The 144,179-nt window shown below is 44.6% G+C and overlaps 2 protein-coding genes, 2 non-coding genes and 1 pseudogene across 20 annotated transcripts; all 5 read left to right on the top strand.

Moving 5' to 3' along the window:
* Window positions 1-2,764: 2,764 nt before the first annotated feature.
* On the top strand, window positions 2,765-14,166 carry LOC120028985 (bone morphogenetic protein 2-like). The gene is made up of 3 exons (XM_038974269.1): window positions 2,765-3,321; window positions 10,381-10,733; window positions 11,422-14,166. The coding sequence occupies exons 2-3, from the start codon at window positions 10,388-10,390 to the stop codon at window positions 12,498-12,500; spliced, it is 1,425 nt and encodes a 474-aa protein (XP_038830197.1). The 5' UTR covers window positions 2,765-3,321; window positions 10,381-10,387; the 3' UTR covers window positions 12,501-14,166.
* Window positions 14,167-53,210: 39,044 nt separating this feature from the next.
* Window positions 53,211-109,898, top strand: LOC120028884 (protein phosphatase 1 regulatory subunit 37-like). Of its 17 annotated transcripts, XM_038974144.1 has the most exons (15): window positions 53,211-55,076; window positions 82,767-82,864; window positions 93,700-93,745; window positions 93,831-93,931; window positions 95,408-95,527; window positions 97,114-97,264; window positions 97,392-97,547; window positions 97,831-97,943; window positions 103,364-103,505; window positions 103,655-103,821; window positions 104,063-105,346; window positions 105,410-105,433; window positions 105,491-107,372; window positions 107,522-107,620; window positions 107,746-109,898. In XM_038974144.1, the coding sequence occupies exons 1-14, from the start codon at window positions 54,356-54,358 to the stop codon at window positions 107,608-107,610; spliced, it is 5,094 nt and encodes a 1,697-aa protein (XP_038830072.1). In that variant the 5' UTR covers window positions 53,211-54,355; the 3' UTR covers window positions 107,611-107,620; window positions 107,746-109,898. The 17 variants fall into 17 exon arrangements, 16 of the variants coding, with proteins under 16 accessions (XP_038830072.1, XP_038830078.1, XP_038830068.1 ...); XM_038974150.1 differs by lacking the exon at window positions 105,410-105,433 and having other exon boundaries at window positions 105,650-107,372; XM_038974140.1 differs by having other exon boundaries at window positions 105,410-107,372.
* A 20,121-nt stretch (window positions 109,899-130,019) lies between these two features.
* Window positions 130,020-130,106, top strand: trnastop-uca. The gene has a single exon. It is a non-coding gene; the product is annotated as a tRNA-Sec (tRNA).
* Window positions 130,107-134,567: 4,461 nt separating this feature from the next.
* On the top strand, window positions 134,568-134,654 carry trnastop-uca. The gene has a single exon. It is a non-coding gene; the product is annotated as a tRNA-Sec (tRNA).
* On the top strand, window positions 134,581-138,493 carry LOC120028740 (annotated as a pseudogene).
* The last annotated feature ends 5,686 nt before the right edge of the window (window positions 138,494-144,179 follow it).

Raw genomic sequence — 144,179 nt, 5'->3', positions numbered from 1 at the left:
ACATTTTTTGTTCGGGAAAATCAAGTCTGACATTTTAAAGTGGAAATTACAAACTTTAGAAGCCTTTTTAAACCTTGAATACACTACAAGTTTGCATTTCCTGCTGTTTTGGAAAATTCTCAGCAACAAAAGAGTGATCAAATTAAGATCCACATCTGTAAGTAAAAAATGTCTGTTTTCAATGGAATGTTTTCATCCAATATTGCTACAAAATGACCAGTGCACAGTTAAGCAATAAGGCCCAAGGAGGTGTGGTATATGGCCAATATACCAAGGCTAAGGGCTGTTCTTATGCATGACGCATGATGGATACAGCCCTTATCCGTGGTATATTGGCCATATACCACAAACCCCCTAGGTGCCTTATTGCATGTAAAAATACATGTTTTGTCATACTTGTGGTATACGGTCTGATATACCACGGCTTTCAGCCAATCAGCATTCAGGGCTCGAACCACCCAGTTTATAATAGGCTTTATAGCACACTATTGGCTACCTTATATACTTACATAGTGACGTCAAAGAACGTGTGTCATGCACCATGTGTGTGCAGTTCTAACTGAGTTGAATGAGGAGGTTACCTGAGCAAACAGATGTTTAGTTGGGCACAGATAAGGAGTGCGGTTTGGACCACTCATTTGGAACTTTATCGCAGCTATAAAGTGGCTCGTAAATTCTCCCGTTATCGCCAGAGAAGCAGTTACGCTCCAGCTGAACACCAGTTCAGCTGTCTGTGTTATTGCTGAGGCCAAGGATCACGCCATCGTCTATAGAGCTGTACTGCTCTTCTCCCCACCTCACTTCCTGATTTTACGCCCAGGCTATGCTCTTTTCAGTCCCACCTGACTCTACAATCCATCATCTTTAATTCAGCGATTAATTGAGCAGTAACATGGATGCGATGTCTCTGGATGGTTGTCAGCCGTGTTGAAGTTCAATGAATCAAACCACAACAAAATTAGGCCCTTGTGTGTAAGGTCCATTTCTTAGTTGACTTTTCCCATTTCAGACACACCAAGGGACAACAGTATTTGTACATTAAGTGTGTGTGCTGAACGCTAAAATACGCCATGATGATGATATAGGTAACAACTTCAAGTGAAGGGTACAGAGGGATTAAGGGCCCTCGTCTCTGTCCCTTCGTCTCTGTCCCCTCTCCTCCAGATGTGACTCCAGTCAGGGTAGTGGACAGGAAAAGGATTGAGAAATGGTTGGGGGGGGGGGGGGACTCCGGTCGGCTTGTTAAGAGAGCGGCGAGGTATTACTTTAAAAGCTCCTCCACCCCCGTCGGAATGTGGAGGGGGACGTGGGACAGCGGACGTCTTTTCCAGAGGATGGGAAACCTGGAGGAAGAAGTGGAGTTACCACTGCTCTTGTGATGAAGGGTCCTTGCAGTAGCCTACTCTGACTGAAGGGTCCATATGTAGCAGATGGGAGTCTGTGAAACTCACTCCTCAGCCTGAACCATCCCCACTTGCGCTGCCGAATGGCTAGCTTTTCGGTGGCGTAATTGGGTAAGACGCTTACAGGCGGTGGTCACGTGTTTGCAAGGCAGAGGTACTGGGTTTGAGCCTCGGTAAGAGCTGAATCAGGAGGAAATGGTACTCGCTAAGCAAGCAAGGTGACGTCCTTTACACATACATTAGCCTACTCACTGAAGGGTCCATACTGTAGCCTACTCACTGAAGGGTCCATACTATAGCCTACTCACTGACAGACTGGACAGGATAATGTTATGGTCACACCAGTGGCCTCTTATTTGGTTAGAATGTCCTCACGAATCCATAGGTACAATGAAAAATACTGTACATCATGATCAAAGCAAATACTGCTGTGAAATACACTGTAAATAATTGCAGTGTAATTGTTCAGATGACACAGATAACATTAGATAACTGTCCTGTAAATTGTCTGAGCCCACAGATGGGAAGGCGTGTGTGTTGTCCCTCTGGCCCAGGGTAATTCATCAGACTGGGTGAATTGATGGGAGTTGGGGTTGTGTGTGTGTGTGTGTGTTTGGGAGGGGGAGGGGCAGAGGGACGGGAAATAAAGTGATTCTCCAGATGAAATCTAATATGTGAGACGATACATCCTAAAGAGACGTTTCCTCATAGCCCTGCCCGATGAATACCAATTCGGTGGCCGCCGCTGGAAGGACGATTGCACCTTGCTTGAACAATGCAGTGGAGAATTACAATGTGCCTTTTTTTTTGGGCTCGTTCCATCCAATCACATCCCCCAAATTGTAGTGACTTTATCCTCCCCTATGAGTCATCCATTCATGCCTTGGTCTGGTAAGAGAATATGTTTGGTCTTATTCAGTAACATAGTCATGAATTGATAATGGAGATTGTATTGTCTGTGAACATGTCAGCATGTTAGCTGATAATGAAAATGGTGTCAATGAAAATCAGTGGGTGAGTTTGTGAAAGTAATAATGGAAAATAAAATAATTAGCCAGTCCACCCTGACCTTATCTCTAACTGTGTGTGTGTGTGTGTGTGTGTGTGTGTGTGTGTGTGTGTGTGTGTGTGTGTGTGTGTGTGTGTGTGTGTGTGTGTGTGTGTGTGTGTGTGTGTGTGTGTGTGTGTGTATGATGGTAGTGGGGGTGGTCTGACTTAGTGACATCACGATCAGGGAGGATCCAAATGTCCAGGAAAGTCAATTAGAGTTAAACTGAGTTTACCAGCTGGACTCTCGGTATAGCATAAGAGAGAGGGAGAGGGAGAGGGAGAGAGAGGAAAAAGGGGAGGAGAGACAAATAGAGAATGAGAGACAGAGAAAGAGAGGAAGGGAGACACATTTAGGAAACTGAGGACAAGAGGGCATTTTTTGGGGGCCGGTTACAGAAAACTCAATTTTTTTTGTGCAGGTCCATACAGTAGATATATTGCATGTCTATCTATCTCTCTGTGTCTGAGCAGAGGTGGAAGTGTCGGCGACAGAGAGAGGGAGTTGCCTGTTTGAAGAGGTCAGGCAGGCAGGGGAAAGCCGGTGGATATTTTTTAAGAGGCCGCTTATCCGAAACTGACAACAGGATGAGAGGGTGAGTGAGAAGGGAAAGCCCAGCAGTACAGGGGGAGAACCATGGAGAGTACAGCATCCTCATCCACAGCCCACTCACAGAGGAGACACAGACACAGGCTAACCTAAGAGAGACAAACAGAGATAGAGAGAAAGAGGGGGGAAAGAAAGAGAGAGGAAGAGAGGTAAAGAGTTTGTCCATTCTGTCCAACGGAGAGGGAGCGAGAGACAACGGTTTGTAACACTGGAGCTCAAGGATAAACCATGGACTCTGCACACCTCCTACCACGCCTGGACGTGAGTATTGCGCACACACACTCTCTCTCACAACACACGCAAACACACACATATACATGTATGCCAAGCCAACTCTGCCTGGCCACGGGAACTTCACTGCTCAAACCATTAGCCACTCTAGGGAGAACAAACACATGCTCACATACACGCAGATGCTGGCATACTGTGTTGCTCGCAATCAAACGCTTATAAGCGAGGGTCCAAGAATAATGTGACCATTATGTTTTCAGGAGACCTAATGTAACTTACTGCTCTGTAGGAGTGTAAAGGCATTGAACTATTCCTCAGTGTTGATGGTAAACACAGCTTTCATGTAAACCAGTGTTGTTTTTGTCTTTTCCACCTCTGTGTCGACAGGACGTGCTAAGTATTTGATGTGTCTGATGTCACGTGTCATGCATGTCACTGTTTCCACCAAAGCTTCTGCCTCCGCACGCCTCCTGTTAACTAAAACCCAGCCTCCCGGTGTCTGTCGCTTAACTCTCCGATCATCCGAACATAGCTCTGAGTGAAACGTGCGGACCACGGCGAGAAACGGCGTGAACACCGAGGCGTACAGTTGTGAATGTCCTAGTTGAAATAGATGAAGATATGTACAAGAGCTGGAAAGCTTCCAGTGACTTACAGTTCAGGTTGAAATAGATGGAGGTGAAAGGTGACCTGTTGATGTCCTGCACTGTATGTGCTAGTTAGACTCTTTCATAGAATGTACCTGGGAATGAAAGTCCTGGCAGTGGTGACTACTATACTGTAAATTGTGTCTAAATCTGGCTAAATGTCTTTCCTAGGGTACAGGTAGCTAACGTTCCAAATCAAATCAAATGTCATTTGTCACACGCTTTGTAGACAACAGGTGTAGACTAACAGTGAAATGCTTACTTACGGGCCCTTTTTTAACAATGCAGAGTTAAAGATTAACATAAAAGAAAAAAGAATCGAAATAGTGAGATGAGGAATAAAACACACTGAATAACGAATAAAAATAACATGGGTATATGCAGTGGGCTGCCAGTACTGATTCGATGTGTAGGGGTACGAGGTAATTGAGGTAGATATGTACATATAGGTAGGGGTAAAGTGACTAGGCAACAGGATAGATAGACAGTAGTAGCAGCATATATGGTGAGTGTGTGTGTGTGTGTGTGTGTGTGTGTGTGTGTGTGTGTGTGTGTGTGTGTGTGTGTGTGTGTGTGTGTGTGTGTGTGTGTGTGTGTGTGTGTGTGTGTGTGTGTGTGTGTGGCGTCAGTATGCAGGTGTGCGCGTCTTATATGTGTGTGGGCGTCTGTAGCGTGTATGTCAAATCAAATTTTATTGGTCACATACACATATTTAGCAGATGTTACTGCTGGTGTAGCAAAATGCTTCTATGTGTGTTGGGGTGTATGTATGTATGTGTGTGGGTAGAGTCCAGTGTGGGAACATAGTCAGTGCACGAGAGCTAGTGCAAAAAAGGGTCAGTGCAGGTAGTCCGGGTAACCATTTCTTTAGCAGGTCTTATGGCTTGGGGGTAGAAGCTGTTCAGGGTTCTGTTGGTTCCAGACTGGTACTGCTTGCCATGAGGTAGCAGAGAGAACAGTCTATGGCTTGGGTGGCTGGAGTCTTTGACAATTTTTTGGGCCTTCCTCTGACACTGCCTGGTAAAGAGGTGCTGGATGGCAGGGAGCTCGGCCCAAGTGATGTACTGGGCCGTACACACCACCCTCTGTAGGGTCTTGCGGTCAGGTACCTTGCAGTTTCTAGCGATGTTGTGAGAGTGTTGGTTGATTCCCCAGTAGCTGGAAACTGTCATCTCAACCCTGGCAGCAGACACTGCATTCTCGTGTGTGTGTGTGTGTGTGTGTGTGTGTGTGTGTGTGTGTGTGTGTGTGTGTGTGTGTGTGTGTGTGTGTGTGTGTGTGTGTGTGTGTGTGTGTGTGTGTGTGTGTGTGTGTGTGTGTGTGTCCAAGCATTTTACCTTTTTTGCGATTGTACGTGTGTGTGTGTGTGTGTGTGTGTGATGCATGTGCAGCGCTATGCATGAAAACATTCTAATCGATTGGCTTCTGTCCATCATATGCATTCATATACACACACATATTTGTACCTCTTGGCTTGTATTTCCATGTACGTGTTTGCACTCTGCCTGCGTGGTGCATACGAGTGGAGCCGTGCATCGTGGGCAGTAATTACCATAAAGGTTTGTTGAGGAAGGCGCGCGGCGGGCTGAAGTCTGGGCTGCCCGTGCCATTAACCTCTTAATCGCCCCAGCTGGGATAAATTATAAAACACTCTAATAAAACCGCACAGCAGCCAACCAGGAATGTTATTCTAATGATTTCAACTGTCATGCTTCGAAAGATGTCACTCTTACCTCCTAGTTTCAGCCTGATACATGAAATCATAAAGCGGTGTGTGCGGTAGAGAGATCCGCCGCGTGTTAGCGATGGATAGAGAAGAGTGAGGATCATTCCGGATGCATTAGGTCTAGGTTTCAGGTGATTTTGAGAATGGTCCACAGAGATGCGGGTTGAGCAAGTTTGAAAAAACAACATTCTTGGGATGTGTGTTTGTGAGCTTGTACAAAAGCTGAAGAACATAAGCACTTCCAGGTACTTTCCTCAGGTGCTGGAGTTGTAGGCCAACTCATGGAAAACAGAGAGGGAAATGCCGTACACTGCTGCTCATGCTCCCAGGTGATATTTATTTACAACGTTTCGACCCTTAGGTCTTCATCAGGCATCCATATCCCAGGTGGGGGTGGAAGGTCATATATATAGTGGCAGTACTTAGTGACATCACTTCAATATTCAATTAGGGGGGGGAAACAAACACAATCATTTGGACATTTTGAAACTATAAAAACGGTTTCAATTCAAAATCCTGGTCAAGTCCAAGAGGAGACAGTGTGTCGAGCCTGTGGATCCAGGCCACGAGCAGCAGTGTATTTGTGAGTATAAGATTTCCAAGACATACAGTAATTATGACCTGGGCAGAGAGTCTATGTGTGTACGTGTGTGTTAGAGAGCGAGGGAGTGAGGGAGGGAGAGAAGGAATCTGGGGAAAAGAAAAACGGGAAGAACAACAGGAAGGGAGAGTGGAGGGACCAGGCGTAACACGAAGACAGCGGCCGCGGATAAATCAGACGGCTGTGGTGACACTGGGCCCTCTCGCCCGGCAACACTCAGCAGCACTCGTCCGCAAAAACACCATTCATTTCGAGGGCTTAGGAAAAAGACACAAGAGGGAGAGGGGTAGATAAATAAAGATAGGGAGAGAAAGAAAAATAGAGATTGGGAAAGAGAGAAACATGCAGATAAAGAAGAATGGGGAGACAGGGGGGGGGGGGGGGGGGGGGGACACAGGGGGGGGGGGGGGGGGGGGGGGCAGGGGAAGAGATATGGACAAGGACAAGTGGTGATAGAGAGTCAAAGAGAGAGAAGAGGGATATATCTCTGTATATCTTCCCTTCTCTCTCTTTAACTCTGTGTATCTTCTTCTCTATCTTTGACTCTCTCTCTATTTTCTAAATCTGTCTTTCCTCTGGCCCCCATAGAAGAAATACAGAGGATAGATTTGAAAGAAATGGAGAGGAACTAAGAGAGAATGAGGGGGACAGAAACAGAAAGGAAGGGATTGACGCAGAGACAAATTAAGGAGATAAAGAGGGACTAAGAAAAGGAGAGACTAAAAGAGAGAGAGGGAAATAGATATACTTATGTTGGTCTGTTTTGGTCTGTGAGTTCAGAGGAACAGCGGGCAGACCGCCCTGCCTGATTACCGCCCATCTCTCGTCTGCGTGTGCCTGGGGTCACGCTACCGTCTGCTCTGGGTCAGACACCATCTAATATGTCTGAGAGCACCACCTCCCCCGGAAGACTTGATTAGTCCCATTTCAGCAGAGGGAGAGAGCGGGGGATGAAGGGAAAGCAATCGCATGGATGTTACCGTCCAGGATGAATGGAGAGGGGGGCGGGTCGACGGAGAGGATGGCAGATAAAGAGGCCAAATTAAGTTTAGGAGCTTTTCTCCCAGTTTAGATTAGCCGGAGATACACAGGGAGATGGGTGGACGTACTCTCGATGGATGTACGGCAGGGTGTCCTCTGACTCCCCCCCCTCCCACTTCTGAAACTAACCTTTGAACCTTCATTAAGGGGGTGGGGGGAGGGAGGGGGTATCCTTCATCTAGTTGACGAGCCATAGGACGCCATGGGAAAGGGTGTACAGTTGTGGCTCTCTAATCATCCTCTAATTCTCCCGTAGTGTTGCCTCAGGTGGAGAAGCATGGGGTGGAGAGACATTACTTGGGGTGGGGCCTAGACTGAGTTAATGGGTAGTGAACAGAGTCCCACGCTCACAGCTTATTTTCCCAGGGTATTGCTGTGTCTGTTCTCTCTCACACACACACACACACACACACGCACACACACAAACACACCCTGTGACCTCCTTGTAAACCTTACTCTGACACTATGGCATGATTATCTGTGATTATGGCGTAGTTATGTGTTCGTTGTGCCATAAACGCCTCAGTTATCCTGCTATGTTGGACTTAATCAATTCTCAGCTCGGTACAGTGATGCGATAGGCAGGGAGAGATAAGATAAGATTGAGAGCTTCGCTCTAGTCCGTAGGGGAAAGCAGGACGTTGAGTTCTATTTCGTTTACATTCATTGAGACGTATCTTTTCTTCTTAGAATAATGATGACATCTCTCATTTCTTTAGTTGTAGGATGATGGTAAAGCAGACAGGTTGGGAGAAGAGAAGTCATGGCCCAGCCCAGGTCTCAGTCTCTACACGAGCCTACTAGCTTTGAATGCTTTGAACCAAATCTAGGGTCAGCTCACCCTCTTGCTAAGGGCAAACTGACCTTCTAGTTAAGTGTCCAGGACCAACTTCATCCTACTTTGAACAATAGACAGGTCAGACACCCCTACCCTGACCCCTGACCTCCTGACTCCAGAGGGCACAAGGCCATTAAGGCCTTAAGTTTCTAATTAGTCACTCAATCATTAACACCTGTACTACAGAGACATGGGGTGGTAACCCGGCTGGCTGGGGCATTAATGCTATGACCTCCAGCACTGGGCCTTTTCCCGCGCAGCAGACAGGCCAGTTAGCAACTATGGTCTCAAGTATTTGGTTGAAGCTACTGTATAGGTCCATTCAGCAAATACGCTCTGGAGAGTAAATCAGAGCAATAGAGATATAAAGTACAGTAGCTACACTAGTTATTATTCTCCATTAAAGTCAACTAACTTTAGCTAATTTATGGTCTTAGCAGTACTACTATTAAAGGTCTCCTAAATCACACACACACACACACACACACACACACACACACACACACACACACACACACACACACACTGAATATAGTCTCTGCTTAATCACTCGTATCCCCTTGTGCTTGAGTTTCCTAGGAGACGGGGCCTTGGCAACACGTAGCAATAAATTAACATGAAGGAAAACAAAGTGGTGCTGTTTTTACAGCCATGTGTATCCGGCAAACAACTTCACATGGACTCCAGCAGTACATTTCTTGATGTCGCACCAGCATTATGTCCTAATAGCCTGACGAGCAGTGTGTGAATTACAGGGGGGGGGCTTCTAATTGAGCCATTCTCCTAATGGTTTAAAATGCAAGTTTGTACTGCTACAGTGGTAAATAGGAAAATATCAAAAGCTTATTCCAAATTAAACAAACACCCCCACCTCTCTCTCATGGTTCAAGGCCAGTGACAGTTGACCTCGTGTTAAGACCCAGATGCAGACAGTTCAAAGTAACAAAAGTTTTTTACAAAAACAGGGGGCAGGCAAACGACAGGTCAAGGGCAGGGAGAGGTCAGTAATCCAGAGCAAAGTCCGGAAGGTACAGAACAGCAGGCAGGCTCAGGGTCAGGGCAGGCAGAGGTCAGTAATCCAGAGCAGAGTCCGAAAGGTACAGAATGGCAGGCTCAGGGTCAGGGCAGGCAGAGGTCAGTAATCCAGAGCAGAGTCCGAAAGGTACAGAATGGCAGGCAGGCTCAGGGTCAGGGCAGGCAGAGGTCAGTAATCCAGAGCAGAGTCCGAAAGGTACAGAATGGCAGGCAGGCTCAGGGTCAGGGCAGGCAGAGGTCAGTAATCCAGAGCAGAGTCCGAAAGGTACAGAATGGCAGGCAGGCTCAGGGTCAGGGCAGGCAGAGGTCAGTAATCCAGAGCAGAGTCCGAAAGGTACAGAATGGCAGGCAGGCTCAGGGTCAGGGCAGGCAGAGGTCAGTAATCCAGGGCAGTGTCACAAGGTACAGAATGGCAGGCTCAGGGCAGGGAAAATGGTCAAAACTGGGAAAACTAGAAAACAGGGACTAGAGAGAAAAACAGGAGTACGTGAAAAACGCTGGTAGGCTTGAGGAGACAAGACGAACTGGCAACAGACAAAGAGAAAACACAGGTATGAATGCACAGTGGCTAATGGGCGACACCTGGAGGGGGGTGGAGACAAGCACAAAGACAGGTGAACCAGATCAGGGTGTGACAGCATCTATTCATTCAGGCTACAAGAGTTTAGTACCAATGACAATCGCCCAATGTCATAAAACGGTTTGATCTTTTGTACCAGATGTCTCTTTCCATTCGTCAAATGGGAGATACAAAGTGCACTGTCTGGATGCTAGAATTATTTTGTCAGTGGATGAACATGTGCAGGTAGCCTACATTTTGAAGTGATCTGTTTGACAATCAGATGAAAACATCATGACTGGTTGTGTTCAAGCCACATTAAAAGGTAATACATGTTTATTGTCTGAATGTCACGGTATGATTCATACTCTGCTGGCGAGGAATTAGTATGGTGGGGACTGGGAGAGGAGAAAACAAGCTGATGAAATAGTGGTAGTAGTTTCTCTCATAAGATTTAAGTTCACTCCAATTTAGTGAAAGACATTAAACATATGGTACATGAATCTCAATGAACACTTGTGACTTTAAAGGGCACCACTGGAAGCGTCAAAAAGTGACAGACTTAAGCGTTCCGTTTCCTCTTCTCCCCGAAATAAACCCTAACTTAACTCCTCTCCTCACCTTCTCCTCCCCCTCATCTAGATCCACCATGTTCCCTGCTAAACTCTTGGTCCTGATGGTCCTGCTGCTACCTCAAGCCTCGTCTGGTCGCCAGGGCTTTGCCACCGAGCCCGATGGCAGTGTGCCGTCGTTGTCACCGTCATCGCCCACCCCCCTGGAGCCCAGCATGGCCCAGACCATCCAGAACCTATTGCTGAGCCGCCTGGGCCTGCAGTCCCACCCCAACCCCCGGCCAGGTGCGCCCATCCCCCAGTATATACTGGACCTCTATCGCTTCCACGCCCAGCAGTACCACCTAGTCCAGGATCCACACTTCAGCTTCCCCAGCCAGCATGTCCGGGAGGCCAACACCGTACGCAGCTTCCACCACACAGGTAACAATACACACAGGCCCATATCCCCAAAGCACCTCCGAGTAAGAGTGCTGATCTAGGATTAGTTTTGCCTTTTAGATTATAACGAATAAAATCATATGGACAGATCCTAGATTAGCACTCCTAATCTGAGCCAGTTTGTGGATAGTTTGCAAAGCTGTTCTACCTTGTCCTGCCACCGTTTGGTATCAGTTCCACAATACGTTTTTAATGGACACTGTTCTACACATTCCATTTGTAGTTTCAGTCCGGGTTAGATGGCATTGATGACGACAGCGCTGTGATTCCCAGTCTCTTTCTGTTATGACTCCACCTTGGCAGTTAGTAGGCTCCAAATCCAGACCATCTATTTTCCATTTGATAACATGGATGTTTCCATAACACTCACAAACTAACCAGCAACAAGTGGAGGTCCTATTCTGATGCTAGTGTGTGCAAAGAAAAGCTTATCTAACTGTTTATGGCACTGAATGTGTCTGACCTTTAAAGTTAAGGGTTGACAGGTCAATATACATTGTATTTGACATTGTGAGATTACAATGTTTGATTTAGAAAATCCTACAAGAGAGACCTCCAAGGAACTGTGGAGGACATCAATTTTGTTTTACAAATTGAACCTTCTTCTTTGACCTATCTTAACCTCTCTCTCTTTCTCGCTCTCTTGCTCTCTCCCTCCCTCCCTCCTCAGAGTCTACCAGCCCCTCACTCCCCCTTGAAAAGAGGCTGACCACCGCGAACAACAACAAGGTCCCCATCTCCTTCAACGTGTCCTCCATCCCCCAGGATGAACGTGTGGTTTCTGCCGAGCTGCGTTTCTTCCGGGGTGGTGGGGCTAGCCTAGGCCCCGGGGCCCACAAGGTCAGCCTGTTCCTCGATGGAGGCACTGGGGACTCTGAGTCTGAGCCCACTCTGCTGGAGTCACGGCTCCTCACAGGGGCCCCCAGCACCAAGCCAGCTGACTCCTGGGAGGCCTTCAGCCTCAGCACTGAACTCTTCGTAGGAGCCCACGCTTGGACCGGCAGCCTGGCCTTCCTCCTGGAGGTGACCCCTCTGGGTAACACCACCCTCCTCACCCCCCCTGACCATGATGCTCTACCACTCTCCACTGGGGAGGAAGGGCGCAGAGAGGGACACCTGAGGGTGCGCAGGTCTCTGGGACAAGACGAGCACAGTTGGGCACGGGAGAGACCACTGCTGGTTACTTACAGCCATGACGGGCACGGGGAGCCACTAGCCGCCCATGGCCGGAGAACCTCCGACACTGCCCAGAGGATGAGGGAGAGGAAGCGGGCCAGAGAAAGGAGCAGGAGCAACAGCAGGGACCGGGAAAGGGACAGAGACAAGGACAAGGACAGGGACTGGAGCGCCAGCCCTGGCTGGGGCGGCAGCTGGAACGAGGGTGGAAGGGTGAAGCGCAATGGTGGCCGCGTGGCGAAACTGAAGCGTCTGTCCCGCGCCCGCTGCCGCCGCCACCCGCTCTACGTGGACTTCAAAGACGTGGGCTGGAACAAGTGGATCGTGGCGCCTAGTGGCTACGACGCCTTCTTCTGCCTGGGGGAGTGCCGCTTCCCGCTCACCCACCACATGAACTCATCCAGCCACGCCATGGTGCAGACGCTGGTGAACTCGGTGAACGGAGCCGTACCGCGGGCCTGCTGCGTACCCACCGCCCTCAGCCCCATCGCTATGCTCTACCTGGATCCGCAGGACCGTGTGGTGCTCAAAAACTACCAGGACATGGTGGTGGAGGGCTGTGGATGCCGGTAACGGGAAACACAAAAGAGAGGGAGGGAGGAGAGCGAGGGAAGGAGAGACTGATGAGGTAGGGAAAGAGGGCAAGGACAGAACCCAGCCCAGCAGGACCATGTGAGACAAGAGTACCTGGACCTTCTGGTGGAGGGATGAAAATTCTAGTAGCGGGGGGGGGGGGGGAGCGGGGGGCAGGAGAGATAGATGAGGGAGGAAGGGAAGAGACAGGAATGTAGAACCCAATCCAGCAGGACCAAGTGGTTTCTAAGAAGTATAGGTGTTGGAGGGCCACAGCTGTCAGTAGTGGAAATAAAGAGAGGATAGGGAGAGAGAGAGAGGAAAACCAGAGACAGAGGAGCCCCCTTAGAACACAGTGCAGCGCTTCAGAACTACCACATAGTGAGAGAGAAAAGAGAGGGAGAGGAACACGAAGCAGTCTTCCACATCCCAGTAGGGGGTAGAGGATGCTGCTGACAGAAGAAGAGAGGAACGACAGCCAGGAGTAAAGGAGAGAATCCTCCCATTAGCCCCACCTCTTCTCCGTCTATAGAACCCCTGGGCTTGTTCAATGCTCACTCGCCAGCCCTCTACGTGTCTGTAATGTGTCTGTGTCTCTCCGTGCTCAGTGTGTCGCTCACATCCTCATTGCAACATCAATCTGTAAAGGAGATGCACTCGACCAGTGGAGTGGAAGACCAAGGGGACTGGCAAGAGATGAAGATATCAGTGCCAGATTATACTATCTATACGGTGGACATATTATCAAGAGTGACGTATAGTACAGAGAAAGCTGTCATGTGGCCCATATGAGGAGGATGGAAACGTATAACCTTTGCATCAGTGACACCATCCTTAAACTAACTCATCTAACATATCTGGGCCAATGGACAGCTACTGATCTCTCATCGAGAGAGAGACATTGACGGACACTCCTCATAGACTGAATAGATGTGGACTTCTCAGACAGACACACAGACAGGCAAATTGTCCGCGCCAAGCATCCCGTCATGAGATATTTAAAACCGCAACAATAATACGGAGGAATTATTATGCTATTGTTTGAATGTACTACCATCATTATTATTTAAAAGATACATTTTTTTGTACATTTCCTTTGCAGAGATTAAGAAAAATTATGAAAACTGTTGTCATCAAAGTAATTCCATTACATCTAACTTAAAAGTCACATTAGGTATTTAAATAGCAACCACATATTGTGTATTTAACCTTGAAAATATTTAAGATATCTGCTCTCTACAAAGCCACATCTACAGTACCGTAATACATCTAAAGCTGGAGCCTGCAGTCCTTCTAGTAGCTTTCGTACAGCAAGTTATGGTGGCTTTTGGTGTACTACACATAATGGAGCAGTCATAAGCTTGAGAAATACCACATATCAAGGCTCTGTGTATTGCAATCCACTGAATTGTGTAACAACAACACAATGTCATCATCACCACAGATGTCTTTTCTAGCAGAGTGCATGTTTTTAGAAAAAAGAACGGCTAATGTTAAAGCAGTTGATTTCCAGTGCCTTTCGGGGGCTTTGCAGGTGTTTTTGAGTATTTTAAGTATCTTTCCATTCGTTTGCTTTTCCCTCTATTTAAATGGAAGCATTTAAACAACAGTCTGTAAAATGTTTGACATTGTCTGAAGACACGAGACCTGTAATAAACAGAGACAAAGCAGCACCTCTGTCACATGATTGAGTTTTTAAAATCGACCACGTTTCCTTGTTGCTGTTCCCTCTGCCAGTGTTCTGAGGACATATTGCTCTGAGCCTATGCACAAGGACAAGGGGAGAGCAGAGTGGGACTGTCAAATCCTCCCGTTGGTCGTACTCTTTCAATCACAAATTGCCTCATAGATTGACAATCGAGCTAACATTATCCATGATTAGAAAGGAGGAAGGAAGCCAATGCTCCCTTGGGGAACCCAGAACAAACCAGATTTGGCTATAGGCCTTCGAGTACCTATATAGTCCCACTAACACACACAGGCCTGGGATAGACGGGCATGAGGAGAATGCTATACGTGGGGCAGAACTCTTACTGGCAAAACCACTGCACCATCTTATCAATTCACACCCGGCCTGTGATGCAGCCCACATATGTTTCTGATCCCCAGATGTTACCCAGAGAGCTACTGAGCCTCTGAGCTTACAGCAGTCAGTGTGCTCGGCCACAGGTCATTCCTCACATTGTGAATGTGGGGGTCAAACCAACTCAACAGCTTTCTTGAACCCGCATTCCTGTGTGTTGAAAGGAACTACCCCCCCCCCCCATCTCTCCTCCAGATGGATCGGCTCACTTCTTGTGAAGGATCGGGAGGTGAACAGTGTGAAACCCACAGCCGCGTTGCTCTATCCTAGGGAGGGGCGACCCTCCTCCCTTCCTGTCGCATGCTGGACGTGGTCCAGAGCTCGTCGGTTACAGCTGGAGCTGTCCAGATTCTTCTTACATATCGCCTCTCAACAGCTGTCAACAGCAGCACACTGCCACTGGGGCTCCTGTGTGTGTGTGTGTGTGTGTGTGTGTGTGTGTGTGTGTGTGTGTGTGTGTGTGTGTGTGTGTGTGTGTGTGTGTGTGTGTGTGTGTGTGTGTGTGTGTGTGTGTGTGTGTGTGTGTGTGTGTGTGTGTGTGTGTGTGTGTGTGTGTGCGTGTGTGCGTGCAAGTGCGTGCGTGCGTGCGTGTAAGTGCGTGTATCTGTCTGCCTGCGTGCGTGCGAGAGAGCATTTATGTGTTTGTATGTAGATGTGTTTAGATAAGAAGCGAAAACCATCTCATGAAAAACACACAGCATGAGTCACCCATGCATGGGCAGGAGGATAACCTTTGCCCCATAGAGGGTCTGTATCCTCCCTAACTTCCCTAACTCCCCTCTAACCTATCCTTCCCCCAACTTATCCCTCCCTCACACATCTTCCCTCACCACCCAGCCCATCCCTCACCCACTGACCCATTCCTCATCCCACCCTCGCCTCTCTCCCCCTCCCAGCTCATTCGCTTATCACCCACCTCACCCCTTCCATTTTCTCGCATCCCCCCCCCCCCCCGTAACCCCTCCCTCACACTCCTCTCCCAGATGCTGGATTATGACTGTGTTCAGGGTTTGGAGCAGGACTGGGGAGTGGAGACAGGATATGGCCAGCTTATCTTGTCAGGTGTGTAGGCTCTATGAGCCTGGATAGCAGTGACCTTGACCCAGTCAACCCTGTGGAACACCTTCCCTCAGCCCTGGGGGCTTCGAAACCCACCCGACCCACAGAGACAGGGACCCAGGGCTGCGGGGCTGCACCTACAACCAGGTGCCTGTGATGGACCCCAGACAGGCAGGGGATTACACATTTCTCACATTACATAGCCCTCTTTCTGACGTACAGATTTTAGCTGCATTCAGGGAAAAGTTTATGATAACCGCTTTACAGGAGCCGAGCCGTGTTCAACAGGCCCAGTGCAGTTCCAGCCACAAATGTATGGAATGTTCAGATAATACAGTTGTGATTATAACAGAATTTTACTATGGAACTCAAAGTCTGTGTTACATGCAGATGGAAGTGAGATTGGAACATTCAGTACTGCGTTACAGCGTTAGTAGAATGGTCATGTGAACAGGGCCTAGGGATAGGCCCAGAGGTGCCTCCATGTTGGAGTGTGCAGTTCACGGAAATTAAGTTAAACCCAGGTTTGACACGCTCTCCGTCAACCTGCCAATCCAACCAGCCACACAGGCAGGGCCAAGGTAAGCCCAGAGCAGGCCCCATCCCTGGTGTACCCTACTAAGTGACAGGCCTTTCCCCATTCACCCTGGCATAGGGAAATAACCCCCACTGCCATCAGCTCCTCTATACTCCTGTCTGTCAACTTACTGTGTGTCAACTGCACAGCCCACCCACTGTCCACATCTGCCAACACACACACGTGCTCATACACCCACACAGACTCGCACAAGCACACACAAATTACCATGTTGGAAATCGCTCTGTGCCAACCTACGGCGGGATTCAATCCGAGCGCACTTTGTCGGCAACGCACGTTTTAAAGGCAATGGTCCCACGTTTGTCGAAACCACATGTACGGGCTCAATCTGAAATGACCTTTAAAATACCGCATTGTAAAAATCCACGATTGGATTAAATCCCGGCCCTAGACTTTCCACATTTAGGACCACAAGGCCCAAAGCATGGTTTAGCATCAGAACCTGTCACGCTGTTATAAATGATTCGGGAGACAGGCGCAGGAATGCGTAATCGTTTTTTTTATTAAGCCCAAATTACGGCGTGCCGTGTAAAGGCACGGGGACGAAGACCAAACAGACACGTAACAAAACACAGGGTAGAAACCCAAAACAAAAGAGCGAGGAGTACCTCGAATAAATAACACACGTGCACAATGATTAACACACGGGACGAGATCCGTAATCATCTGCGCAATCCACAAGGACACGAAAGCCCAAAACACACAGCACAGGTACTCACACGCACCAACGGACATGGGAACAATAATCAACAGCACCATGGTGAACAAAGGGCACATATATGCAAATACAATCAGTGTACTTGACAGAACCAGTGGACTGACTAGTCTGGCTACATAATAGGTTGACGTTATCAAGTAAAAGCTCCTGGCTTGACTTCGCTTTCGAATAGTCCAAAATATGCTTCAGACTAGTTTAAAACTCTGTCGTAGGATAACATCAGTGATGTAGGTAAGAGCAGTACATGCTCCAAAGTGATGTATTTGTTCCAGGTCTGATTTCAATAAAACTCCCAACAGCAGTTCAGTGGGGTCACAAAGGTTTCCATGTATTATATCAAACCTGGTTTTCAGTCACGGATCACCCCACATGTAAAATATATGGTAGATATTCTGTTTCATAAGATAAAACCCTCCATAGCAGCTGTGGTCAAAGCCTCCCCAGCTAGCATATTTGGTTCCTTGGAAGTTGTGGAAACGAAGCCATAAGTTTCCTGACCGGTAAAACTGAACGTTTTTTTAAATATTCTGAGAATGGAAGTGAACATTTGTCCTGTTCTGGGAATGTGAATTTTTAGGTCGCAGAGAGGTTCTGAGAGCGTTTTATCCCGGTTCCTATAAAGTTTTCCTGAGAAGTTTTATTATCGTTCTGAGAATGGAAATGATAGTGGATTTGAAGGTAGTTAAATACCATTCTGAGAACAGAATGTTAATAACACTCATAGCTTAGGTTAACTGTTTGGAGCTCCAAGCAGAGATAGGACACATGGAAATGAATTTGCTTAGGCATTAATCACGCAAACACATGTATTTTTTATTGTGGCACAGCGTCAATGAGATTCAAACCTATGACCTTCTGTTTTTTACTAATGGAATTAGTCCACAGCGCCACCAGGATGGAGCTAGCATGCCAGGTTTCTTTTACACTTACAAAGATGATAATTTTAGTTTATTCAAACAGACCCCATTTCAAAGGAAACTAGCACTCATTGAGATCAGGTGTGGCCAATTAGTGGGCGTGGCCAACACACCTGAACACATTAAACAAGAAAAAAGATATAGAGAGTTTTGTTGACGCTGAGAACAGAATGGATACGTTTTGAATTAGGCCGTGGCTATTGATATAGATTTTTCAACCACGCCCCGCCCCTCCGGAAACCTATTTCTTAAAGCTAAGGATCCGGATCATGTCCTGCGCATGTGTTATTTTACGCACACATTCGTTTTTCTAACATACCTGCTGCTCACACTCCCCCCTCACTTCTCTCTTTACACAACGTCGCTTTGCCATCAGCTTCGTGTCAATGTGATGTTCTACCTGCTACACAGAACGCGTTGTTGTGAGAGCGGAGAGGAGCAGAGGAGAAGAGCGTTTTTTTATTACGTTAATATTTTTTTGTTAAGTTCCTTAAATGTGCTGAGAATGTTCCAAAGCCAAGCAAATATCCTGCACCATTCCCAGAAAGTTGTAGAAAGATTGTGTGCATGACAAACATAACCACGCTCTCACCAAACTCGAAGAAACGCATGTTTCTCAGAACGTTATGTGCTAGCTGGATCCAGTTTGCGGAGTTGGTGGTTGGTCTGGAACACAGAAAATAGATAGCCAAGGTTTTGGGTTTCACCTATGGGCTTCAAAGATGGACCCATTCTGGAATGATTGACAAAACATGGACCTCTGGGTGATTGGGTCACAGAACGAGGCAGGTGCTGCGGAAGCCAGCCTGTCATGAAGCTGGGAAGGCTGACCCCAATCCCCATCCTGGAAGCAGACCAGAGCTCCGGGAGAGCTGGGGTGGAGGTCACAGGGTCTGGGATTGGTATGGTGGGCTGGGGGTGGTTCGTGGAATTGGGGGATGATGGTGTGGGTAAATGGGGGTTATGGAGGTTTGTTTTGGGGATGAGAGAGGACCAGCTGGTGGTCTCTGTTTGTGCTTGTTGCATCTCTGTATCCCGTTTCTTCCTGGAATCCCTGTTGAAGTCTTGTACCAGAGTCCTCGCCATGGAAATGCAAGGCTGGATAACGACTTAGGGGTGAGAGAAAAGCATGAACCCCCCGCCCCCAGTCCCCGCCCTCCGGCCAGCCATGCTCCCGTTCCCCCTCCGTTTCTCCCCTTCCCTCCTCAGTCCCGGGATGAAAAATTATGTTTTTACAGGTGTCTCACGATGCGGATGCTGTCTGCACTCGAATGGAAATCGCATTCGCCCCTCCCTTCCCGCCGTCTCTCCTGCCATATTTTCCTTTCTGCCGGCTTTTGCTTTGCTGTCAACACTGGAAGCGGGAGTTAAGGGGAAATATATCATCAAAGTTGAGAGGAGGGAGGTGATCTTCCTTAAGTGTTGCTTTAATGAGCAACTTGTTGACAATAAAGGCAGTGTTTTGAATCCTGTCATCACCTCAACCCCTAAACTCCTCACTCCCTTACTCCCTCATCCCTTCAACCCCCCCACCGTGTAGACCAGACCCTCGTTTCTCTATGGGACAGCCCCCTTAATGACCTGATGCTCTACAAACCCTAACTCTCAGAGAGCCCCATATACACCCTCCTCATCTTTCCTAACTGACTGATTCAATTATCTGCCCTATTCAGTTTTCAACTTGATCTGGCCCTACAAACAAGACAAAAAATGGCATAAAAACATCCATCAATAAGCTTCCTGGGAGAGAGGGTGGTAATGGATAGGGAGAGAAAGGAGACACACAAACACAGACAGAGACACAGACAGACAGACAGACAGACAGACAGACAGACAGACAGACAGACAGACAGACAGACAGACAGACAGACAGACAGACAGACAGACAGACAGACAGACAGACAGACAGACAGACAGACAGACAGACAGACAGACAGACACAGACAGACAGACAGACAGAGACACAGACAGACAGACAGAGACACAGACAGACAGAGACACAGACAGACAGACAGACAGACAGACAGACAGACAGACAGACAGACAGACAGACAGACAGACAGACAGACAGACAGACAGACAGACAGACAGACAGACAGACAGACAGACAGACAGAGAAAGGGAAAGAGGGAGCGAGAAAGAGAAAGGAGCCGGTGGAGGACAGCTATTGGTCTGTTTACTTGGCTGTCACTCTTCTCCAGATGTTCTGAATCCCACAGAGGAAAGGGAGTGGGGGGACAGAAGCGAGAGATGGGGGGGTAGAGGGGTGGAGGGGCGGAGGGGTGTTTGTGGGTCGTTGCCAGGATAGAATCATCATTGAACGCATTTTATGACTTTCACATTCAATGTGCTACGTGGTCAGGTACTGAGGGTCAACAGTAGGAGAACCCGGCCCCGGGGCCCCGGTCTGTGGCAAACACATTCCAAACAGTCAGAGCCCAGCAACACAACAAACAGAGCTTCCCTGTCCAGCTGCTCTCCTTGATTAATTCACTGATGTGTTTGTTTTTATATGCCTACATATGATAGATATCATTGTGTTGTATGTTGAATCGGTCTCCAGTACTGTACAAATGATGGGTCATAGCAGACTCCATTGCCACTTACACTTCATTAGACTCTCACGTCATTGATATTATTTGTGGACGTTTCTGATAGTACTTCTGCTTCTTGTCTAGCGTGTCTGGGGTGATACAGGTTCAACTACAGGGTTGAGGTTTGCAGTCACATTAGGAGAGTACAGTTGCTGAACATGTACATCCGTTAAGTCGGGGGGAGCTGCCACTATATTTCAATGTGGTTACTGTATTAGACAGACTCCTCTTCCTCCCTGGCAAGAGATTGAAGGAAGGAGGAAAGGGAGAATTGTGGCGAGGAAAGGACAAAAGGGGGAGGAAGGCAGAGACGGGAGGAGAGAGGGATTCGGTAGTCAAAATTCAAAGTATGCCCTTAAACATATCCAATATTTTACTATGCGATGGCAATACGATCCCCTTGGTTCTTTACCGGGAGCAAAACTGTAACATTTTGATAGTCAGAATATGGGTAAAGGAGACATGGATAAGCTGAATAACTGCTTGAGTAAAAAATGTGAGTTCATCGAATGTGATGAATGGTCTCCAGGGGTGACATAACTAAACAAGAAACAAGCCCCTCCCTCCTTTCTTCACGTTTTTTAAGGTGGCTTTGTGTTTTGCCTGAGTGAGTAGGGATATTTTTATCTCCTTTTTTTCAGGCAAATCTCCCTCATTGCATTAGCACATGTGTCTAAGCCTGAGAACAGGGCCGATAACAGGCGCATGAATAACTGCGGGCGATCTCTGAGCAGTACACGGTGCTCCTGAGGAACATTAACATGGACTTTAGCCCATCCATAGTTAAGAAACAAGGAAGAGAATCAAGAAAAAAGGAGGGAAGGAAGAGAGGAGGGGGGAAAGGCCTGGCATAGAGATTAGATTAGCACTTTAAAACATCTGTGAATTTGTCCGGCCCAAGCTACCGCTTCCCGACAGATCTGGGCCCGATCTCACATTCTCTTCCCCCTCCCGCCATTCTCCACCGCCCTCATCCCCTCTGGTTTGTCTGTTCTGTTTTTTCTCTGTGTGAGTGCGTTTGTTTCTTTTTGCTACTCTTCACTTCCTTCACCCATTCATCTCCAAGCTGCAAATGTTAAATTGGTGCAACTTATATAAAACAAATGTCTAGAGAGCATAGATCCTACAACCCAATGGATGCTTTGGTGCCTCTTGTGCCTCCATATAAGTCAGCGTTTCCCAAACTAGGGGTCATGGAAAAAAATTGGGAAAAGAAAAGGGTGCTTGGTTCATAGAACCGGGGTTACGTGAGTAACCTCCCGTAGCCGCTAAGTACTTTTGTAATACGGTTGTTTCTGTTTTCTTCCTAGAAACGTTACAAATGATTATGACCCCATTCCTGAAAGATAACTTTCACAAACATATATGTGTGGTTTGTTTCCCTCAGAAACCCTAGAACAGAGTGTACAGGACCAGCCAAAAAATCAGACTGGTGAAGACTGGTAAAAAAAGTGTCTTTTCTACACAGAACATCATACACAATTACTGCCCGATGATCTTCCTTGATGTTTTCCTGAACTTCCCAATACCTTTCTGATGCACTTCAAACCATGCTTCCTTCAGATTAAAATATTACTACAAATCATTCTAAAGCAGTTTGACAGACTGTCACGGCTCCAATTAAAGAAGTCAACATTGGTCGTTGACTACATCACTTTTTTGTTGTTGACATGATGGGGTTGAGATGATCATTTATTTTATATCCTAATAGGGTCACAGAACAGAAACGTTTGGGAACCCCTGATATAAGCCTTTGTGTGACACTATACAGACCATTCCCATGGCATAGCCCAATAATGTACAACTAACTACTTCAAGCATAGTACTAATAATCCGTTTAATCGATTATTCTTCCTCAATACCACACCCATCACTAAACACCACCCCGTCAAGGGGACCGGACTTTTTGAGTGCCTCATTCTATCATACAGCTCACAAGGCTCACCCCCATGCGGTGTTACACCATCAACACTCCCACCTGCCTCAGGGGCAGTGATGAAGGTCCAGTGACCTGTTTCTAAGGCATGATAATGCTTGATATGCTAAACACCCTCGCCCGGACAATCCATCCTAGTGAGAGAGGGTGTGAAAGGATAACATCCCCCCCCCCCCTCAACCCAGGGAAGGCGTGGGCCTGGTTTGGCGCAACCTACCCCATTCCCTTCCCTTTAATTACGACCTCTCTCCCAGCACCACTGAGCTGAGTCTCCAAAGGGAGGATGGGTTGGTAGAGCGTGAAGACAAAGCTATGAGGAGGCTGATACGGTATATACCCTCTCATCTCCTGTGGTGGGCCGACCAGGGCTTAATTGCTCTGGCCGAGTCGCCGCGCGGAGACTTTGCTGGGAGGAGAGTAGCTAACAGGTGCTAACAGCTAACGTAATACACTGTTAACGGAGCTGCAAGCTAACTGAAGCATGCTACCGAAACCCCTCCCTGGAAGCCCAGGCCCAATCTCCACGCCAAACTAGTTCTTGGAAATATAGCGTACCGTATCCTCACTGGCCAGTAAACTCAGTCTGCTGTCTACTGCTGTACTTGGAAATGTAGCACTCTCTCTCTTCCTCTCTCCTTCCTGCACGGACTGAAGACTCAACAACAAGGAGAGGGATGACTAACATGTCAAACATTGTTTCACCCACAGGAGGTTGCTGACACCTTAATTGGGGAGGACGGGCTCGTGGTATTGGCTAGAGCGGAATAAGTGGAATGGTATCAAATACATCAAACACATGGTGTCCATGTGTTTGATGCCGTTCCATTCACTCCGTTCCAGCTATTATTATGAGCTGTCCTCCCCTCAGCAGCCTCCACTGGTTTCACCCCAAGATCTGGTGATGCCTATGGAAAGTTCTCTAGTGACAGAAACTCAAATGTCACTCAGCCGAACTCAAATGTCAATCATGTCATATGTGTCAAATACAAATCTCTCTCTGTTTCCACCTTGTTTCAACCACATTTTACTATAGGAGACATAGATGGGCGATATCCTCTGTCAACACATAAACCACATGGTCTCTGCTTTCCGTAACTTACTGTAAGTCACGTTCAGGTGTATAGCCGACTGGCCCGCATGTTCTCACATGTGGGTGATTCAGACTCCGAGCTCAACTGGGAAGGAAGAGAAAGAGAGGAAGCCCCACGACCTCAGCTTGCGCTTCATCCAAAACGCTTATTGGCTACGGGCAAAGCCTCCGATAACAATGAGAGCTATAACAGCGCACCATGACCAGATTGTCCTTATTTCACAGTCACCTGGCACAGAGCTCGATGAAAACATTATTACACGGTTTCCTTTTAACATGTGACTGTATTGTGTTTCATTGCATAGGGAAACTGGGCCAGATTGTGGTTGCTTATGGCAAGAGAACACAAAAACATCCACCCCCAAGGAGGAAGTGACAATGTCAACATGGCGATGACTGGTCCATTTACTACGAATTTCCTGGCTGCTACTAGGGCCAGACACAATCCAAAAGGTCAGCCTTACTCTGGACCAACACCAGACCAACAGTCAAAAACGTAAGGTCCTGCAAAACTGCGATTGAGCAATCAACACCTGTTTTCCTCCATTGCTCTGTCCCTCCTTCCTGTTTTGGCCTGAGCAATAGCACAATAAGATAAATCAATCACAGAATGAGAAAAACAAGCCTGGGAGAATGTTCTAGACTATGCATCTGCCTTCCCAGACCTCCAAGCCTTCTCCACACACACACACACACACACACACACACACACACACACACACACACACACACACACACACACACACACACACACACACACACACACACACACACACACACACACACACACACACACACACACACACACACACACACACAAACAAACAAACACAGGCATGAGAAGGGCCTTGGGCGGTCATCAGAGGGACCTCCATCCTCCTGCAGGTTATTTTTATAATCATTGACAGGCACGGAGGGACCGACCTGAGCCCCGTGAGGGAGGGAGGGAGGGAGGGAGGGAGGGAGGGAGGGAGGGAGGGAGGGAGGGAGGGCAGAGGAGAGTGTGGAAGGGGAGAGGAAAGGATGTAAAGGGAGAGCGCAAGAGGAGGAAGAGGACAAGTAAATGGGAGACGATATGAGAAGTACCGTTACCTCTCTTTCCCCTATGCAACTGCAGACAGGAAGGTTCAGTGGAAACGATCGACCACAGAACCAAATCAGTTCCACAGACGTCCATGTCCCCCATTTCCCTCCTCTCTCCTTTCGTCTGCGCATCGTCTGTTCTGGACCACCTCTGAGAGTCTGGGCTCTTCCTGGACTGAGATTTGTGGTCGCCATAATGTCCGGTTTTCTTGTCTGTTTGTGGCTTTGTGGTGTCAATGTGTAAATCTATTTCAAATCTGAGACCATAGAAAATGTACCTAAGTTATTATGAATCAAATACACGTTGTTTTTATATTGTTTAGGCATTATTTTTGTAGCCATGCAGAAATAGTTTTGATGGAGAAAAACATCTGGAACGATCATGATTGGCAGCACAAGGGTGGTTTGTGGTTGGTTCAAATCGTGTTAGACCCTTTTATTGGATTTCTATCCTAGGAATCATACCTTACAAATTCTCGGAAATATCCAGCTGTGAAATAGACTAATATGTTTAGTATATTAGAGGTGAGCCATAGAAGATGTCCTGGGGACGAGGGGATAGTGTTGGTAAGAAGGAAGAGGTTAGCACAACAACTATTCCATAACAGAATCCCAAGGCCACTAATACCAAATTAACAGTGACCTGTATGGATGGGGACTCTCACTTTCTCACTTCCCTGACCCTATTCTCTAGCTGGGAATAGGATCGGGAAAAAATGGGATCGGGAAAAAATGGGATTGGGACTGGAATCGGATGGGAAGGGACACAATGCCATGGTTTTCAGGGAAGCGAGAACACTGGGAACAGGAAACCCTTCAGAGCATATTCTAGTCAGACGGAAATGAATATTTGAAATTGTGTGTGTGTGTGTGTGTGTGTGTGTGTGTGTGTGTGTGTGTGTGTGTGTGTGTGTGTGTGTGTGTGTGTGTGTGTGTGTGTGTGTGTGTGTGTGTGTGTGTGTGTGTGTGTGTTGGAGGGACAGGAGAAGCAGGAGACAAGAGCGAAATCTCTACTCAAGAAGAATGATCGAGGGATATAGACATGGGGTGTGAAAGAGAGACCCAGCGAGTTATGGATAGAGAGAGGAAGAAGGGATAGAGAGAATAAACAGATGGTGGAATAAAAGACAGGAACAGACGGAGGCTTAGCACAGGTGGGATGGACGGGTGGCTGGATGGATGGATGGATGGATTGCAGTGTTGGAAAGCCTCCCACTCTTTCTTCCCTCTCTTTTTCTTCTAATGACGTGGCAGTGGAGCCGAAGCCCCTCTCTGTTCCTCGTCAGTCCCCACACACAGGTGCTCAGTGACAGATCAAATCCTCATTTGATTTTATATCTCTCAGGGCCCGCCTTGTATTTTCATAATGTTTAAAGAGAAAAGCGTTTTGATTGGGAAACCGGGTGGACATATGGTAGCCATTAGAGCTGGCTTAAAGCTGCAATATATAACTTTTTAGGCGACCCTACCAAATTCACATAGAAATATGAGTTATAGACCTGTCATTCTCATTGAAACAAAGTCTAAGAAGCAGTAGATCTGTTCTATCTGCATTTTTCTATGCTTCCCATTCTTACGTTTCGTTTTTTTTTGCGTCTTTTACTTTTGCTTTTGTACACCAGCTTCAAACAGCTGGAAAATATATTTGACAGGCGTTTAGATTGTACATGGATTCTCGACACTATATCTGCTTGTTTTGTCACAAACTGAAATTAGGCAAACTTTTAGAATTTTAGCAACTGGGAAATGTCAGAGCGATTTCTGCATTGTGCATCTGTAAGACCTGAGGAGAGGAGAGGGCTACCATCAATAACGCCCCTGTACCTACCCCTACGCTAACCTCCCCGACTAGGGCTTCCTCTCTCCAGACTCCCCTAAAACAGAGGAGATCCAGAAATACATTGCACAGGAAAGACCAACTCTGGAGACAGAGCACACATATACATATTACATTCCCAGAACGAGACTGGTCCTATTTTCAGGATAGAGGAATACTAAACGAACACACAGAAGTCCTCCAATAAAAGTAGTTCCAGTAGTTAACAGAACTACTGTACTACCACAGACAGACAGAGTTTTGGGAAGCAGCAGAGCATCCCCAGCAATAGTAAACCTCTGCCAGAGACAGCAATCTTCATCAAAGCAAAGTGACACAAGACACAAGAGTAGTGAAACACCTTTAAATAATGTAAACCCTGCTGGAAAAAAACAGCATAGACCAGCATAAATTTCAAGCTAGTCAATGCTGGTCCGTGCTGGTCAAGCTGGTCTGACCAGCATGGTCTAGCTGGTATGCTGGTGACCAGCTTATGCTGGTGAGCAGTTTATACTAGCATGCTGGTGACCAACTTATGCTGGTGACCAAGCTGGTCAATGCTGGTCCAGCGTGGTCTATCTGGTCAAGCTGGTCTGCAAAACCACACCCATCATATTTCCCAGCATGCTCTATTGCGGTTAGATTTTAGGAATTGTTTGTTTCAATGTGTTTTTTTATTTGTTGTGTTTTTGCATGTCCATTGATTGATTATTTACTTTTATGCAACACATAGATAAATAATATACATTTTTCTAAACTAATCCAATCTGTTGGTTGGACTTGCACCCGTCACTGAAATGGATGTTCCGGTTTAGATGCTTGGAGTAGTCTCATACTTTTTAAGCCTGGCAATCATTCTGAATGCAGATTGTGGGGAAATAAAAGTTTAAATTGTTGGATATCCTCATTCTGGCTGGATTCCAATAGAAATAAACATCACTTTGCAAGCCAGCATAATTTGACTTGATGCTGGTTTTGCCGGCGACCATTTATAGTTGGTACGCTGGTCACCAGTGTCCAAAACACAGCGAAGGCTGGTCACCAGCAAAACACTGTGAAGGCCGGTCACCAGCAAAACACTGTGAAGGCTGGTCACCAGCAAAAACACAGCGAAGGCTTGTCCCCAGTGTCCAAAACACAGCAAAGGCTAATCAACAGCATATGCTGGTAAATGCTGTTTTTTTTCAGCAGGGAAAGCTGTGCGTTTCACATTCCACCACTATAGTTCATTTTCATTCATGCTCTTTGAGTGTCCATGTGGTGCATTGGAGGGACTGCCCATTGGTCACACACTGGTTGAATCAACATTGTGGAATAGATGCTGAACGGACGTCTGTGCCCAGTGGGTAGAGCCCTCTGAAAGGGCCAGAGTTGTTCTCTACATCAAGGCCTGGGAACAGGGTCGCTCCCCATCATACGGCCTGGAACTGTGTGTGTGTAGTGTGCATATTCATGTATTTGTGTGTTTATGTATTTGCGTTCATGTGTGTGAAGATTTGTGTGTTTATGTGCAACGTACGTGTGTGAGTGCAAACAAGTGTGTATTTTAGTCTGTAGTGTGCGTACATGCATGGTCTGAGTTTATTATCGACAGTTTACAGTAGACAGTTTACTGTGTGTATTTGTGTACATAGAGGTCATAGATCAAGTTGCATCCCCCGGTCAGCTAGTTTTTAAGTACAGTTTCTGTAACTCTCTCCGTCTCTGCCTGCCCCTAATTCTCTCTTTTTTTGGTGTCTTGGTACAAAGCGATACAATTCATTTTCCATATCTGGTGTACCCATGTACAATTTCGATCAGGAAAGTACGGGCTATCAGGTATGAATGTTAGGCCCTAGTTCAAATCAAATCACTATTTATTTAAAGTGCATTTTTACAAAGTCTCCACACACTTTACAATAAAAAAAAGTCAAAAACAACAGAGAAACGGACATAGAGACAGTACATTGACACCAAAAACAAAACAGTACAGGGGCAATACATGGTAAAACATGAGGGACATTAGTTAGACATTAGTTGTTTATCATGTTCAATGGGAGGGAGGACAGCTCCACCCAGTGACAGAAGCCATGGTAAACCAATCATTAACAGCCGAGCTCCATTATCCCTTAGGGGACGTGGGAGAAGGGGACAAGTGGAAGGGCCCGCAGGACCAAGTGACCTTAAGAGACACAGGCTCCACAGTGGATGGCCATAAAGACTATCCATGGGTATTGTTGTTAGTGACACATCAGCCAAACTGTGGAAGTTGTAATTGGGTCATTACCACCAATTACAGGCAAGTAAGACTCTATCTGTTTTGTTGTTGTGGTTACTGCATTATTATCACCATTGTCTGTGAATCTATGAAATAGGTTGTTGAATATTGTCCATGAAGAAAGACATTGCCAACGATACTAAAAAATTTGTAGAGGCTTGGTCATTTTCGGGGAGGATTATTCCGTTTTAGCTATAACGTGGAGGCCCTTGATTCCACCAGCAGCACTTCCTTGCGTGTGTGAAACAGATCAGAGATTGACTCTTGGATTTGGTTTATTTAGAAGATTGATTCCTTCCTCGGGACCCAGGCCGACCTCCCCCAGTCCTCGCCTGACATCTCCATAAAGCAGTGGAGAGGAAAAAGGCATGAGTCAAAGTAACAGTGCAAACCTCCTAGTCGCCACGTTCCAGAATTTATGACCGACTAGTGGGGGAGGCCCCCTGACTGACTCCCATCCGTGGAAGATCTGCACTCAAGCAAAACACGCTCCTGTTCCCTGCACAGCACCTGTCTAAGCCACAGCTACACACTTAAAACCGGCAGGTGGCTGTTTGTGATGACAGGCGTTGTACCCAGACGTGCTAATGTCACTCTCTCCTATTGAAGATGAATGAATTGATGATGAATTGGGAAATTGACTGGCTCAAAGAAATGATGCAAATGAGGTGGCAAACCATCCTTTCGATATTGCCAATAATAAGTCGGAAAATGTCGACGCTACACGACAACATTGAACAGTGAACCATCGTATTTTTGTATGAAAGATCTAAGAAGGAAAGGGAAGGATTGCTGTTTTGAATTTGATCATGTTAGTGAGGGAGAGTTGGAAAATGATTGTTATCCATTGATAATGATAAAGCACCAGATATAGACAACCTTGATGGGAAACTATTGAGAATGTTAGGGACTGTATTGCCACCCCTATTTGCTATATCTTTAACCAAAGCCTAGATAAGTGTGTGTCCACAGGCGTGGAAGGAAGCTAAAGGAATTCCACTGCCTAAAAATAGTAAAGCACCCTTTGCTGGCTCTAACAGCCGCCAATCAGTTTTCTGCCTGTTTTTAATAAACTGATGGAGAGACCAATTTTTCAGAGAGAACTACTGACTTTCAGCATGCATATAGAGAAGGGCACTCAACTTGTACTGCACTGACTCCGATGAATGATGATTGGTTCAAATAAATGGATAACAAGATTGGAGCTGTATTGTTAGATTTCAGTGCAGCCTTTTATGTTATTGAAGAATCTCACTAGCTATGGCTTTACATCGCCTGCTGTGGCCGATGTGAGTAAGACATTTAAGTGTGTTTGTTAACCCTCGCAAGGCTGCCAACCCAGACGGCATCCCAAGCCTCATCCTCAGAGCTTGTGCAGACTACTTGGCTGGAGTGTTTATAGACATATTCAATCTCTGCCTATCTCAGTCTGTTGTCCCCACTTGCGTCAAGATGTCCACTATTCTTTCTGTACCCAAAAAAGCAAAGGTAACTGAACTAAATGAACTATATCGCCCAGTTGCACTCACTTCTGTCATCATGAAGTTCTTTCAGAGGCTAGTCAAGGGTCATATCACTTCCACCTTACCCGACACCCACTACAATTAACATACAATTATTTACACACCAACAGTTCCATGGATGATGAAATCGCCTTTGCACTGCACACTGCTCCATAGTGCTGCAGCATACCCTGATAAACCACGAATGTAAAAATAATTCATATATAAAAATAAAAAAAAGAGAACGTATGGGGGAAAATGTTTTGTTAATTTAATGCTTCTGTATGAGCGGAGCCGAGCAAAATACGTTGAGAAATGCCCCCCCAATTGAAGTGGATTTATCAAGTGACATCAATAAGGGATCATAGCTTTTGCATTGATTCACCTGGTCAGTCTATGTCATGGAAAGGGAAAGAGCATATTGTTTTGTACACCCAGTGTAAATAAACAGCACCTGCCTTCGGAAAGTATTCAGACCCCTTGACTTTTTCCACATTTTGTTACGTTACAGCCTTATTCTAAATTAGATTAAATTAAATAAAAATCCTCAGCAATCTACACACAATACCGCATAATGGCAAACCAAAACTGCTTTTTAGAAATTTTTGCAAATGTATAAAAGATAAAAAATTTAAATACCTTATTTACATAAGTATTCAGACCCTTTGCTGTGAGACTCAAAATTGAGCCCAGGTGCATCCTGTTTCCATTGATCATCCTTGAGATGTTTCTTACAATTTGATTGGAGTCCACCTGTGGTGAATTCAATTGATTTGACATGATTTGGAAAGGCACACAATTGACAGTGCATGTCAGACCAAAAATCAAGGACTGAGACAGGATTGTGTCGAGGCACAGATCTGGGGAAGGGTACCAAATAATTTCTGCAGCATTGAAGGTCCCCAAGAACACAGTGACCACCATCATTCTTAAATGGAAGAAGTTTGGAACCACCAAGACTCTTCCTAGAGCTGGCCGCTCGGCCAAACTGATCAATCTGGGGAAAATGGCCTTGGTCAAGGAGGTGACCAACAACCCGATGGTCACTCTGATTTGATTTGATTTGATTTTGATTCTTCCAAGAGTCCTTAAACATTAAAATACAATTTATAATACAAACACATTTTCACATATAACACACTATTACAAACATACATAATATACTGACATAATCACCCAATAAATACTCAATCTAAAAGCTCTAGAGTTCCTCTGTGGAGACAGGAGAACCTCCCAGAAGGACAACTATCTCTGCAGCACGCCACCAATCAGGCCTTTATGTTATAGTGGCCAGATGGAAGCCACTCCTCAGTAAAAAGGCACATGACAGCCCACTTGGAGTTTGCCAAAAGGGACCTAAAGACTGTCAGACCATGACAAACAAGATAGTCTGGTTGATGAAAACAGGATTTAACTATTTTTGCCTCAATGCCAAGTCTCACGTCTGGAGGAAACCTGGCACCATCCCTACGGTGAAGCATGGTGGCGGCAGCATCATGCTGTGGGGATGTTTTTTCAGTGGCAGGGACTGGGACACTTGTCAGGATCGAGGGAAAGATGAATGGAGCAAAGTACAGAGAGATCCTTGATGAAAACCTGCTCCACAGCGCTCAGGACCTCAGACTGGGGCGAAGGTTCCACTTCCAACAGGACAACAACCCTAAGCACACAGCAAATCATGTCCAACAGGACACCGACCCAACGCAGGACTGGCTTCTGGACAGTCTCTGAATATCCTTGAGTGACCCAGCCAGAGCCTGGACTTGAACCCGATCGAACATCTCTGGAGAGACCTGAAAATAGCTGTGCAGCAAATCTACAATGCAAAGCTTGAAAGGATCTGCAGAGAACAATGGGAGAAACTCCCCAAATACATACCCAAGAAGACTCTACGCTGTAATCACTGCCAAATGTGCTCCAACAAAGTACTGAGTTTTTAAAAGTTTTTTTTATTTCACCTTTATTTAACCAGGTAGGCTAGTTGAGAACAAGTTCTCATTTGCAACTGCGACCTGGCCAAGATAAAGCATAGCAATTCGACACATACAACAACACAGAGTTACACATGGAATAAACAAAACATACAGTCAATAATACAGTAGAAACATAAGACTATATACAATGTGAGAAAATGAGGTGAGATAAGGGAGGTAAAGGCAAAAAAAGGCCATGGTGGCGAAGTAAATACGATATAGCAAGTAAAACACTGGAATGGTAGATTTGCAGTGGAATAATGTGCAAAGTAGAAATAGAAATAATGGAGTGCAAAGGAGCAAAATAAATAAATACTGTAGGCGAAGAGGTAGTTGTTTGGGCTAAATTATAGATAGGCTATGTACAGGTGCAGTAATCTGTGAGTTGCTCTGACAGCTGGTGCTTAAAGCTAGTGAGGGAGATAAGTGTTTCCAGCTTCAGAGATTTTTGCAGTTCGTTCCAGTCATTGGCAGCAGAGAACTGGAAGGAAAGACGACCAAAGGAGGAATTGGCTTTGGGGGTGACCAGTGAGATATACCTGCTGGAGCGCGTGCTCAGAGTGGGTGCTGCTATGGTGACCAGTGAGCTGAGATAAGGCGAGGCTTTATCTAGCAGAGACTTGTAGATAACCTGTAGCCAGTGGGTTTGGCGACGAGTATGAAGCGAGGGCCAACCAACGAGAGCGTACAGGTCGCAATGGTGGGTAGTGTATGGGGCTTTGGTGACAAAACGGATGGCACTGTGATAGACTGTATCCAGTTTGTTGAGTAGAGTGTTGGAGGCTATTTTATAGATGACATCACCGAAGTCGAGGATCGAGTAAAGGGCCTTAATACTTATGTAAATGTGATTTCAGTTTTTACATTTTGTACAAATTAGCAAACATTTCTAAACCCGTTTTGCTTTGTTATTATGGGGTATTGTGTGTGTATATTGATGATTTTTTTTTGTTAATCAATTTTAGAATAAAGCTGTAATGTAACAAAATGTGTAAAAATCAAGGGGTCTGAATACTTCTCAAAGGCACTGTATGTACACTGAGTGCACAAAACATTAGCAACACCTGCTCTTTCCATGACATAGACTGACCTAGGTGAAAACTATGATCCCTTATTGATGTCACTTGTACAATCCACTTCAATCAGTGTAGATGAAAGGGATGTGTGCCATTCAGAAGGTGAATGGTTAAGACAAAATATTTAAGTGCCTTTGAACGGGATATAGTAGTAGATGCCGGGTGCACCAGTTTGTGTCAAGAACTGCAACGCTGCTGGGTTTTTCATGCTCAACCGTTTCCTGTGTGTATCAGGGAATGCTTGTTCTGATATTTCTTATTTTCTTTCTTTTTATTTGGGGGATTTGTGTGTACTGTTTTGTATTGTTATATATTACTGCACTGTTGGAGCTAGAAACATAAGCATATACCTGCACCTGCAATTACATCTACAAAATATGTGTACGCGACCAATAAAATGGGATTTGATTGAGATTTTATCTCATCATATGGTAGGAGAGGTTATTTATCCAATAGAACCCAGAGTGTTCTTCAATGGAAGCTTCTCTAGCATAGGATACACTACATGACCAAAAGTATGTAGACACCTGCTCGTCGAACATCTCATTCCAAAATCATGGGCATTAATATGAAGTTGATCCCTCCTTGGCTGTAATAACAGCCTCCACTCTTCTGGGAAGGCTTTCCACTAGATGTTGGAACATTGCTGCAGGAACTTGCTTCCATTCAGCCACAAGAGCATTACTGAGGTCGGGTACAGATGTTGTGCGATTAGGCCTGGCTCGCAGTCAGCGTTCCAAATCATCCTAAAGGTGTTCAATGGGGTTTAGGTCAGGGCTTTGTACACGCCAATCAAGTTCTTCCAGACTGATCTCAACAAACCATTTCTGTATGGACCTCGTATTGTGCACGGGGGCATTGTCATGCTGAAACAGGAAAGGGCCTTCCCCAAACTGTTGCCACAAAGTTGGAAGCACAGAATTATCTAGAAAATGTAATTGCGTTAAGATTTCCCTTCACTGGAACTAAGGGGCCGAGCCGAACCATGAAAAACAGCCCCGGTAGATTATTCCTCCTCCACCAAACGTTATAGCTGGCACTATGCATTGGGGCAGGTAGCGTTCTCCTGGCATCCGCCAAACCAAGATTTGTCTGTTGGACGGCCAGATGGTGAAGCGTGATTAATCACTCCAGAGAATGTGTTTCCACTGCTCCAGAGTCCAATGGCGACGAGCTTTACACCACTCCAGCAGACACTTGGCATTGGTCATGGTGATCTTAGGCTTGTGTGCGGCTGCTCGGCCATGGAAACCCATTTCATGAAGCTCCCGATGAACAGTTCTTGTTCTGACGTTGCTTCCAGAGGCAGTTTAGAACTCGGTAGGGAGTGTTGCAACCGAGGACGGACAATTTTAAAGCACTACAAGCTTCAGCACTCGGCGGTCCCGTTCTGTGAGCTTGTGTGGTCTACCACTTTGCGGCTGAGCCGTTGTTGCTCCTAGACATTTCTTCTTCACAATAACCGAACTTACAGTTGACCGGGGCAGCTCTAGCAGGGCAGACATTTTACAGACTGACTTGAAATAGCCAAATCCACTAATTTGAAGGGGTGTCCACATACTTTTGTATATATAGTGTATGTACAGTGCTGTGTCCCTCAGGGCAGTTGCCTTGGGCCGTTACTCTTCTCTATTTTTCCAAATGACTTACAACTGCACTTACACAAAACTAGAATGACTATGTATGCGGAAGTTTCCACAGTCTTCATGTCATCTCCCAAATCCAGTTAGTTGACTGAAATTGTAAATAAGGAGTTAGTCAGTATCAGAAAGGGTGAATAATAATAATAAACTGGTCTTGAATACATCTAAAACAAAACATTGTATTTTGTTTAAAACAATCTGTAAGACCGCAACTGGAGTTGTACCTGAAGGGTGTGACCATTGAGCAAGTTGAGGAAGCTAAACTCCTAGATAAACTCTTAGCTAAACTCCTAGCTAAACTCCTAGCTAAACTCCTATGTATAACAATGGATGGTCATGTTGTTGTTTTTTTTCACAAAAATTAACTGTACTAGTTGTTCAGGCTCTGGTCTTGTCCCATCTTAATTACTGTCCGGTAATATGGTCAAGTGCAGCAAAGAAAGACTTAGCAAATCTGCAGCTGGCTCAAAACAGAGCAGCACGCCTCGCCCTGAACTGCACATGCAGAACTAAAATCAACAACACCCATGCCTGTCTTTCCTGGTTGAGGGTTGACGAGAGATCAACTGCTTCTCTTCTAGTTTTTATGGCAAATATTATTGTGATAAATTCCAAATTGTCTGCATGATCAAATAACATTCAGCTCAGACACCCATACATACCCCACAAGACATGCCACCAGGGGTCTCTTCACAGTCCCCAAGTCCAAAATGAATTCCCGGCAACACACAGTATTATACAGACCATGATCACATGGAACTCCCTTCCATCTCTAATTACTCAAGCAAACAGCAAAATAATCTAAATGGATAAAACAACATCTCATGGCACGATAGGGACTGTGAAATGACACACACACAGACACACTATCACACTCTAACACACAATCTACAGACACATTATTCATTAGTTGTATTATTTGTATATCGTTGTATTTTAAAGTTGTGAGACCGTTCTTGTCTATCAGTATATCAGTGGTTTGTTACTTGTCTTGTTTTGTGTTTTTTGTGTGGACCTCCGGAAGAAAAGCTGCTGCTTTGGCAGAAGCTAACGGGGATCCGATTAAACCAATAATCCTATAGGGTGATGGAGTAGGGTGGAATAGGGTGGCAGCAGGAGGATTAGGTGTTGGAGAGGGTTTGATTTCTGCCATGACCAACTCAGTCATGGCTGAGTCATCCAGAGAGTACTGATTTGGCCTGCTTGGAGGAAAATTCATGACTGAATTTTCCAAATGTGAGTTCCGACTCTTTCACTGCTTTCCCTAGTCTCTCTTCCATCTTCTCTCCTCACTCATCATCACACAGGCCACTGTGACCAGCTACTGTCACTAATAAATAGGCCAGCTACTGTCACTAATAAATACAGAGAGCCTTCCGCCCTTGTCCTGAGCACGACTCTCACAAGATACAGACAAAACAAATAGCTGGTCCCAACGATGACATCCCACATGATGAAAACCTAGACGGTCACATACGTTGATCCATTTTCCGCAGAATGAAAATAAATTGTGTTGGGATCTCCGCACAGTGTGATGGCTGGCTTCACCTTACACACACTCACTCACCTAACAGGAAGACCAGGCGGATCTGTAGCTAGCAGCCTGTCTATGACAGCTAGTGAGTCCTCCCCTATCTCCCACTTTAGAATCAGATCAAATCTGTCCAAGGACAACCTCTGGGAAGGTCCCAGCTTAATTTGTCTTCCCGTGGTGCAGCCATTGGCCCAATGCCATGTTTAAAGTGAATCTGAACTTTTACTCAACCCCCCCCCCCTCTCTCTCTCTCCCCTCCACCTTTTTTCTTTTAGTATTTAGGGAAGGGGAAACGCACAGCGGACACAGTTGGTTTTCCTCAAACTGGGCAACCAGGAGATTGGCAGTGACAAAGCAAGCCATTAATGATTGCTGAGGAAATAGAGTGCTTCCAATTTGATGTTAAAATATTTACTTTTGTCCACCCGTGGGAGGTCTCCGTTTCCCGTCCTGTTCTGTCTCTGCGCGCCAGCTTTCAACTAAATCCTTGTTCGTTGCATTAATCTGGAATCCCAGACACATTAGAGCGGCCTGGTAACTGTTTTCAGTCCTCATTCTTTTGCAGGGGGTCACGCACGACATGTCAGATGGTGTTTATGTATCGGGAGACAAATCCAGTGAACTGTAGGGTAATACACCAGCCTGACCATGTGGGGAGGCATGATGATATTAACATCGCTCTGGAACTCTGTGTTAGACTCATTCATGTAAATAGGCCTATTCCTTCATAATGAGGCATACATCCATCAAAAAGACAGGGGGATGTTCAGTACTCTATATCCTGCGTAGTAACAGACAGACAGGCAATATTTCTCTGCACCTCTCCATTACAGTTGCCTATGTTGTGTTTAGCGCTTCACAATGGTAATGGCCCAGATTATGTTAATCAATATGTAAAGGGGGGCGCTTGGGAAAATGCATTCCATTATTAATAACTCGTAGATGTAGTCCCGTTTTTCACTTATAAATCGATCGGAATGGCTTGCATTGAGCGATAGCCCTGGTTCCCACGGACACAGTAGTATATTTTTTGAGCCTGTGTGACATAAGATGTGCAATCTGAAACCACTTGAAGCTGGGATGTTCCTCCTACCGTTTCATTCACTCTTCCGACTGTCCATCAACTCCTGGCTGAACCCTACCTCAAAGCCACTAACAAAGCACATGTCTGCAACCCTTACGTCGTCACACAGGAGATGAGAATGGTTTCATCACTGTAGCACAGTCAGAGATCGATTTACAGCCATTAATCAAAAATAATTCATTGATTTGAAACCAAAAAACACTTTCTGTTTGTCATAGATGGACTAATATGAGATGAAAGGTGAGTTCTTAGCGAGTTCAGGAAGCCAAGCTAGAGCTCTTTGAGACGTTCACAACGATGGGGGCAGACGCTTTGATCAAGAGAGACCTTTACAAAATATGCACATTTTCTCTAACACTAAATATACAAATACTGTATGTACTTTACAGTTATAAGAAAGGTGAAATCTTATAGTTAGTCATTTTATAATTTTATTATACTATATTTATAAAGTCATTGCAAACACTATTCAAATAGTTTTGTTGAATAGGAAATATACAATTTCATATTTGTATCATATTTGTACTGTTTACTTGTGCTTGTGTCCTCAAAAGTGAGTAGACCTCAGCCATTTATATATATTTTGACCAGAAAGATGAGATTTTAACCTTTATGAGTATTCAGCATTAGTGGTTATTGTTTATGGCCCTCATGGTAAATAATTACTTTTGGGGATCACATAGATTACATTTTCAATTACATTGAACTGGTTTTAATCAAACAAAGAAAGCAGCATCTAATTTGTGATTACACACAACATGAGAAGGGTAAATAAAGCCATGAGTAGAGTATGTGTTTATAGTGTCCTAACATATTGAATTAGGCTACATAAATCCACTTTCACCATCAATAAATGTTTCTTTATTTTCTTTATATAAAACCACCCTGGGTCTTACTGCCCTCTAGTGTTATGATTGGTAATCAGACAATCATTCTGATGTCCGGTTGGTCGAAATCACGCTACTGGTATAATGTATTGTATTTCAGGATTAATGAGAAAAGTTCTCACAAAATGCAGGAAATGTTTCACATACAGTTGTTTGTGTACCTTGATACTGCGTAAATATCTCAAGATGAAGAATATGCACACCTGCCAATCGGGGTTGGGTAAGCTACTTTCTACTACAAATGTAATCCATCCATTGTGCCAGCTAAATGCTCCAGACCTCCAGTGCGCCTCCACGGCCCAGTATATCCTGTGCCGGCCATACGTACTGTGTCTCCAGTGCGCCTCCACAGTCCAGTACGTCCTGTGCTTCCTCCCCGCACTCGCCCTGAGGTGCGTGTCATCAGCCCGGTGCCACCTGTACCGGTCCCACGCATCAGGCCTCCAGTGCGCCTCCACAGTCCAGTACGTCCTGTGCCTCCTCCCCGCACTCGCCCTGAGGTGTGTGTCATCAGCCCGGTGCCACCTGTACCGGTCCCACGCATCAGGCCTCCAGTGCGCCTCCACAGTCCAGTACGTCCTGTGCCTCCTCCCCGCACTCGCCCTGAGGTGTGTGTCATCAGCCCGGTGCCACCTGTACCTGTCCCACGCATCAGGCCTCCAGTGCGCCTCCACAGTCCAGAGCTTCCGGCGACAGTTCCCAGTCCAGAGCTTCCGGCGAAAGTTCCCAGTCCAGAGCTTCCGGCGACAGTTCCCAGTCCAGAGCTTCCGGCGACAGTTCCCAGTCCAGAGCTTCCGGCGACAGTTCCCAGTCCAGAGCTTCCGGCGACAGGTCCCAGTCCAGAGATTCTGGCGACGTTTCACACTCTGGAACCTCCTACGATGGTCCGCGGTCCGGAACCTCCTGAGACGGTCCGCGGTCCGGAACCTCCTGCGACGGTCCGCGGTCCGGAACCTCCTGCGACGGTCAGCGGTTCGGAACCTCCTGAGACGGTCAGCGGTTCGGAACCTCCTGAGACGGTCTACGGTCCGGAGTCTCCAGTGACGGTCTGCGGTCCGGAGTCTCCAGTGACGGTCTGCGGTCCAGAGTCTCCAGTGACGGTCTGCGGTCCAGAGTCTCCAGCGACAGTCTGCAGTCCAGAGCCTTTAGCAGGGGTTCCCAGTCCGGAGCCTCCTGCGAGGTTTCCCAGTCCGGAGCTTCCGGCGACGATCCACGGTCCGGAGCTTCCGGCGACGATCCCCGCACCAGAGCCGCCATGGAGGATGACGTATCTGCGAGCGGAGTGGGTACTTCGCCCCGCACCGGAGCCTCCCCCGACGGTAGATGCCCACCCGGACCCTCTCCTATTGAGTCACGTTTTGCGGTTGGAGTCCGCACCTTTGGGGGGGGGGGGTACTGTCACGCCCTGACCATAGAGAGCTGTTTATTCTCTATGTTGGTTGGGGCGTGATAGTGACTAGGGTGGGTCATCTAGGTGATTAGAGATTTATGTTGGCCTGTTATGGTTCCCAATCAGAGACAGCTGTTTATCGTTGTCTCTGATTGGGGATCATATTTAGGCAGCCATTTCCCCATTGTTCTTTGTGGGATCTTGACTATGGATAGTTGCCTGTTGGCACTATTATTTAGCTTCACGTTTCGTTTGGTATTTTTGTTCGGTGTTCATTTAATAAAGGAAAATGTATGCCTACCACGCTGCACCTTGGTCCACTCATTATGATGAGCGTGACACAGACAGGCAGCTCTAGGCAGAGTCTGGGTAGTTCCATATTTTGTCGACTTCCAAACAATAGAGACCATTGTACTCTTGGAAACTTTCAACACTCTAGAAATTGTTTTATAACCTTCCCCAGATATATGGCTCATCACAATTCTATCTCGGCGCTCTACAGACAGTTCCTTATCTCTACATGCAGTTCCTTCTGCTCTAACATGCACTGTCAACTGTGAGACCTTATATAGACAGGTGTGTTTCTTTCTAAATCATAAACAAACAATTGAATTGGCCACAGGTGGACTCCAGTCAAGTTGTAGCGACATCTTAGGATGATCAAAATAAATTGGATACACCTGAGTTCTATTTGGAGTGTCATAGCAAAGGGATGTGAAAACTTATGTAAATTAGATATTTCTGTATTTCATTTCCAATAAATTAGCAACAATTTCTACAAACATGTTTTCACTTAGTCATTGTGGGGTATTGTTTGTAGATGGGTGAGAAATTCAGGCTGTAACACAACAAAATGTGAAATAAGTCAAGGGGTAAGAAAACGTTCGGAAGGCAATATACTGCAAAAATATATAAATTCAACATGCAACAATTTCAAAGTTACTGAGTTACAGCTGATATAATGAAGTCAGTCAATTGAAATAAATTCATTAGGCCCTAATCTATGGATTTCACGACTGGGAATACAGATATCTTTTTTTTTTTAAGTAGGGGCGTGGATCAGAAAACCAATCAGTATCTGGTGTGACCACCATTTGCCTCATGCAGCGCGACACATTTCCTTCGCAAAGAGTTGATCAGGCTGTTGATAACGTGTCCCACTCCTTTTCAATGGCTGTGCGAAGTTGCTGGATATTGGAGAAAATGAAACACGCTGTCATATACATCGATCCAGAACATCCCAAACATGCACAATAGGTGACCTGTCTGGTGAGTATGCAGACCATGGAAGAACTGGGACATTTTCAGCTTCCAGGAATTGTCTACAGATCCTTGCGACATGGGGCTGTGCATTATCATGCTGAAAGATGAGGTGGAGGCGGATGAATGGCACAGAAATGGGCCTCAGGATCTCATCACGGTATCTCTGTGCATTCAAATTGCCATCAATAAAATGCAGTTGTGTTCATTGTCCGTAGCTTATGCCTGCCCATACCATAACCCCACCCATGGGGCACTCTATTCACAACGCTGACATTAGCAAACCGCTTGCCCACAGGACGCCATGCTGTTGTGAGGCCGGTTAGACTTACTGGCAACTTCTCCAAAACGACATTGTAGGAGGCTTATGGTAGAGAAATTAACATTACATTATCTGGCAACAGCTCTGGTGGACATTCCTGCAGTCAGCATGCTAATTGCACATTCCCTCAAAACTTGAGACATCTGAGTTTCAGGGGGGATTGGAGGGACGCCATGTGCGACTGACGTGTTTTCCGTTTGCTCCCGTGGTATTTTTAAAGTTTATGTGAATTTTGCAGCAGAACCGTATTTATTTTCATATATTATTTTGGTGATCCCTTCCCGTAAAAACCAAGACTACTTTACTTCCAAATATCAGCATGTCGACGAAACATAAGGCCAAAAGCATGACTTTGAGAAAACCCGGCCTACAAGACACACTCTCATCACCGCCCTCCCCTGAGCCTGACGGCCCGGGGACTGATACTTTACCCGGGGGGGCGGCTTGGCCTGGCGGCGCTGAAGTGAACATTCTCGAGGCCATCAAACTACTACGCTCTGAGATAGTTGAAATGAAAACGGAGGTGGTTGCTACGATTGAGGCCCGAATAAAGGAGGTTTCTGATACTTTAAAAGCAGATCTAACCATCCTGCGGAACGAGACGGTGCCGGCAATCGCATCACTCAAAACAACAATGGAGTCGCACACTACAACGATTGCAGCACTGGAGACCTTCGCTACAAATGTCTCCGACTTAACTACATCCCTGGAGGCTGACGTGAAACGCCTAGCTGCGGATTTGAAAAAGGTGAAGGAGAGCTGTGTAAGTTTGGAGGGATTCTCTCGCCGCAATAACCTGAGACTTGTATCAGTCCCAGAGTCAGCGGAAATGCCTCGCGCCACGGATTTCGTTTCTGGGCTGCTGAAGGATGTTCTTGCCTTAGATGAAAAGCCCCTGATTGATCGTGCCCACCGGTCGCTGCGCCCAAAGCCCCGGGATGGGGAGAGGCCCCGTGACATAATTCTTCGAGTGCACTTTTTCCATGAGAAGATGGAGATTCTCCGACGAGCCCGCAATACCACTCTGAGCTTTCAAGGACAGAGCTTCTCCATCTACCAGGACTACTCCCCCACTGTTTCCAGGCAGCGCGCAGCTTTCGGACAGGCCAAACGACTACTTCGGGACCATCCAGGTGTGAAGTACGGACTGCGATTCCCGGCCCGTTTATGGCTATCTCATGATGGTAAAGACTACACATTTGAATCTCCGGATGAGGCTCTCTCTCACATTCAACGTCACATCAAGAAGTCTTGAACTTGCTCATAGTTCAGCAACTGTTGCTTGCGAACTGTGGATAGTAAGTAACCCACCTGTGGTACAATTATGTTTAGCTACAACATGCTAATTTTGTATAGTTGAGGAGTTGGCGTACCCATTCAGGCTTATTTGATGTGATCTAATGTTTTGATCATCTAGTGTGCTTGCCTTACAAGCATTCAGTCATTTTAATTTCATTGTATTGCGGTTTTACTATACTCCTGTGTTTTCTAGGCTGTCTTGCTCACCTATTCAGTTTGTTTACATAGTGTCTCAGTGACTCAAAATATTCTTGGTTATTTGCTTACTGCATCCGTTTGCATTGACCCAGTAAACAGTAAATGCTTCCCGAGGCGACACGTTTTTTGGGGTCTTCACTTAAATTTTAAAAGTTCTGAGCGTCATTTATGCCCAGCAAGCGTTCAACGTTGCGCACACGTAGTTTTTTGGTCTTGGTTGTAAGCTGTCTCAGCATTCAACTAGACAACTATTATAATAATAATAATTATTATTATTTTTGATTGTCTTACTACGATTTCCTTACTTCAAATTAGGTTTTCGGCTGAGAGCCTTTATACATTCTATTTATTTTCTTTATTTTCTCTCTCAAATGCCTGTTATAAGACTGGGAATATAATTATATACATCTACAAGTGGTGCTTTTGTAATTTCGTCTGCACAAGGGATTCACTTAAATTTTTTTTATTTAAAAAATGATTATCTCTTTTTGCTGTTTGATCCACTAACAAAACACGACTTTAAAGAGCGGGACTGTGGGTTTAGGTTTAAGACCGCACTCTCACAGACATACTGTGCGAAGAGAACATGTTCTATTTAGGCTTGTACCTCGTTTGGGGAGGTACTGTCTGGGATGGGGGGAGGGGATGGGGGGAGGGGTTGAATTGTTCAGTTCTAATGTTGTCATTCTGTCTTTTTTGTTTTTTTTTCTGTACTTTTTCCAAACATCTACCACCGTACATTATTACTCTGAGACAAGTTATTCTGGGGTTTTTGGGCGCTCATTGCTTTTCCATTCTATGCTCTAATGACAGGGTTGTATAACGGGAATGCCCAGAGGGGCCGAAACAATGCGATCAAGTACATTTCGTGGAACACCAAAGGGGTTAATAACCCAGTGAAGCGTAAGAGGGTGTTGACACACTTAAAGGGTTTGAATGCAAATGTTGCATTTCTACAAGAGACTCACTTGAGGACTGGTGAGCACTTTAGGATGCGTAGGGACTGGGTTGGTCAAGTGTTCCACTCTAACTTTCATAGTAAATCAAGAGGGGCTGCCATTTTGGTTGATAAAGCCACTCCCTTTGTAGCTTCTGAGGTTATCGCTGATCCTAAGGGACGATACGTCATAGTAACCGGTAAACTGTTTTCTACCCCTCTTGTTTTGGCTAGTGTTTATGCTCCCAATTGGGATGACACAAGTTTCATTTCTTCCTTTTTGTCTGCTATACCCAATTTAGATTCTCATTTGTTGATTTTAGGGGGGGATTTCAACTGCAAAATGTCCCCAGTTCTTGACAAGTCCTCACGAACAACTACAGGCCCATCTAAATGTGCCCTACTTATTCAAGCCTTTCTTCAGAAATATGCCATGTTTGAGGCCTGGCGTTTCCTACATCCTACAGATAGACAGTATTCCTTTTATTCTCATGTTCATCAAACATACTCCCGGATTGATTACTTCTTTTTGGACAAAAAACTTCTGCCTAACCTTCGGCAGTGTACTTACAAGAGTATTGTTATTTCTGACCATTCACCATTAGTGCTTGAACTAGAGTTTCCCCAGCGACCTCCTATGTGTTATCAATGGCGTCTTAACCCCATTTTACTCTCAGATAAGGAGTTTGTCAATTTCATTTCTTCTGAAATCACCTTATTCCTAGAAACTAATTCAACACCAGGTATGTCCTGCTCTACCATATGGGAGTCTCTCAAAGCATACCTACGTGGCCAAATTATTTCTTATACAGCCAACCAAAACAGAGTTCGCTCTCAGCGACTTCGGGACCTGAGCGAATCCATAGCCACATTGGATGAGAAGTATGCCACGGTTCCTTCCTCTGATCTGCATAAAGAGCGCCAACTACTCCAATCTGAATTTGATGAGCTTTCTACCAGGCAAGCTGAACAGTTACTCTTGCGAGCTCGGTACAGAGTGTGTGAACAAGGCGACAAGGCCAGTAAACTCCTTGCACATCAGATCCGTAAATCTGAGGCCTCACGTTTAATCCCACAAATAAGGACCCCGTCTGGTGCCACCACAGTTATACATAAAGAGATCAATGATCAATTCAAACAATTTTATTCTGCGCTATACACCTCTGAATCCCCTCAAGACCCTTTGCTGATTGATTCCTTCTTTAATGGCCTGAATATGCCTTCAATTGATACAGACACCCATGACTGTCTAGAAGAAGAATTTACACCTGAGGAGATTGCAACAGCAGTGTCCGCAATGAAAAGTTGTAAATCACCGGGTCCGGATGGTTTTCCAACCGAATTTTACAGGACGTTTTCTGGTCTGCTTTGCCCATTCTTGTCTCGACTATTTGCAGAGTGCCTTAATACCTCAAAGCTACCGCCTAGTCTTTATCAGGCTTCAATTTCATTACTATTAAAGAAAAACAAAGACCCCCTGGAATGTGGATCCTATCGCCCAATCTCGCTTTTAAACTGTGATTACAAAATCCTAGCCAAGCTTTTAGCCATCCGTATGGAAGGCTCGCTGCATCAAGTAATACACTCTGACCAGACTGGCTTTGTGAGAAATAGGCATTTGTTTTTCAATATTAGGCGCCTTATGAATATACTGTACTCCCCTGCGTCGGAGGACCCAGAGGTGGTGGTCTCACTTGATGCAGAAAAAGCGTTTGACCGCGTTGAGTGGGATTACCTAACAGCTACCCTTTATAGATTTGGCTTTGGCCCCAAATTCATTGCGTGGATAAAGATTCTTTATTTTTCCCCCATGGCTTCGGTACGGACTAACAACTTGTCCTCTGACTATTTTCCCTTGCACCGCGGATCCAGACAGGGCTGTCCACTCTCCCCCTTGTTGTTTGCTTTGGCAATCGAACCTCTCGCCATTGCACTACGCTCTAATGATGCCATTCAAGGAATAATCCGGACGGGCTCAGAGCAGAAAGTCTCGCTATATGCGGATGACCTCCTTTTGTTTATCTCTAACCCTGATACCTCATTGCCACGCGCCTTATCTGTTCTTAAAAGGTTTGGATCAATCTCAGGGTACAAGCTGAATCTAGGCAAGAGTGAGCTTTTTCCTGTAAACAAGGCTGCTTTAAAGTGCTCTTTTACAAGTTCTCAGTTTAGGATTGTCCGGGATCAATTCACCTACTTGGGAGTTAAAGTGACAAGGAAATATTCAAATCTGTTTCAGGAAAACTTGGTTGCTCTAGCAGACAGTTTGAAACAATCTTTTACTTTTTGGAATGCGCTACCTCTTTCTCTTATCGGAAGGATTAATGTCATTAAAATGAGTGTGTTGCCCAAATTTCTATATTTATTTCAATGTTTACCCATTTTTATTCCAAAATCTTTTTTTATTTCACTGGATCAAACATTCATGCATTTTATTTGGGATGGCAAGGTACCACGGATTGGTAGAAAACATTTACAGAAGCCTAAGTCATTGGGGGGTTTAGCTCTACCAAATTTTCAGACATACTATTGGGCTGCAAATTTCAGAGCCCTTCTGTACTGGCTGCAGACTGATCCTACTGGCCCTAGACCAATCTGGGTCCAGATGGAGTCTGAATCGTGTAAACCTGCTGCACTTTCTTCTGTGTTGTGCTCGTCTCTCCCAGTGTCCCTAGGCAAAAGGTGTGTCAACCCAATTGTAAAGCAGTCTCTTAAAATTTGGAATCAGTTCCGTTTAGCCTTTGGCCTCCGAGGCTTTTCTCTATCAGGCCCAATCAATCAGAACATTTTATTTCCTCCATCTTTGAATGATGGGGCTTTTGGCATCTGGCACTCACTAGGCCTCTCCTCACTAGCCCAATTATTCTTTGATGATACATTTGCCTCTTTTGCTCAGCTACAGGAAAGGTTCAACCTCCCCCAATCCCACTTTTTCCGCTATCTCCAGACTAGGAACTTTGTCAGAGCTAACACACCTGAATTTCCCCATAGGCCTGTGAATACAGCTATAGAGAGCATCCTGGAGCTGAACAAGCTTCCTAGGGGCGCAATTTCAGATGTATATGCAATCATTCATGACTTACAGAACCCTTCTTTGGTGCCTTTAAAGACTCGATGGGAAAAGGATTTGGGGGAGGAACTTGGGGAAGACACCTGGGAATCTGTGCTGCGCAGGGTGCATTCGTCCTCTTTTAGCACTAGACACAGCCTCATTCAATTCAAGGTGGTTCACCGTATCCACTGGTCTGGGGCCAGACTTGGAAGAATATTCTCTGATTTTGATCCTACCTGTGTCAGATGTAAAATTGAACCAGCCACACTGTTGCATATGTTCTGGGGCTGTCATAAACTGTCAGGTTTCTGGGAATTAATATTTAAATGTTTCTCTGATATATATAACACTGTTATAGATCCCTCTCCCCTTACAGCCCTTTTTGGAGTACTGCCCATAGGCACCCCCCTGTCAAGAATCCAGTCGGACACTGTTGCTTATACAACTCTTTTAGCTAGACGGCTAATACTACAGAACTGGAAGATGGCAGCTCCCCCATCTTATAAATATTGGGTGAGAGATGTGTTGTGCTCTCTGAAACTAGAAAAAATTCAATTCAATTCACGTGGGAACCCCAAACTGTTTAATGAGGCTTGGGCTCCATTCCGGTCTTACTTTAAACAGTCCATCCTCTGATGGCATTCCTATTAAAACCAAAATAAGTCTGTATTTGACCCCCCTGTGACTTAGAGGTTGGATGAGCATTTCTCTGTGTTTTTTTCTGGGGTGGGGGTGGGGGGCATTAAGGTTGATGTGCTTATTGATTGTGACCTGCGGATGCCTTGTTCATCTTGCCCGGGCAGAGACTAAGGTGTGAGCTTGTTTTTCCCAGTTATTTTTATTTTTTAATTCTGTTCACGCCTACATAAAATTATTATTATTCATTTTTTATTTTAAAGCATTGTAAACTTTTTATTTTTGGTCCAGTGGATGGTTGGTCTGTGGCCTTGACTGTCTGTGAGTGGTTGCATTTCTCCACCCCATCCCTTGACTGTTTACAGGAACAATGGTGAGGTGTTTGCTCTGTCCCTATACTATAGATTGCCCTTTAACCTTTTGTAGCCTTCTGCCTGGTGTGTTTAACTTGTCTAAAGTATGGTATCTTTAAAGTTATTTTTTTTATATGTATTATTTGTATTTTTTTCTAGTTGAGTATATTATTTATATTGCTTTGTCTTGTCTGTGTGTGTGTAAAACTTAATAAACAGAGTTTTCAAAAAAAAAAAAACTTGAGACATCTGTGGCATTGTGTTGTGTGACAAAACTGAACATTTAAGAGTGGCCTTTTATTGTCCCCAGCACAAGGTGCACCTGTGTAATGATCATGCTGTTTAATCAACTTCTTGATATGCCACACCTGTCAGGTGGATGGATTATTTTATCAAATGAGAAATGCTCACTAACAGCGACGTAATCAAATTTGTGCACAGAATTTGAGAGAAATAAGCTTTTTGTGCATATTACACATTTCTGGGTTATTTTATTTCAGCTCATGAAACATTGGTTCAACACTTTACAAGTTGTGTTTATATTTTTGTTCAGTGTATATTTATATTCCCAGACTCTGACATTGCTCGTTCTGATATTTCTTAATTTCTTAATTTTTGCTTTTGGGATTTGTGTGTATTGTTTTCTATTATTATGTATTACTGCACTGTTGGAGCTATTACTGCACTGTTGGAGCTAGAAACATAAACATTGTGACACCTTGTGACCAAAAGTTTGTGAACACCTGCTCTTTCGAACATCACATTGCAAAATCATGGGCATCATTATGGAGTTTGTACCCCTTTGCTGCTGTAACAGCCTCCACTCTTCCGGGAAGGCCTTCCACTAGATGTTGGAACATTGCTGCAGGAACTTGCTTCCCTTCAGCCACAAGAGCATTAGTGATGTTGGGCACTGTTCCGCAATTAGGCCTGGCTCGCAGTTGGCGTTCCAATTCATCCCAAAGGTGTTCGATGGGGTTGAGGCCAGGGCTCTGTGCATGCCAGTCAAGTTCTTCCACACCGATCTTGACAACCATTTCTGCATGGACCTAGCTTTGTGCACGGGGGCATTGTCATGCTAAAAAAGGAAAGGGCCTTCCCCAAACTGTTGCCACAATGTTGGAAGCACAGAATCGTCTAGAATGTAATTGTACACTGTAGCGTTAAGATTTCCCTTCACTGGAATTAAGGGGCCTAGCCCGAACCATGAAAAACAGCCCGGACCATTATTCTTCTTCCACCAAACTTTACATTTGGCACTATGCATTGGGGGCAGGTAGCGTTCTCTTGGCATCCACCAAACCAAGACTCGTCCGTCAGACTGACAGATGGTGAAGCGTGATTCATCACTCCAGAGAACGTGTTTCTACTGCTACAGAGTTCAATGGCAGCGAGCTTTACACCACTCCAGCCGGCGCTTGGCATTGTGCATGATGATCTTAGGTTTGTGTGCGGCTGCTCGGCCATGGAAACCTATTTCATGAAGCTCCCAACAAACAGGTATTGTGCTGATGTTGCTTCCAGAGACAGTTTGGAACTCGGTAGTGAATGTTGCAACTGACAGCTGATTTTTACGTGCTACCCGCTTGAGCACTCTGCTGTTCTGTTCTGTGAGCTTGTGTGGCCTACCACTTCGCGGCTGAGCCGTTGTTGCTCCTTGACGTTTCCACTTCACAATAGCAGCACTTATAGTTGACCGGGGCAGCTCTAGCATTGCAGACATTTTACGAACTGACATGTTGGAAAGGTGGCATCCTTTGACGATGCCAAGTTGAAAGTCACTGAAGTCTTCAGCAAGGCCTGTCTACTGCCAATGATTGTCTATGGATTGCATGGCTGTATGCTCGATTTTAGACACCTGTCAGCAACGGGTGTGGCTGAAATAGCAGAATCCACTAATTTGAAGGGCTGTCCACATACTTTTGTAAAAACAAAATCAGAATTGGGCTGCCTTTGTAAACGCAGACATGTTTGTTCTACATGGTATATGTGGTGTGGATTTCAGGAAGAGAGTGTAGAGATGTTCAGCTTTGTAGAATGAATAAGTTCTGATCATTTATGAGAGGTAGTGGAAATGTGGTCATAATTCATGCTCATGGAGTAATGCTACAGAGTCCCATCTTTCAATGACAAACTGATTGTAATTTGATCAATTAGGGGTGACATTAATGACATTAACATATATTGCTAAGAATGTGAGACCCCTAGCGGGTCTCAAACCCAGGCCACCAGCACCGATGATGAATACCCCAACCATTTGTCAAAATAAGGTATATCCCTAGGGCATTTGCTTATCAGGCCAGTATAGTAAGGGCCTGTCCACAAGCAAACCCTAACCCCTTCTCTTTAGACACTTGTGTCGATTTGAAACAACTGGATAGGTGTAAGCAATAGGATGAATGCACTTTCAAGTAAATTTCATCTCTGTTAAAAGTACTCAAGTACTCAGGAGTAACATTAATACAAGGTAAAATGCCCCACCAACATTAGACCGCTATACAGAAAGCTCTAAAATTGCTGAAATAAGTCCATTAAATCAATGATGGGAAAATTGTCAGATGAACTGCTAACTGACACAGACATGGTGGCGTAGCAGAAAGATTGGAGTGTCGGGAGCCTACGAGATTGTGAGTTCAAATGCCAGGTGACGACATACTGAATAATAATTACTGTATAAATTAACATTTTCAGCAGACATTCTTATCAAGAGCGACTGGGGTAAAAGGCCTTGCTCAAGGCCACATTGACAGATTTTTCACCAAGTCAACTTGGGGATTTGAACTAACAACTTTTCGGTCACTGCCCAACACTTAAGCACTGGGCTTACCTGCCACCCACAATGTAATCATGTATGTCACATACATACATTGAAAACACTATGTTAAAAGCACTGTGTGTGTCCCTAACCTTGCCAACAGACTAAGCGATGTGAATGGATCAGTGGTTCACCAATCAGGGCATTGATGGGCTCTGCAACAGTAACAAGGTGTGATGTGTCATGAAAACAATTTTGGGGGGGAGAATGTTTCTTTGGGACCATCAGGTGACGTGTTCTGAGAACATGGCAACCATGTTCTGTGTATGTTTGATGGGACGTTGATGGAATATTCTCCTAATCTTTAGAAAAATTGTCATATGAATGTTGCAACGCTCCCAAGAAACTTGTCTAGAACATTAATATCATGGCATCCATGTTCTGTATATGTTTGGTGGGAAGTTGATAGAATATTGTCCGGATCCTCAGAAAACTGAACACAGGAATGTTCTTGCAACTTTCCAGTGAAACGTGCCTAGAACATTGATATTGGATATTCTGAGAACATGATAACCACGTTCTGGGTAAATTCTGTTGATATTTAGGGAATGTCCTCCTAACTCTAATGCCAAAACATGCTTAATAGGTTCTCATGAGGTTTTTGCTAACATACATAGAATGTTCCTATAACTAACAGAAAACTGGACACTCAAACATACGGGGAACATTACAGGTCTCATTACAAAAATGTTCTCTCTCCATAGAATTGTTAGCTGGGTTTACAGTGGCTACAAATATCCAAATGCAGATATTTAAGCTACTTATTTTTTTCCTCGACTTAAGATGTGTTGGAATCGGTTTCAAATGCTAATGAATATCCATGAAGAACAACTTATTGATAATGTATTATTCAGCTCTACTGATCATACGATATAATTTTCCTGAAAATAATTAATTTAGGTGCCACTGAAACTATTCAGTTCCAGTAGGAGGAGACATGTTTGTCTCACCATTATATAAACTCACCATCATATAAATGGAGAATACCAAACATGAGGACCACCTACAAGGTGTCAAAAGTGTTCCACAGGATACTGGCCCAATGCTTCCCACGGTTGTGTCAAGTTGACTGGATGTCCTTTGGGGCGTGGACCATTCTTGATACACTACAGAAACTGTTGAGCGTGAAAAACCCAGCAGTGTTGCAGTTCTTGACACAAACCGGTGTGCCTGGCACCTACTACCATACCCCCTTCAAAGGCACTTACATTTTTTGTCTTGCCCATTCACCGTCTGAATGGCACACATACACAATCCATGTCTCAATTGTCTCAAGGCTTAAAATCCTTCTTTAACCCGTCTCCTCCCCTTCCCTTGCAGGTGTCCTTAATGTTTTGTACACTCAGTGTATATTTTTAGAAAACACAGACACTACAGACATGAAAAATAATGTTTGGTTCAGTATTCTGATTAAGTGCATAAAGAACTGTTCACACAAAGAACACCTGGAAGGCGGTTTGGCATTAGTTGTAATTTTTTTCAAGTCTGTCATTTCATTCTGTTCACATAACACTGTCATAAGGACACTGTAAGTGTGACCCAACAATCTAGTCAATGAATTATTGTCCTAGAGAATTAGGAATTAGACTAGTAATTTAATAGGATATCTATGGGCTGTCCCTCCTTGGGGGGAGATAAACAATTGACCCATTGTTCTGCACATCCCAGTGTTATATTGATTCAGTCACTGGTAGGTCTATTCAGAGTTCACCAACACTGCCATCTGAGTATGTATGCAACGAGATGAATTGGGATTTGTAGGCGATGGAACAGTAAACAAAATTGTTTGCTATCTCAAATCAAATCAGTTCAATTATCACTGTGTTGTCACCCTTGGTGGTACATGATGCAAAGATTAGGATATTTTCAAAATGAGTTATCGTAATTACAGTATTGTCGTCATCATTCTGTACAGTTGTGTGGTGGTCACTATTGCCACAGTCATAAACCCTGTCTATTTCTACAATTTCTCTAATTTTTCTACGATATAGACAATTTTAACTTTGTGGCTGTGTTATCTAGTGGATACCCAGTTGTGTCCACATGTCACAATTTGACAAGGTTGATTACAAGGGCCAAGGGGCGATGATTTGCGAATGTGTATCACACTTTCTTGTCAGACCTAGCATCAGCACACACATATTTGTAACATCTATTGCGACAGTAATTATCTATGTTTCAACTGACTGTATGTTTTAGGCGAAAGTACTTACACCAAATGATCACGTAGCATCGTAATCATTCTCAGCAACGTTTTAAAACGCTGCAAATAGAAATAGAAGATATGAATTACAAGTGTTCTATGTCAAACATATTAGCATACCTACGACCGTTCTATGTATTACATTTCTATTTGCAGCGTTCTGCTACGTTGCGTCTACTGAACATGCCCCTGGGCGTCACTAGTTACCACAGCCACAAAGCAATAAACCACGCCCATTTCTACAATTTCTCTTTTTCAAGTCTGATTGCATGCTTTATACCTAACCATATTAAATTAAGACCAATTTTGACTTTGTGGCTGTGGTAACTAGTGAAAACCCCCCATGCCCATGGATTTGCGATGACGTAGAGACAACAAACAGTTGTTGGACTTGAGTAAGCTAACGTTAGCTAGCACAAGGACGAGGAGATAAAACAGCATATTTACATTCAAGCGCTTCTCGGGGAACGTCAATAAGCGGCACGTCTTTGTTTTACAATAACAATCAAAAAGGAGAGTATTGCTCTACAGTTAAATAATTTGGGGCACGATCGAAACATGCTCCGGACTATGACGCTTGTTTTTTCCTTGCCTATTCGGGGATTGTGATGCGAGGTGCTCCGGTGAGACCGCGAGCGACATTAGGAAATCATTTTAAAAAAATAGAATGATAAACTCGAAAACGAAGTATTTGGGTTTACCGAAAGGTGCATAAAACTAAACTGGTCTAGGTGTCATTGTTGGGTAACTACTTTAGCTAGGTAGCTAGTTTGCTTAATGCACAATACATAGTATTTTGCTAACGTAATGGAGGCACCGTGAGCGATTGTACAGTTTTAGCTAGTTAGCCAGGTAACGTTAAATGGTCACCCAAAATATAGTTATAACGTTAGCTAGCTTCCACATCCACTTTTAGAGTGTGCTGACAAACAAAATAGAGAATACTGTAACTAAAAACGGCTATATATGCACTTCATTGATATCTATCGTGGTTACCTAGCATTAAATTAGCTAGCCAAAGAAGTATAAACTAGATTGAGACTAGCTACTGTCGCAGGATAATACGTTATTTCTCGGTTAGGATTTGTCTGTCACAGTCGTTTGACATGTGTTGCCTTTAGATCTTGATAATTTGACAACTATTTACAGTTGCTGGACATGTGATATGGTCAATTTATCAAAGGTTTTCTGAATTACAATTTCAGGCTATAAATATTCTGAATTGCAGGCACGCATCACGTATCAAACCAGTCAAGAAATGATATCTTGAAATAGTTGTGCATGTGAGCACAAATAGCTGTTTTGTCAATCAATTACGTTTATCACTCAGAATGCACTTTATATTGTCGTTGTTGACATGTCAAAACAAAGTTGTAAACATTCTTGATGAAAGTACTTATTACAAATTGTTAGCTATTTTAGGATCAAAGACCAACATTCAAAGGCTAGACTGAAATCAACCTTGTGTCAAGTGCGGAGTTCTCGAATCCCGTCAAATTGCTAGATCAATTGCCAACACTATCTTCCTGGAAATGAAAATATGAATATCGAGGAGCAAGCTCTAGATTTGTGCAATGTCAAAATGAAGAGTAATGTCGATGACAATACTACCAATAACTCGGAAGAGATCATACCCCGGATTTCGGAACTGATGGATGGAGACTTGTGCAAACAAGGCATTGGCACCGAGGTCGCCGACACATCCTCTCTAGCCAGGCTCACAGACAACCCGCGGGGGGAGGACAACCACCGGTCAAAAGAGACACTAGAAATCGACGAAGTGAACGGGAATAAGAACAACAGCGTCCCAGATACCCCTGCAATAGTCAGTTCTGACTTTGCCGTTTCTAATGACGACCAAGACCAAGAGGAGAGTATCAAGGATACAACACCATCGGCCCTCATGTTTGCTATTGAGGAAGGGGATGATGGTGGGGATATGGACATTAGTGTGGATTTGAGCCTGGATGAAAGTGGCATGTTGGAGTCAGAACCTACAGACCAAGGACCATCCCTAACAGAGGAGACATTCTCAAGCGGTACCAATCCAGATTCATCTACCCCAGATGTTGTCACGGACAAGGAACCTGATAAACCCTCAGAACAGGAGGACTCGCCACCTGTCATTGCCACAGGAGAGGCCCTCTCTCCAGCCCTGGATGAGGGGGACGATAAACACAAAAATGGCAAGAGGGTGACTTTTCCTTCAGATGAGGATATTGTCTCTGGAGCAGTGGAGCCCAAGGACCCTTGGAGACATGGTAATTTCTCACTAAATTTTCTAAGCAATATCTGCTGATGTGACCCTTTCATATATTTTTAGGCCTTGTTTATATGGTGTCCTTAGCCTTGCTGAGACCTCAAGCTGGGGATGCCACACAGTGTAGACTGGCGCTCTTGCACTCCCTGACTGGCAGAGGGACTCTGTCACATAGTACCTTTCTGTTGTCCCTGCCCTAATAGAGGGTTTTTTGCACTCACCAGACTTTGCACTTTTAGTGTTGGATTGTAGGGTTGTCGCAAATTTAATTTCTTGATAAACACTCATAATGTTAGAAACAAACAGCATTATGTTGTCACCTAGAGTCACGTTTGTTTATTTTGCAAGCTATAGCACCCACAATTTGACAAAGTAGGTTTTTATAGGGCCATAGAGTTTAGTCTAATCTTTTTTGCCATGAAATATCTGGTATCGTAGTATCGCTATAGTGAATCCTATTGGATTGTTTCATTCGGTCTTGCTTCTCTGCCTTCCATGGCGACCATTGGACCCCAACATGCGATCACACCATTATACATTTCATATCGATGTCATCCCCAGGCAATACCTAGGGCCTATATACATTTGTCAGACCCCCTTGTAAAAATGAAGAATTGAATCATCTTACACAAATGTCTTGACACATCAGAATACAAGGTGGGGACCAAAGCTAGTTCAACACCCAGGTCATTTTTTTTTTGTCACTGATGTCTTCAGGACTAAAAGGCCCACTAGTTGGCGTCATCCCTGTTTTCTTTCTTATTCATTTGATAATGGTTCCACATGAGTTTCTCCACCAGCTCAAAATGAAGTCAGTTCCCTTAGATGTCTTAGTCGTCATCCAGACCAGGCACTCCTTAAAGGTATGACGTTTTAGTAGTGGGCAGTGTTTATTTAGTGAAAACATCTCAGTATTAGCCTATGTTGTTGTATGTGGCTTATAGTGATATTCCTTACATCTGCTATGGGGGTAGAGGTGTACTAATTCTGAATGGACAATTTGTTTTTCAGTTTTGTTTTTCCGTTTTGCATACAGAACAAATCATGTAGGACTCTCAGTCACAAGTATTTGTATGCCTGTGTGTTTATTCTTTTAAGGATTCTGCAGTTTCTCTTTATTGAACATTCCCTGTAGGCACCCCAAGCACTTGCAGACTAGGTTTATTTAACGTAGGAGGGTCAGGTGGGGAGATTTCAAGAAGTTATCAGTTTAAGTTTCAAAGGTCCAGTGGCCGGAGAGGGAGGGTGCCAGGGATATCACATGATTCAAGATAACGTTCTGCCATCTAGGGTAGCGATATGACTGTTATCTTGATCAGTGAGTGCATTCCTATATTTCTATCAATACAATACTATCAGTCATGTCAGTTACTCTGCCAACTGTAAGAAGGACTAAATGGTAGTAGGGCTGGGGGATAAGGACAAAAGATCATATCACAATATCGTTGACATTTATGATGGTATTTGACGTTTTTTAATAATAGAAGTTCTAAATATGCTTTGAGTCATTCATGACTCCAGGGTGGCAGCACATGCATTCTAAGTGATTTCAATGGGTCTTTCTCCATTTTTATACTGTTCAAAACGAAACAAAAATTGTCAGCATTTTCATCCATTTCTGTGTTTCCTGCAGTTTTATTATCATTTCCACACTGCCACACAGCATGAAATATAGGCCCAGTTAATTGAACTGTTGGAATCATGGAAATATAATGATTATTCTAATTCTATAGTTGGAGTAGTGGTCAGCACCTTGAATTCATTGTTGTTTGACATGACAACGAATTAATAAACCAGGGAGGAATTATTGACAGGAACCAAAGTGTTGGTCAGTGTTTCCAGGTGAACCTAATTAGATGTTACATTACGTGTTTTCTTTCTTCATGTAGCTAGCTAGCCAACATATGAATGTTTCGCCTATTACTCTCTAAGATAAGATAGCCTTGCACAAACATGCTTATCTAGGCCGACACCAGCACTGGTACCAGGCAGTGTTAGTTAGCTGTGTTTGCTCTGACCCTTGGTACCTTTAGCAAGCTAGCTAGCCAACTAACTAGTGATTAGCATTAGCGGCTAACACAAATTATTTTAGCAACACCTTGCTAAGAAAAGACAAACTAGCAGATAGTTTACAGAGAGTAAGATACACTATTAGTTTGTGTATAGAACGCTTGTGGAAAGCAGAATGTCACCAACATTGCTGCATCCATCTGACCATGCAAAGTGAACGACAAGAACGTGCTCGTGACACTGTGGTCGAGCAACTGCTCTCTCCTTGAGTGACGGGGCAGGGCTTGGTGTGGTTAGCGGCATGCAGGAAAGGAGGAGAGATGACTTCAGTAGAAAATAGAGTAAACTATAAAAACTGACATTGTATACACCAGAGTTTCATATCACATTTAACAGACCAAACTTTGAAATGCAGTTATAGATCAAGTAAAATCTCAAACCGGTTCGTGCATCAATGCCAGTATATAGTCAAATACGGTATACCGCCCAGCCCTAAATGGTAGATAAAACTCAGGCCAATGTTAAATGGCTTTAATCATGATGATAACCCATCTATTGTAAGTGAATCAGTCATGCTGTTGAAGGGTTCTGCAGAAGATTGAGTGATGTTATATACTGATGTTTTACTCCCTCAACACGTTCATTATTTCAATTTTCACCATCTGAAACGTCCAGATCTAGACATCCCAGGAAGTTTGAGGCATAGGCCTAGTATTCGTAACAAGCCTGCATTGTGCTCAATCCCCATCCAGTATCCTTGTCTGTCTTTGTCTTTCCATCCTCTTCACTGCTATTTCATGAAGGAGTAGGCCTAGCCCAGATCTCTCTCTCTCTCTCTCTGTGTCCTATTTAGCAGTCTTTCTCTGGGTGATGTTCACTCATGGAGAAGTGTGTCTAAGCGGGTGTGATAGGCAGTGACTGAGCTGAGGCCCAGGAAATGAAATGTATCTCCATCCCCGCCCCCAAGCCTCTTCATGGTTCACTTGAACTCATCATCGCCACAATGGATCCGGCCTGGATACTTCCTTGACTCGCTGGTCTAGGATCAGCTCTTCACAGCCCAAACCTCATCTTAGCCATCAAGAGGAACAAAACTGGCCTCAAACAGGTGCTTGGTGCTGCTCTCTCCACCAGACCCAGCGATGGGATGCTACTCAGTGTTAGACTAAACTGTAGGCTGTTATTTCCATAATGGTTTAGGCCTAGTTGTAAACGTAGCTACAAGTCATGCAGTTATATAGCCTTTCCTTGTTGTCTTAGACGCTGACATGTTCAGAATGGTCACAGTTTACGTGGCCACTAGGGTAACAGTCTCACGATTGTGTCTGTTTAGTTTCTGCGATGCTTCGCTAGTTCAAAGCATTGAAGATGTGGATGGATCACTATGCGTTTTGCCACTGAAGTACAGATCCACTCAGTTTTGTAGAGCCTTGTTAACATTAAAGGTGAATTTTAGTCTGAACAAATTGATAGATGACTCTACTCCCTACATAGTGTTTGTTTGTCACCATGCAGTGAGATTGTACAAGGAGTCCTAGCCTCTTTGTTTTGTAGAGCTTGTCCCTTCCCTTCAGTCCTGGCTGGGCACATGTTGCATCATTTCCTCAGATTCCTGAACTTCCCAGTGTGACTCTTAGCAGCTTTGCTTCCTCTCCTCCCTCCTTATTCCCCCCCCTCCCTTTCCCTCTCCTTCCCTCTTTCATTCTTCCCCTTTCCCTCTCTCATCCCTCCTTTCTCCTTCTCTCGGGCTTACATGGGAAACTCATGTGCCGACTCCTTACGTCAGTGGTTCCCAACCTTTTTTCGGTTACTGTACCATCAACTGAATTTTGCTCTGCCCGGAGTACCCCGGAAGTACCCCCTCATGTGCATTTTATCAGTAAGCCTACAGTCTCATTAATATTCTAAACTACCCCCTGTGGATAGGCCAAGTACCCCCAGGGGTCCTAGTAACTCTGGTTGGGAACCACTGCCTTACATTATGCAAGAAGCATGTGGGCTGTTGTTGGTTCTTCTATTGACATAAACAAATTAGATTAGTTGACAATTGTAAATATTCGGCTTTTGTAAACAAATAAGCTACATCTCAAAAAAAAATATTGTGAATTTCTTATCTAAGCTACACTGCATTTTGTTATGAATATAAGTGAAACCATTAATAAAATAAAATGTAGAAAGCTGCATAGCCTACATGTGATCTCATGTCAACACAAAGGCCTACTTGGAAATTGGCACCAGTAATGATGTACCTTTGGACCAAAGTTGGACCTGAGAGGCTTAACTCTTGGTTGTTTAGCCTAGGCCAACACTTTTTCTTGGCTGCAGTTTGTAGTGTGTTTGTGTACTGTTTGTGCTGTGTCTGTCCTGCTCTGCCCCTGTAGTTTGGGGTCATGACATGAACCCTGCCCCTTAACTGTGTGTCTGTCTGAACTTTAGTCATGGACCATGGGACTGCAGCCAGTGCAGTCAGAGGCCACCATTTTGACCCGTGTGTTTACAGGGGGGAGCTGCTCTGCTCCACTTATGAAAACAACATGCCTCTAGGAGTTTGCGGCGTTTAGGATGACAACCTTGGTTTTTGTACTAAAAACTGTTCTTCAGCCACATCCGTCCTAAATCATTGTTCTCTTTTGGAAACTGTAGGCTATTGAAGCACAATGTTTGCCTGAGGGATGGCTAGCTTCCCACATAAAACACCTACCACCCCTCTTATCTGTTTTAAACAGGGCTGACCGACGCTCATCACAAAATGCCTGCTCACTTATAAATAGACGGCCCTGTGGAGAGCCAGTTCAGTCAGTCATGCTGTTTTTAGCCCATGATATTACAATCCTTCTTTGCCTGACAATGCCTCAGCTACTGTGTTGCTGTTCAGTGGCATCACAGTCACAGTGAAGCTGTCTTGAAATTGAAATGTTTTTTAAATTAACCTTTTATTTAACTAGGCAAGGCAGATAAGAACATATTCTTATTTACAATGACGGCCTAGGAACAGTGGGTGAACTGCATTCAGGGGCGGAACGACAGATTTTTACCTTGACAGCTCGGGGATTCGATCTAGCAACCTTGAGGTTACTACCTGCCGCCACAATTAATTACAGATTAACACGTCACTAAGATGGAAGAAAATATTTATCTTGCTTCCTCAGGAGTAGATGGTCCTTATGACCTGTTATGATGACAGGTTAATTGACAGGTTAATTCACTTATACACAGATGTTAACATATTACATTGGTGTAAAATGCAACAGTGCCTGCATCTAAAGGTGAAATTGTTCCATTTGCGCAGTGAGAAACAGAAATGTGTCCATTTCCCCTGTGTTAGCCTCTCTGCTAAGTGACCTCTGTTAATTATTGACAAGCAGGCTAGCTCTAAATTAGCATTGTTTCATAATCACGTTCAATGTGGTTCTAGAGCACTTGATGCCCCGCTGTTGCTGGATCGACATCGTTACCAAATCCAGGCCTGCTGACTTTTCAGGAGGGAGAAAGTTGGAGGGGGGCCTGAGGTGCCATTGTGGTTGTGCTGGTTTCTTCTAGACAGCCAGGCCTGGACATTGTGTGCTTGTTTCTCACAGTCATGTGTGTCTCTGAGTGAGTGGGGCCAGACGTGGTCCCACTCAGCACTCAGTCTGAGATGGTCAGTCAGCTGCTGGCCTTGGATCAGCCCAGGGATGTCAGTCCAGTTGCTCGGGGGGGGGTGCAATACGTTAGAAGATAAAGCAGATCACGTTAATTTCATCTGTCACATCTTTACATTATGAAGCTTACTGTAGTTCTCCAGAACAGTTGAGCCCAGTCACGCTATTGTTTGTAAAATAGCACAACGGGAGAAAGCGGGAGCATGTGAGTCCAGCTGTTTATTGACGGGTGACATTTTTATATTGAAAGCCAACTTTTTGGTTTTGTTGCTTCAATCAAAACGTTTATTCTTTCAGTGAAATACGGAACCGGTCCGTATTTTATCTAACGGGTGGCATCCTTAAGTCTAAATATTCCTGTTACATTGCACAACCTTCAATGTTATGTCATAATTACGTAAAATTCTGGCAAATTAGTTCGCAATGAGCCAGGCGGCCCAAACTGTTGCATATACCCTGACTCTGCGTGCAATGAACCCAAGAGAAGTGACACAATTTCACCTGGTTAATATTGCCTGCTAACCTGGATTTCTTTTAGCTAAATATGCAGGTTTAAAAATATATACTTCTGTGTATTGATTATTAGAAAGGCATTGATGTTTATGGTTAGGTATACGTTGGAGCAACGACAGTCCTTTTTCGCGAATGCACACCGCATCGATTATATGCAACGCAGGACACGCTAGATAAACTAGTAATATCATCAACCATGTGTAGTTAACTAGTGATTATGATTGATTGATTGTTTTTTATAAGATAAGTTTAATGCTAGCTAGCAACTTACCTTGGCTTCTTACTGCATTGTCGTAACAGGCAGGCTCCTCGTGAGGCAGGTGGTTAGAGCGTTGGACTAGTTAACTGTAAGGTTGCAAGATTGAATCCCTGAGCTGACAAGGTAAAAATCTGTCGTTCTGCCCCTGAACAAGGCAGTTAACCCACCGTTCCTAGGCCGTCATTGAAAATAAGAATGTGTTCTTAACTGACTTGGCTAGTTAAATAAAGTTGTAAAACAAAAAAAAATGCGGCAAAATCGGCATCCAAAATTTAACGATTTCCGATTCATATGAAAACGTGAAATCGGCCCTAATTAATCGGCCATTCCGATTAATCGGTCGACCTCTAATCCTAATAGTACCGGTAAAGTTCGTCGAAACATGTCAAACGATGTTAATAATTAATCCTCAGGTTGTCAATTGTCTAAATAATCGATAATATTTCAACCGGACAATAGCGTATTCAATAGAAAGGAAAAACAACGAAACCAGCACTGCATGATTCTACAGTCCACTGAGAGAAAGGTCTCATTCTTCTTCATTTTTCAGAAAACAAGCCTGAAACAATGTCTAAAGACTGTTGACATCTAGTGGAAGCCATAGGAACTGCAATCTGGGTCCTAACCCATTAGATACTCTATAGGCATTCAATTGAAAATACCAACATCAAAAGAATCCCACTTCCTGGATGGATTTTCCTCAGGTTTTCGCCTGCCATATCAGTTATGTTATACTCAGACATTATTTTAACAGTTTTGGAAACTTTAGAGTTTTGTATCCAAATCTACCAATTATATGCATATCCTAGCTTCTGGGCCTGAGTAACAGGCAGTTTACTTTGGGCACACTTCTCATCCAGATGTCGAAATACTGCCCCCAAGCCATAAGAAGTTAACTTGTTTAGTTGTTGGAAGGGTGCACTTAGTTCCCCTTTTGTTCTAAGTAGTCGCTCAACGTCTGGGGGTGATGCACTTTCAAATGAGTAATTAGGTTTGTGGTATTGAAAGATTTCACTTTCTCCCTTCTGGAAATCATAGCAGCACAAACATTGCGTATGGCCTTTTTGTTATCTTCCTTTGAAATGTAAAAATATATCCACACAGCAGACATTGTGCGCTAGGTTAGGAATGCTGTGTTGCACGTGTAACGCTGTTTTTTTGTGTGCCGTCATTACGTCATCTATCTATGTTATATAGGTATGCACATCAGCTTTTACATTGGTTTTGCGTTAAACTAAACATGCCAATGTTGCCACTTTCAGCTAATATCGTCCGATTCCAATATGCTTACCGATATATTGTGCATCCCTATTAATTTCTCTACCATAAGCCACCTCCAACATTGTTTTAGGGAATTTGGCAGTACGTCCAACCGGCCTCACAACCTCAGACCGCATCTAACCACACCAGCCCAGGACCTCCATCTCTGGCTTCTTCACCTGCGGGATCGTCTGAGACCAGCCACCCAGACAGCTGATGAAACTGTCGGTTTACACAACCGAAGAATTTCTGACCACACTGTCAGAAACCGTCTCAGGAAAGCTCATCTGCGTGCTCGTCATCCTCACCAGGATCTTGACATGACTGAAGTTCGGTGTTGTAACTGGCTTCAGTGGGCAAATGCTTACCTTCGATGGTCACTGGCACGCTGTAGAAGTATGCTCTTCGTGGATTCATCTTGGTTTCAACTGTACCGGGCAGATGGCAGACAGCGTGTATGACGTCATGTAGGCAAGCGGTTTGTTGATGTCGGCACAAAGTGCCACGTGGGGGTGGGGTTATGGTATGGACAGGCATAAGCTACGGACAACGAACACAATTGCATTTTATCAATGGCAATTTGAATGCACCGAGATACCGTGACAAGATCCTGAGGCCCATTGTCGTACCATTCATCCGACGCCATCACCTCATGTTTCAGCATAATAATGCACGGCCCCATGTGTGCACAATTCCTGGAAGATGAAAATGTCCCAGTTCTTCTATGGCCTGCTTACTCACCAGCCATGTCACCCATTGAGCATGTTAGGGATGCTCTGGGTGTTCCCGTTCCCGCCACTATCCAGGAACTTGGCACAGCCATTGAATAGGAGTGGGACAATGTTCCACAGGCCACAATCAACAGCCTGATCAACTCTATGAGGAAAATTGTGACCAACAGATGCATATCTGTATTCCCAGTTGTGTGAAATCCATAGATTAGAGCGTAATAAATGTATTTCAATTTACATATTTATTTATGAACTGGTGGCATTTTATATTTTTGTTCAGTGTACATTTCCTGTTTAGCTAAAAGTTAATATTGCATTTTACTGGAGAAATGTATGCTAGCTACACCGAGAAAAGTACCGAAGATGTTGTCTGCTGATGGAATGCTGTTTGAATTCTCATCCGAATGGAGAAGTGCGACTGAAGCGCAGAAGAACACAGAATTCTGCGTTAACGCAAGCCATAAGTTTAAATTGCTAGCTAAGTCAAATCAAATGTATTTATATAGCCCTTCTTACATCAGCTGATATCTCAAAGTGCTGTACAGAAACCCAGCCTGAAACCCCAAACAGCAAGCAATGCAGGTGTAGAAGCACAGTGGCTGAATGAATAAGGTGACGGGGCATCATATTGTGTTAGCCCTTGCTGTGTTTGAGAAGTCAAAGCCCTTTGGATGAGTATTCTGTATATTGATTTCCTTGCTTGTTTTTTTTTCTTCTCTTTGTTCTTGGCCCTTCTGCTCCTCCCCCATATTCTTCGAGAAGGCATGCCTGTTGTCCTAGTGAATCCAGACTGCACACAGACCCAGTGTGTACACATGCTGCTTCAGAGCCAGTGCTGTTCTTCCGTCATACAAGCATGCGTCAAAACTTTGTTCATGAGCACAATAGCTCTTGTTCACATTCGCTTGTAAATTTCCATACTCACTAAAAATGGTATTTGGTAGCTCCTACCTAATATATGTGTAACTTTATGAGCTTGATTGCCTGTCTTTGAAAATTATATATTTTTTTCTTCGTTTGCACCCGTTAGTATATTTAGCAGCCTCCGTGGATTTTCGCTCATACTTGTGCTCATTTTGTTAGCATTCTGGTTATAGATGCCCAATGGGCTTTTTTGCGATTTTTTTTTTTGGCGCCCTGCTGTGTACTAAGCCGGTAATACCGTAAATCCCGTAATGAGAGGATGGTATGGAGATATGAACATCTGTATAAACCCAACCCTAGTTCCTACTATGTGAAATAGCTTAACTACTTCCGCATGTGTTTCAGATGGATTCAGTTATCCATCCACCTGTATTTCCTCCCATGTAAAGCTGTAGGGGGCTTCCTGCTTTGTGAGATGTTGTTTTTCCATCCTGACCCTCCCCCCAGCAGTAGTGCTGACCCCATTTAGTCGACTGGTCGATAGGCTGTTGGTCTTTTTTAGTCAAGCAGTCGCAAATATATATATTTCATTATTTTATGGCACACGAGATACCTGTCTAATTGATACCTGACTCACACATGTCTCAGTGGACTAATCCATTGCGATGGCTCACCAGTATCAGTAGTACATTTACCGTTAATTCCCATAATTTCCAAACTGCAATGTTGTTATTATTATTTTACTGTTCTCATTGTTGGAGTGGACATGTTTTTTGAGGACCGCACAACCTAGGTTACACTTGTGAGGAACAAGTTTTGCTTTTTAAATGTCATTTACGAATTATTAATTGTATTTTGTTTGTAGCGCTCCTGTCAATCTTGAGTGAGGACGCGCACCTGATTATGCTTAAAGTAGGCCTAGGCTACTTGCCCTCCGCAAATGTAGGCCTACAAATGTGCCCATTTGGGAATCTGATTAGTATTTCTGATTTGTCTTAACTCACCACCACTGTGGAGCTTCTAACAGCAAGTAAACAGTTTGTTTTTACATCCATTGAGAATGACAATAGTTCCTCAACATAGCTGGAAACATTTTTCAAATAGGCTCTCTTTCAATAACCACTCCAGGCCACTTCAGCCCAGACCCAAGTTAATAGTTGATACAATGTTGCAAGTTCCTTGCAGACAGGCCAAGTGTGTAGCCATGTGATTTAGAGGATATTTATTTTATCAGGATATTGTGTACCTCCAGGCTACAATGTTTTTGTTGGCTTTATGTACGCCATTTTTACATAGTTGGCAATAAAATAATTGTGATTAATCACATGATGATTTTGAGGTATGACTATGTTTTGATTAAATTGAACTGTTCCATGAAAATGTGCATATGAAAATCCTAACTGGCATGCAGGTCGGTAAAAATTGTAAAATAAATTGTTACTCCAAATGGAAAAGGTTGCCGAACCTTGGTTTAGCCTATTACCGGCAACTTCAGGAGCTTAACGGCAGAATCTGCGAAGGCCAGCAGCAGCAGAGGGTCATGAACATGTTTTTTTAATTGATCTCTGGCTCCCTCTTGAATCATTTGTTTTCATTCATTAATCACAGTGTGCTTAATTAACTTCTTATGGCTGCAATCCCGTTAACGGGATGATATGACAACAGCCAGTGAAAGTGCAGGGCGCCAAATTCAAACAACAGAAATCTCATAATTAAAATTCCTCAAACATACATGTATCTTATACCATTTTAAAGGTAATCTTGTTGTTAATCCCACCAAAGTCTCTGATTTCAAATAGGCTTTTCAGCGAAAGCACCACAAACGATTGTTAGGTCACCACCAACTCACAGAAAAATTCTGCCATTTTTCCAGCCAAAGAGAGGAGTCACAAAAAGCAGAAATAGAGATAAAATTAATCACTAACCTTTGATGATCTTCATCAGATGACACTCATAGGACTTCATGTTACACAATACATATATGTCTTGTTCGATTAAGTTCATATTTATATCCAAAAACCTCAGTTTACATTGGCGCCATGTTCAGAAATGTCTCCAAAATATCCAGAGAAATTGCAGAGAGCCACGTCAAATAACAGAAATACTCATAATAAACTTTGATGAAAGATACATGTTTTACATAGAATTAAAGATACACTTGTTCTTAATGGAACCGCTGTGTCAGATTTCAAAAAGCTTTACGGCAAAACACAATATTCAATAATCTGAAGACAGTGTTCAGCCACAAAAGCAAGCCATACAGTTACCCGCCAAATTGTGCAGAACTCATAAAAAGCATTATAAATCTTCACTTACCTTTGCTGATCTTCGTCGGAATGCACTCCCAGGACTCCCACTTCCACAAGAAATAATTTTTTTTCGGTAATGTCCATTTATGTCCAAATAGCTATTTTTGTAGCGTGTTTGGTAAACAAATCCAACGTCAGGGAAGCGTGTTCACTAAAACCTGACGAAATGTCCAAAAGTTCCGTAACAGTCCGTAGAAACATGTCAAACGATGTATTGAATCAATCTTTATAATGTTTTTACCATAAATCTTGAATAACGTTCCAACCGGAGAATTACATTGACTTCAGATGAACGATGGAACAGAGCTCCCTCTCATGTGAACAGGCATGGTCAAAGCATGGTCAGGTCATGGCAGACCTAATTCCCCTCTCATTCAGCCCCCCTTCACAGTAGAGGCATCAGACAAGGTTCTACAGACTGTTGACATCTAGTGGACGCCGTAGGAAGTGCAAACTCATCCATATCTCGCTGTGATTTCAATGGGATCTTGGTTGAGAATCGACCAGCCTCAGAATTTCCACTTCCTGTTTGGATTTTTTCTCAGGTTTTTGCCTGCCATATGAGTTCTGTTATACTTGCAGACATAATTCAAACAGTTTTAGAAACTTCAGAGTGTTTTCTATCCAATAATAATATGCATATATTAGCAACTATGACTGAGGAGCAGGCCGTTTACTCTGGGCACCTCTGTGCTACTTAATACCGCCCCTGCAGACATAAGAAGTTAATGCATCAAACAAGCTCAGTAGCCTACATATAGTTGTTTTTATTGAAAAACACAGGGTGTGTCTATATAGGGGGGGGGGGTTGAAAGAACAGACGACTAGGTCGACCAAGATTTTGTCGTGGACAGCCCTACCTAGCAGGCATCCATCCAGGGCACTGTCAGTATGGCTCTGACCTGTAGCATAGGTTGTTCTCTGGCATGGACCATGCGTTCCTCTCCCCCTGTGACCAGCGTCAGCTGTCATGTGTGAATGACGCTGCTGCCACCCTGTGCAGAATGGTGGTGTGAAATGGCAGGGATGAGGACCGGGGAGCAGGGCGCTATTTAAGACTGTCTTAACACTTAGTTAAGTAGGCGTCAGTTCCAGTCCCGGCCCCGTCCCTCCTGGAGGCTCGTCCAAAGGGCTCCCCTCCTCATTCCACACAGTCAGTGGCCTGTGACTGCTGGCTGGCTGACTGACTGTTTCACCAGGCCCAGTGCTCCTGTCTATTCCATCTGAACCCTACACCCAGTCCTGGTGACCTTTCAACTTTACAAAATGGCTGCTTTGCCATTTCTATTCCTCCTTGTCCCCTCAATGTGGCGGCTGATCGATACAGGTCACAGAATGAAATGGAGTGTCTATTAAAGAACCTGTGATGTTGCATGCAGCAGTGTTGCATGGATTTTCTCAGTGACAAGTGCAGTTCCTCATCAGGTGTGCCTAGCTCAACTCTCTCTCCTCGTCTCCTTTTCATCCTTTGTCAACCCTGATCGTTAGACCACCATGTCTATTGGCATGGCCCAGCATGTCTCAATCTCACCATGTCATCAACACCCTGAGTCACAATCAGTGTTCACCCTTCAGCCACAAATGATTAGCTCAGGTGACTTTCACTTTTCATTGTGCCCTGACTATAAGTCAGTCAAACATTCATGCTTTCTCTTCCATGCTAATTTGTCGGTCATTGCAGAACGGTAATTTTAATTGACAACCGAGATCATAGTTATCTTTCAGAAGAGATTATTTACCATAGCACGTCAGAAGTAATATGCTGTTATCTTCAAAGCAGCATTCAGTCGTGCCTCCACTCTCTCTCCTCCTTTCTTCTCCCTCCCGTTTTGAAGTGAAGACAACCCTATCCTCTGAAGTCCCAGTCCTACATGCGGTCCGCAGATGACTTGGATGCTCTAGCTAGTGCAGACAGGGTGGGACACCTGGTCCCAGTCCCTTCACATACACTGTGCCCAGCATAGAGTTGGAATGAGTAGAATGGACATGGCTCTAAAATCTACAGGAGATGTCACTGTCCACGCAATAGAAAAGCATTGCTCCACATGTCAAAAACTGAGACTCGGCACAGAATTCTAACAGGTGTTGATGATTGCTTTTAATCTACTCAATCAAATTCTATGGCACCGACTGCTTTCCCTCTCTAACCCAGACAGTCCCCCTCAGCACTGATAAGTGTCTCCACACTCTGCTCTCTGCTCCTCCCAGCCAATGCACGGCACCGTTGGTGAGTGTGTGTTTGCACTTTGTTCCGTGTCAACAAGAGAGGAGGAAAGGAGGGAGATTGACAACTTCTCCATGCGTGTCAGACTGCACCTGGATTCATTTAGAAGGCTGCATCTAGCTTGTTTTGCATTGGCTGTGCATAGTAAACCCCTCCAAAGCGGTAGTAGCGTAAACATACACCTAATACTACGTATAATATTCAATCGGGAACTGTAGGCTGTTTAAAAATTAAAAATAAATCGCTGCAACTCACGTACGGAGTCGGGAGAGGCGAAGGTCGAGAGCTGTGCGTCCTCCGAAACACAACCCAACCCAAGCCGCACTGCTTCTTGACACAGTGCCCACTTAACTCGGAAGCCAGCCGCACCAATGTGTCGGAGGAAACACTGTGCACCTGACGACTGTGTCAGCGTGCACTGCGCCCGGTCCGCCATGGATTTTTGTTTGTTTTTGTGCACGATGGGACAAGGACATCCTTGCCGGCCAAACCCTTCCCTAACCCGGACGACGCTGGGCCAATTGTGCGCCGCCCCATGGGTCTCCCAGTCGCGGCCGGCTGCGACAGAGCCTTGACTCGAACCAGAATCTCTCGTGGCACAATGTAGACTGTATCTAGAGGTAAAAAGGAGGCATTCCTGTCAGATTTGTTTAGACTGATTTAAATGACCGTTACAGTGCCTTCAAAAAGTATACACACCTTGACTTTTTCCACATTTTGTTACAGCCTGAATTTAAAATTGATTAAATTGAGATTTTGTCACTGGTCTACACACAATACCCCATAATGTCAAAGTGGAATTATGTTTTTAGAAATTTTTACAAATTTAATAAAAAATGAAAAGCTGAAATGTCTTGAGTTGATAAGTATTCATCCCCTTATGGCAAGCCTAAATATGTTCAGCAAAAAGTAGTATAACAAGTCACATAAAAAGTTGCATGGTTCCACTCAAGATTTTTGATTGACTACCTCATCTCTGTACCCCACACAAACAATTATCTGTAAGGTCCCTCAGTTGAGCAGTGGATTTCAAGCACAGATTCAACCACAAAGACCAGGGAGGTTTTCCGATGCCTCGCAAAGATGGGCACCTTTTGGTAGCTGGGTAAAAATAAAACAAAGCAGACATTGAATATCCCTTTGAGAATGGTGAAGTTATTAATTACACTTTGTAGTGAATGGGTGTATTGATACACCATCCAAAGATACAGGTGTCCTTCCTAACTCCGTTGCCAGAGAGAAAGGAAACCGCTGAGGGATTTCACCAATGAGGCCAATGGTTAAAAAAAAAATCCCCCCTTTATTTAACTAGTCAGTTAAGAACAAATTCTTATTTTCAATGATGGCCTAGGAACAGTGGGTTAACCGCCTTGTTCAGGGGCAGAACGACAGATTTTTACCTTGTCAGCTCAGGGATTTAATCTTGCAACCTTTCGGTTAATAGTCCAACGCTCTAACCACTAGATTACCTGCCGCCCCAGGCTGTGATTGGAGAAAACTTAGTATGGATCAACAACATAGTAGTTACTCCACTACACTAACCTAAATGACAGAGTGTGAAGGATGCCTGTACAGAATACAAATATTCCAAAACATGCATCCCTGTTTGGAAGAAGGAACTAAAGTAAAACTGCTAAAAATGTGGCAAAGCAATTATCTTTTTGTCCTGAATACGAAGTGTTGGGTTTGGGGCAAACACAACACTGAGTACCACTCTTCATATTGTCAAACATGGTGGTGGCTGCATCATGTTATGGGTATGCTTATCATTGGCATGGACCATAAAACATTTTATGGAGCTAAGCATAGGCAAAATCCTAGAGGAAAACCTCTGTCTGCTTTCTAACAGACACTGGGGGACAAATGAACCTTTCAGTAGGACAGTAACCTAAAACACAAAGCCAAATCTACACTGGAGTTGCTTACCAAGAAGACAGTGAATGTTCCTGAGTGACCAAGTTAGTTTTGACTTAAATCTATGGCAAGACTTAATGGCTGTCTGGCAATTATCTACAACCAGATTAACAGAGCTTGAAGAATATTTAAAAGAATAATTTACAAATATTGTACAATTCAGGTGTGCAAAGCTCTTAGACTTGCCCAGAAAGACTCACAGCTGTAGTCGCTGCCAAAGGTGTTTTTAACGCATTGACTCAGGGTTGTGAATACTTAAAAAATATATATATACATGTTTTCACTTTGTCATTGAGGCATTGTGTGTAGATGGGTGAGTAAGATAATCAGTTTATTCCATTTTGAATTCAGGCTGTAACAGAATGAATGTGGAATAAGTCAAGGGGTATGAATTCTTTCCGAAGGCGGTGTAGGTTTCTGAGTAGATAACAACTACTGCACAATATAAAATGCCCACAGACTGGCCCAGAGCATTGTATTTAGACTGGCCCCTTCCCTGCTGCCCTACCCAGACCAGTAACTCAATAGGGATTGCTCCTCTCCGTTCAGGCCCCAGGAGAAGCGAGCAGGTTCTGCCTGTTTCACCAGGGCTCACTTTAATGGCTTCTAATTGTTTGAGTCCTCTTCATATGTCAAGCCAAATTTTCCCGCACTTGTTGAAGACTCATCTTTTTTACAAAAAAATCTTAGGAGACTGTACTCCCTTTTGGCCTGTGCTTTCGTTCTAGTGCTACCAACCTGGCTAGCTAGTGCAAAGGGAGCAGGGCCAAGTGTCTAACACTTACTAGGCTAATTCTATGCCGCACCCGCAGTGCACTGCCTTTTTCTTCTACGCTCCTCTTTCTCAGTGGCCTGCCTGTATTCCCTCTATTCTTCACCCCTGTCTCACTGCCACATATCTGCTTACCCTCTTTGTTCTCCTTCCACCTTTTGGCTCGCTCCTCCCCCCTGTTTTTCTCCCGCTGAGTTCTGTGCTGTCAGCAGTGCTGTCAGAGTTTAGCAGAGCTCCTCGATCTCCATCCACGTCTTTTCTTTACTCCCGTCCTTTGTTCCTTCCTTCCCAATCATCTCTTTTTACCTTACCTGCCTCACTGACTCTCGTTCAGTCCTGTCCTCTCCGTGATGCAGTGGCCAATACCGTTTTTCATTACTCCCATCCTGCCTCGTTCCCCTATCCGGTTTCTCTCATTCACCTCTGTACACTGCCATATAGGCCTACAGTGTGTTGCAGGATAGACAGTGTAGTGATGGTGCAATGTCTCTGATGGTGTACAGTGCCTTCAGAAAGTATTCACACCCCTTGACTTTTTCCACATTTTTGTTGTGTTATAGCCTGAATTTTAAATGGATTAAGTTGTGATTTTGTTTTGTCACTGGCCTACACAATACCCCATAATGTCAAAGTGGAAATATGTTTTTAGAAAATGTTACAAATTAAATATAAATGACAATTCAAATGTCTTGAGTCAAGTATTCAACCCCTTTGTTATGGCAAGCCTAAATATGTTCAGGAGTAAAACTGTGCTTAACTAGTCACTTAAGTTGCATGGACTCACTGTGTGCAATAAGTGTTTTAACATGATGTTTGAATGACTACCTCATCTCTGTACCCAACACATACAATTATCTGTAAGGTGCCTCAGTTGAGCATTGCATTTCAAACACAGATTCTACCACAAAGACCAGGGAGATTTTCCAATGCCTACCAAAGATGGGAACCTATTGGTAGATGGGTAAAAAATAAAAAAGCCAATATTGAATATCCCTTTGAGCATGGTGAAGTTATTAATTACACTTTGGATGTTATATTAACAAACTCAGTTGCCGGAGAGGAAGTAAACCACTGATGGATTTTACCATGAGGCCAATGGTGACTTTAAAACAGTTACAGAGTTTAATGGCTGTTTAAAGGAGAACTGAGGATGGATCATCAACATTATAGTTACTCCACGATACTAACCTAACTGACAGAGTGAAAAGACTGTTCAGAATAAATAGATTTCAAACATACTGCAAAATGATCCGTTTCTCTGGTTTTACTATTTATAGGTATGTGTTTGGGCAAAATGAACATTTTTGTTTTATTCTATAAATTACTGACAACATTTCTCCTAAATTCCAAATAAAAATATTGTAATTTAGAGCATTTATTTGCAGAAAATCACAACTGGTCAAAATAACAAAAAAGATCCAGTGTTGTCAGACCTCGAATAATGCAACGAAAATAAGTTCATATTCATTTTTAAATAACACAGTACTAATGTTTTAACTTAGGAATAGTTCAGAAATCAATATCTGGTGGAATAACCCTGATTTTCAATCACAGCTTTCATGCGTCTTGGCATGCTCTCCATCAGTCTTTCATGTTGATGTTGGATGACTTTATGCCGCTCCTGGCGCACAAATTCAAGCAGCTCGGCTTTGTTTGATGGCTTGTGACCATCCAGCTTCCTCTTGATCACATTCCAGAGGTTTTCAATGGGGTTCAGGTCTGGAGATTGGGCTGGCCATGACAGGGTCTTGATCTGGTGGTCCTCCATCCACACCTTGATTGACCTGGCTGTGTGACATGGTGCTTTGTCCTGATGGAAAAACCACTCCTCAGAGTTGGAGAACATTGTCAGAGCAGAAGGAAGCAGGTTATCTTCCAGGACAACCTTGTACGTGGCTTGATTCATGTGTCCTTCACAAAGACAAATCTGCCCGATTCCAGCCTTGCTGAAGCACCCCCAGATCATCACCAATCCTCCACCAAATTTCACAGTGGGTGCGAGACCTGGAGAGGCCTACAAGCCACAGTATCTCGCACCCACTGTGAAATTTGGCGGAGGATCGGTGATGATCTGGGGGTGCTTCAGCAAGGCTGGAATCTGGCAGATTCAAAAACAACTTGACAGTTTAAAAATGAATGGGCGTTTATCAATATTGTATATAAACTATTGTAAAATACTACATGCGATTGCGACTTAGTATGTTCGTACGCACAGAAAAAGTGTGATTTATCAAACAATCCCACAAGAGTCATACGCACACCGGTAGGAGATACCTATTGATAAATACCAATGGTTCTCAGCGTCGGTGCTCGTGCACGACCTTGGTTATTTGCATTTCAAAATTATCCCTTTTAAAACCCGTGGGGAATATAAAACGCCGTGCGGTGAAATACATCGGTGCAAACAAAAAAGCGTAGAGAAAAAACAAACTTTTCAGCGACTGAAATAGAGGTGCTATTGTCAGAGGATGAGACGAGTACAGCCAAAATGTTTTCTCGCTCAGTTGTGGCTTGACCAGTAAAGCATTTTTTTTTTATTGAGGACCATCCATCCTCAACAGCTCCCTCCTGGAGGCGTATAGGCCAACATTGCTGTTCTGCAGAATGAACGAGTCGTGCGTTCCACCGGGCCACCTTGCCAGCACATTCAGCAGCATCTTTTGCGCGTCACATAACCTGTCACTTCCACACTGTTCTGTTCACATGGTTGAACTCGTTTTGGGTTGGTGCTTTTATGGCGATGTGGGTGCAGTCTATTGGTCCGTTTGTATTTGTGAACCCATTGATGGCAAAGAAACCCCTCTTGCGATGGTGTATAAAAATGTTATGATATTGATTTCCTCCTGATTGCCTCCAAAACATTGGCTCATTGGGGGCTGAGAGATTCTGATCGGCAAGTTCCAGCTGAAAAGTGCATGTTGCCAAACACCCAAGGGTGGATAGCACCGGAATGGCATGTTTGCCTTTCTGAAGTAGGTCTTTCATCCTCGCAAAAATCTTATGGTTGGCTCATCAGATATCGTTTCCCAAAACCAATCTGTACTTTCTGCACAAAAAAAGTTCCACCTGTCTCGAGAAACACGCTCTCTGCTAAATGCACAATGTGCCAAATCATCCAACAAGAATGGTTTCACTTTCACACGTGACTCTAATTCAACAAATGACTGTACTTTATATGCACTGATGTGGACAAATTATACGATATCACTATATGTTCCATGAATTCACAATGAAATCAAAAAATGTTTTATTACTCTCACAATTTCACAAATGTTCAACATATTTTCCCCATTCCAAGTCTTGACAAGCAGTTCTCTTATTCCACCACTTGGCACTGCGTACTCATGGTCATGGCTGTGCATACCCTTACGCTCACTCTCAAGCAAACGTGTTCATATTGATACATCATATTGATACATCTCACACCTTGAGTGGAAATGATTCCAAGCATGGTTTACGCACAGATTCGTACCTACGCGTGATTGATAAATGAGGCCCCAGATGTGCAAAGCTCTTAGACTTACCCAGAAAGACTCACAGCTGTAATTGCTGCCAAATGTGATTCAGATGTATTGACTCAGGGGGTTGATTACTTACCTAATTAAGATATATTAGTGTTTTATTTTTCATGAATCTTTTTAAAAATTCTACAAAAATAATCAATTTTAATCCCATTCATAACAATGAAATGTGGAAAAAGTCAAGGGGTGTGAATACTTTCAGAAGGTACTGTACATAAACTAATAAATGCTATTATGTTCTTTGAAATACATTAGTAAACACAACCAAATGATTGATTATTTTTACAATGGCATATATGAAATGTATTTTTTTTAGGACTGTTAGTGTTGACGTCCAAAATATTTGTCAATTGCTCGCGGGGTCCCTCAAGGCCAGGCTTTTCTAGTGTTCATTTTTACGTGTTGTCAGCCTATTGATTAGGAATCAGCAAGCTAAGCTCAGGAGCTGGGAGCGGAGGCTCTGCAGCAGCACTTGAGAACTTGTGCATTCCATGGCGGCTTAATGAAGGCTGGCCAATACCTACAGTAGTGTTGTAATCGCATAGCAGCCCCAGAGACTGACTGTACAGGTTTTGTCCATGCCTCGCCTGGCCACCAGCTTACCACTGAGGTGAATACTGTCATTGTTTATAACATGTCTGTTGAACATTTGCTTGAGCTCATCAAATATGGTTCAATGGCTGAAATACCTGCATTTGTGGTGAAGGTTTTAGGCTACATTGTTCCTGATGGGATACATTTAAATAAACATCTGCCGAACAAAGAAAAGGAATGCGAAAGAAAATCGATTGTCATCCAATTTCTTTTGACGATTAACTTATTTCACAACGGTGCCAATGAACCCCACAGGTTCGTTTTTTTCCCCTGTCCTTTGTGCAGCCAGGTGCCGTACAAACAGGTTATTGATGTCGGCTATAGATAATCCTAGTGACAGTACGTGTTGGTTTGTGCCTGCTGCCTGCACATTTTTGTCATTTAAGGAGGGATAAAATGGTGTGTTTGGCACAGTTTGGCTTGTCCTCAGAGCTCAGACAGACAGCATCTCCCGTTCAAACTGTATGTTGGTTTTAGAAGTCTAGTTTAGACCCAGGGATTGTGTGATACAGCCCCCCCCTCTCCATACAGTAGGGTTTGTGGTGCTTAAAGGTGAATTAGTGCTGTTGCTGTAAAACCCACAGATTACTGGGGGAGGGGAGCAGCCCAGACTTTATGGCCCTGTAGCTTGTATTGCAAGTCTTTCCCTGCTTCTGTTTACCTTGAGCTGTACCCGGCCAGGCAGCTATATGGTACACAGTGTGCACCTGGCTTCTCAACAGAACACTCTCCCACTCCAACTCTAGTTCCTTACTTGCTAAGGCCTAGCGCTCTACTGTACTGAGAGTAGGTAACAAAGTGATCATGAATATTCCCGAATGTTGTATGTGTGTGCATGCTGTGAGAACCAGGGGAGTTTCTCCACCTCTGGGCTGTGGGAATGATGCTCCCTTCCTGTACCTCACGTCTCTCTATCCCCCCCTCTGGAAAGTGTTTACGCTCACTCTTGCTCTACAACAACACTGCAAGCTCGACCCAATTCTTTTCCAAGGACACGTTTTACACATAAGCATACACACACACACACACACACACACACACAGTGTTGACACGAGCTGACATGTACCTCAGTTCGAGTCTCACTTGGCTACACCTGGTAGAATGCAAGCGATATGTTCTATGTTGAGGTCGAATGTTTTTGGGTGTGACGTTGGTGGCGAAGGAATGGTCTTAATGTGAGGGGGAGGGATCATTTCACAATCTGCTTCTAGAGATTTGGTTGGAAGGGACGATGCTCGATCTCTGTTAGTTTGAGGAGACCTCACGAGACTTTTGTATTGTATTCAGAGACGGGTGATTATTGAGACTGCTTTATTGAGTTGCTGCCTGCCCTGGATGTCCAGCCAGGTGGTTCTAATTACAATCCAGGTCTGGGTGCACACGCATGTCGCCTACCGTCTTTCTCGCTCTGTCACACACGCACTCCCTCGCCCTCTCTTCGGACACATTTTGTTTTGACCGCTTTTTAAAGCCTTGGTCCCTCTGTTGTCCGCTCTGCCGTATCCTCATCAGTCCTGATGTAGCCCAGCCTAGGCCTAACAGCTGATGCCCTGAACCTTTTGCCCCGTGTGTGTGATTGAGCGGCAGGTGTGTTGCATACGCAGCGCAGCTCTGGTTATGTGTTTTCCGGGGCTCTTTAGAGTAGCCTGCCAGGCTGTTCTTTCATTCTGGGTCTGAAGGCAGGCAGAGCCTCATGATACTGATCCCTGGCTGGGCCTGTCTGGGCTGCAGGAGAGCTTTAGAAGCAGGCCATGGCAGCAGAAGTATCTGCCTGCAGTTGCAGGTCATTAGAATTGGCACGGGAAGAGGAGGTCTGTGGCTTATAGGTGTTTGGAAATGGACTTTATCTGTTTTGATTACATGCTTTAGAGGGAAGCTAACACCTGAACTATAAGGTGGGTTTCTGTCTCTGTCACACACACAGTGTTGTTGTCCGGTGGTGCTCTCTGGTCATGAGTTATTTGGGCTGTGATTGGAGCAGATCAGACAGCCGTGTGTGTGTGTGTGTGTGTGTGTGTGTGTGTGTGTGTGTGAACACTGAATAGTTGTCTCTACTGCAGACAGACAAAGCCACAGTATGTGACTCCCACTGTCTGTTGTCTGTAGCTTGTGAGGTGTGGAAACACTTTGTTGCTTTTATGAATTTTGTCTTGCTGCTTTTTGCTCTATGTTGCTCTGTCTGTATGCTACGTCTTGCTTGTCCTATGTTGCTCTGTCTGTATGCTATGTCTTGCTTGTCCTATGTTGCTCTGCGTGTGCTCACTGCTCAATGATTGTCTATATTGTAATTGTTTTTAATAACCTGCCCAGGGACTGCGGTTGAAAATTAGCCGGCTGGCTAAAACCGGCACTTTTACTGAAACGTTGATTAATGTGCACTGTCCCTGTAAAAATAAACTAAACTCAAACTTAACTCAACTCTAGCAGATCACTTACACACACACACACACCCTCTCATTCTCGCGCTGTGCACTGTACAGACTAACATCTGTTAGGCACACCTACACACACACAGGCCTACACCCTGTGCATATGCACATGGACACACACACTAACATGTTCGCACACATGATCTCTCTCTCTCTTAAGCACACACATGTAGACACAGTAAGCCTAATTGTGGGATATTCCCTGGCGACTCATTTCTATTATTACATGGTCACTTGACCATGAATGGGTTAGAATGACTAAAGCCTCAGGTTTCCTAGAAGCCACTAGGACACAGTGTTATCTTTGTTGTGGATTCATATAAAAAAACTTGATGTGTTAAGATCCCACACTATGAAAATGCCACTGCTGCGCCTGAATGTCTGTGGTTGAACCATACTGTATGGAGTCAAACCGCGCTGAGTCTGTGTGCATTGCATTTGTATCTTCAACGTTCACCGTCTTACACGGTCCTTAGCCTGGTCCCATGTCTGTTTGTGCTTTTGCGTGATTCATTGGCAAGCTAAACATAAATTCCATTAGGATTTGGCAGGAGACTGACTGGCACCCGGGCTAGGGATGACTGGCCTGTCACTCAGGAGTGGGGCTGGGTTAGAAGGAAAAGGCGGGAGTCAAATGAAGGGTGGGGAGGAAAGGAGAGGGAGAGGGAAGGGAAGAAAGGAGAAGGGAAGAGAGGAGGCAATTTGTCTCACTTTAGCGTAAGTAGCCAAACTGCTGATGGCAGCACAAAATATCAGACCTTTTATGCAGTGTGTGTGTGTGCGCGGGCGCGCGCACCTCTACCCCTGTCCCGTTGTCTGCATCTCTCTCATTAGTCTCTCTGAGCTGAAACAATGGGGCTAAATCTGCACCCCAGTCATCTGACGAGTTAGCTCTGAGCGAGATGGTATTGGGTGGCAGTCGGTCTCACACACACACGGTGGACTCTTCAGAAATCGTCAGTACAGAGGCACCTTGGGGGGTATTTGGTATTTTATTAGGATCCCCATTAGCAGTTACAAAAGCAGCAGCTACTCTTCCTGGGGTCCACACAAAACATGAAACGTGACATAATACAGAACATTAATTGATGAAGGACAGAACTACATTCATTTAAAAATTATACTTAGTTCGTGTGCATGTATTGATATGTAGGCTGTCTATTTAAAATGGTGGAGTGGCCTTTTTTTATTTTTTTTATTTATTTAACTAGGCAAGTCAGTTAAGAACATTCTTATTTTCAATGACGGCCTAGGAACAGTGGGTTAACTGCCTTGTTCAGGGGTAGAACAACAGATTTTTACCTTGTCAGCTCGGATTCAATCTTGCAACCTTTCGGTTACTAGTCCAACGCTCTAACCACTAGGCTACCTGCCGCCCCAGGTAGCCTAGTGGGGTGTTGCTTTATCTGGGGGTTTTTTAACCAGTTTTGTTCATTTGAGAAATATGAGATGGAAAATCCATGCAATAATGGTTCTATATAATACTGTACGCTTTGTTGAATTTGTTTTGGATTTGCTGACTGAAAAGGCCTCTGGTGGCTTATCTGGGGGGTAAGTGTGTGTCAGTCAGAGCTGTGTGTAAATTGACTATGCAATTTAGAATTTCACATTGTTTCTTATAAAAAGAATTGTTGCAGTCAGTCTCTCCTCAACTCTTAGCCAAGAGAGACTGGCATGCGTAGTATTTATATTAGCCCTCTGATTACAATGAAGAGCAAGACGTGCTGCTCTGTTCTGGGCTAGGTCTTTCCTTGCAGCACTCGACCACACGAGTGACAATAATCAAGATAAGACCAAACTAGAGCCTGCATGACATGCTTTTTTAAGTGCAGTGTCATAAAAGCAGAGCATCTCTTTACGTACAGACCTCTCCCCATCTTTACAACCATTGAATCTATATGTTTTGATCATGACAGTTTACAATCTAAGGTAACACCAAGTCATTTAGTACCCTCAACTTGTTCAACAGCCACACCATTCATTACTAGATTCTGCTGAGGTCTAGATCGTAGGGAATGATTTGTAGCAAATACAATGCTCTTAGTTTTAGAGATGTTCAGGACCAGTTTATTACTGGCCACCCATTCCAAAACAGACTGCAACTCTTTGTTAAGGGTTTCAGTGACTTCATTAGCTGTGGTTGCTGATGCATATATGGTTGAATCATCAGTTACATGGAAACACATGGTTTGTTTAATGCCAGTGGCAGGTCAATGGTAAAAATAGAAAAGAGTAGAGGGCCTAGAGAGCTGCCCTGAGGTACACCACACTTTGCATGTTTGACATTAAAGAAGCTTCCATTTAGGAAAACCCTTTGAGTTCTATTGGATAGATAGCTCTGATATGGCAGATGTTGAAAAGCAATAACACATACATTTTCACAACAGCAGGTTATCGTCAATAATGTCAAAGGCTTTTATTATCAATTGATTTCAACCAATCATCAGTAGTTTGTGGCAGTGCAGCACATGTTGAGGACTTGTCTATAAGCATGCTGGAAGTCTGTTCATTTGTTTACAGAGAAGTAACATTGTTTTGCTAAGAGCTGGCAGCAAGCTGATTGGTCTGCTGTTAAAGCAGCCTTTGCTGGTTCTAACACTCTTGGGTAGTGGAATGACTGGGTTCCCTCTGGCCTGAGGACAAAGACTTTCCTCTAGGCTAAGATTAAAGATATGACAGATAGCAGTGGCTATAGAGTCAGCTACCATCCTCAGTAGCTTGCCATCTAAGTTTTCAATGCCAGGATGTTTGTCATTATTGAGCGATAACTATAATTTTGCTACCTCTCCCACACTAACTTTACAAAATTTAAACTTGCAATACTTTTCTTTCATTAGTAGTTTTTTTAATGCTTGAGTATGATGGCTCACTGTTCATTGTTTGCACTTCCTGCCTAAGTTGCCAATGAAGGAATCAATTTAAATAATAGGCAACATCAAATGGTTTTGTGATGAATAAGCCATCTGATTTGATGAAAGATGGATTTGAATTTGTCTTTCTACCATTTCTAAATCAATCAATCAATCAAATTTATTTATATAGCCCTTCTTACATCAGCTGATATCTCAAAGTGCTGTACAGAAACCCAGCCTAAAACCCCAAACAGCAAGCAATGCAGGTGTAGAAGCACGGTGGCTAGGAAACCTAGAGAGGAACCAGGCTGTGAGGGATGGCCAGTCCTCTTCTGGCTGTGCCGGGTGGAGATTATAACAGAACATGGCCAAGATGTTCAAATGTTCATAGATGACCAGCATGGTCAAATAATAATAATCACAGTAGTTGTCGAGGGTGCAGCAAGTCAGCACCTCAGGAGTAAATATCAGTTGGCTTTTCATAGCCGATCATTAAGAATATCTCTACCGCTCCTGCTGTCTCTAGAGAGTTGAAAACAGCAGGTCTGGGACAGGTAGCACGTCCGGTGAACAGGTCAGGGTTCCATAGCCGCAGGCAGAACAGTTGAAACTGAAGCAGCAGCACGGCCAGGTGGACTGGGGACAGCAAGGAGTCATCATGCCAGGTAGTCCTGAGGCATGGTCCTAGGGCTCAGGTCGTCCGAGAGAGAGAGAATTAGAGAGAGCATACTTAAATTCACACAGGACACCGGATAAGACAGGAGAAGTACTCCAGATATAACAGACTGACCCTAGACCCCCGACACATAAACTATTGCAGCATAAATACTGCAAGGCTGAGGCTGAGACAGGAGGGGTCAGGAGACAGAGTTGACTACACCAGTATTTGGACACAACACCTGAAGTTATTTTCTTGTTGTAACAACTGCTTGTAGAACAGTTTTTGTGACAGAGCGACACCACTGTCCTCAACGGTTCTCCCGCCGGCTTTAGTTTTTGTCGTTGTAGCAAACTTTGTTATGCTGTTACTCTACGCAGTTCCAGACAGGGCATGTCGCAGGGAAGATTAAAAACAACAAACAGCAGCCACAAGCTCAGGAAAATCCGCGGTCCCAGCCACAATAGCGAACCACATTGTGGGCTGCGTTCAAGCCCTCAAGAAAACCCTGCTAGCTAGTTAGCAGCTAGGCTAGTTGCTACGCCAAACAGCTCCTCAGACCCAGCCTTGGTCGGCAGGATCTCTGGACAGATAGTAGCAGTCCCACCTACTGATGCTAACCACATCGCGGGATCCAAACACAAAAGGTAGCTAGTTATTAAGAAATGTTTCAATAGACTTTCTAAAACAACAAACCGCGCTCTCCCTCGTTCTGCGGGGGTCTCCATGTTGTGCCCCTCTCTCCACTGATGAGTCAGATGCAGTCTGAACACTGACACCAGCCATTTTATAGAGAGTGGATCCGATTGGCTTTGTTCCTTGTCCACTTGTTAAGGAGATTGCAAATCCCATATACTTACTGTGTCTCAAAATACCACTTGTTTATGACTTACTCAGCCAATGTATGAAATCACTGCATTTTTTGGATTGTTTTAACTCACTAGCTGCAAGTGTTTTATAAAGAGGTGAGAACATAGCTAGAAAATGGGAGTGTTATGTCATTGTGTTGTCAATCGTACTGTGCTATAATGTCTGTGATGCCAACTGATGTCATCAACAGGCCACTTGTGTGTGTGTTTTTGTAGTGTGTGTGTGTGTAATCCTGTGTCTCACCTTGTTGCTCTGACTCTTGTTTTTCAGCCCAGAATGTGACGGTGGATGAGATTCTCTCTGCCTACAGACAGGCCTGCGTGAAACTCAACTGTAAACTCATCCCCAAAGTGCTCAAACAGATGCAGGTAAACCTGAATGAAACGCACACAGATATAGATAGAAAAATAAGTATCCATGCCACTACTTCAGTAGCCTAATAACAGCACTGAAACACGAGGCATCATTCAGGCTTTATTGGCTTTAGAGTCTTGTCGTGGAGCTGGATTAGGCCTACATCTGGACTTTAAATCCCCAACACCATCACCACCTCATCGAAATCTGGTACCAGTGGAACCCTCTCACCCCTCATCACTCCTGGCACCCAATCAAACATCACCTGACCTCAAACCACCCTGCTGGGGCAGCTCACTCACACCCACCATGGGGATTGTCATGTTGCTAGCTGGGCTTTGCTGACAGCAGCAGGGGGATTAATGTGCTGTGTCTTTCTTGTTTGTTGATGTTTGTTTTTCTGTTTGCAAGGTCATGTGTGCTCTAATCCCTAAGAATAAGCAGTTCCTGAGATCTGATAGGGAATGCCTCTACTGTTAAAACATTTTTTAAATATATATATATCTATATATATATATACCGGTGCCTCGCTCGTGTGCGTGTTTGTGCCTGTGAATGTGCCTACATGAACATGTTAATGCATGAGTGGGCATTGTTTGTTTGGGTTCGTTCAGTTGAAAGCCTGTTATGCAGAGACTTTCCTTTGTCTTGGCGACAGAACAGGAATGAATGGGGAAACCTGTGAAAGGCCTATTTCACCTTTAAGTGACTGGGCAGAACAGGGGGAGGGCTCATGATTGGTTAACCGATTATGACACGGACCATGCCTGCTTGTACTTGGCTTATCGCTGTGATTCTTATTGTCCAGTAGTCTTTTTCCTTTCCGTTCATGTGAGAGGTCAACCAATGCAGTATTGATACCATGATATTTGCTTGTAAAGAGAGCAATCACAGATGGAATTAGTAATGTATCGATGGATGGAAATGATGAGCAAGACCGAGGCACAGCCATAAGTAGCGTAAGAGGGTGTGTGACCCTCCTACTGTAAGTTGCCACGGTTACCTGCCCAGCGACCCGCGCACTCCAGCATGTCTCTGTCTGCTGTGCCATGTCATTGGAAAGTTTGAGTGAGTATTTACGGAAGTGCTTACTCCTCAAGACCCACCCCAGAACTCTGGCCACCCATCCGTCCACCCTTAACACACTCACGCATACGCCCACACATGCGCACAGACATTCAAACACATTCTCAAACACACACCCTTGAACAGTACAAACATACACACACACATGCTAAAGCAGCCTACTGTCAACATTCTGTTGATGGTCAATAGCCTTCTGTTGATGGTCCATACACACTCCCCTTGCTTGCATGCAGAAGTATAGGTGGGTTTTAATACCCACAGTATCTTCCTAAAGCCTCCTGAGCAGGTTAGTCTTTCTCTGTTGTGTGTCTTGTCTTAGCAAGACAATGGGCTTCAGGGTGTGTGCACGTGGGATGACAGTAGGAATCTGCAGTGGGTGAGGATGAGCTCATATGGACGAGTCACTAAGGGTGAGTGACAGGCAGGCTGGTAGCAGGATGTGGAGTGCAGGGACATGTTATAACGACATGTTATAACTGTCGGATGTTTGCAGTTTGCTCTGCCACTGCCCACACACAGGACACTAGGGCTGGGCGATAGGGCTTAAAGCTTTTTTCAAACTTATGGGCGAGTCGCCCATATCTCGATTTTTGTGAAGTTTTCTCTAAATAAGCTTTGTTGTATAATTAAAAGGTCAAATCCCCTGCATTTAAAAAAGTCAACAATAACCTAATGAATTCAGAGCTTGTGTAATTATACCTAGGCTGAATATATGCCTTCTACAACCTTAAGACCCAGTAATAATTTAATTATTTTATCAAAATACTTATACCTGCTTTTTTGCAAAAGTGGCTTTCAGGTATCTGGCTTTCAGGTATGTCTTTAAAAATGACCTTTTTGTTAGGGGATCCCGAGTGGCGCAGCGGTCTAAGGCACTGCATCTCCGTGCTAGAGGCTACACTACAGACCCTGGTTCGATTCCAGGCTGTATCACAACCGGCCATGATTGGGAGTACCATAGTGCGGCACACAATTGGCCCAGCGGCATCCGGGTTTGGCCAGGGTAAGCCGTCATTGTAAATAAGAATTTGTTCTTAACTGACTTGATCAAGTTAAATAAAGGTTAAATAAAAAAAATATTTCACAAGCTCTGAATTCAGCTAACAAGGCAAAACCGTTGACTAGTAATGAACACAACCTTCTGTCCGTCTCCAACTGTTTGAACAGCATGTTAGCCTGTCCACTTTGTTCACATGTTGAAATCAAGTGGCCTACCTTATTTCTCAGAATGAGAACGAGTTGCCAATTCCTTTATATAATAGTTTTGTGCTTATTGCACAAACACTAAACAGCTAGTACAACAATCTTTGTTTGACTAAAATGCCGCTAGCGATACGTGGTACTGTAATGCGCTAGCGACAGACTGAGCATTCATTTTCCAGAGTCAATGTTCATTGGTACATCTGTTTTAGTAGTATCTGCTCTGCTTGAAATGTGAGGAGTTGAAAAACAACCTTTCTAACCCTGTTTAACTTCTCCTCTATTACAGTAAAATAATGTCTCCATGTGTTTCGGTGTCCGTATGACCCATTCTGTTGGAACAAACCTCAAATGCAAATAGCGAGTTGAAACCGTTTGTCAGAGAGGAAGGCGTGAGCTCTCATCTTTGTTGTTGTGGGTGGTAGGGGGAGGGGCGTGGGAGAAAGAGGCGAAGCGAGAGGTTTCACACTTGCCAAAATCTGTCCAAAATAATCCCTATGCTCTTATTTTTAACCTAAGCTTGTCGCCTGCTTTCCCGCCTTTGGGACAACGACTCCCGTTGTTCTGGTGGAGACATGAGCATCTCTTCATTATATACAGATCTCTGGTGTAAATGGGAATGTGCACAGGACAGAAAGGAGCGAATGAGACGAGACCAAAAAGACAACATGAGAACACACGGACATAAACGCTCATAAAAACATAAAAATACCCCAAAAAACTTGCAATACAGGCATTTGGAATATCGTGCCAAAACATACATTCAAATGAATTGAATTCATTTGCTATATTGTCCAGCCCTACAGGGGACACACACTGTACAAACACGCATGTTCCTGGTAGAAGAATTGCCTCCCCCTTACTTCCCTCTCAACCCTTGTACTGTCGCCGGTCTTTCCCTTCTGCAGCCCTCATTCCTCGCAAAAAAACTTAATCTGCCTTCTCGCTCTCTCGCTCTATCTTGCTTGTTTGTGTGTGTGACGGAGGTTCAGGGAATCTCCCATCACCCCACTCAGGCGGTGTTTAGTCATTGGCGAGAGAGGGGGAGACATCACGCACACTTGTGGAAAGACTCATCACTGCTTAGCTGGCCTTCTGATCGGGCCGAAAAATAAAGCCTGTGTAACTTTCCACTGTGGGGTTAACAGCTAGTGAATACACTGTCGTCAGTGTGTTGGCTACTGGTCTGCTCTGGTCCACTATGGCACAGTTTTTCTGCTTAGTCATCCTCGGAGGGAAAAAAACGGCTATATAAACAGACCCGTCAAACAAAATGGCTTCCCAGAAAGAGGAGTTTTTAGTGGGACCCCCCCACCTTCCCTGTAAATGCACTCTTTATTTAGTGTGTACTGTGCACGTGGTGTCCGGCCAGGGGCCTACAGGTTACCTACATTAAGTTTGTGTGTTTAAGGGACTCTAGCCTATTCGGTGGCTGTGTGTGGAATGCCTGAGCCTCAGTAGCCCCAACCAAAGCCCTCAGGGCCTGGATGCTTGGCAGCCCTGTGTCACATTTCTGCCTCTACTGCTCCCCCTCTGCACAAGGACATTGAATCTCCCTCTCTGTCACACACACCCATACTGTACACACACAACTATAGATCTATACTCGCATGTACACTCACTCATAAGGACACAGATATGCACTTTGGCATACTCATGACTCATTAAAGTGTGTAGGCCTACACACACACTCATTATTCAGGTACAGACATACCTACAGCCACACAGTCCTATTGTTTCCTGTTGTCGATTCCCTGTGCACTGCCGTATCGGGTTCCCTTTCCATAGTTCCTCCCTCACCCCTCTCAGACACACACACACACACACACACATATATATAATCACCCCAGGTAGGAGTGGAGGACCTGCCAATCCCGAACGCCACGGAGGGTCACACAGAATGAAGGACACACACCATCAGCTCCAGAAAAGTGTTCAGTCAGATTAACGTATCTGTACCGGAGTAGACCCTGTGGGTCTCACGTGTCTTGACTGTCTGCTGCTCACACACTCACTGACTAGAATAGGTCCGTCTTTCCTCTCACACTAAGCCACATTCACATGCATCTGCTGTAGGCTTCTGGCAACATAGTATATTGCACTAATGGCTATGTATTATTCATGACAGGTGACTAAACCAACTGTAGTAATGGTACAATTACTATTTAATTTGCTCCAGAGGGGTGTGTTTGTATTCATGAATGATCCCCATTACTCTTCCTGGGGTCCATCAACATTAAGGGAGTTGTATACAATTTAAAATATTACGTGACATTACTCTTCCTAACACTTTACCCAATAGGTTTAGTGTGTTCCCTCAGGCCACTACTCCACTATCACATATGTACAATACAACATCCATGTGTACATATGTGTGTGTCTTATCACGTGTCTGTGCCTTTGTCTCTTCATAGTCCCCGCTGTTCCATAAGGTGTATTTTTCTGTTTTTTAAATCTGATTCTACTGCTTGCATCACTTACCTGATGTGGAATAGAGTTCCATGTAGCCATGGCTCTATGTAATACTGTGCGCCTCCCATAATCTGTTCTTGTTTTGGGGATTGTGAAGAAACCTTTGGTGGCATGTCTTGTGGGGTATGCATGGGTGTCCGAGCTGTGTGCTAGTTGTTTTAAACCACACTTCTTACAAAAACAAGTAGTGATGAAGTCAATCTCTCCGCCATTTTGCGCCATGAGATTTACATGCACATTTTTGTTAGCTCCCCGTGTACATTTAAGGGCCAGCTAAGCTGCCCTGTTCTGAGCCAATTGTAATTTTCCGAGGACACTCTTTGTGGCACCTGACCACACGACTGAACATTAGTCCAGGTGCGACAAATCGAGTCTGTAGGACCTGCCTTGTTGATAGTGTTGTTAAAAAAGCAGAGCAGCGCTTTATTATGGACAAACTTCTCCCCATCTTAGCTACTATTGTATCAATCAATGTTTTGACCATGACAGTTTACAATCCAGGGTTACTGCAAGCAGTGTAGTCGCCTCACCTCAATTTCCACATTATTCAACACAAGATTTAGTTGAGGTTTAGTGGATGCTCTAAGTGTTGCAGTGATTCAACTTGATGTAGTAGCTGATGTGTTGAGTCACTGGCTTTCTCAAGGTCATTGGCGTGGCATTAGTCAAGATTGAAAAAAAGTAAGGGGCCTAGACAGCTGCCCTGAGGAATTCTTGATTCTACCTTGATTATTTTGGAGAGGATTCCATTAAAGAACACCCTCTGTGTTCTGTTAGACGGGTTACTCTTTATCCACAATATAGCAGAGAGTATAAAGCCATCATTTTCCATCAGAAGACTATGATCGATAATGTAAAAAGCCGTACTGAAGTCTTACAAAACAGCTCACAATACTTTTATCAATTTCTCTCAGCCAATCATCAGTAATTTGTGTAAGTGCCGTGCTTGTTGAATGTCCTTCCCTATAAGCGTGCTGAAAGTCTGTTGTCAATTTGTTTACAGTAAAATGTGACCTGTTTCAGGAAACTAGGCGTATGTCACGGGTCACTACTTCACAGGAGAGCCGTTTTTTATTTAACTAGGCAAGTCAGTTAAGAACAAATTCTTATTTACAATGACGGCCTACCAAAAGGCAAAAGGCCTCCTGCGGGGACGGGGGCCTGGGATAAAATAAAATAAATACTATATAAATATAGGACAAAACACACATCACGACAAGAGAGACAACACTACATAAAGAGAGACCTAAGACGACAACATAGCAAGGCAGCAACACAACATAACAACATGGTAGCAACACAACATAGTTGCAGGACAAAACATGGTCCAAACATTATTGGGCACAGACAACCGCACAAAGGGCAAGAAGGTAGAGACAACAACACATCACATATAGCAGCCACAACTGTCAGTAAGAGTGTCCATGATTGAGTCTTTGAATGAAGAGATTGAGATAAAACAGTCCAGTTTGAGTGTTTGTTGCAGCTCGTCCTGTCGCTAGCTGCAGTGAACTGAAAAGACGAGCGGCCCAGCGACGTCTGTGCTTTGGGGACCTTTAACAGAATGTGACTGGCAGAACGGGTGTTGTCTGTGGAGGATGAAGGCTGCAGTAGATATCTCCGATAGGGGTGTGTGAGGCCTAAGAGGGTTTTGTAAATAAGCCTCAACTAGTGGGTCTTGCGACGGGTATACAGAGATGACCAGTTTACAGAGGAGTATAGAGTGCAGTGATGTGTCCTATAAGGAGCGTTGGTGGCAAATCTGATGGCCGAATGGTAAAGAACATCTAGCCGCTCGAGAGCACCCTTGCCTGCTGATCTATAAATTATGTCACCGTAATTTAGCATGGGTAGGATGGTCATCTGAATCCGGGTTAGTTTGGCAGCTGGGGTGAAAGAGGAGCGATTTACGATAGAGGAAACCACGTCTAGATTTAACTTTAGCCTGCAGCTTTGATATGTGCTGAGAGAAGGACAGTTTGCCTTGGACTGTTTTCCAAAACAAACAAGGAGTAAATAGAAAGGTCATTGTTTTTCTGCTGTCGTCTGTAGTTTCTCACACTAATGGCTTTCTGGCTGGGCTATGTTCAACTCAAAGTCAGATCCTAGCAGAGCTTCAGAGCCATGATCCATTCTCAGCTATCTATCACTGCTGAACTTGAACAGACTTGGCTTTATTTTATCATCTGCATTTTTAAGTATTGACATTAACATACAAGCGGATGGCTCTAATCTTGGTTCTTGGTTGTGTAGGTCACATCCCTGAAAATACAATCCAGTGAACTTTGCTTTTGATACGAGGACAGAGGTCTGTTTTAGCTAATGTACTCAGCATTGGCTATCTGATGAGCAGCCAGCGAACGGTGGCAGGGGAGGTGAGGTTATTGAGTGCATGTTCACTGTGCCGTGTAGTGCAGCACTGGGGGGGGGTTAGTAAGAAAGGTGACGGGTTTTGTCGGTGGGCTGGGGAAGGGTGGATTGGAATAGCCCCACCCCACCCCCCCTCCAGTGGTGTCGTTTTCATCCCTAGAGTGGGAATACAATTCTTTGAATGCAGCAGCATTATGACACTAACTGTGCATAATAGAACTGGTTGCTGTGTAGTGAGGACACACACACACGTCACGTAAACAGTCTTGTGGGGTGTATAGAGAGGTGACTGAGGGCAATATCTGCCAAAGGCCTCAATAACGCACTGTAATCACAATGTGTCCAGCTCCGGTTTCATGAACCTGCTACATTTCAGATGGTACTATTTCCCTTGTCCTTTGAACGCGTGCATTTTATTGTCACGAAATGGCTGCCGTGCGTCAGCCAGGTGAGTGTTCCAACCAATGTTCCCTCTAAACTGAGTGTTTGGGCAGTAGCTCCGAGACTGCCGCACAGAAATATCAGCCCACAGAGAGAAGCACGAGACTGAACTTCACTCAACTTTCTAGAGCAGTGGTCACCAACTGGTTGATCGCATTCATTGTCGATTGCCAAACATTTCTGTGAAAACAACCTCAACGATAAAGCCTTGTTCCTATTTATTGTTCCTATTTATTGGGCTGTTGGCGGTAGAAGCACCCGATGCAGCTGCCCTGTGCCCGGGAGGGGAACTATTGCCATTTTGAACCATTGCATGTGTCTGAAGGTATAAACTCTGCCTTCCCACGCCTACCGCTGGCCAATCAGATGGCTCGGGTGACTGTGTCTGCAGTAACGTAGCAGGCGCAAAAAAAAGCTACAGCAAAAGTTGATACTTTACTTACTTCTTACCCTGCACTGTCAATACTTTGTATTCCACACTTATAAGCCATAAAAATGTGCGTTCTTCCTATTTCTACTCAGCGCTACAACAAGCACTGCAGCAGTAATGACTGAGTAGGAAAGTGTAGCTATAGGCTTGCATTGTTGTTGTTAGCGGCTTGGGTCTTTTTCTGATCATAGGTGTAACAACATGAGTTTGTGCATGAGGCAGAAATAATTCGCCAGCTGGAAGACGGTGTTCCTTTTTGGTCAGTGTCAGTGAAGGAAAGGGAGAGCGGAGGGCTGTTGAGTGGCGGACCCTCAGTCTGCTGCTCTCTCCCTCCGCTGAGACTGACCAGCAGAGGCAGGCACCATCAGCCCAGAAAAATAAAAAGAGAATTATTTAAACGTATGCTCACTCCGCTGTGCTTCACAAGTAATACAACAACAGATCATGTAGCCTACCTCAAATTTTGAAATATATATATTTTTAAATGTCCCGAACAACAATGTATTGGCAGGCCAATTCAAGCAAAGCCAATATGCTGCGATAATGTATTGGTCCTATAGCTTATTGCACAAACCTCATTGCTATTGTACTGTTTTTAATTGGTTAATGTTGCATAGGCTTACATTTTAAGTCATGTTAAAAAAAAATCTGAGTGGTAGATCTCTGCTTGCTTTTTGACTCCGTGATCTTGACTCAGAAAAGGTTGGTGACCACTGTTCTAGGGTTTTCCCTGTTAACACTATCAACGTTTCCCTTTTCTGTGGCAATTATGATCGACTCAACACAATAGTAGCCACTTTCAATGCAACATACCGGAAAGAAGAAAAAATAACGGAAGAGATTTTGTCGTAGGCATCGGAGTAGGACTCTATTGTAATGACACGCGCTACTCAGCCCATACTCTACACAGACCACTGCGGCATAAACAATCAGAGCTGCAGTAAGCCTATATGCAAAATAGACAATTGACATATACAGTGGGGAGAACAAGTATTTGATACACTGCCGATTTTGCAGGTTTTCCTACTTACAAAGCATGTAGAGGTCTGTAATGTTTATTGTAGGTACACTTCAACTGTGAGAGACGGAATCTAAAACAAAAATCCAGAGAATCACATTGTATGATTTTTAAGTAATTCATTTGCATTTTATTGCTAACCCATGACAGCAGACAGTTTTGCGTGCGTCTAAACAATGAACCATAATACCAACTCATGACGTTACTACCCTGCATGGATCTGCAGGTGGCTAACCAATATCTGAAAATGTAGCTAGCTAGACTATCTTACCCATATACATCATTCATGGATGGACACGTCTCCTGTCGGATGCCATGGTTGCCCTTAGTTTGAAGATGTAATCCGGAGACAGGTGTTTTCTCAATTTCCATTGATTTCAAAACTCGGTCCTCCAGAAAGTAGAGAGCAACACTTATGCAGGATTACCTAGACATAATGACCAGCTCAACTAGACAGAAGCGTGCTACAGTATATGGCAGACCAATCCAAACTCATCTGTCAGCATGTCCATCCCACTCATTATCTCAGCCAATCATGGCTAGCAGGAAAGTGGCGGTCTTTTTCTGTGGCTAAACCATCTAGGCTCGTAATTTAACAATTTTATTAATATTTACAGATGGCATACAAGTTTATCAAGGCACATGAAAGTTCACATGTTCGAGAAGGCATTTTGATTTAAAAAAAATAAGTTTACATTCAGACGGCACTCCTGTGAAGTAGTGACCCGCGACATACACCTAGTTTACTGAAACGGATCACATATGGGTCTGTACCATTTACTTTGAACTGGACTGTGTTTACAGCATGATCATGTTTACAGCACGGTCGTGAGTAGATACAGCTCTCGCTTTGATCTCAAAAACAAGCGCATGTAGCCACGTGTGCACATGTTGTTCACATCCTTTGCTAGTTACTGAGTTATTAGCCCAGTTATAGATCATTTGTAATTAGCAACGGGAGGGATTGCTTCCTACAAGAGCACAAACCGTATACATTTCTAGACATCTTTAAAAAGCGAAGTTTTTTTGTCTCATGGAATGTAGGCCTACATTGAAGACCAAACATTGGCTGCTACCGTAGGCTGAATAATATTTCCATTGTTTTTGATGGTAGGCCACTCTGGTAGGCCTACATTATGATCAAATAGCCACAGTAGCCTACATTGCCACTGTTTAAACTGTAACTTAAGGCAAGTACAGCCTCAGTGTTCACAGTAAACTCTCGCTGGAAGTTGCACAGAATTTTCACAACGTTCAAGTAACTTTCAAGTTTGCGCTCAGCAGACAAAATTTGCTCAGTGCCGGAAAAAATGAGGGAACATTGGTTACAACACACACACACACACACACACACACACACACACACACACACACACACACTGTGTGTGAACGGGAAGAATCACCCTGTACCTATGTGGATATCTGAGACATTTAACAGATAAAAGACACTGGATATTATTATTGGCGCACTATCATACTATGACACTAGTCCAGATAACAGAAGAAATGCTTTGTCTGCTGTTTTCCTGTCTGTTCAAGCAGGTCTTGGCTTGATGTTGTATTCTGCTGATGTAAGAGTGCACACACACACACACACACACACTTTAATCCCGTTGAGCAATCGTATTTTACCGATCTGTTCTTCGTGTCAACGGTTTAAGTCTATGTACACAGGAGCAGTTTTTCATTTACATGGGTTCAAATTGGTCACCTTTTTATGTGATCAAAGTCAAGTCTGTCTGTGTGGTGACATTTTCCTGCTGTGTCGTCTGTCTGAATGATTGGGTTTGTGTATCTGACTGAGGGTTGTTCTGTTCCACTGTGTTTCTTAGGAGCTGAAAGACCTAACTCATCGAAACGAATGCCTGGACCTTAAAGGTAAGCCTATACTAAGACACACGCATACAAAGACACGCACGCACACTACCGGTCTTACTTTAGGTGGAACTGTGTGTCCCTCCAGGTGAGAAGCTGGACTATAAGGCGTGTGAGTCCCTGGAGGAGGTGTTCAAGAGGGTCCAGTTTAAAGTGGTGGACCTGGAGCAGACCAGCCTGGATGAAGATGTATGTTTGTCCACACTCTTTACTCTCTTTCCCCCTCTTCTCCCTTCCCGGTTTTCCCCTCCTATCTTCCATTTACCACGTCTCTTCAACTCTTTCTCATTATTTTTCCCCTTCTATGTCCCTGTCCTGTCATTCCCCCTCTCTGTTTTCCTCTCCCTCCCTCCCTCTGACAGGATGTCTAGTGTTTCCCAGGGTCGTGTGATTACTCTAGAGCTCTGAGTGTAAACACCATTCGAGAGGGGTTGGGTTGAGAGACAGACGGACAGACGGTCAGACAGAGCTCTATTGAGTCTGACCACTTCTTATTTCCTCAAACAGATATTTGTAGGCTTGGCTCGATGAGCGGATGAGACACACACACACAGACGGTCAGACACAGACAGACAGCTCTACTGTAGAGCAGAGGGACACAAACCGACGCTGCTGAGTCTGACCAGTTATTTCCTTTCGTGGCTTGGCTCCATGAGCTACTCACTCATGTACAGTAAATGCACACACGTGTTGTCCATGCTTGCACAGACTATACTGTAGACCTACACTTTTATACATTCATGTGTACATGCATAGATGCACCGACAGTACTGAAGAAATACGTCACGGTATAAATGCAGGCGCACCCCCACACTTGAGTACCACACTCACTGACTGCCCTGAAAATGTTACCGAACTGGCTCGGTGAGCTATATTTACCTTTGTTTCAGTGGCACAACCACGGAGTCTCCCCCCGAGGCAGAGGGTCGTGGTAGGGTACGGGGTTGTAGGGAGGCCTACCTGGGCGACAGAGGGAAAGGCAGCGAAAGAGTGGGTGAATGAGAGAGGCAGTGGTTGCGGCAGAGCCATGGGCCAGCCCAGTCACTCTGTAGTGTGTTATCCTTTTCCAGCTGCCTCACTTCATCAGGCTCACTGTTAATGAGACGTACTGGGCTGTCCTCCATTCTTGTTCAGGTAGTGTTGTAGCTACACCAGCCAGTCAGGGTCATCCATCAGGACTTATTTGTTTAGTTTCTTTACTTTTGGACGGTCCTCGGTCATGGTTCTGGTCAGACAGAATCTGGTGGAACATTGTCTTAGCTTATTTAATTAAAGACAATGTTCTCTTTGATTTGATTTGCATGAATAATTCCACAGGCACAGTATTATTGCTGCCCTAGCCGCAGTCATCTCGCCCACACACTTGCTCACACGCACACTCACCAACCAGTGGTATGTTCCAGCAGGCCCCCCCCCCCCACCACCACCCTTGAGCCGGCTAGCCATTTCCATAGTAAGAGGTTGTGCACAACTCTGTCAGCCCTTCCTCCCATAACACCCCTCTCTACCTTTTTTTTAATAACATACGGCAACACTTGTAGGTAATATGTTTATGGAATATTTCTCTTTTATGATCTTATCTTAGTAGTTAGGACATAAGGCCAGTGTAAAGTGTGGCCTAACATTTGACCCTCTCTAATCATGTCTCTCCTCTCTTCCTCCCAGGGTGCGTCCGCTCTCTTTGACATGATTGAGTACTATGAGTCGGCCACACACCTCAACATTTCCTTCAACAAGCACATCGGCACCCGCGGCTGGCAGGCCGCAGCCCACATGATGAGGAAGGTGAGAGGTCTTGACCTCTGGGGGAGTGAAATGAATGGTAGAACAGAGGATGTGATGCATGATGTTATCACCAACTATCTTTTATGTATTTTCTAAATTATTTTCTGAATGTTTTATTAGTCGTATGTACGGGATACAAATGGTATACACCGTCCAACGAAATGTTTACTTGCAGGTTCCTCCTCGACAAGGCAACAACCAATAAGAAAAGTTAAGAATACAAGCATAAAGTAAATGGCTCAGTAGAATAGAATAAACATTGTAGCATAAGTATAATACAGGAAGGTGCAATTTATAGTCCAATATTTTGACTTTTAGGGATTGGGGTTAAGTGTTTTTAAATTTTGCAGAATTTAGCAATAATAATAAGCAAGTGATGGGCTCTTAAATGACACAATGGGTAGACTCCAGCAGCATGTTTTGAATGCATTTAAATCAAAGGGGTTTGCAACGTATCCTATCCCCTGAGTTGATGAAACACAGTGAGTCATTAACACTTAGTCCACGTTGGTTTTAGAAAGACATCTCCCCTGGGCATGTATGATGATGAGACTTGCCTGCGGTCTCCACCTTAAGCACCCCCTGGGGCAGCGATCGGATGCTCGGGCATGCCGAAGATTTTTTGTAATCTTATGCTCCATGCACATACACGCGTGCGCTTTTTTGGCTTAAGTGTTAGTGTAGCAGACGGGGACCTGTGAAACTCACTACTCGGCGTGAAGCGCCGCCCCATGCGCAATTTGAAGGCCGTTTTCAATAGCGTGATGTATAGAGACGCTTCAGGAGGGAGGTCACGTGTTTGCAAGGCAGAGGTCCTGGGATTGAGCCTCTGAGCCGAATCGCAGGCGAAGCAGTACTCTGAGCAAGCAGCGTGACGTCCTTTACATTTGCAGAGGTTCCGTGCGTGTCTGGACATGGCTATGAATATGTCATCATCGCTGCATGGGACTCATATGTATTTGTTAGAGAATAATGGTATTGGCCTCCAGTACCAGCCAGGGGATAATGCTCTTAACTGGCGCTGTGACGTGAGTCGTCACTATCAGAGCTCTGATTACAGATTACGGGAGGTTGCTGGATTATGGAAGAGAGGTCAGGTCACAGTTAAACCCGAAGGAGTGTTTGTGTGTGCGCGCGCCTGCCTGCCTGCGCACGTTGTTCCCACACCCAGGGATGCTGGGAGGATTATCCAATATATATTTCAAGGACGTCCTCTATACGAGCGTGTTTGTGCACACATGGTTAAGGGCACATCGACAATTTTCCCCTTGCGACCTTTCGGTTACTGGCACAATGCTCTAACCGCTAGGCTACCGGCCGCCCATATTAGCCCCAGCGTACAGTACGTGGGCTGTAGATCGCCGGCTAACCGAAGACGCACGCAAAACGGTCTGCTGTCATGGGTTAGCATGTCTACACGGAGGAGAAAATGTTTCTACCTCTGATTTGTGTCAGTGACTCATGAGGATGTCTGTATGAGATCTAGAAAATGGGTCTCCTTTCTTTGTACAACTGCGTATGTAAAAAGGGCTAAATAAAATAAATGTGATTTTGAAATGTTGGTTTGTGTTTTTGTCTGTCCCCAGACGAGCTCTCTGCAGTACCTTGACGCCCGCAACACGCCCCTGCTGGACCACTCTGCCCCGTTTGTGGCACGGGCTCTCCGCATCAGCGGCAGTCTTGCTGTGCTGCACCTGGAGAACGCTGGGCTTTCTGGACGACCACTCATGCTGCTGGGTAACAGGACGGGAAGAGGGGAGACAGGAAATCATCACTGTGTTAACTGAGAAGTTTTTTTGCCTCCATTTCCTCATCCTTCTCTCATTTGTCTCTCCTTCCCTCTCTCATCTCTCCCTCTCTCCAGCCACGGCTCTGAAGATGAACATGAACCTACGGGAGCTGTACTTGGCTGATAACAAGCTGAACGGCCTGCAGGACTCGGCACAGCTGGGCAACTTGCTCAAGTTCAACTGCAACATCCAGATACTGGACCTCCGCAACAACCACATACTGGACTCTGGTAGGGATACAGCTCGCTGCTATCATCTCACCAACCTCTTCACTCTGTTTCTCGTCCAGTCCTCTCTCTCGCTCCCTTTCTCACCCTGTCTGAACCTTTCTTTCTCTCTCGCTCTCATTCTCTCTCTGTTGTCTCTCTCTCTCTCACACACCTTTTCTATCACATCATGACAACCTCGTAACCCAGTGTTGAGTTTTCCGTCTCGTAGTCCAAAAGGTCAGGTCTACAGGTCTAGCCCTAACCTCTCTCTCTCCCTCTACCTCTCCCTCTGTGTGATGTGCAGGTCTGGCCTATGTCTGTGAAGGCCTGAAGGAACAGAGGAAAGGCCTGGTCACTCTGGTGCTCTGGAACAACCAGCTAACGCACAACGGCATGGGCTACCTCGCAGCTGCACTGGTAAACACACACACACAACAAGAAATTAGGTGTTTTAATGTCACATGCACAAGTATAGTGAAATGCCAAGCATCTTCCACTGATGCTTTGCATCAGCACTCATATGCGTGCACACACACATACAAATGTAATACAGTCATTAGGGTTGATGAAACTGTGGTTTGCATGTGCTCCCTGTACTCTGCTGATTTAAACAGTTCTGTGTGTGTGTGTGTGTCTGGAGCCTGCCTCACATGTCCCCCATATAAAACAAACTATGAATCCCTATGGGTTCCCTGCAGAACCATAGACATGTCTCAGGCTTGTCCTGTCAGGACAGAGAAGCTGGGTACAGGCCATTATCACAGATCCGGTTGCCAGGAGAACTGGGCTCAGCTTTAAAGGCTGGGCCTTGAATTAGGCATGGTAGTGATGTCTATATCTAGGCCTGTCAGTCAGTGGGATGGTGGCTCATACTAGTGCTGCTCCCAACAGTTGTTTATCATAGAGAAAGATCATGTTTTGACCGTGTGGAGGACTAGCAGGCCTGAGGGAGCGTGTTTTTCAGACAGTGGATGATATTGTGATTAGGGATGCACGATATATCGGGCCGACATTAGCTAAAAATGCCAACATCGGTATCTGCCCGATGTCGAGTTTAACGCCGACGTTAAAAACCGATGTCAAAGCTACGGTGCATACCTATATAACGTAGGTGCATGGCGTAATAACGCCACGTAAAATTTTGCGCAAAACAGCATTCCTAACCTAGCTAACTATAGCTACTGAAACAGATTATGTTGTGTTATTTGACACGTCAAATAGTGTTATTTGACACGCAAAGACCCAAATGGCGTTCCATAGAAATCCTGGTTAAGAATGAAACGACTGATCAAATGAACAACGAAATAGCAAGTGAGTGAAAGAAATAGGTTTTGATTATGTTTTACTGGTAATGGGGACATAGGTAAATGCCAACAAAATAACTTTTTTGGTCAGTGTGTGTGTAACATTTATTTAACTAGGCAAGTCCGTTAAGAACAAATTATTTAACATTTACAGATGACGCTGGGCCAACTGTGCGCTGCCCTATGGGACTCCCAATCACGGCCGGATGTGATACAGCCTGGATTCGAACCAGGGATTGTAGTGGCGTGTGTGTTAACTATTTAACTGTACTAGAATGCTTAAAAAGACGCTAGTATTTTAAATATCGGTTATCATCTGTTTTTTTTGCAAGGAAAATATTGGATATCGGTATCGGCCAAAAATGTCATATCGGTGCATCACTAATTGTGATTATACTGTATATTATCCAGTTGGCATGAAGCTTAGTCGGACCCCCAGATGGACAGGTTTGGTACGACTGATACTTCCTACCTCACCATATCAAAATATAGAAATGAAAGGCAGCAGCTACTAGAATGATGTCCCTTTAGATTGAGGAGTGTGGGGGGGTGTTGGGAATACTGAATGTTGGGACGTAGACACGAGATTCCGGGTCTTTGGAGAGGCCTGTCAGCTAGCATTTCCATCAGGGACTGGGTCCAGTGGTGCAGAAGACACGCTCTGGACATTCCTCTAACACTCATGCAAGAGATCCCATGACTGCAGACCTGCCAGCATGCACGCATTTTGCGTACCAACTACGTAATTCTCTGTCCATGTACGCAGGTACGAGATCCAAGTTTTAAAAAAACGCTGAAATTTAATAGGGCTTGATTTATGTGTAGTTTTCTCTTTTTTTTAAATAATTAATAAATCCACTGAGTAAATCTAACATCCCGATTCTCGAGCTGCAACACACAGACATGTACGGAGTTTGTGTCAATGGACATGGAGATTAATACATCACTATTTGACGTAGCTAACTCGTGTCTGCCCCTCCTGTTTGTTGTGATGCTGAGTTTGCCGACTGTCAGCTGTACGTAAACACATGGACAAATCCCTTTTCGAACATAAGATGGACATTCAGTGGGCTCTAAAGTGCCAGCAGTTCACTCACATTTGCTAGTGAAAGAAATTAAATGCAAATATGAAAAATAACTTGACGCATTTGTGCGAGTATGATATACAGTGGGGTGAAGTAGTATTTGATACACTGCCAATTTTCCAGGTTTTCCTACTTACAAAGCATGTAGAGGTCCTGGAGTGGCCTAGCCAGTCTCCAGACCTGAACCCAATAGAAAATCTTTGGAGGGAGCTGAAAGTCCGTATTGCCCAGCGACAGCCCCGAAACCTGAAGGATCTGGAGACGGTCTGTATGGAGGAGTGGGCCAAAATCCCTGCTGCAGTGTGTGCAAACCTGGTCAAGAACTACAGGAAACGTATGATATCTGTAATTGCAAACAAAGGTTTCTGTACCAAATATTAAGTTCTGCTTTTCTGATGTATCAAATACTTATGTCATGCAATAAAATGCAAATTAATTACTTAAAAATCATACAATGTGATTTTCTGGACTCTCACAGTTGAAGTGTACCTATGATTAAAAATTACAGACCTCTACATGCTTTGTAAGTAGGAAAACCTGCAAAATCGGCAGTGTGTCAAATACTTGTTCTCCCCACTGTACATATAATTCTGCGTCTCATTAGTTGTATTTTCCACGTAACGTTACGAGGATCATGCAACCTGATAGACTGGTACTGTAATTATGATCCACGTCACAAAAAGCATTACAAAAGTATAATCAAAAATAAATCTAAACATCTTGGCATTAAATGGAGTCGGGAGTTTAGAAGACTGCCTGATGAAGAATGAGTGTCTGGTACTAGCTATAGAGGCAATGCTTCTAAGATACCTTTGCGCTAGATTTGCGAGTTGAATCTCCAATTTGGCTCGCGCGTGTGGTACTCTTTAAAAAGTTGGACAGAGTTGGCAGGTCTGTGACTTCCTCCACTGCACTCTCATAATGGGAGAGACACATGTACATGTAGGTTTAGAACACCTACTCATTCAAGGGTTTTTCTTTATTTTACTATTTTCTACATTGTAGAATAATAGTGAAGACATCAAATTTATGAAATAACACATATGGAATCATGTAGTAACCAAAAAAGTGTTAAACAAATCAAAATATTTGATATTTTAGCTTCTTCAAAGTAGCCACCCGTGATGACAGCTTTGCACACTATTGGCATTCTCTCAACCAGCTTCACCTGGAATGCTTTTCCAACAGTCTTGGATGATTTCCCACATATGCTGAGCACTTGTTGGCTGCTTTTCTTTCACCCTGCAGTCCAACTCATCCCAAACCATCTCAATTAGGTTGAGGTCGGGTGATTTGTGCAGGCCAGGTCATCTGATGCAGCACTCATCACTCTCCTTCTTGGTCAAATAGCCCTTACACATTCTTGAGGTGTGTTGGGTCATTGTCCTGTTGAAAAACAAATTATAGTCCCACTGAGCACAAACCAGATGCGATGGCGTATCGCTGCAGAATGCTGTGGTAGCCATGCTGGTTAAGGGTGCCTTGAATTCTAAATAAATCACTGACAGTGTCACCAGCAAAGCACCCCCACACAATCACACTTCTTCCATGCTTCACGGTGGGATCAACACATGTGGAGATCATCCGTTCATCTACTCTTCTTCTCACAAAGACACACTGGTTGGAACGAAAAATCTCTAATTTGGACTCATCAGACCAAAGGACAGATTTCCACCGGTCTAATGTCCATTGCTCGTGTTTCTAGGCCCAAGCAAGTCTCTTCTTGTTGTTGTCCTTTAGTAGTGGTTTCTTTGCAGCAATTCGGCCATGAAGGCCTGATTTCACGCAGTCTCTTCTGAACAGTTGATGTTGAGATGTCTGTTACTTGAACTTTGTGACTCTAGTTTACATACACATACACCTTAGCCAAATACATTTAAATTACGTTTTTCACAATTCCTGACATTTAATCATAGTATTCCCTGTCTTAGGTCAGTTAGGATCACTGCTGTATTTTAAGAATGTGAAATGTCAGAATAATAGTAGAGAGAATTAGTTATTTATTTCATCACATTCCCAGTGGGTCAGAAGTTTACATACACTCAATTAGTATTTGGTAGCATTGCCTTTAAATTGTTTAACTTGGGTCGAACGTGTTGTGTAGACTTCCACAAGCTTCCCACAATAAGTTGGGTGAATTTTGGCCCATTCAATCCTGACAGAGCTGGTGTAACTGAGTCAGGTTTGTAGGCCTCCTTGCTCGTACATGCTTTTTCAGTTCTGCCCACACATTTTCTAAAGGATTGAGGTCAGGGCTTTGTGATTTGCGACCAAGCTTCAACTTCCTGACTGATGTTGCTTCAATATATCCACATAATTTTCCTTCCTCATGATGCCATTTACTTTGTGAAGCACCCCCACAACATAATGCTGCCACCCCCGTGCTTCACGGTTGGGATGGTGTTCTTCGGCTTGCAAGTCTCCCCCTTTTTCCTCCAAACATAACGATGGTCATTATGGCCAAACAGTTCTATTTTTGTTTCATCGGACCAGAGGACATTTCTCCAAAAAGTCTGATCTTTGTCCCCATGTGCAGTTGAAAACCGTAGTCTGGCTTTTTTTATGGTGGTTTTGGAGCAGTGGCTTCTTCCTTGCTGAGTGGCCTTTCAGGTTATGTCGATATAGGAGTCGTTTTACTGTAGATTTTGATACTTTTGTACCTGTTTCCTCCAGCATCTTCACAAGGTCCTTTGCTGTTGTTCTGGGATTGATTTGCACTTTTTGCACCAAAGTACGTTCATCTCTAGGAAACAGAACGCGTGTCCTTACTGAGCGCTATGACTGCTGCGTGGTCCCGTGGTGTTTATACTTGCGTACTATTGTTTGTACAGATGAACGTGGTACCTTCAGGCGTTTGGAAATTGCTCCCAAGGATGAACCAGACTTATGGAGGTCTACAGTTTTTTTTCTGAGGTCTTGGCTGATTTCTTTTGATTTTCCCATGATGTCAAGCAAAGAGGCACTGACTTTGAAGGTAGGCCTTGAAATACATCCACAGGTACACCTCCTATTGACTCAAATTATGTCAATTAGCCTATCAGAAGCTTCTAAAGCCATGACATAATTTTCTGGAATATTCCAAGCTGTTTAAAGGCACAGTCAACATAGTGTATGTAAACTTCTGACCCACTGGAATTGTGATACAGTGAAATAATCTGTCTGTAAATAATTGTTGGAAAAATGACTTGTGTCATGCACAAAATAGATGTCCTAACCGACTTGTCAAAACTATAGTTTGTTAGCAAGAAATTTGTGGAGTGGTTGAAAAACGAGTTTTAATGACTACTACCTAAGTTTATGTAAACTTCTGACTTCAACTGTATATACATTTTCAAAGTGATCGATACAGCCATCTCGTGGTACAGTGTTGTACTTTCCTTCGTACGTCACAGTATATTTTCTGCCCACTGTCCTATGCTATGTGTAAACCCTGTTCCTCTCGCTCTAGCCCTGTACCCAGAGTTTGGAGACCCTAAATCTGGGCCATAACTCTGTGGGGAACGAGGGGGTCCACAAGCTGAAGGACGGGCTGATCTCCAACCGCTCGGTGCTCAGGCTTGGCCTGGCGTCCACCAAGCTGTCCTGCGAGGGTGTGTCCTTATTTTGCTATTTACAGCTATTACAAACATTTTGATTGAAAACCAAGCTCATTGTGCATGTAAACGGAGCTGTTAGTGTGTGAAAAGGCATTGAGCTGAGCCCTGTACCACCACCTCACCCCCCCTGTACTGTATGTCAGGTGCCGTGGCAGTGGCAGAGTTCATCGCAGAGAGCCCCCGGCTGCTGCGTCTGGACCTGAGGGAGAACGAGATCAAGACGGGGGGCCTCATGGCCCTCTCCCTGGCCCTCAAAGTCAACACCTCCCTCCTACGCCTCGACCTGGACCGAGAGCCCAAGAAAGAGACTGTGAGAGAGGGGGGGAAGGGGGAGGTGATGGGGAGAAGTACAGAGAGGAGGGGGAACTGTATGCAAATTGCCCTTTTGTAACACATTGTCAAGATTAATTGTGTTGTCCAGGGAAAATAAATGGGGAAATGAATTTGTAGGAATGGGGGGAGTAGGGTTGACGTAGATGGGGGAACATCAACGTATGAACCCCCGATCTCTCCTTGTTCTCATCCCTCTGTTTTTTCCTTCCGTCTCCCAGGTGAAGAGCTTCATCGATACGCAGCGTTCCCTGCTGGCTGAGATCCAGAACGGCTGCAAGCGGAACTTCATCCTAGCCAAGGAGAAGGAGGAGACCGAGCAGCAGATGCATTCGGCCTCCATGGCCGAGATCGCCACCGAGGACAGAACCGAAGAGGAGGATGGAGCTGATTCCGGCGAGCATGTTGAAAAAGATGGGGAAGACAGTGAGTGTGAGGGAGGAAAGGAAGGAGTAAAAGACACTGAGAGCCTGACTGACAGCCAATCGGCAGTGCGCTCTGAGGGAATAGTGTTGCCTTTGCTGTTGGAGTCAGACTCGGACACAGACGACGATGAGGAGGAAGAGGTGGTTCTCTCTAAAGCTCCCTCCGTCTCCCCTGTCCCCAAACACACTGGCCCTTCACTCCGGGCAGCGACAACCCAGCACCCCCTCAGTGCTTCACAGATGCCAACCGCCCCCTTTACCCCACCAGCTACGGGGGCTTTCATTTCAGGGATCACCGTCACGGAGTCCACGGGCCCCCCCGGTACGCCCCCTTCGCCGGGCCGCTGTATCTCTGTGTCGAGCCCCGGGAGGGGCCACAAGATCTTCATGGTGACCAGAGTAGAGAGCCCCTCTGACCAGCAGCAGGTTCTGGGGAAGATTGGCATGCACAACCCCAAGGCCTCAAAGGAGCCAGTGGTGTCACTAGTGAAGCAAACCACACATCGACCACAGGCCCCTTCACAACCCTCACAGGAGGAGGTGAGAACAGAACAGACACAACCCCAGACCATGCCCACGCCACTGACACAGGAAGTGAGACAGAGCCTGACGGAACAGACACAACCCCAGACCACGCCCACGCCACTGACACAGGAAGTGAGACAGAGCCTGACGGGACAGACACAACCCCAGACCACGCCACTGACACAGGAGGTGACACAGAGCCTGACAGAACAGATACAACCCCAGACCACGCCACTGACACAGGAAGTGAGACAGAGCCTGACGGGACAGACACAACCCCAGACCACGCCCACGCCACTGACACAGGAAGTGAGACAGAGCCTGACGGGACAGACACAACCCCAGACCACGCCCACGCCACTGACACAGGAAGTGAGACAGAGCCTGACGGGACAGACACAACCCCAGACCACGCCCACGCCGCTGACACAGGAAGTGAGACAGAGCCTGACGGAACAGACACAACCCCAGACCACGCCCACGCCACTGACACAGGAAGTGAGACAGAGCCTGACAGAACAGATACAACCCCAGACCACGCCACTGACACAGGAAGTGAGACAGAGCCTGACGGAACAGACACAACCCCAGACCACGCCCACGCCACTGACACAGGAGGTGAGACAGAGCCTGACGGAACAGATACAACCCCAGACCACGCCACTGACACAGGAAGTGAGACAGAGCCTGACGGAACAGACACAACCCCAGACCACGCCCACGCCACTGACACAGGAGGTGACACAGAGCCTGACAGAACAGATACAACCCCAGACCACGCCACTGACACAGGAAGTGAGACAGAGCCTGACGGAACAGACACAACCCCAGACCACGCCCACGCCACTGACACAGGAGGTGAGACAGAGCCTGACGGAACAGACACAACCCCAGACCACGCCCACGCCACTGACACAGGAGGTGAGACAGAGCCTGACGGGACAGACACAACCCCAGACCACGCCCACGCCGCTGACACAGGAGGTGACACAGAGCCTGACAGAACAGACACAACCCCAGACCACGCCCACGCCACTGACACAGGAGGTGAGACAGAGCCTGACGGAACAGACACAACCCCAGACCACGCCCACGCCACTGACACAGGAGGTGACACAGAGCCTGACGGAACAGACACAACCCCAGACCACGCCACTGACACAGGAAGTGAGACAGAGCCTGACGGAACAGACACAACCCCAGACCACGCCCACGCCACTGACACAGGAGGTGAGACAGAGCCTGACGGAACAGACACAACCCCAGACCACGCCCACGCCACTGACACAGGAGGTGAGACAGAGCCTGACGGAACAGACACAAACCCAGACCACGCCCACGCCGCTGACACAGGAGGTGAGACAGAGCCTGACAGAACAGACACAACCCCAAACCACGCCACTGACACGGGGGCTGGTCCAGAGTTTAGATGAACCACAGACAATAGATCCTAAACAGACGGAGAAGAGTCCTGTTGCGCCAGAGGAACCTTCTTCCGAGGAGGACGTAGTAGAGACTCCTAATGACCCGTCTGAGACGCTAGAACCACCATCCAACCTCCTAACCCAACCCACAGAGGAGGAAGTCGAGGGCGTTCTAGACAGTTCGCAACCTGTACTGGCAGAGCAGAGCCCAGGAACAGCAGCCCAGCCATCACACACACTGTCCCTTCCTACAGAAGATGTAGCCACTCAATCACTAGCATCACCCCAACAGACAGAGCAGATGGTAGAGACAGCTACAGAGCCCCGGCTAGAACAGTCTGCTGTTGAGCAGCAGTCCACTGAAGCTGCGCTGGAAGGAGAGGTGGTGGTGGGAGAAAAGGAGGCGAGTCAGGACCCAGTAGAAGAGACATTTCGTGAACAGGCAGAGTCTCAAACCAACACAGAGGAAGATGAGATGCAGTCAGAACGGCTTCCACAGCAGGAACATATTCCGGAACAGGCTAGTGACACAGTTCAGCAACCATTAGCGCCGCAACCGTTAGCGCCTCAGCTAGCGATGCAGACTAACACTAAGCCACTGGGGGATCTCCTTCTAACAGCACCACTCCAGTCACAGCCTGAAACAGTGCAGCCAGACTCTGAGCTTCTGCCCCCAGAACAGGAACCGGCAGAGACACTTCCACAGGCACACCGACAGGTGGTGCCAGAGAGTCCCTCTGAGCAGGGAGCCACTGAGAGTGTAGCAGAAGCAGAACAGGAACTATATCTGTCAGAGGAGGAGCAGCAGCAACTAGCACAACAGGCACTTCCTGTGCAGGTGGAACAGCAGCAACAACAACCTGTTCTAGAGCAACTACAGCAGCAGCCTCTCCAACCAGAGGGGCAATCACAGACCACCCTTCCCGCCAAGCCCTCACCTGTTCCAGCCGAGACAGACACTGCTCTGGAGGTGGAGGGCTGTAGCTCCCCTCCCAAGGCAGAGGAGTCCCCAGACGAGAGCTCCACGGACGAGGGGGAGAGCGTGGAGGAGGTGGTGGGCTCGGCCCTGCCCAACGGGCTGAAGCCAGAGTTCGTCCTTCACCTGCTGGACCCCGAAGGCCCCAAGCCTGGGCCTGGTAGCTGTGTGATGGAGCACGGTGAGTCACAGGCTCTGAGGGAACACCCTGTCTGTAGTGTGACAACAGGGTTGTGACCGACACATGCATACAGTACACACACACACACACATAGTACACCTGCAGACACACACAAAGTCTGACAAAGTGTGTGTGTGTGCATTCTCCAGTGAGTGTGACAGCAGAACTGAGCTGTGGTCAGGACCTGGAGGAGTTGTTGCTGGAGGCCAGCCTGGAGACTGGGAGAGACGCACCATAGCTGTGTCATGGTACACCTACACTAACTACAACGCCACATTTGCGGTAACGCACACAAAATGAGACGTCGTTATTTGATGTAATGTAGGTCGGCCAATGTGTTCTCTAATGTTGGTCCTTTCTGTTTCTTCTGCAGTGGTTTTGTTGGAGAGAGGAACACAGGAACTCGTATCGTCTGTGTCTCGGTGACTCTTGTTGCTCCGACAATTTTTTCCCGTTGTCATAATCCCACAACTCACCACCGCCACCTCTATGACAACAGAGGACCAGTTGTCATCTAAGTAATACACCTAATAAATAAAAAAAATAAGACACAAAACAATAATCATTGAGCTTCATCACAGCACGTAAGGAATTAACTACGTTTTCAACCGAAACGCACACACGTTATATTTTAAAGAAAGTAATAATTTTTAAAAAAGAAGGCAAAAGGTTAGTGTGATTTTCTTCCTATCACTACATTCCGTCAATCAGGAAACCACATTCATGCAGGGAGCGGGGGGTGAGAAAGAAGTAGAGAGGGAAGGAGGGGCTTAATCACTGCTCTAACCCAAGACACAGGACACACTGCTCACCCCCTGCTCCACCCCGACCCTGTGTTCTTGACACTGACACAAAACCTTACTATTGCCCTCTGCTGGAGGAAAGAGAAGGTGCACAGCTGTATGTGACAGTGTGGGACCCAGCCAAGAGGGCCCACTGGCTTTTTAGTGTGTCATTCTCTGACAATGACAGTTGGGCACAGAGGGTTTTATAACCAAGGAAGGCGTGACAGGAGAAGGCATTTGTTTTGTGCGTATTTGTCCCCCCCCACACCTCGTAAGGGGATCTCTGCCAAAGTGACTGCTTTCTTTTGTGTTCCTTCCGTTCGCTTTGGCCCCCCCTCAGGAATCGTCCCCGCCAGTCTCTCTCCAGCAACGCTCTGGAACACCCAAACGATCTGTCATCTGCCAAAAACACACCGTCTCAGTCGAAAATGTATTTTTGGATGAGATGGCGGAGTTACTTTCATCTAAAGCCTTCTGGAAACCTCTGTAAATGTTGGATAACAAAATGTCTGCCTTGATGGAGTAATGCCGTTCATTACAGAGTAAGTCTACCCTTTTTTTCCTCCACCGGACAGTCATCAGACATTCTTTTATGTTTGTCCGCCCAGAGTGATTAAATGTAGTGTGACACTCGATAGGAGTAACAAGAAAAAGTAGTTCTGACTTTGTCTGTCGTGTCCTCCCCTCTTTCTTTCAGTCTTCTGCCGGTACAACACTGTGCCATCTCATTTCCCAGCTCAACGCAGGATTAATGTTGCCTTCGACTCGACTAGGTTTAAATTTCATCTCCTTTTGTTTTGCTGCTTGGAGAAATCAGTTGTTTATTTATTTTATATGAGCCTTTTACTTTGTGTGATTTATTGTTCTCCCGTTCTCTCCCTCTTTATTAGTTATTTTCCATGGGGTTTGCTTTTAAAGATTTCCCCCCTTTGGTGTATATTTCAGTTTCAAATTAGAGCAATTATTATGTAGTTTTTTTTGGGGGGGGGGGGTCTGATGTGAATGAGACTGCTGGGTGGAGGGATCAACGGTTATGGCAATAGGGAGGGAGTGCAGTTATGAAAATAAACGAAAAGGACGTTTTCCTAAGGAGGGGCAGTGTGAATGGTGGTTGACATCACTGATAACACACTGACTGAGAGACTATCCCTGTTTTGAGACTTCACATCTTTAACACTACTGTGCTAGGTTAAGCTATGGCCACCTGGGGGCGCTGGGGCTGCTGGTGTTTTCCTTTCTAGATATACTGTATTACCCAACAGCAGCTACTGCTTAAGACTCTTGTAGGCCAGGAGGACATTGATTTGAACACAAACATGTGGGTGAAAGTTTGAGTGAACTTCCCAACAACACTGAGGACATGTGAGCCTGAACGGCCAACGCTGGGAACCTATGGGCCAGCTACCAAGGGCCCTATTCAACTGGTATCCAAAAGGTGCTTTCTTACAGTGCAAGAAGAATACAGGTTTGTCACAACCGCGGGATCCTCTGGATATAGGTTTTGGTTGAATAGAGCCCCTTGTTTCAATCCGTCTGTTCTATTTCCCCTGGTCAACCAGGTTGTTTTTCAACCCAAATCGTCATTGCTGTGCTGCCCTCACTATTTGTAATGCTTACATTTTTTTTGTCATTTTTAATTATTTGTTAAATTAATTGAAATGTGCTGGTAATCACAAAGATATGTATGGCAACTATTTTTGTTCCTCTCTCTCTCAAATAAATGCATGTAATGACTAATGAAGTGACTGGGAGTGTTTCACTTCAAATACTCTTTGGGAACTGCATTGATTTATTGGATATTCTGCATGGAAGTGATTGGGAGTTTTCTGAAAATACTTCATTTGACGGACCATCATATTTAGTACAAAGTACTGTAGGTCTGAAAGGCTGTTCTGCACTGCTATTCCGCTGGTAAGTACCATTCAATCACCAAGCAAAGTAAATGCTGCTTGTGTTTCCATGATGCTGCTCTATGGTAATACTTTTTGTTTTTTTTAAGCAAATTAGCCAATGGCCATATTTCATTTATTCCGATGTAGAGAATAGGAATTTAATAGTCAACATGGCATAGACATAAAAAGGCTTTCTATAAGAGGAAGGAAATCCTGTGGCGTTAACTGACAATGTCACAGCACAGCAGTTTTATAGAGACTCAAGTTAATAAAATAGGTATTTGTAGGAGGCCTTTGGTAGTGTTTCATAGGCCTGTTCCAAGAGGTTTCTAACCTACATTGTACAAATTCTGGAGCTTTGAGACATTAGAACCAGACTAGAGAGAGACGGATGGAGGGCGTGAGATGCCTATGCAAAATGACAATCACCTTTGTTGGTTTCAGGTTGTTATGATGTTCTATGGTGACGATATAGAATTAGAATACCGTGTATCTCAATGAGTGTTGTGCTGTCTTGTGTTCTGAGGTAGGGGATGTGACCTGGTCTGAGTTGTATGAGGCGAGGTGATACTGCTTTGTATGGAAGGGATTAATACGGTTAATGTAGTATTCCACTTCACTAAGAACCACGGACACAATCAAATCAAATTGTATTTGTCGCAGGTGTGGACCTTACCGTGAAATGCTTACTTACAAGCCCTTAACCAACAATGCAGTTCAAGAAATAGTTAAGAAAATATTTACTAAATAAACTATAGTAAAAAAAATCTAATCAAAAAGTAACACAGGAAAATGACATAGCAATAACAAAGCTGTATACAGGGGGTACCGGTACCGAGTCAATGTGCGGGGGAACAGGTTAGTTGAGGTCATTTGTAAAGTGACTATGCATAGATGATAAACAGAGTAGCAGCAGTGTAAAAACAGGGGGGGGGTCAATGTAAATAGTACAGGTGGCCATTTGTTCAGCAGTCTTATGGCTTGGGGGTAGAAGCTGTTAAGGAGCCTTTAAGTACTAGACTTGGCTCTGCGGTACGGCTTGCCATGCAGTAGCAGAGAGAACAGTCTATGACTTGGGTTACTGGAGTCTGACAATTTTTCGGGCCTTCCTCTGACACACCTAGTATAAAGGTCCTGGATGTCAGGAAGCTTGGCACCAGGGATGTACTGGGCCGTACGCAGCAAGAGCGACGTCATTGATGTATACAGAGAAGAGAGTCGGCCTGAGAATTGAACCCTGTGGCACCCCCATAGAGACTGCCAGAGGTCCGGACAACAGGCCCTCCGATTTGACACACTGAACTCTATCAGAGAAGTAGTTGGTGAACCAGGCGAGGTAATCGTTTGAGAAACCAAGGCTGTTGAGTCTGCCAATAAGACTGTTGTGGTTGAGAGAGTCGAAAGCCTTGGCCAGGTCGATGAATACGGCTGCACAGTAATGTCTCTTATCGATGGCTGTTATGGTATCGTTTAGGACCTTAAGCGTGGCTTTGGTGCACCCATGACCAGCTCTGAAACCAGATTGCATAGCGGCGAAGGTATGGTGGGATTCGAAATGGTCAGTAATCTGTTTGTTAACTTGGCTTTCGAAGACCTTAGAAAGGCAGAGTAGAATAGATATAGTTCTGTAGCAGTTTGGGTCTAGAGTGTCTCCCCCTTTGAAGCGGGGGATGACCAGCTTTCCAATCTATGTGAATCTGACGATACGAAAGAGAGGTTGAACAGGCTAGTAATAGGGGTTTACATTTACATTTAAGTCATTTAGCAGACGCTCTTATCCAGAGCGACTTACAAATTGGTGCATTCACTTTATGATATCCAGTGGAACAACCACTTTACAATAGTGCATCTAACTCTTTAAGGGGGGGGGGGGGGGGGGTTAGAAGGATTACTTTATCCTATCCTAGGTATTCCTTGAAGAGGTGGGGTTTCAGGTGTCTCCGGAAGGTGGTGATTGACTCCGCTGACCTGGCGTCGTGAGGGAGTTTGTTCCACCATTGGGGTGCCAGAGCAGCGAACAGTTTTGACTGGGCTGAGCGGGAACTGTACTTCCTCAGTGGTAGGGAGGCGAGCAGGCCAGAGGTGGATGAACGCAGTGCCCTTGTTTGGGTGTAGGGCCTGATCAGAGCCTGACGGTACGGAGGTGCCGTTCCCCTCACAGCTCCGTAGGCAAGCACCATGGTCTTGTAGCGGATGCGAGCTTCAACTGGAAGCCAGTGGAGAGAGCGGAGGAGCGGGGTGACGTGAGAGAACTTGGGAAGGTTGAACACCAGACGGGCTGCGGCGTTCTGGATGAGTTGTAGGGGTTTAATGGCACAGGCAGGGAGCCCAGCCAACAGCGAGTTGCAGTAATCCAGACGGGAGATGACAAGTGCCTGGATTAGGACCTGCGCCGCTTCCTGTGTGAGGCAGGGTCGTACTCTGCGAATGTTGTAGAGCATGAACCTACAGGAACGGGTCACCGCCTTGATGTTGGTTGAGAACGACAGGGTGTTGTCCAGGATCACGCCAAGGTTCTTAGCACTCTGGGAGGAGGACACAATGGAGTTGTCAACCGTGATGGCAAGATCATGGAACGGGCAGTCCTTCCCCGGGAGGAAGAGCAGCTCCGTCTTGCCGAGGTTCAGCTTGAGGTGGTGATCCGTCATCCACACTGATATGTCTGCCAGACATGCAGAGATGCGATTCGCCACCTGGTTATCAGAGGGGGGAAAGGAGAAGATTAATTGTGTGTCGTCTGCATAGCAATGATAGGAGAGACCATGTGAGGATATGACAGAGCCAAGTGAGTTGGTGTATAGCGAGAATAGGAGAGGGCCTAGAACAGAGCCCTGGGGGACACCAGTGGTGAGAGCACGTGGTGCGGAGACAGATTCTCGCCACGCCACCTGGTAGGAGCGACCTGTCAGGTAGGACGCAATCCAAGCGTGAGCCGCGCCGGAGATGCCCAGCTCGGAGAGGGTGGAGAGGAGGATCTGATGGTTCACAGTGTCAAAGGCAGCCGATAGGTCTAGAAGGATGAGAGCAGAGGAGAGAGAGTTAGCTTTAGCAGTGCGGAGCGCCTCCGTGACACAGAGAAGAGCAGTCTCAGTTGAATGACTAGTCTTGAAACCTGACTGATTTGGATCAAGAAGGTCATTCTGAGAGAGATAGCAGGAGAGCTGGCCAAGGACGGCACGTTCAGGAGTTTTGGAGAGAAAAGAAAGAAGGGATACTGGTCTGTAGTTGTTGACATCGGAGGGATCGAGTGTAGGTTTTTTCAGAAGGGGTGCAACTCTCGCTCTCTTGAAGACGGAAGGGACGTAGCCAGCGGTCAAGGATGAGTTGATGAGCGAGGTGAGGTAAGGGAGAAGGTCTCCGGAAATGGTCTGGAGAAGAGAGGAGGGGATAGGGTCAAGCGGGCAGGTTGTTGGGCGGCCGGCCGTCACAAGACGCGAGATTTCATCTGGAGAGAGAGGGGAGAAAGAGGTCAAAGCACAGGGTAGGGCAGTGTGAGCAGAACCAGCGGTGTCGTTTGACTTAGCAAACGAGGATCGGATGTCGTCAACCTTCTTTTCAAAATGGTTGACGAAGTCATCCGCAGAGAGGGAGGAGGGGGGAGGAGGATTCAAGAGGGAGGAGAAGGTGGCAAAGAGCTTCCTAGGGTTAGAGGCAGATGCTTGGAATTTAGAGTGGTAGAAAGTGGCTTTAGCAGCAGAGACAGAAGAGGAGAATGTAGAGAGGAGGGAGTGAAAGGATGCCAGGTCCGCAGGGAGGCGAGTTTTCCTCCATTTCCGCTCGGCTGCCCGGAGCCCTGTTCTGTGAGCTCGCAATGAGTCGTCGAGCCACGGAGCAGGAGGGGAGGACCGAGCCGGCCTGGAGGATAGGGGACATAGAGAGTCAAAGGATGCAGAAAGGGAGGAGAGGAGGGTTGAGGAGGCAGAATCAGGAGATAGGTTGGAGAAGGTTTGAGCAGAGGGAAGAGATGATAGGATGGAAGAGGAGAGAGTAGCGGGGGAGAGAGAGCGAAGGTTGGGACGGCGCGATACCATCCGAGTAGGGGCAGTGTGGGAAGTGTTGGATGAGAGCGAGAGGGAAAAGGATACAAGGTAGTGGTCGGAGACTTGGAGGGGAGTTGCAATGAGATTAGTGGAAGAACAGCATCTAGTAAAGATGAGGTCAAGCGTATTGCCTGCCTTGTGAGTAGGGGGGGAAGGTGAGAGGGTGAGGTCAAAAGAGGAGAGGAGTGGAAAGGAGGCAGAGAGGAATGAGTCAAAGGTAGACGTGGGGAGGTTAAAGTCACCCAGAACTGTGAGAGGTGAGCCATCCTCAGGAAAGGAACTTATCAGGGCGTCAAGCTCATTGATGAACTCTCCAAGGGAACCTGGAGGGCGATAAATGATAAGGATGTTAAGCTTGAAAGGGCTGGTAACTGTGACAGCATGGAATTCAAAGGAGGCGATAGACAGATGGGTCAGGGGAGAAAGAGAGAATGTCCACTTGGGAGAGATGAGGATCCCAGTGCCACCACCCCGCTGACCAGAAGCTCTCGGGGTGTGCGAGAACACGTGGGCAGACGAGGAGAGAGCAGTAGGAGTAGCAGTGTTATCAGTGGTAATCCATGTTTCCATCAGTGCCAAGAAGTCGAGGGACTGGAGGGAAGCATAGGCTGAGATTAACTCTGCCTTGTTGGCCGCAGATCGGCAGTTCCAGAGGCTGCCGGAGACCTGGAACTCCACGTGGGTCGTGCGCGCTGGGACCACCAGGTTAGAGTAGCAGCGGCCACGCGGGGTTGCAACAATTTCGGCAGATCATTTTAGAAAGAGAGGTTCCAGATTGTCTAGCCCGGCTGATTTGTAGGGGTCCAGATTTTGCAGCTCTTTCAGAATATCAGCTATCTGGATTTGGGTGAAGGAGAAGTGGGGGAGGTTTGGGGGAGATGCTGTGGGGGGGGGGGGGGGGGGGGTTGAGGGCTGTTGATCGAGGTAGGGGTTGCCAGGTGGAAAGCATGGCCAGCCGTAGAAAAATGCTTATTGAAATGGTCAATTATAGTGGATTTATCGGTGGTGACGGTGTTTCCTAGCCTCAGTGTAGTGGGCAGCTGGGAGGAGGTGCTCTTATTCTCCATGGACTTTAGTGTCCCATAACTTTTTTGAGTTTGTGCTACAGGATTCAAATTTCTGCTTGAAAAAGCTAGCCTTAGCTTTCCTAACTGCCTGTGTATATTTGTTCCTAACTTCCCTGAAAAGTTGCATATCACGGGGGCTGTTCGATGATAATGCAGAATGCCACAGGATGTTTTTGTGCTGGTCAAGGGCAGTCAGGTCTGGAGAGCCACGGGCTATATCTGTTCTTAGTTCTACATTTTTGAATGCGGCATGCTCTTCACAACTGTTCTGGTGTGTTTGGACCATGAATGTTCTTACGTGATGTGGACACCAAGGAACTTGAAACTAACGACCCGCTCCACTTCAGCTCTGTCGATGTTAATGGGAGCCTGTTCGGCCCTCTTTTTCCTATAGTCCACGATCAGCTCCTTTGTCTTGCTCACTATGAGGGAGAGGTTTTTGTCCTGGCACCACACTGCCAGGTCTCTGACCACCTCCCTATAGGATGTCTTGTCGGTGATCAGGCCTACCACTTGTGTCGTCAGCAAACTTAATGATGGTGTTGGAGTTGTGCTTTGCCACGCAGTCTTGACTGAACAGGGAGTACAGGAGGGGACTAAGCACGGACCCCTGAGGGGCCCCGGTGTTGAGGATCAGCGTGGCAGATGTGTTGTTGCCTAACCATACCACCGGGGGTGGCTCGTCGGGAAGTCCTTAATCCAGTTGCAGAGGGAGGTGTTTAGTCCCAGGGTCCTTAGCTTAGTGATGAGCTTTGTGGCACTATGGTGTTGAACGCTGAGCTGTAGTCAATGAACAGCATTCTCACGTAGGTGTTCCTTTTGTCCAGGTGGTAAATGGCAGTGTGGAGTGCGATTGAGATTGCGTCATCTGTGGAGCTGTTTGCGCGTTATGCGAGTTGGAGTGGGTCTAGAGTTTCCGGCATGATAGTGTTGAGCCATGACCAGCCTTTCAAAGCACTTCATACTAATGTCCCGTTATTAGGATAGTCTTAATCGTAGATCGTCCAGTTTGTTTTCCAATGATTGCACGTTGACCAATAATACGGAGGGTAGTGGTGGTTTACCTACTCGTTGGTGAATTCTTCCAAAGCACCCCATCCCCCTTTTCCTCCGTCTTTTCTTCACGCTGATGATGGGGATTTGGGCCTTGTCTTGACAAAGCGGTATATCCTTCGCGTCGGACTCATTAAAGAAAAAAATCTTTGTCCAGTTCGAGGTGAGTAATCGCTGTTCTGATGTCCAGAAGCTCTTTTCGGTCTTAAGAGACGGTAGCAGCAACATTATGTACAAAACGAGTTACACAATGCGAAAAAACAAACAACGGGTTAGGAGCCCGTAAAACGGCAGCCATCCCCTCCAGGGACATTGTTACACAATGTGGAACTACAATAACAATAGTGGAAATCTGATTCGCATACCAGTCCAAGGCCCAGTACAAGAGCTGACGGAGATAGTTCGGTCAGACTAGTGACCCCTCTGTGCAATATGTGACCTTTCACCTTTCAAGAGAAGTATTGAGAGAACTGGATATGTCACTGTCTATGCTGTTTTGGTTGCTTGCCATTTGTTTTATCTAATTTCAGTTTATTCTATGAACTTCTATCTTTTTTTTTTGTCCATTGGACATGTGTACTGATAGAGATGGTTCTAAAAACAACAGTGAGACCACTCGGATCAGCGATTGCGTACTCTAACGACATGGCATACATGAAGTATGAAGTGGCATCTTGGCCAAGCATTCAGAACTATTCTGGTATGGCTGTTTTTATTCTCTGTTATGTCAAGACTCAAAAGGCTTGTCTTTAAATCAGATTTCAGGGGATGGCAGGTTCAGTCTTAACTTTCCAAAATGTGACCAAACGTTAAGATGGGACGTTGAGGGGTGAGGCGGTTCACCGGCCCCCCTGAGACAGGCTCATGGGGCGAGGGCATTGTGTGTATGTGGGGGGGTATGTTCTCTTTATATTACTAATTCTGTTCTGAAGGAATTCCAGCCAATACTAATCCAACCCCACCCTCTCACCCCCAGCCGCTTATATGAAGAATGATCATGAGCTAGAGAGAGGAAAGGAGAGGGGGCTAGAGAAAGCCTTAAACATTAATTTCAGAAGTGGAATTATAGAGGATAAAAATGGGATGAAGGACCATTCTCTTTCTGTACAGTAGACACGTGTGACTTGATTGGATAGAGAGACTAAGGGCAGAACCTGGAATAGAAAACTCAATACCCATGTTAACGTTTAAGAACTAATTTTCTTTCATGTTTTTTCCTTTTCCTAGTGTATCTGTGCAAGTATTTCCTTTGTCCTACTTTTCCCCAGCCCAAACTGCCACCCATGAATTGGCTTAAATCCACAATGAAAGCAACACTGAAAACTAATTAAAACGTGACCTTCAGTTCTAAGTCTGCTTTTCTCAGCTTCCCCGTTTACCTTTCATTTCAGTAAACCTAGAAGTAATGCAGTGGGTTTCAGCTCCCAGTACACCTCACCTGGAAATACATTAGTGTTGTCTTTAGCGCACAGGCAGACTGTTGAGGTGAATCATGTAAGCAATGGCTGTGCAACATTGTGACCTGTGGTGTTTTGTAGCTTCACCTACATCTCATAATGTACTCTTCTAAACTATCTACGAAGGTAAAGTGTCTCTTGTTTTTGTTTATTTGTGTTAAAGTTTTTATGGGTTTTGTGTATAATCTTGGTTGAAATAAAGGGTTTCCTAATTTCCTGTGTCTCTTGGTTTCATGTTTGTTACCTTGCCTGACTCTTCTTTACAGCTAGGTTCATATACTCTTCTTTACAGCTAGGTTCATATACACGTCTCCAAACTATGGGGGACAAAGCCTTCATGCTCCCTTGCCCCTCACCTATAGAATGCTCTCCCTGACCATGTGAGAGCTGCTCTGTCCACGGAAGAAAAGAAAAAAAAGGGCCTTTAAAACCCACTTTTACAGACTATTTTTCAAAACCTAGATTGCTGGCCCACTGTTTATTGTATCTATATTCATTTATTTTCCCTGTTAGAGTTTCTGTAATGAAAAGTGCTTTACAAATTACATTTATTTGTTATTTACTGTATTTTCCCCAGTTGTTTTGGTGAAAAATTGTGTAGCATTTGTAAGACAGAAACCCAATGGGCAACCTGCACAGTGTCAACCGTGTTTCTCAGCTGTGTTTAGCGCTAGTGTTGTGGTTGACACTCTGCTGTAGTTTTCTGTTCCAGCAGACTGAGCGAAACCGGAGGTGGGACAGAGAAAATGTGCCATAAACATTAACAGGTCAACAATCTGGTGTCTAATTAATAAACCAATGTGGTTGTCTTGGAAAGTTACGGGTCAGCAGTGTTAGCTATTAAACTATTTGGGAGTCAGTGGACAGACCAGACTCATTGTCTTGTGTGTCCGTTCTGGCTAGTGATTCACTTTGCCAACCGGACAACATACCCAAACATCACTGTCATAACTGTGATGACATACCCAGTGAGCACAAGATGTCTTTTCAACATCTTATGCTCATAGAGGGAAATTATGCACATCCACAGATGTCCCATAGCCTTCCCAGCAACTGTTGATTCTATGTAGAGTAATATACTGTATAGGCTGATAGATGAACACACACTCCACGTTTGTTGTTGATGTTATGTCTTGTAATATTATGCGAGTTGTCAATCAATCAACCACTGGAGAGCGATTCGGTGTGCATTTTGCAAAGATTGGTTTGAGTGTGCCTGTGATGCTGAAAGAGCAGCTGTAACCTGAGAATGTATATGAGGAAAAACCTTACTAATTATCTGCTACCCTGGCTGACGTCACTCATACCTTTATCCTCGTTCGTCAAAGGATCACAAAATCTGTAGGAACCAGCTATTTAACCTTTTAAAGGAGTGTTATTTTTTTCAAAGGACAGTGGTAAGTGATCAAATGTTTCCCTGGGCTTATCAGGGCCTGAGGAATGTGCAGGCGTGTTGGTATAAGAGAGAAAGGGACTTTTCCGTGGTGTCAACCCTCATCTAGCCTGTTGGCTCACTGTCCACTGGACTGCACCAAGCTGCTACACGTAGGCAGGGAGGAGCTGTCAGAGATGGGGCTCTGGCACCGTAATCTAACAGAGTGCCTTTGGAAAGTATTCACACCCCTTGACTTTTTCCACATTTTGTAACGTTAGTTTTATTCTAAAATGGATTAAACATACAATACCCCTTAATGATAAAGTGAAAAAGGGTGTTCAGAATTTTTTGCAAATTTATTCAAATAATAAACATATGCTTTATATAAATATTCAGACCCTTTGCTATGAGATTTGAAATTGAACTCCGCATCCTGTTTGCATTGATCATCCTTGAGATGTTTCTACAACTTTATTGGAGTCCACCTGTGGTAAATTCAATTGGTTGGACATGATTTGGAAACACACACCCCTGTCTATATAAGGTCCCACAGTTGACAGTGCATGTCAGAGTAAAAACCAAGCCATGAGGTCGAAGGAATTGTCAATAGAGCTCCGAGACAGGATTGTGTTGAGGCACAGATCTAGGGAAGGGTACCAAAAAAATGTCTGCCGCAATGAAGAACACACTGGCTTCCCTCATTCTTAAATGGAAGTTAGGAACTACCAAGACTCTTCCTAGAGTTGGTCTGCCCAGCCAAACTGAGCAATTGGTGCCATGATTACTGTATATATGTGATAAACTTTGTATGCTTGCAATGTGCAATGACGGGAGAGTACTGGGTAAATGGAGATGTACTGCTTTAGTTCTCAGGCTGAGAACTGTCTGGACCTGCTGATAGTCACGCAGGTTAAAGGCCGAGATAGTAGAGTGAGAAACCACAGTCTAGACATGTTCTTCTCATCTTAGATACTTTGTATATAATCCAATGCAACAATATGATTGACAGTAGGTTGTCTACACCAACTAGTATAAGGAGGGTTGTTTCGCCACACAGATCTTTACTATAGACTACTGAGGTACTCTGTATGTGAATCTGTCAGCAATTGCATTTTATTACTTAAAAGTTTTATACCAACGTTCCTGTGTCTGTGTCATCTATCTGGAAGACTGATTGTTGAAGGAAACTTACATCACCCAACAGCAGAATCATGCTTTGGGGATGTTTTTCAGCGGCAGGGAGAGATGAGCGGAGCAAAGTACAGAGAGATCCTTGATGCTCCAGAGCGCTCCGGACCACAGACTTGGGTGAAGGTTCACCTTCCAACAGGACAACGACTCTAAGCACACAGCCAAGACAACGCAGGAGTGGCTTCGGGACAAGTCTCTCAATGTCCTTGAGTGACCCAGCCAGAGCCTGGACTTGAACCCGACCGAACATCTCTGGAGAGACTTGAAAATAGCTTTGCAGCGATGCTCCCCTTCCAACCTGACAGAGCTTGAGAGGATCTACAAAGAAGAATAGGAGAAACTCCCCAAATACAGGTGTGCCAAGCTTGTAGCGTCATACCCAAGAAGACTCAAGGCTGTAATCACTGCCAAAAGTGCTTCAACAAAGTACTGAGTAAAGGGTCTGAATACTTATGTCATTTGATATTTCAGTTGTTTTTTATAAATTTGCAAACGTTTTTAAAACCTGTCTTTGCTTAGTCATTATGGGGTATTGTGTGTAGATTGAGGGGGGGGGGGGGGGGGGGGGGCAATTGAATACATTTCAGAATAAGGCTGTAACGTAACAAAAGGTGGAAAAAGTCAAGGGGTCTGAATACTTTCCGAATGCTCTGTACATGTTTTTTGAAGGTTGTATGCTGTTCATACGCTGCTCTTGCTGACCAGTCGTCAATAAATCTTGAGATGGACTCAAGTGTCTATAGTTTGTTCTCTGTCATCACAACCATCAAGACTTAGAACCCTAGCGGAGGGATTCCATTTGGGTGGCCGCAAAATTCCACTCATGTCTTGAAGAGCAAGACGTGGTCTCTCAAGTATGGTTAAGTATGACAATGAGTTTTCATGATAAATATGACATTATTAGGAACTGTCCCCCTGACCTTATGACACATATTTATTCTTATTGATACTATGTGTATATACTGAACAAAAATATGAAACGTAACATGTAAAGTGTTGGTCCCATGTTTCATGAGCTGAAATAAGAGGCCAGAAATTTTCCATGCACACAGAAAGCTTATTTCTCTCAAATTTTGTGCACAAATTTGTTCACATCCCTGTTAGTGAGCATTTCTCCTTTGCCAAGACAATCAATCCACTTGACAGGTTTGGCATATCAAGAAGCTGATTAAACATCATGATCATTACACAGGAGCACCTTGTGCTGCGAACAATAAATTGCCACTCTAAAATGTGCAGTTTTGTCACACAACAAAATGCTGCAATTGGCATGCTGACTACAGAAATGTCCACCGGTGCTGTTGCCAGAGACCAGCCACCTGGACAGCTGATGAAACTGAAGAGTATTTCTGTGGGCCTGGCTCCCAAGTGGGTGTGCCTATGTCCTCCCAGGCCCACACATGGCTGCGCCCCTGACCAGTCATGGGAAATCCATAGATTAGGCCCTAATCAATTTATTTAAATTTACTGATTTCCTTATATGAACTGTAACTGAATAAAATCGTTAAAATGTTTGCATGTTACGTTTATATTTTTGTTCAGTATAGTATAATCTTTGCTCAGGTTTAAATTATTTTCACTCAGCATCACCTTTTCTTGAGGTGTGGTCAGTAAAGGGTTATTAAATGGGTGGGTGGCCTTTCCTCTTGACCCCCACAAGGGAATGGGACAGCGGACTGCGGATAAATGAGGAGGATGATGAGAGCGAATCACCTCACATGACAGCGATTATAACCTGGGAGTTTGGTGGGCGTGGGAGAGAAAGAGAAAGAGAGAGAGAGAGAGAGAGAAAGAGAGAGAGAATAACGGAGCACAGAACACATGAAGAAATGTTTAATTCGGCGCGCAAATGTGCATGTATTATCTCACCGCCATTTACCGGGTGATTATTTGACGCGTGTGATCTACCGTTCATCAAAGGTAAAGAAACTCTAAAACAATAATATATTAATTCCTACCATTAAAAAGTGATAGTGGCAACCATTTGCCAGTGAGTATTTTTCCGTCAGACTAGCCTACATTTAAGTGCTCTGAATTTAGAGCATATTGACACTGATTAAACATGTATTTCATGTGGCAAATTCATATGGTAGTGTGTGTGCACGCGTGCCAAGCAGGTTATTCATGCTGTGAAACATGAATTCCTATGTGACTTTTTAGGATCAGCTAGGCTAGAGTGTTAGTGAGTTTGGTTGGGACCATTGCAAGGTAACACATTCCACTGAACAAGAGACATACTAAAGCTCCTTTGATACATTTCAAATCAAATTTGTCCATTTATGGCACTGGGCAGACAGGCTAATACTAAAGGTTAAAGAAGGTGCCTGGTTTGTTTGTTTCTATCAGTGCAGTCTTAGAAAAAAAGGTGCTATCTAGAACCTAAAAGGGTTGTCCCCATAGGAGAATTGGAGAACCCTTTTGGTTCCAGGTAGAACCCGTTTGGTTCAAGGTATAATGCTTTTGGGTTCCATGTAGAACCCTTTTCACAGAGAGTTCTACATGGAGGCCAAAAGGGTTCAACCTGGAACCACAAAAGGGATCTCCTATGGGGACAGCCGAAGAACCCTTTTGGAACCCTTTTTTTTAAAGAGTGTATATTGTACTTTGGGTAACCAAATAACCTTTTCAGCAGTGGTCATTGATAGAAAGTCCTGGCTTTTACAGACCTTTATGTCATTTTTACATTAACTTGCATCTGATGGGCTGCTCCATCAATATCGAGCATGAAATTAGACTTTTTCGTGTGCCTGTATCCTCTGACAGGTGAGATGGCGAGCAGGTCGGGGCTCCCCCATGACAGTTCCCTGCACAGATGCATGCTGGTCCTGACCTTCCTGCTCCTACTGTGTGAGATCGTTGTCAGCCGCCTCTGTAACTCCCTCATCACCATGGTGGATGTCTTCCACACCCTCTTCATCCTCATGCACATGGCTCTTCCTCAACCCACCCTGGGCAGAGGTTCCCCGAAACCCTCACCTGCCTCCCCTCTCTCCAACACCTCCACCCCCACTCAGTCACCTGTCAAATCTCCCCCATATTCCCCAGCCACCTCCTGTGTGTTCCCCAGACCCCTCACCCCTGTGGCCTCCCTTTGTGGCCTGTCCTACAGTGGGGCGAGGGTCCAGCCCCTGGGGGCTCTGATCTCCGCTCTTCTGCTGGCTGCCTTGTGTGTCTCTGTCTCTCTAGAGATCCTCAGCCACACCCTGCAGCCCCACCCTATACAGCGCCCTCTTTTGGCCACGGTGATGGGGGCTGTCAGTCTGCTCTACAACCTCCTGGTGCTGGGGCTCAGCTGGGGCAGCTTGCCAGAGACCAAGACTAGAGCTGCCTGGGAGGGGGAGGAGAGTTCTGTCCTTGGTGTGAATGGAAAAGGTGCAGTGCATTCTTTGCTTTTAATATTAATGTCTGTGTGGGAGGGAGGGAATTGTGTACAAGTTCTGCATTATTATAGTAGGTTCAGTAGAATATAAGCAATGGACGTCTGTTTGTTTTTTCATTCTTTCCAACACACCACAGTCAAGGCCAAGGTCCAGACCAAAGACAGCAATGCAGTGGGGGGAGAGAATGACCTCAGTAACCTCCCTACATCTCTAGATGGCGCCTTCCAAGATGGAACACTTGTACTCTGTAACCCTGGGACCTCCAGTGTCCTGAACCCTGACAGTGACTCTCAGCACCCAACCCAGACATCCCCACTCCATACCGTGGCCCCTCAGGGTCCCCTTTCAGACCACTGCCATGGAGCACACACACTCCCTGCAGACTCGCACACGCTCCCTCCAGACTACAGAACTTCAGAGACACTGAGCAGCTTCCCACATCCAGAGGCCAGTGTCTGTCATCCAAAGGAACCCCATTCTGAAGTGTCTAAGTATAGTGCCTGCATGGGACACAGAGGTGAGAAATGGTATTTTCCTGTCTTTGGCCTTGGCAGTACATTTTAGTATTTGGTAGATGAGTAATTTCTATGCTTGGGGACTGTGTTGCATTTTGTGGTTTTATCTGTCCTAGTCTGGAATTTAAACAAATCAAAAGGAGGACTAGGGAGTCGAGACATGGTCAAAGACTATCCAGTTCTTTTTTGGGGTGGGGGGGCTACACCCCATCCCCTGATTGGAGTAAACTATCAGACAACAATACTTGTACTGCTACATACAGCTATTTTCACTCATGCACAGTACATGTAGTTAAATAATTATACATACCTGTATATCCCTAATTTCCTTTTTCTGCAAATGCTGGATTTACACTCACATCAGCCAATCCACCATCCATTCTGATTTGAACTCCAACCCTCCGATGTCCACAGATTAACCCATCTTCCCCAGTATAATACCATTTTGTATTGCAAAAGGAAATAGCATCTCCCCATTTTACTGTGATGTCTTACGAGGGTCTTGAACCTCCCTATTTTTAAAATGTTTACCGATATTTTACCCAAGACTATAATGATATTTCCCATTGACTGATCATGATTTTTCAGATCCCCCCAACAATATTTTGCAGGTCCATCTGTACCCTGATATTATGGCATAACCATCACAGAAGTGAGCCACCGATGGACAGTACTAGAAAAGATGCCCTATATACTCTGCTTCCTCATGGCTGCCCCGGTCAGACTGTTCAATGCCCTATATATTGAGCATTCTTTTTATAGCAAGTATTTTACATAATAGTTTCAATTGAAACGAGCGGATTGATGTGTCAATTGTTGTTTTATATATCAGTTCATAGACCCGATGCCAAGGTATTGGGACATCAAAGACCTGTTCCGAACTGACTTTTTGACTTTAAAGACATGCTCCAGAACTTTGGCAAGGCACAAATTAGGCACAAAATCACTAGTTTGGAAGCAACTGTTTTTCTGAAATCTGTGCTGCGTCATTTCCCCCCATCTGGGCCAGCCCCCCCAGCAATTCGATTTCAACCAATGAGCTTCAGCCCCTTGCTATATGAGTGACAGCTAGCAAGATGCACATGATGCACACACACATTAGCACGACAGAGAGAATAATGACATGGTGCACTTATCTGCACATTTTCGGGGACCACTTTTGGCTCGTTAACACTACTTTCAGAACTACTGGGTAAAAAGTAAACAAAAGTACCGGAGAATCTCTTTAAGTGAAACAGAGGTGTTTTTCAATGTTTATACTAATCAAGTTAAGCCATTTCATGGGTGGCAGACAGACTAATTATTACATTATTTCAGTTTTGTTCAGTTCTTCCTGCCTTACCCTATTTTTGTCCTGTCTCCTCCTCAGAAAATCAGACAGACCCCACCACAGCCCTAAAGTCAGAAAGCCCTACAAGCCTCAGGGTCCAACTTCCCGCTTGTCTCCCATCCCTCATCGCCCTCACTCAGGCACTGCTAGGCTCCATCCTGGCACTCACCAACGGACTTACCCTGCTACTCCTGGGCCCAGACTGCATGCATGGCTCTGGGGCCTGTGGCCCCTTCGTCTACCTGGACCCTGGCTTCTCCATGGTGGCTGTGGTGGTGCTGCTGGCCACCGCTCTGCCCCAGGTGTGCCGCTACGGTTGGCTGCTGCTCCAGGCCGTCCCGCCCCAGGTGTGTGTGTCTGATCTGGGCCGGCGGATCGCCAGTGTGCCAGGGGTGCAGGCGGTGCACGACCTCCACGTGTGGCAGCTGACAGAGAGCTGCCTGGTGGCGTCTGTACATGTCCACTGCCACGCTGGGTTCCAGATACACAGGTTTGTGTCTGTTTTTATAGTACAATACAATGCATGTTGATGATGGGGAAATGGTGTTGGATGGACAGTAAATATAGTTAAACTCAATGTGCATCTATTCCCACAGGTGTGGTGATCTGTTGTCGGGGGTCACCAAGGTGCTGCAGAGTGTAGGTGTGAGCTGCTGCACCGTACAACCAGAGTTCCTCCTCTCTACTCCCACAGCCAACGGCAACCTGGATAACAACAACACCAACCCCACCATCATCCATAGGGAGATGCCCTCACACCTGGCCTGCAGCCTGGCCTGTGGGAAGGGCTGTGCTGGGAAGATGTGCTGTGCTCCTCTGGAGGAAGGGTCTACAGAGCCACTGGCACCCCCTGCTGGGGAAACTGAGGAGGAGCCTCACGTGCTGATCATAGAGAACACCTTTCTTTGAGGGAAGGACCTCTAAGATGTATCTCAGTAGTGTAGAGTGGGCTCCTTGCATCCTTTCCTTCATATGGAACTGATGTGAGAGGACTGAAGTGGAGAAAACCACATTTGGCAATTAAGATGCAGCTTGGGGATTAACTAGAATACATTATAATTGTCAGAATATTCTTAAAGACTTCTGTCCCCATGTCATTGAGGTAATTTTAGAGAGCTAGATAGCCTAATGTAAGAATTAGGCTCAGGTGAAGAGTAGAAATCCCAGTAGTCATCATGCGTGTGTGTATTTTGGCATGGGGTGGGATAATAAACAGCATTCCTATGGGTACTCAGAAAGGGCCTGTATGTGTACTGTATTATGTATGTAGGCATGTACACATCGTTATGTTGGGATTGTATTTAATTGTATTAACACGGTGCCATACCAAAGATACAGTAGATTGTAAGCCAAGTCACTCACCTAATTAAGTGTTTATTCAATAATGCTATTTCAACATACACTACCGTTCAAAAGTTTGGGGTCACTTAGAAATGTCCTTGTTATTGAAAGAAAAGCAAAAAAAAATGTCCAGTAAAATAACATAAAATTGATCAGAAATACAGTGTAGACATTGTTAATGTTGTAAATGACTATTGTAGCTGGGAACCGCTGATTTTTAATGGAATTTCTACATAGGCGTACAGATGCCCATTATCAGCAACCATCACTCCTGTGTTCCAATGGCACGTTGTGTTAGCTAATTCAAGTTTATAATTTTAAAAGGCTAATTGATCATTAGAAAATCCTTTTGCAATCATGTTAGCACAGCTGAAAACTGTTGTTCTGATTAAAAACTGTCCTTTAGGCTAGTTGAGTATCTGGAGCATCAGCATTTGTGGGCTCAATTAGAGGCTCAAAATGACCAGAAACAAAGAACTTTCTTCTGAAACTTGTCAGTCTATTCTTGTTCTGAGAAATGAAGGCTATTCCATGCGAGAAATTGCCAAGAAAAGATCTCGTACAATGCTGTGTACTACTCCCTTCACAGAACAGCACAAACTGGCTCTAACCAGAATAGAAAGAGGAGTGGGAGGCCCCGGTGCACAACTGAGCAAGAGGACGAGTACATTAGAGTGTCTAGTTTGAGAAACAGACGCCTCACAAGTCCTCAACTGGCAGCTTCATTAAATAGTACCCGCAAAACACCAGTTACAACGTCAACATTGAAGAGGCGACTTCGGGATGCTGGCCTTCTAGGCAGCGTTGCAAAGAAAAAGCCGTATCTCAGACTGGCCAATAAAAAGAAAAGATTAAGATGTGCAAAAGAACACAGACACTGGACAGAGGAACTCTGCCTGGAAGGCCAACATCCCGGAGTCACCTCTTCACTGTTGACGTTGAGAGAGGTGTTTTGCGGGTACTAACATTAACAATGTCTACACTGTATTTCTGATCAACTTGATGTTATTTTAATGGACAAAAAATGTGCTTTTCTTTCAAAAACAAGGACATTTCTAAGTGACCCCAAACAGTAGTGTATTTTCACTGCCATTATTGCGCATTAATGACAAAGTTGTATGTCTAATCATTCACTTTTTTGTGTACATTGAATGTGTAAAATTCAATGTAACAATCACAGTAATTAATGTTAATTAATTAAATTGCAAAATAAAGATTTTTACATTTAAAAGGCAGTGCATTGAGGCACAGGCATACTATGCTTTGATTGGAAGGGACGGTAACACGACATGTTCTACAACAGAATATCCACCGTAAACAACACAACTGTCACTGACATATAGCTATTAATGCTCCCGATGTTTAAGTCGGTCACCTCCCTCTTATCAATGTTCTTGAAGTTTAACACTTGAGCACAGCAGACAAGCACACATGCGCTCTCTCTTTCACACACACAACTTTAAGTACTGTTACAGTTTTTTTTTTATCGCTTTGGAAATGTGATGTGAACATTTGTTTAAGATAGGCGTCCTGTTAACGGGACAGTTGTAAATCATGCGTCACGATCGCAGATTTTAGAAACACCAAATGTCGGTACATATAAGTGTCTGATATCGGCTGAAAGCTTCAATTCTTGTTAATATAACTGCACTATCCAATTTACAGGAGCTATCACTGCGAAATAATGCCATGCTATTGTTTGAGGAGAGCTCCGAACCACAAAACACTTTTTTCACTGCGATAGGTTTGGTAAATTCACCTCTGAAGGTGAAATGTGTACTTAAATTCTGAAATATTGCTCTGGTTTATCATCCAAAGGGTCCCAGAGATAACATGAAGTGTCGTTTTGTTAGATAAAATCATTTTTCATATTCTAAAAAGGTCCATATAGCATGGAAGTTGGAGATTTCCCAGTTCCCAGTTGTTTTGAACGCGGCATAAGATGCCCCAACGCTACATGCATCAAGCACACCCATCTCATTAGTGTTGGTGAGATAAGAGACATTAGGTCAGACTAAATTGCAATTGACTGTCATAGTCCCACATTAAAAGTATGTGATGGTGAGTTGAGAAGACAATCAGAAATACTGTTAGAATGTTTTTCAATTGACTGCCATAGCCCCAAATAAAAAAGTCAACATTGGCTGTTAATTAGGCTGTATCATTTTTTTTCACATGATTGGGTGACCAATCATTTTTAGATATCTAAATGGGGTCGTGGGCCAAAAAAGTTTGGGAACCTCTATCTTAGTATAAATGAATATGTAGACATGATTCTGAAATATCATATGGATTGCTTTTTTACAGTTGTGTGTCTATCTTCAACAAAAGTGCTGGAATAAAATAATTTAACCATAGAAATTCTGCTTCCGTTGTGCGCAAAACATGATTGAAATGAATGAACCCACAAATAAGAGTCCTGCTCTTCCTACCATAGAGACGCTGATTACATAGCCTCCTGTAATGCATTTTGTCATCATTTCTCTTTATAATGGGCAATTCTACCTTCAGTGTCCTGCCAACCATATATAGTAAATAGGTCTAAAAGTACACTCTTTTGCCTAAGATACCTCACTACAGAGATAATAAGATAAGATAATTAGGTCGGTGCTTACATTTGTCCTATTTTACACATGTAAAAGTGCATGTGTGAATTGGAAATGACATTTTTGCATATCCCACTCCCCCTGAGACCACAGGAGGTTGGTGGCACCTTAATTGGGGAGGACGGGCTCGTGGTAACGGCTGAAGCAGAGTCAGGGGAATGGTATCAAATAAATCAAACACATGGTTTCCATGTATTTGATAACATTCCATTTACTCCGTTCCATGCATTATTATGAGCTGTACTCCCCTCAGCAGCCTCCTGTGCCTTAGACACACTCGGAGAATGGGGTCAGAGCCAGGGACCAGCCATTATTTGATGGTGACCCCTGGATACACAATATAAAAACTCCACCCCTTTTGGAGTCAACCAGCCAATGAAATCTTAGCTATTTTGCATTATTTCGAAAAGCCCTCCCTTAACAACATACTTCGTTGAACTTCTGTGTTTCTTTCATTATACAGTCACTAAAATGCTTGCGATTTCCATTGTAGGAAAACGTACATTCCTTATACTAAATAATACGGTTGCTTTTACCGCAACATTTTGTTACCGACACTGAAACACTTATGTACACCGTCAGGTATATATAAGCACTGCGAACTCTCATTCGAATGCCCGGATGAGCCTCGGTGGTCCGGGGTGCAGGCTTCAAACCTGTAGCTGCTTAGCGGCAGAGTGGTTCAATTCCACCTTTCGGGCGTAATTTATCAACATTCTAATATAAGGACTTTGATCCCCAACAATGTTCCTATGAATTCGTGGGTATATATACTACGCAGCAAAATAAATGTAATTGTGTTCCTGGAGGTAAATATAGTGACAAATTGTAGATGGGCCGGAACATCCTCTGCATGGTGATATGTAAAATTGTCCAACACAATGACATAGGTGACCCCTTCACATTGGCCTACTGAATTTTATTGTGCATTGTTGCAAGATCCAAGTAATGGCCTACGTTCTACCACATTTTAAGAGATAAGTGCACACATCCCCCCACGTTGTCCAGGCACTTGGAGGGTCGCCTGTTGGCCGATGAGCTTCTGCCCACAGTGCTGACTTTTGGCCAGGTTGAACCAGCATCAAACATCATTACTCTCTAAAAATATATTTTGGTTAGTTATTTTTATAGTACAGTTCCAATATGATATTGTGAAGTAAGTAGCATAGCACGTGCATCAAATAGTAACAGTGATACACTATATAGTGCTGTACCTGAACATACTCGGCCCCCAGTTGTTCCACCCGGTCGTTGTTTCTCCTTTAAAAGGCACCAGAAAAATGTGTTTCATAGATACCTGGTGCCTCTTCAAAAGGCGGGTGATTGTTGGTGTCAACGTTCTCCTCAATGGGCCAGCGTCATTTCCGACAGCCATATGTCATTCCTGGCTTTCACCGTTTCCACCACTGCCCACTACTGCTGGTCGGTCAGCACACGGCCACCACCATGTGGTCTTCTGTCAATTCTGCAGGTAAAACAGAGTATACTGTCAATAGATCATACTGTAAGAATACTGTAACATGTTTTGTGAATTTACATGTGTTAGAATGTCATTTACTGTAAATGTAACAGTAAAGTATTGATATGTAGGCTACGAGTGCCTTTCAACAATTTTTATATCGTTCTGTCCTTGAGCTTTTTCTTGTCTGTTGGTGTTCTGTATTATGTCATTCTGTATTATGTTTCATGTTTTGTGTGGACCCCAGGAGGAGTAGCTGCTGCTTTTGCAACAGCTAATGGGGATCCTAATAAAATACCAACAAACAAAAAGTATAGTGCATATCCTGCAGACTTGCTGGTTTTCTTGGCGAAATGTTCTTGTGATCGAATTGACAGTTGATCTTTTCAGATTGGGGTGAATTTATCTGGCAGCCTCTGCCACGGTAAGGCCGTTGTTTACCACATGGTCAACAACAACGGCCCAGACTTCATTAGACACAACAGTTCCCTGCCGTCTGCCTCCCTCTCTCTGATGTCCACATCTTTGACAGGGCCCATGCCCACCTCTTTGACGGGGCCCATGCCCACCTCTTTGACCTCTCTGACGGACCCCTTGTCCACAAGCTCTTTGATTTCTTCCTCTCCCTTGCTGTCTATCCTGCTCCGTATTGAAATCAATTAGCAATAACAAGTAGTCATTATGCATGGTTATCATGTATGATACATGTCATTTAGATGTTTATACTTTAAACACATTTTATTTCAGTAGTTCTCAAAATCCGTTATGCGCAGTTGGATTAAATGATGGTCAAATGTATTTTAAGCAAATGAGAAGAAAATCACATGAAAAGTATTGTGAGCATTGCACTGTGAAAGCCAATTACTTTCTATGAAAGGTGTTTCTAGATGAAACTGATTAGGTTTGGTGAAAAAGTTACTGTGTGATTTTGTGTGTTGTACTTGAGATTGTGATGACATTTTTGGGAAAAAACAGCCTTTCTGATGATCTGTTTTGAGTTTTGTACTAAGAGTTGTGAAATGTTATCACATACTTGTGAATATAGTACTAGGCATTCTAAAAGACTATAGGAAATGACTATTGGGAAAAATAACTGGCTCTATAGATACAAAGAACATAGCTTTTAAATCCTACCAGGAAGGAAGGGAGCTCTGACCCTACCAGGAAGGAAGGGAAATGGACAACTAGGTCAGGGGACACATCAGGGGTGACTTCTGGAAGGTCCCCTGAGACAGGGTCTGGAGGTTGCAGGACCCTCGGACCGGAAATAGCACGGTTCTTGCAGGTGGGGCTCCAGGCTTGGGACTCCAGGCTTGGGACCGGCAGGTCGCACCAGGCTGTGACTGGAGAGGCCTGAACGTCTGGGCTGTACTTGACGTCCGCTGTATACTTATAACTGATTGGTTTGGTTCTGTCCTCTATAGAGCTGTCTGGTTAGAACATGATGTTGAGGCCCATCACTGTGCTCTTGATAGTCACCACCACACCGTTTCCTTTGAAGATGTTTATATTATTTTGGTCATCTGAATTACTTGGAATCTTATTGTTGTGGTGATTTAGATACACGCACCACATTCAGACATTCGGGTTACTGTCGACAATTCAAGGTCCTCAGAAACACGTGACTTCTCCCTTTGGACGGCAATAACACTCTGAACTGAGTGGGCGGGTGCAGTGTCCAGATTCACATTTCCAACCGCTCTGATTGGTCGGTAATGGCAGGGCTATAATGGGTGGGGGATAACTTAGGTAGGCTGAGCAGCAAAACTAACAGGACTTAAGGGAAGCTGAAGGGACTGTGAGGGGAAGTTAGGTAGAGAGGAGAGGAGCAGGACGGCCTTTTTTACACCCACACTACTTCCCATGGCTATGAGAAAGTCATATAAATACCTTTGTCAGATAACACTGTTAAACAAAGAATTTATGCTATTGCTAGCAATCTACCAGGCTTATGCTCTCCAAATAGACGTTAGCCGTGAGGGCCGAAGTGCACATACATGCTATGCAGATACACGCTATACATGTCGGAGGATTCACAAGGACAACTCATGGTACTCTTCACAAGCTCATATCTGTGTGAAGCTGGATTCAGTACTCTCATCTGCATTAAAACCAAATATCGATCCAGGTTGGATGTGACAGCGGAGATGAGGTGTGCGATGTCGACCACGCCCCCTGACTTTAATGCAGGATTCAAAACAACTGGGAACTAGGTCGAATCATGACGTCAGTGATCTTCATGTCGGAAAGTCGGAGCTGTAGAAAGAAGCCCGACCTCCCGAGTTGGAATTCCGTGTTGGACGACGTTCAAAACGATTTTTCCCAGTCGGAGCTCATTTTTTCCCGAGCTCCCAGTTATTTTGAACACACTGAAGTCGGAAGTTGGAGATTTCCCAGTTCCCAGTTGTTTTGAACGCGGCATAAGATGCCCCAACGCTACATGCATCAAGCACACCCATCTCATTAGTGTTGGTGAGATAAGAGACATTAGGTCAGACTAAATTGCAATTGACTGTCATAGTCCCACATTAAAAGTATGTGATGGTGAGTTGAGAAGACAATCAGAAATACTGTTAGAATGTTTTTCAATTGACTGCCATAGCCCCAAATAAAAAAGTCAACATTGGCTGTTAATTAGGCTGTATCATTTTTTTTCACATGATTGGGTGACCAATCATTTTTAGATATCTAAATGGGGTCGTGGGCCAAAAAAGTTTGGGAACCTCTGTCTTAGTATAAATGAATATGTAGACATGATTCTGAAATATCATATGGATTGCTTTTTTACAGTTGTGCGTCTATCTTCAACAAAAGTGCTGGAATAAAATAATTTAACCATAGAAATTCTGCTTCCTTTGTGCGCAAAACATGATTGAAATGAATGAACCCACAAATAAGAGTCCTGCTCTTCCTACCATAGAGACGCTGATTACATAGCCTCCTGTAATGCATTTTGTCATCATTTCTCTTTATAATGGGCAATTCTACCTTCAGTGTCCTGCCAACCATATATAGTAAATAGGTCTAAAAGTACACTCTTTTGCCTAAGATACCTCACTACAGAGATAATAAGATAAGATAATTAGGTCGGTGCTTACATTTGTCCTATTTTACACATGTAAAAGTGCATGTGTGAATTGGAAATGACATATTTGCATATCCCACTCCCCCTGAGACCACAGGAGGTTGGTGGCACCTTAATTGGGGAGGACGGGCTCGTGGTAACGGCTGAAGCAGAGTCAGGGGAATGGTATCAAATAAATCAAACACATGGTTTCCATGTATTTGATAACATTCCATTTACTCCGTTCCATGCATTATTATGAGCTGTACTCCCCTCAGCAGCCTCCTGTGCCTTAGACACACTCGGAGAATGGGGTCAGAGCCAGGGACCAGCCATTATTTGATGGTGACCCCTGGATACACAATATAAAAACTCCACCCCTTTTGGAGTCAACCAGCCAATGAAATCTTAGCTATTTTGCATTATTTCGAAAAGCCCTCCCTTAACAACATACTTCGTTGAACTTCTGTGTTTCTTTCATTATACAGTCACTAAAATGCTTGCGATTGTCATTGTAGGAAAACGTACATTCCTTATACTAAATAATACGGTTGCTTTTACCGCAACATTTTGTCACCGTTATTAAAACACTTATGTACACCGTCAGGTATATATAGGCACTGCGAACTCTCATTCGAATGCCCGGATGAGCCTCGGTGGTCCGGGGTGCAGGCTTCAAACCTGTAGCTGCTTAGCGGCAGAGTGGTTCAATTCCACCTTTCGGGCGTTGTTTGTAAATTACGAAATATATGGACTTTGATCCCAGCAATGCTTAGACGAATTCGCAGATTTATATACTACGCAACAAAAAAACTATCTATCTGTGTTCTTGTAGATAAAAAAAACGTGTAGTTTTGTTTGAAAGTTTTATTTCAACAGAGTCACGCTTTCTGGTACATTTGGGTATTGATGATGAGAAGTAGTTTAGCGGTTAGAGCGTTGTGTCAGTTACCGAAGGCCCGGTGGTTCGAATCTCCGCCAAGGTGAAAAATCTGACAATGTGCCCTTGAACAAGACATTTAAGGCTAATTGCTTCTGTAAATCGCTCTGGATTACAGCGTCTGCTAAAATTATTATAGCGTCACTCAAAACTGTAAAAAAAATCTGGTGCAGCGAGGCGCAATTTATATGCATCCTTCAACGAACCAGACCGGAAGCACATAATGACTGCCAAGTCCGATAAACCAATCATCGCTGCGCTGTCTTTTTTCCTAACCAAGAAATGTCCTTGTTGGAGTAGGCGGCACCATCTTTGACGGAAATGTTTTATGTCCTTTTTTGTAACGTGGAGAGATATAAACTGCATCTGAGGGTGTAATTTGTCGTTTATCCAATTCAAAGGTAAGTTGCTGTTTGAACTGAGTAGAGACTAGTATTTGGCAACAATTTTGAAATTATATTATAAATAGCTTCATAGCTGTCCTATCCAGCTACTGTAGCTAGTTTAGTGAAACCGAACGTGCGGCATTGCTCGCTGTTGACTTCCAGACAACACAACCTCCAGACAACTCAGCAGCAACATCTAGCTCACGTTAGTGAGCTACACCGACTCTTCCATATTCATATTTAAAAAGCTATTTCACCTTACCTTGCTGTTGTCTAACAATGAGTTTAACAAAAGCACAATTAAATGTAAAGAGATTTAATTTAACAAAGGAGTAAAGGAATTGTAAATAAGACTATTCTTGGCCCAATTATATTTTGGTTTTCCCAGCTAGGCATGTGTCAATACCAACCCAGTGACCATGCCTCTCCACAAGTACCCCCCAAAGATCTGGGAAGCCCTTAAACTGAAGCAGGGGATCTACGCCCACCTCCCCAAACACTACCTCTGCTCTCTGGAGGAGACCACGCAGGCCACCTGGTCCACTGGAAGGCCCTGGGAGTCAAATACAGGGCCAACCCCAAAACAGGACACGAGGAGCTGGTCCAAGACGTCCCCATCCCCATCTACTACCCCCCTGAGTCCCAGGACGTCCTATGGGGAGGTGAAGGATGGATATCAGGCTTCAGATATGCCAACAATGACAAAGCGAGTACTATGAAGGGCATTAATGAATATCATGAGCATTTGTTTTGTTCCCTATATTCAGACACACTTTATTCTATATCTGAGCATGTATCCTAACATTGTCTATCTCCTCAGCTCTCCACCAGTCTGGAAAGAGTCTGGAAGCCACAGCTGTTCACCAGAGAGCTGTACAGTGAGATCCTCAATCACAAGCTCACCATCACCGTCACGGCTCGCACCCTAGACCTCATTGATGCCGCCTACGGCGTTGACTATTACATCCTGAGGGTGAGAGAGGAGTCTGCATGTTGTCATCTTTAGCTGTAGTGTGTGGATATATGTAAATTGTCCAACGTGCCGTGTTTTGAGAAGATAGCACAGCGTGGGTTTCACCATCCAATGACTTGATTGATTCTCCTCCAGACACCAAAGGAGGACCTGAATGGTCCTGAGGCTGGCCTTTAAAGACACCCAGCTCTACCCAGAGGACCCTGTCAAGAGGGAGAGGATCTACACCAAGTACAAGGTGGGTTCGTTATGTTTTGGACCATGACGGTTTGAAATTCCAACACTTTTGTCTTGAGCTTTCACCAAGTTGCTATAGGAGATGATGCAACAACCGTTCATAAAGTCAGTGAAAGTGCCGCACAAAGTTTATAGATAATGTAATGAGGTCTCCCTCATCTCTCTCCCTCTCATTCTGTCCTCGCCCCTCTTCCCTTGCCCCCAGCAGCCGTTTGAGATCCCTGCAGAGGAGGCTGAGTGTGGATGAGGCCGTGGAGGAACAGAGACAACTGGAGCACAAGGTAACCTCATCGTTTCAGTCACATGGAACATATGGTGTCCCTCAGTAATCACCCTGCCAGGGTAAAAATGCACGGGTGATATTGACTGATTTTTGTCCCATACTCTCTCTAACTGGACTCTATTGTTTTGTGTCCCAGGAGCCGGAGCCTTTGTTTAAAGAGCTGTGTGGAGAACCTGGTGAAGGAGCTGGCCATCCAGAAACTCTCTGAACCACAGCTGGTGGAGAAAAAGTAAGGGCCATTTCTTCTAGGAGCACTGAGGTCACTTCCTGTTGATGGTGACACCTGGTGGTCACTTGGTCCCATTGAAAGACACTTATTTATTCAGGTTCTATTTTTCAGCAGCTGATTTGGGCTGATCCATCTGGGTTGTTACCTTGTAAATATTCCCCATTCAGTGCTATATCATTTGTCTAAGGAATAAAATATTCATTCAAATTCTTAAAGTTAGTGTTGTGGTTAGTTGTACGGTACTGGGCTCTTGATGCCTCGTCTAGACTGTCATACTCATGTTTATCCTCTAGATGGGAGTGGTTACCACTTTTTCAGTATCATCATTTAAGAATGATAGAAGACAGCCATGGGCCTCATTTATCAAAGGTGCGTGCACACAAAAAATACTCTAAACCTTGCGTGTACCAGTTTTTCCACAAAGGTTGGTATTTATCAATTTTGAAGTTTATGGGAAAGTGTGCGTATCGCACATACAGCTCAGACCGGAAAGACTCATTTCGTTTGAATGCATTCAGTTGTGCAACTGGCTAGGTATCCCATTTCCCCATGCGTATGCACAACATCTAGTGGTTGAACAATTGTTTTGCAAGCAAATATTGTTATTTTGAGGGTGTTTGATGCATGGGTATTATAGTAATGGTAGGCTAATAAAAACATTAATGTAGGCCTAATGATAAAATTGATGAATAAGGAGATCAGATGGCAGCAGGAATCCTAATATTTATTTTGCTTTTATTATATAGCCTAGGCCTAAATCATATTGCAGGACATGTCTCTCCTTTTCTGTCATGACTGGTTTATTCCTGCTACACAACAAATAGGTTGTTCCACGAAAACAGTGCCTTTTGCGTGCGTCCCTTTGATATTTTAAGTGGAAATTGTGCACCAATATTTAATTTTATAAAAGTAATGCCCTTTTAGTAAAGACCACATGGAGAAGTCAATAAATCAGATTTTTATATGAAAAGAATTGCTAAAGTGACAAAATTCAGCATTTTGACATGCCAATCCCGAAAAGTCTCCCAAGTTTCTCCATCATTGTAAAAGCGTTACTTATTTTGTTTCTTTGACATTATTATCTGAAGATTATCATTCAGTGACTCTTTTACATCTCTCCCTCATTTTAAGGTCAAGTGTTAACTGAACAATTTTTTTAATATGATGAAACAATTCCTTTTAAAGTATTTTTTTCCAAAAGAAATATCTAATAGTCAAATCATAGTGTAAAAGCAGGTGAGCTGGTTCTACTCTTTTTGGCCATTTTGTGCTGGAAAACTGAGCGGGGTGAGCATCCAACATTTTTGTGAAGCTTGCATTCAATTGCCACTCCCTGTTGCACACAATCTTCCATTCCCTCTGTCACAAGGGAATTTATGGCTGATTTAAGAAGAAATCGTCAACCCTGTTACTTTATTTGGCACTTACTATCGTTATTTTTATATATAACCACTTGAAGTTGAACATATACTCTTTAAGACAATGTTAAAATGAGCTCAAATCCATTTCTTTGTGTTTTTTCTGGGGTGGGGGGGGGGGGGGGGGGGGGTCATTAAGGTTGATGTCCTTATTGATTGTGACCTGCGGATGCCTTGTTCATCTTGCCCGGGCAGAGACTAAGGTGTGAGCTTGTTTTTCCTTTTTATTTTTAAATTTTGTTCACGCCTACATAAAATGATTATTATTCATTTTTTATTTTAAAGCATTGTAAACTTTTTATTTTTGGTCCAGTGGATGGTCGGTCTGTGGCCTTGACTGTCTGTGAGTGGTTGCATTTCTCCACCCCTATCCCTTGACTGTTTACAGGAACAATGGTGAGGTGTTTGATCTGTCCCTGTACTATAGATTGCCCTTTAACCTTTGTAGCCTTCTGCCTGGTGTGTTTAACTTGTCTAAAGTATGGTATCTTTTTAAGCAATTTTTTAAAAATGTATTATTTGTATTTTTTTCTAGTTGAGTATATTATTTATATTGCTTTGTCTTGTCTGTGTGTGTGTAAAAATTAATAAACAGAGTTTTCAAAAAAAAGAAAAAAAAAGAGCTCAAATCAAGTTGGTTTTTAACCAAGTCACACTTCTCAAAAAGCACTGAATTGGTAGAACGACCCAAATATTAGGCTACCATTTATCCATCGCTCATTCAATAGCCAAGCATGCTCTGAAGTAAATAGATCGGTAGCCCTATTTAATATATTTGATGGTGTTGCTGTGTGATAGGAGCGCAACATCATAGCCTATATAATCTCAGAGCCTATACCAAGGCAGGAGATAGAAACACAATCATGTGTTGATAAACTAACAATTCATATACTGAACAAAAATATAACGCAACGTGTAAAGTGTTGTCTCATGTTTTATGAGCTCAAATAAAAGATCCCAGAAATGTTCCATACGCCCAAGAAGCTTATTTGTACTCGCATTTATTTCCATCCCTGTTAGTGAGCATTTCTCCTTTGCCAAGAAAGTCTATCCACCTAACAGGTGTGACATATCAAGAAGATTATTAAACGGTATGATCATTACACAGGTGCACCTTGTGCTGGGGACAATAAAAATGTGCTGTTTTGTCACACAACACAATGCCACAGATGTGTCTAATCGAGGGAGCTTTCAATTGGCATTCTGACTGCAGGAATGTCCACCAGAGCTGTTGCCAGAGAATTTTGTTAATTTCTCTACCAGAAGCTGCCTCCAACGTCATTTTAAAGAATTTGGCAGTACGCCCAACTGTCCTCACTAGTGCAGACCAAGAGTAACCACGCCAGCCCAGGACCTCCACATCCGCCTTCTTCACCTGCGGGATTGTCTGAGACCAGCCACCAAGACCAAGTATTTCTGTCTAATAAAGCCCTTTTGTGGGGAAAAACTCATTCTGATTGGCTGGGCTCCCCAGTGGGTGGACCTGGCTCCCAAGTGGGTGGGCCTATGCCCTACCAGGCCCACCCATGGCTGTGCCCCTGCCCAGTCATGTGGAATCCATTGATTAGGGCATAATATATTTATTTAAATTGACTGATTTTCTTATATGACCTGTAACTCAGTAAAATCGTTAATTGTTGCATGTCGCGTTTATATTTTGGTTCATTATATTTTGCATAGAAGTGTGGGCTGCGGCATTTACTTTTTAAATTGTTTGAATAGACAATGTTGCAGAATATGCGGACAGTGTTTGGCACTCGCTATAGGCGGCATGCATTTGGTTTGAAAAAGTAACTTCAGAACATTAACATTCTGCCCACACCTTTCCAGAAATGTGATAAAATTGGCCCTTGTGCTTTCTTTTAGAGACTGTCAGGGACCAGTTCCAAAATCTCCAGCAAATGAGGGTGTTTTTGTTACCATAAAAGGTGAATGGATGGCGTTTTCCAGACAGGGTTGTAATGCTGGTTCACGGGCACACAAATATATACTGAACAAAAATATAAACATGTAAAGTGTTGGTCCAATCTTTCATGAGCTGAAATAAGAGATCCCAGAAAGGTTCATAAGTACTCAAACCGGAGTCAAAACTTTGTAGAAGCACCTTTTAGTCGTCTTGGGTCCGTTTCAGCTTTGCACATCTGGATTTGGGGATTTTCTCCCATTCTTCCATATTTTCTCAAGCGCTGTTAAAGTAGATGGGGAGCGGAGATGAGCCGAAATTTTCAAGTCTTTCTCCAAATTTTCAAGTCTTTCTCCAGATTTTCAATGGGATTCAAGTCTGGGCTTTGGCTGGGCCACTCAAGGACTGTCACATTCTTGTTCTGAAGCCATTCCAGCTTTGCTTTGGCTGTATGCTTGTGGTAATTGTCCTGTTGGAATGTAAATCGTCGCCCCAGTCTGGTCATTTTCACACTGAAGTAGGTTCACATCAAGGATTTGCCTGTATTTGGCCCCGTTCATTGTTCCCTCTATCCTTACCAGTCTCTCAGTCCCTGCTGCTGAAAAGCATCCCCATAGCATGATGTTACCACCACCATGCTTCACTGTAGGGATGGTGTTAGATGGGTGATTAGCTGAGCCTGGTTTTCTCCCGACATAGCGCTTTGCATTCAGGCCGAATAATAACATTTTTGTCTCATCAAATCATAGAATCTTGTGCCTTATGTTCTGTCTTTCACGTTCCTTTTTGCAAACTCCAGGTATGCTGTCATGTGGTTTCGGTCTGGCCACTCCCATAAACCCCAGATTAGTGAAGTACTGTAGAGACTGTTGTCCTTCTGGCAGGTTTTCCCATCTCAGCCAAGGAACTATGTAGTTCTGTCACCTCCCCGATCAAGGTCCTTCTTGCCCGGGTTGCTCACTTTGGTCGGACGGCCAGCTCTAGGCAGAGTCTGGGTAGTTGCATATTTTTCCCATTTCCCAATGACGGAGACCACTATGCTCTTGGATACTTTCAATACTCAAGAAATGTCGGAGATCTATGGATAGTTCCTTGGATTTCATGGTGTAGTTTCTGCTCCGACATGCACCACTATCGACTGTGGGACCTTATATAGAAAGGTGTGTTTCTTTCTAAATCATGTACAAACAATTGAATTGGCCACAGGTGGACTCCAAGTTGTAATGACATCTCAAGGATGATCATAGGAATGCACCTGAGCTCAATTTAGAGTGTCATAGCAGAGGGTTGTGAATATTTATGCATTTCATTTAAAATAAATTGGGGGGAAAAAAGTAACTTCATCATTATGGGGTATTGTTTGCAGATGGGTGATAAAAAAAAATGTTTTAATCAATTTTGAATTCTGGCTGTAACACAACAAAATGTGGAATAAGTCAAGGGGTATGAATACTTTCTGAAGGCACTGTATGTTGCATGCGACAGTTTGATAAATTCCAATAATAATTTGTTGCACACGCAAAGCCTAGAATCTCCACCTACGCCAGAATGTTGGACGAAATGTACACGCCGTTGATAAATGAGGCCCCAGGTCGTTGATAAATGAGGCCCCAGGTCGTTGATAAATGAGGCCCCAGGTCGTTGATAAATGAGGCCCCAGGTCGTTGATAAATGAGGCCCCAGGTCGTTGATAAATGAGGCCCCAGGTCGTTGATAAATGAGGCCCCAGGTCGTTGATAAATGAGGCCCCAGGTCGTTGATAAATGAGGCCCCAGGCCGTTGATAAATGAGGCCCCAGGTCGTTGATAAATGAGGCCCCAGGTCGTTGATAAATGAGGCCCCAGGTCGTTGATAAATGAGGCCCCAGGCCGTTGATAAATGAGGCCCCAGGTCGTTGATAAATGAGGCCCCAGGTCGTTGATAAATGAGGCCCCAGGCCGTTGATAAATGAGGCCCCAGGCCGTTGATAAATGAGGCCCCAGGCCGTTGATAAATGAGGCCCCAGGTCGTTGATAAATGAGGCCCCAGGTCGTTGATAAATGAGGCCCCAGGTCGTTGATAAATGAGGCCCCAGGCCGTTGATAAATGAGGCCCCAGGTCGTCATCATGGTATTTGTCTCAACACTACAGGCAATAGCCTACAATAATTGAATATTCAACAAATAAGCTTAGTTTTCTCATTACATTTTGAATATAACGCAGCTATGTAATGTCCCACTCTCTGTTTGTGCTTCTTGGAAGATGACAAGGACTATAAGGCAAGATGGAGTTCATCCACACACCCCTTAACTCACTTAAATGTAATGAAGACCACAGACACCCTTGTCTATGAATTCCCTTATATGGTACACAACTATATTATTGAAAAAGAAGTTGCTTGGCTCTTCAGTAAACAGTTTTTTTTTTGTGGCTTTCGCTTTCGACTCCTTCAGTGTGCCTGCACATATCCTCTGTAACTGTTTCCATTACCAAATAGTGTGTGGTTAGGCGGGGACTCCCGTGGGTGTTGTAACCTAGCAACAGAGTAGGACTTCTCAACAATTACCTGTCTAAAGGTTCATCCTCACCTTATAAGGATAGGTGATGTTGTATGCCAAAGACTGGAATTACCCTCACTCTAAATCTAAAAGGCCCATAACTTTTTTTTAAACCTGTCTTTATGCCATTACACAGGCAGAGTCTTCGATGACGATTGCACAGTATACAAACTAAGCATTAAACAGTGAAATATACTATGTGTGGATCATCGTTCAGGGAAGATGCCTCATTTGCTGTGTGATCAGTGCCTTCAATTATTTCATTTCATTGTAAAGATAGTGAATGGAATGACAGTGTAGTATACTATAGATTTGAATATGGACATGTGACAGGATCTGATCATTGTGACTTGAGACTTAGCTTCTCAACGACTTTGAATTTGACAAGATGTGGTAATTGCTTTGTTCCATCCCCTCGTGATTGTATGGATATGTATTTACATTATGTCATTGACTGACAAGTGGGTCGGCGGGGTAGGTTTATTTACTTGGTGAACCTATTCTGGATTGAAATCAAACAGTCATCAGGAGATGACATACACTGAGTATACAAAACGTTAAGGACACCTGCTCTTTCCATGACATAGACTGACCAGGTGAAAGCTATGATCCCTTATGGATGTTACTTGTTAAATCTACTTCAGTCAGTGTAGATGAAGGGGAGGAGACGGGTTAAAGAATGATTTTTAAGCCTGAAGACAATTGAGACATGGATTGTGTATGTGTGCCATTTCAGAGGGTGAATGAGCAAGACAAAAGATTTAAGTGACTTTGGTAGTAGGTGCCACGCGCACTGGTTTGAGTCAAGAACTGCAACACGGCTGGGTTTTTCACGTTCAACAGTTTCCTGTGTGTGTCAAGAAAGGTCCACCACCCAAAGGACATCCAGCCAACTTAACACAACTGTGGGAAGCATTGGAGTGAACACGGGCCAGCATCGCTATGGGAGGGGGCAACTCAACATTAGGAAGGTGTTCCTAATGTTTTGTATTCACACTTTCCCCTTTTGCAGGTATTCCCAAACTGGGGTATATATATTCCCCCAGGGGTACGCGCAATGCCGTCGGGGGTACGCCAAATAATAATGTGATTCACATAAAAAAAAATATTCAAAAAAACAATTTATATATTCCAACGGGGCTATACATTTGGGTGAGTTTTTTTCTCTCGACTGAGTAGCCTCGTTTCACTGCCAAAAATAAAATGAAACCTTCAGTGAAAGGTTCAGCGAAATAACAACACAAGGTGAAATAAAGGTAGTCTCCTCAAATAATTAACATCCAATCGCATTAACCATTACTCTCTCGCGGGAATTCCACTAATGGTAGCCAAACGTAGCTGCTGCT

This window comes from Salvelinus namaycush, chromosome 34, assembly GCF_016432855.1.
Source record: "Salvelinus namaycush isolate Seneca chromosome 34, SaNama_1.0, whole genome shotgun sequence".
NCBI classification, from domain to species: Eukaryota; Metazoa; Chordata; class Actinopteri; order Salmoniformes; family Salmonidae; genus Salvelinus; species Salvelinus namaycush.
The sequence above is the reverse complement of the archived record's forward strand: the minus strand, read 5'-3'. Positions and strand labels throughout refer to the sequence as shown.

Excerpts from the sequence above, each read along its gene's own strand:
- LOC120028985 (XM_038974269.1), top strand. The coding sequence starts at position 10,388 with ATGTTCCCTGCTAAACTCTTGGTCCTGATGGTCCTGCTGCTACCTCAA. Across the intron at positions 10,734-11,421 it reads ACGCAGCTTCCACCACACAG|AGTCTACCAGCCCCTCACTC; the intron begins GTAACAATACAC and ends CTCCCTCCTCAG.
- LOC120028884 (XM_038974136.1), top strand. The coding sequence starts at position 54,356 with ATGAATATCGAGGAGCAAGCTCTAGATTTGTGCAATGTCAAAATGAAG. Across the intron at positions 55,077-82,766 it reads CAAGGACCCTTGGAGACATG|CCCAGAATGTGACGGTGGAT; the intron begins GTAATTTCTCAC and ends CTTGTTTTTCAG. Across the intron at positions 95,528-97,113 it reads CAGCCCACATGATGAGGAAG|ACGAGCTCTCTGCAGTACCT; the intron begins GTGAGAGGTCTT and ends GTCTGTCCCCAG.